General features: G+C 35.9%; 1 protein-coding gene across 4 annotated transcripts; it reads right to left on the bottom strand.

Annotated features, from left to right (window-relative positions):
* Positions 1-16,665: 16,665 nt before the first annotated feature.
* LOC145680825 (putative protein-lysine deacylase ABHD14B) lies at positions 16,666-70,997 on the bottom strand. 4 transcript variants are annotated; one of them, XM_081751916.1, is made up of 6 exons: positions 70,841-70,997; positions 47,707-47,867; positions 40,229-40,360; positions 32,678-32,849; positions 23,343-23,566; positions 16,666-17,834 (listed from the first exon to the last, which is right to left on the bottom strand). In XM_081751916.1, the coding sequence occupies exons 2-6, from the start codon at positions 47,836-47,838 to the stop codon at positions 17,649-17,651; spliced, it is 846 nt and encodes a 281-aa protein (XP_081608042.1). In that variant the 5' UTR covers positions 47,839-47,867; positions 70,841-70,997; the 3' UTR covers positions 16,666-17,648. The 4 variants fall into 4 exon arrangements, with proteins under 4 accessions (XP_081608042.1, XP_081608044.1, XP_081608043.1 ...); XM_081751918.1 differs by having other exon boundaries at positions 70,830-70,970; XM_081751917.1 differs by lacking the exon at positions 70,841-70,997 and adding an exon at positions 70,380-70,525.
* Positions 70,998-144,179: the final 73,182 nt, after the last annotated feature.

Genomic DNA, 144,179 nt, shown 5'->3' on the forward strand with positions numbered 1-144,179 from the left:
TTGTGTATACTGGCAACGATGATTTCTAGGGATTTTTTCAGTAGCAGATCACAATTGCGGAGGGAATTCAGTAGGGGAGTCGAGGAGTTGGATCAAGGAACTGGATAGTGGACTAAAATGTTGCATTTATTGGTTAAAACCTATTGTGTAGATTGCCTGCCAAATATAAATTAGCTTCTGTAACTAGGAGGTCGTACGAAAATATAGGATTAAACAGAAAAACTCTTATCTTAAGGTTCGAAGCGATACGCACCATGGTTATGAAGATTATTTCTTTAAAAAAAAAGGAGCTAACACCATGTAGCCATGGTTCGGTGGGTAGTGTGGCGGAGTCGTAGTTATTTTATTACTTTGACACCACTTCGAATCCCATCCCATTTCTTTTTCTTTTCTTTCTTTCTTTTTCTTCTTCTTCTTCTTCTTCTTTTTTTTACAAAACATTATAATTTTCATGTTAATAAGAACCGAAGCAATATAATAAGGACAACTTACTGATATTTTGCTGTAATGACGTATTTATCCAGGATAAGAGAACTATTGTTAATAGCTATTGTTTTCTGTTTATGCTGTTGTATAGTTTCTCTCATCCTGTTTTCTTGGGAAAAAACAATTTTGTCTCCAACGAAGTGTGAAGGATATATACGGACAGAAAAAGACATCTTAGTACCAAACGTGATTTATCGTGATGAAGTGGACTAGTTTGCCATTATTAAAAATAAAATGAAGTTGGCTTTTCTTTAGGTTTTACCTATAAAAAAATATTTTTTTCTTTATAAGACTATACTTTATGAGGCAAGGTGTGTGATCATACCCACAAATTTAGCTAGGGAGAGAAAGATAATTGTTTATATAAACATTTTACAGGTTTAGGTGCGTGAAACACCAATACACCATGGTCTCGCTTATTCGACCATCCTTTGTTCCACATACCATATGATCCGATATATCATTGCAAATAGCACCAATCGGCAAGAAGATCTGCAAGTTGTGGTCTTAATCTTTTTTTCATGCTGTGGAGTCTATCGCCTAGCGCGCCCGTCTACACCTTGACTCATACGTCTATCATTCAGTGCAGACACGTATCCAGGTTTTCTATTCGGAGGGGGCCCAACACGAATCCTCGTAAGCACGTAATTCTAATGTTTTTAAATATCAATAATAATAATAATAATAATAATAATAATAATAATAATAATAATAATAATAATAATAATAATAATAATAATAATAATAATGCAACAGTTCTGTACCTCTCTTAAACTTTTTCCTACTTTTCATTTATAAACCGGTTTATTTTGGAAACTGCATTATAGCACAAACAAAATGAAACATATTTTCGAGAGAAATGTAACTAAAGAAAACTGTCTGCTACGTATATCACATAACCAAAATAGCAAGAAGACATGGAGTGTATCGTTCTAATATATTAAAGTTAAAAACAGAACGGAAACGAAATGATAATCCTATTTAAAACTGTTCTTTAATTCCACCTGGTCAGTGGCGTATTTACGATTTTGTTTCGGGAGGGGCTTTGCTAACTTTTAGGGGGGGCTTTGCCTGGAAATGTGAAAATTCTGCAAGATATTTCATTTACTTTACTATATTAAGTAAGATTTCGTGAGGGGTTTAAACCCGGAAGCCACCCCCCTAAATACGCCACTGCACCTGGTATAATGGCATTATGGTATGTTCTTAGAATTATAACAAGACCAGCGTTCTGCCTGCCTGTTTATGTCGGATAAGCGAAACTCTACTGTATTTCCAAAGCTAGCATATACATGAATTAGAATTGTATCGTCCTAGAACAGACAATAGTCTGAAATGCTTATATTAAAAGGCTGGAATAAAAAAAGCATAAGTACTGTTTTGGAAGCGTGAGAACAAATTAAAAACAATTCAATATATTTCCTAGGTATCAGATTATCATCTTATTATGTCGATGTGTATTCTTTTTTACACATAGTTTTAAAAGTTATAACATTCGCAATATTCCTAAGGAAATCGAAAGAAAAACTCCTTGTGCCTCTTATGGCAAAGCGGCTAAGTACATGGTCCGAAACCGATTCCCACGTTAAGGTATAGATAAAGTTCCCGTACTTCAAAAATGCAAATCCGGGACGCTACTAAATTACGAGAATCTTTGAAATGCTTAAAACTGAAAGAAGTGTTGAATACTAATTTACTTTCCTCCATTAGATAGAGTTGTTCAAGTATTACGTTATCACATTTTTATTCATTTCACTAGATCTTCCAAGGACGCCAATTTCTCTGTAAATTTGGGGGGGGGGGCATTCAAATGCAGAAGATATATATATGAGGATTTTAAGACAAATTACACTCAAATAATGCCAAATATTGTATATTCATAAATACAAAGGAGACCTACATGAGCTTTGAGCGGGCCCGGCCCCCCAGGATCGGCGCCCTTGCCTTCTTCCTAGTTAAGCAAACGTAAGCAGATGATTTACTTCCTCCCCCTGGTAAGCAAAATGTTTTTTTGTTTTCCTCAAGGTCTGTTGTGTTTCGTGAAATAACAGCAGGAATTTCCTGATTACTTAACCATCTAAATGAATGTTTTCACTTAGAGCCATCCCGTCGATTCGCGTTGCCTAGGAGTAAAATAAATTAAGGGTCAATAATGAAGATGAGACTTCCATATCAAACATGAAGAGACATGTGGATCGGCGATCTTTCTTTGTTCAAACTTTGATTTTTTCAAATCCATGATGGGAAATTATGAGTACAATTTTCGAAATTAATAGTATACAATCGTAAAAATATCTTACAAAACGATGGTTTATTGCAAAATACTTTGACTCAAAGAATAAATTACAAGTAATAAACTTGTTACTTTTCCTGAAGAGTCTAAGTCTTGAATGAGACGGAAGCTGTCGAGCGTGGCGCAGCCTTGATTCGACTTGATCCTAAACGGATTATTCAGAAGTCGAAGTCGGAAGATGTTTCCCATTTTTACAAAACACTCTTGGTCGATTACAATCTGCCTCACTCGTGAGGGGACAATCTCATGCCGTAAGCGTCGATGGACCACCGATAGGCAACTAGTGACAAGTCCCCAAAAATTGGCGGTCCCGCAGCCAAAAATTGGTCCCACTTCCGTTTTGAAAATTATACCACCACCGGCAGAGAAGCGACGGAACGCCAACAAACCACAAAATTATTCCCCTAAAATACGTTAAATCGCCTATATGCGTAATTTCTTTGCATCAAGATGAGTCTAAAAACATTTTTTAAAAAATAAAACGAAAGTGCCCTGAGCTGGGCGTGAACCATCAACCTTAGGGTTGCTAATTGCGTGTTCTTCGGAATTCGTCACGGAGGCGATTATGAAGACACAGCTTGTAGAGTGATAAATCGTTGAAGTCTTTTTAATATTTCTAATCAGAGTGCTTCTTTAACCGTGTATATTTGAAGACAACTGTTCGGAATCAAATCAAATGCATTCGTCATGTAATTTTATAACAAAATGGCAAGCGTCTATTTACTTTTTTCACAGTTCTCCCATATTCACTTGCTAATGATCGGCGACAGTTGCCAACTAAATTCATACAATTATACGCACCCACCTCAAGATTTTTCACTTCATGATGTAAAGGCAGGAGTTACTCTTGACCCCCGGAGCTCAAGTATTGTACTTATAATAACAATTCGTCAGGGAAAAATAATATATAATAATAACCGCATGCACATGGCTGGCGATAGTTCATGTTGGTCCCTTTACGATTCTCCGTGACAAATCAAACGAGCGCGGACCAAAATGAAGTCCTCGTTCTTACGTTGTGGTAACTTCAATACCCCCGATTCTAGATATCTGCTTCGACTCGACGAATCCCTGCCACTAGTGGCACGCTAGCGGCAATCCTTCGACGCGTCGCTATATCGACGATCGTCATTTACCGGCAAGTGAGCCACTAGGAGTTTACGGCATGGGGAAGCTAATAAACAAACAAACAAACAAACAAAAAAATAAATTCTAAAGCCTTATAAAAAAGTTTTCCGAAAAGTTACATCTAGCAAAATCATTTGTTGGTATTCCAGAACTGTGAATTCACCTTTATTCATAATTTACTTCTATCGTAGTTTTGATATGAGAATGATATGTCTGAAACTGTAACACAGGTCTTTAATATATATATATATATATATATATATATATATATATATATTTATATATATATATATATATATATATATATATATATATATATATATATATATATAGACCCTATATATATATATATATATATATATATATATATATATATATATATATATATATATATATATATATATATATTGCTTTACTCAGATTTAGCAGTTTTACTCAACAGTCAGTCAATTTGGATCTGTGATATCAGAGTTTTAGAGATTTCCTTAATTTTTTCATTTCTAAAAAGTTTGCAACTAACACCATTAACGTATCTCTTTCGATATTTCCATATGTAATGGCTTGGTCACTCCCAGTATATTTCAAACAATAAAATATTTACGGTGTCTTACTCCATTAATCCGAACTACATTTTATATCCAACAATTCTGTGCATTTTCCCTTAAATCTGCAAACTTTCTACTAGGTTAAAACTCAGTATTTTCTATTTTCTTCCTTTCTTGCTAAAACGAAAGTGTTCTTTAGACAACCTGGAATGATGACTCTATACTACATTATGTTGCATAGGGCATTTTATGTAGCATATCATTTGACAGTTGGACACTTTCTTTTTATATTGAAAGCAACAGGGATTAAGTCCTTCTACACTTATATGATAAGTAAACACATTCTTTTTAATTCGTGGAATTGTGCCAATGCACTAGGTCCAGAGAGTTTTTAATTTAAGATGATAATAATAATAATAATAATAATAATAATAATAATAATAATAATAATAATAATAATAATAATAATAATAATAATAATAATAATAATAATAGTTATTATTATTATTATTATTATTATTATTATTATTATTATTATTATTATTATTATTATTATTATTATTATTATTATTATTATTATTTTATATAGACTTAGGTTTTCCTGAATATTAAGCAATATTTCACAAAAAGCTGGTATTTTTAAACAAATGTGTTCGATATCAAGTTTTCATAAAAGTAGTCACTCTTCCCTATAAATAATTACAGAGGGGCCGCGGTGACTCAGTGATAAAGCGTTTACCGTTGGTGAATGGGATCCTTGGTTCGACCCCAGCTCGCAACAAGTGAATTTTGTGGTAAAGAAACACCATGTGCATGGGTTTTCTCGGGATTCTCCCGTTTTCTCCCACTTTTTTCATTCCACCATTGCATTCATTTCTCATCATCACCGTGTCCTTTAGCCTAGCCGGTATAACCGTGGGTCGTAAAACTTAAAGATTTGATTTCAGATAATTCCAACCCAAACAGTTGCAGGAAGTATGTCATTTCGAATAAAACAAACTACTCTATAAAATTCTGAGTATTATTATCTATATATATAAAAGAGAACGTACAAATCCTTTGTCCGCTCATCACGCTAATACGGCTGAACCAATTTCTTTCATTTTTGGGGGGTTATTAGGATTTGGACCCTAGATGGTTTTTATCATATCACTTTAATTTTCAATTACCAGTGTCTTGAGATAATTGACCATTCAGGTGTCCACAAATCCTTTGTTAGTTCATCATAGGTAAAAATAAACGTATTTATATGCAACCCGCATGACCGTGTCACTCGGCGGGTTAACATAAATGACAGGCGATATACAGCGGAAAATAGCTTGAATCTTCTGTTTAAAATTTTTTAATTGATTTGCTTATTTTTACAGACACTTTTACAATATGCCAGCACCGGGATGACCGCAGCGAAGCGGGGCGGGTTAACATAAATGACAGGCGATATAATGTTAAGATTTACTGCAATCTTCTATGGTTTTTATCATATCACTTGAAAGCGAAAAAGTAAAAATTATCTAAGTAACAAAGTTTATTGCGTTCCGGGGTGACCGCAGCGAAGCGGGGTGAACGCTGCTAGTTTTTTATATATACAATTCTAGCGGACCTTATTTCTAAATCGAAGGGTAAGAAGACTAAATTCATTCTCTTATTATTATAAATTCATTTCAATTGAAGCAGTTAAAATAGTTGGGAAAAATTAGAAAGCCATACCCTATATTCCAGTGTGCCACAACCGGATAACGTGGCACACTGGCGTGCCCAGCAAAATGAACAGTGTGACGCAAACTTTTACCTATTATTTACAAGAATATTTGTCGAGTTTATTTTATTTATTATTATGAACGATTCTTCCACGGATCAGCTCTCTGTATACAATTAAACAAACAAGTATCACATTGAGGGAATGAGTGTAATTATTAACTTTAATAGTAATAGAAATGTATATTTTTTTTTGTATTTTCTACCGGGAATAACTGCATCCGGTCTAGAAAGCTGGGACTAACAACAAAGGAACCCGATGTGCTAAACACACACCACCTACGCACTTCAATACACCAACGAAGGTGCAGACTATTCATGAATTAAAGTCTCTCACCCAACGTGTTCTCCTAACATGTCTCCCAGCGATTACAACATTTTTTGGTATCTCAATCACTTCCTAGTAGGATAGCTTTACCTAGAGACCACTGATTAACCTGGTATTGGATGTTTCACTTTCTTACCTTTGGAGTTGACAGTCATCGGTTGGACAATCTCACACGCAAATATCTAATATTAACAACATTTCTTCTATAATTTCGTAATATTGTATTATTTCTTTGTATTATTTATTAGGTTGATTAGGCTTCTTTCAACACTTTTCTCTTTGCACCTACTTATTACCTATACCTTAACGTTGGATAAAAATACACTAGCTCTCACCGGGAATCAAATCCAGAACCAATGGACTTGAACCATTTGGCAACAACAAGGCACATTTAAATAGAAGTTTCGATTTTGTTAGGAAAATTGTGATTAGGTGTACCATTTAAAAACATATTTAAGAATGGGTACGGATGAAACGCACTGAATTTTCTCGCTCGAATTTCTTAAACTGACTCGTGTTAGGCTGCAGCTATTACTGAAACATTTATTTGGGAAATGCGAATAAAATAATTTGTTTTGGAAAACTTTGTTCGAAGCAACTTATGTCCAAAAGTAAAGTACCCATTGGTCATATTTCTGTTAGAAATAGCTTATGCCATATATTAGAATTATTAAGGAAATAATTGTATGTGAACTATGAGCAAAAGCGTCTGAGTACTTTCTGAGAAATCGTTAAAAAAGTCATCCCCAAGAATAAAATATCCCTTGCGTATCTTTTCAGGACAAACGAGTTAGGCTATTTATGAAATACGAACAAAATTCCTAGAGTCATTCTCGTCAAAATCGTAGGGTAAAAATTGCCCCGAAAAGTAATATACCACTTCTAGCATTTTAGGATGATGGAATTATACCATATCGTTAGGTTATTTATGTAACATTTATTTATGAAATATAAACAAAATTGCGTCAGGTGTTAATGGGAAAATCGTCGGAGAAGAGTAAACTACCCCTTTTGAATGTTTACATGACGAACGAGTTGTGTCGTATTGTTAGGTTAATGATACATTTATTTATGAAATGTGATTGAGAAAATTGCTCGAAAAAACGCATCCCATACAGTAAATTACACCTTATGTATTTTTCTGAGCAATGATTCAAACTATATTTGTAAAAAAAAAAATAAGCAAAATCTTTACAGCTATTTTTGAAACAATTTAATTATTTTAAATTTTCATCCTTCAGTAAACTACCCTTATTTTTAGGTGTCGGAGAATATAGAATTCGAAACGATAAAGTGTTATAAAATCTTCATGTCTAGACTTAGGTCCAGATACGTCGAACAGTATGGCCTCTATTTGAATGCATGTAAAAGCGTGACGAACCAACAAACGAACAGATGGACAGACATCAAAATCACTTTTTCGATATGTGGGGGCGTGAAACTTGAATTCATTGAAATCTCGAATTCGATTTTTATCACTATTACTACAATTTCTTCTTTCGTCGCTTGAACGTGAAAAAGAATAGGAATACAACGACACGTAAGGTGATAATTTGTAATTCCCAAAATTTAATGAGTTACGTTTAATGTGTTGCCATGCTAGAAAAAAGCTTATGCCTGTTTGTTATATCATTTTAATATAAGTTTTTCATGCTACTATATAATGTAGAAATATGGTATGATTATCGTTCATATTCATTCTATATTTGGAAATATTCGTGTTCCGCATACATAGATCTGTATAATTTAGTTACGTTCAACGAAAGCATTCTTGCACTTCTGGATATGAAAAAAAAAAGAGAGAGAGAGAAAGTCAATACTCTAAAAAGCAAAAAACAAGCACACACACACACACACATATAAACGATCATTTAACATCAGGTCGATGTAACAAGGGGTAAGACTGGACAGACTGTCAAGGTCGCGTATTTTCTTCCTGAAGTAAGTTGTTTGCTGTTCAAGAACGGGAAGTAACATACAAGACTATAAACTGAAAACAATAACTGTTTCCAATAGTACACGTATTCTAATACTGAATAATTACGTCGATTAAAGGATACTACCAGTAAATTATTTCCTTATTATATTGCTTCGATTCTTATTAACATCAAAATTATACACTTCCTATAATGTTTTGTAAAAAAAAAAAAAAAAAAAAAAGGATGGGATGGGATTCGATGTGGTGTCAAAATAATAAAATAACTACGACTCCGCCACTCTATCCACCTAACCACGGAGGCTACGTTGTGTTGACTCTTTTTTTTAAAAGAAATAATCTTCATAACCATGGTGCGTATCGCTTCGAACCTTAAGATAAGAGTTTTTCTGTTTAATTCTATATTTTCGTACGACATCTTAGTTACAGAAGCTAATTTATATTTGGCAGGCAATCTACACAATAGGTTTTAACCAATAAATGCAACATTTTAGTCCACTATCCAGTTCCTTGATCCAACTTCTCGATTCCTCTACTGAATTCCCTCCGCAATTGTGATCTGCTACTGAAAAAGTCCCTAGAAATCATCGTTGCCAGTATACACAAAACCGAGCATAATTTTGTTTTTTGCTTATATTTTTATTATTTTATTATATTTTTTGGAAATATTTCCTTAGATGGATTGCTTTCTATTATCTCCACATACTAATAACTGAATTTTACCCATAAACGTAAGGAAAATGGAATAAATGCGAAAAATCTTGAGTTACAGTATACGCGCAATTTTTTTTTTTTGCGCATGGGAGTACATACTATGGACCAATAGGAAAAGTTCTGGAAACTGTGAAACATTGCTTCTTGCTCGATTCAACCCAATTGATTGTGATCTTCCAGTTGTTTCATCTTCAGATTTGAGCACCGACCTGTTGTACCTTCTGGAAATATCTCATGCCATTAAAACTGGAATTTGCTCTGCTGATCTTTCCAAGAGACATCTTGAGGCAATCTCGTGCAAGGTGGCTTACTACTGCAAATCGCATTTTAAGATTATGCATAGGAACAGGAAAGCGTTCTTCGCAGTTAATCTCACTGGTGGAGTGTATCCTGAAGGTATATTGCCCTGGGTGGTTCAGCATTAAGACACATCCATCAAGCACAAAAGGAGCCAAACATCTGTGGTCTATAATAAGGAACTCCCGCTACTTTCCAGACGATATTCGAGGCGTAGTAGATCCAGTTATCTCACGAAATGCGTTTTTCGCTAATCCTGAAAAACCTTCTCCTAGCCATACTTGATGATGTTAGAACTCATATTAGAAAGTTCACAGTAAAACGGATTAAAAGAGCATGAAGTTTACATGAATCAGAAAACAGCATTCGTGATTTCACAATTCCAAATATCAACTTTGCCGCCAGAGATTACATTGACTTGATAAACTGGTTAGACGTGGAAGTAACAGAGCCACCTGTTACAGCACACTTGCCTTTGGAGTACTTGATGACTGTTGCTACGAGTGGCTCTATAAAAAAATTGGAATGTTATCACTTTCCTTGCCACACACAGGCTGTGGAAAGGTGTGTGAATTTTGTAACAGAAGCGGCTGGAAAAGTTTGCGGTCCTGTTAATGGGGAAGGTTACATCAGAGCAACTTTGGCATCTAGAGCTTCTATGCCGTCGTTCGATAACAAAGCACAGTACATTTTACAGTGGTGCCCACCCCCCTCATGTCCATGACGCACCCCCCCTCAATTGTCTATCCGTAGGTGTTCTTCCATGAAAAAAACTTTTCGATTAATTTTTACACCTCCTCAAACATATCTATATAGATTTTTAACCCCCCCCCCAAATATTTCAATGACGCGGTTTGCGTCATAGCCCCCCCTTGTGGGCACCCCTGCATTTTACAAACATAAAAACTGAAAGTTACGGTAAATGGTGAATACTCATTGAGTAAAACTTTAACGTTGTACATTGTTGGCTACATTTAGTTCTTCTTCATTTTATTGTTTTACAATTAATGCTTATACAATTGCATTGATAAATGCATGATAAGTGAATTGATAAAATATAATTGCCGTATTGTGCGTTAAGTTGATCAAACGAAAGTGAGTTAAACTTAAAAATTATTCTACTCGATATCAAATTAAAAAATACTGCAATTGTAGATGAGATGTGTCATGTATTACACAAAATAAAAGTTTTTCCTTCAATTTTCGAACATATTCTGACACTAACAGGTCGTACCTAACAACAGGAAAATTGATTATGGTTAATTTGTTTGAAGTATTTCCAAAAGTTTCGCCCTCTTGTGGCGGTAAAACTTACTAACAATTGTGCTAAAAAAATTCGGATTTTATACTCAAAGCAAATCACATTTGGAGCGCTCTTAGGATTTGATTGTCTTTAAAACAATTTTCATTTCATACCCATGTTTTAAAACTTTGGCCCTCTTGAGGTGGTATTAATCAATAAACAGATATTTTGCAGATATAATAATCAATTTTGCAAATTTATTACTTAAACCAAGTAGTAACTTTTGCATACTGTTTCAACTTGAGTGTATCATTTTCGATCTTCAAAATATTATTATTATTATTAATAATAATAATTTTATACCCATTTTTCCCTCATTTTTGGAAACTTGCGGCGGTAGAAGATATTAATGAATTTTACTCAAATTTTGCAGATTTATTACTTAAACAAAGTTCCAACCTTTGCATACTGTTGCAATTTGAGTGTATCATCTTCGATCTTTCAAATAATAATAATAATAATAATAATAATAATAATAATAATAATAATAATAATAATAATAATAATAATAATAATAATAATAATAATAATAATAATAATAATAATAATTTTATATCCATTTTTCTCCATTTTTGAAACTTTGGCCCTCTTGCGGCGGTAAAAGATATTAACGAATTTTGCTCTAATTTTGAAGATGTATTAGTTTAATCAAGTTGCAACTTTTCCACGCTATTGCAATTAAATTCTCACGGTTTGATTTTTTCGACCCACCCTAATATACATGCCCCTAAGAGGAGATATAGAAATCAACAGGTATTTTAAAATTATAAGATCATTTCTTAAGACCACTTCTAAATTTGTTGCTTCCTTTGGAGAGGAGAGGGGATGGCTAAGGAGCGGAGGAGGCCGTCCCCAAAGAGTACTTTTCAACAATAACAGTGGAATATATGCACCCCTAAGAGGAAACCAAATATTAATTACTACGTTTGTGAGTTACTTTCATTTGTAAGTGTGCATACAATGTAATGTGATTGTGTATTATTTCTTTTTTTTAATACGGATTCTTCGACGACAAAACGAAAACAAAAATCAGTAATTCTGACCCTTTCATATGAATTGAAAGTTCTTTAGATCAACTCTGCACTTACTAAAAATGGCTTCTAGATTAGTAAGTTAAAACTATAAGGAGTGTTAAAAAAGAAACGAACCGAAGGCTGTACACCGGTGATAGAATGGTAATATTGTTGCGTGTATAACAAATACGCGTTCCGACAAGAGCGCGAAGTTCACAACCCGCCGCTAAAGGGTCACGTGACTTATAAAGCCAGCAGAAGGAGACGCCAATCGTCCATCGCGGTTATGCTGACGTTCTTTGACCAAGACGACCCCATTTTGATTGACTTCCTGCAGCACGGGACAACAGCGAATGCCAGCATTACGCGCAAACATTGAAAACTTTCGCCAAGCAATCAAATCGAAACGACCAGGCAAACTCACCCGTGGGGGCATTTTGCTCCATGACAATGCCAGACCTCATGCGACCAACACAGTCAGAGCAGTCGTCCAGAAATTCAAGTGTTCTTGGTCACCCTCCATACAGTACAGACCTCTCTCCCTGCGATTACGTCATTCTTGTTCCCTTAAAAAGGCTCTGAGGGACAAACGATTCACATCGGACGACGATGTCCAGCAGTACGTTCGGAACTGTTTTGCAACGCAGCTCAGGGAATTCTACGAGAGCCATTCACAGCCTTGTGTCGCAGTGGAACAAGTGCTTCAATAGCCAGGGCCAATACTTCTAACACAGGTAAGAGTTTCTGTTCCTCGGCTTGTTTCTTTTTGAACGCTTCTTATAGTTTACACCAAGATAATAATATGCGTGATTGTATATAATTGATTCTGAGCTGTGGTAATAACTAAATAAAAATTTACAAATCAGAGAATTAATTTTTATTCGACAAATAGCAGAATATTTTGCTTGTATTAAATTGAGATCTGAGAAATAGGCATAGGAACGTATCTGTCTTAGGAGGTGATAAGCAGTCCATCCGCCAGATTGAAAACTAACTCCAATGAATACGCATAACCTGCTGGTCTCTAGATTTTTTTTTAAAAGTACTTTACAAACCTTTGCATTGTTGGTATACTCTTTTGTGCTTCGTTATACTGCTAATGTTAACATTCCATACTGAATCAAATAGTTTTCAGCTTTCTCGCTGTTGACCTTCTTGTTGATGATAATCGACTCTTAATGAGATAATTTTTTTTTTCAAGTTCAAGTGCCATGAAACACGGAAGACCCAAGTGAAGTAATTCTAAGAATCATCAGCCCAAAATTGTTAAACTTGACTTTTATTTTTCCCTTTTTCCAAACGCTGAACTTCGTAGTAGAAAACTGATTAGACTCAAAGTATTGTAATAAAACTGGAGCTTTTATGTGTTTGCAGAATTTTGTCATAATGCTGTTGGCATTAATTTGTTTCACCTAGCGACGCCATTTACAAGGATTAATGAAGTACAGCTCAATGTATTGTGGCTTTTAAGACACTTCACAAAAATAGTGTATGCCAGAGGCGGATCCAAAACGGACTTCTGGGAGGGAGCAGTGGGTTGTAATACTGCTACTTGGAGCTACTTTTAAGAGCTCCAAACTCTGGAAAGGGTTATATTTATATATAAAATAAGAAAGTTTCCTCTTCTGGGGGCGATCGCCACCCACTGAATCCGCCACTGGTGTATGCTCTATCGCTGCTAGACAAGGATATAGGTACAGTGAAACCTCTACTAACGGACACCTCTCATAACGGACATATTTTGTAATCCCCAAACACTGTAATAGGAAAAACCATGTTGACAAACCTCTCTAAAGCGGACACTCTCTAGTACGGACACGGACAGTCTTTTCTGTCTCTTATAGATATTACTAGCAGCGTTCACCCCGCTTCGCTGCGGTCACCCCGGAACGCATCACCCCGCTTCGCTGCGGTCACCCCGGAACGCAATAAACTTTGTTACTTAGATAATTTTTACTTTTTCGCTTTCAAGTGATATGATAAAAACCATAGAAGATTGCAGTAAATGTTAACATTATATCGCCTGTCATTTATGTTAACCCGCCCCGCTTCGCTGCGGTCACCCCCGAACGCAATAAACTTTGTTACTTAGATAATTTTTACTTTTTCGCTTTCAAGTGATATGATAAAAACCATTATAACGCCTGTCCTTTATGTTAACCCGCCGAGTGACACGGTCATGCGGGTTGCATATAAATACGTTTATTTTTATACCTATGATGAACTAACAAAGGATTTGTACGTAATGGACACCTGAATGGTCAATTATCTCAAGACACTGGTAATTGAAAATTAAAGTGATATGATAAAAACCATCTAGGGTCCAAATCCTAATAACCCCCCAAAAATAAAAGAAATTGGTTCAGCCGTATTAGCGTGATGAGCGGACAAAGGATTTGTACGTTCTCTTTTATATATATAGATAGATAGATTTACCTCCATATTACGGACACTTTCTCTAGAAACAAGTTGAAAAGTACAGAAAAAATACATTTTCAGTAATGCATACATGTATCACCAAGGAAGGATTATAACATTTTTCCTCGTCAACTGGCTGTTCAGAAACTCAGATGAAGCGTCTTTGTTTAACAACACCCTCATATCCTTTGCTTGCAGTCCACTCCCACCCAATCTGTTTTAGAATCAAAAGTGATTGACAGTTGCCTGCCATTTGGGATGACACGTCATTCTACTGTTCCTCTGGAATCGAGCAGAAGACATGTTTGGTACTTTTTGTCCGCGTATTCGCATATTGTCTTAGTGCCTCTATTTGTAGAAGGAAATCTTTTTAAGGCATTCTGCATCGAATAAGCAATAAGTTGTAAGTTGTTGTGAGCTTTCGAAATGCCACGAGAAGCGGTAATGTTAAAATCGAATTGATTGAATTTTCGAAGAATAATGAGGTGTGCGAAGGATAGCTGAAAATTTTTGTATCGGTAAAACACAAGCACCTGAGATAATATAAAACCAAGACAAGTTAATAAAGTTGTGGTGTGAAAATGATAATGAAAATAGTGTCTCATTGCTTTCAACAAAGTTGGTGTGCAAGTGAATGTTTTTGTAGAGTGCGGAATGAAAAAAAAATCCTGTGTTAGGTCGATTGCTAAAAGCTAAGAATTTGGAGGTAGCAACAGAAATGAATGTTTCAGATTTCAAGGTCTCGAACGGTTGGTTAGAGAAGTTTCGGATTAGACACAAAATTTCTTTCAAAGCAATTTGTGGAGAATCCGCAGATGTCAACATGCCCGCAGTCATGGAACGGTTTGATAAATTACTTTCAATAGTTTGTAATTACATATCACCTTGTTTACTAATTTACGTAAGAAAATATCGAAACCTCTCTAAGACGGACACCTCTCTATAGCGGACAATTTCTGATTCCCCACGGCTGTCCGCTTTAGAGAGGTTTCACTGTATTAATTTTGGGAGGCATGATCTTGTTCCATCCGATCATGCTGTCAGGAGATGGATGTAGCACTTTGTATCTCTACAACCAACATTACAAATGTCATAAGCAAGTTTTTATAACATTCCAGGTTAGCGTGACGCACAGGCTTACGTGTGTCCCTTTTATAATTAAAATAATTGATGCACAAAGAAAACTATAAAAATAATTGATTACTTTTCGGTGAACCCAATAGTTCATTTCTAAGTATTATTCATCAATATTGCAAATAATATACAGGCTAAGTCAAAAGTCCACGGACACCTTTACAATTTGAAGCAGGAAGGGAACAAGTGAAAAGTGAGTATGGCAACTGATACTGGGTAAGGGCTGCAACTTTTGGGATGTATGTCGATCATGGCCACCATCTTGGACTCAAATCGATTTTTTTTTTTAAATGGGAAGAAGGGCATGTGGCATATTAAATAACAATAACTCGAGCTCGCAAATGCAGTGGTGGGCCTTCACAACTCCCGAACTCTCCAACATTGACAAGAAACAATTACACCACTACATTCGTTAGCTCGAGCTAGTGTCATTTAATATGCCACATGTGGCCCCCCTCTTCCCATTTAAAAAAATCGACTTGAATCCATAATCGACATACACCTCAAAAGTTACAGCCAAACTTACTTTTCACTTGTTCCCTTCCGGCTTCAAATTATAAGGGTGTCCAACGACTTCTGACTCACCCTGTTTTTCCAATAACAATATTGTTATGTTTTAAAGTCATATCCCACACTGTTTTAACATACTTTTATCAGCTTTAAGCTATGATACGAACTATATCTTTCCAATCTCGCAGAAATTGAGAGACGAACATTCGAATAAAATGATGTGTGCATACTTTTCGAAACTTTCAAGAAGTGTAGAAAAGTACGCAGCTACACAGAAGACATGCGGTAGCTCGATGACTCTGGAACGCACCATCCACAGTTCGATTTCAGATCATGTGAGTTACTTCTGGTCGATATTGTGTCTGTCACTTTTCCCTCGATGTTTTACTGTTGCCCCGCATCATGTTCATACCACGAAATCCTTTATAATCATTTACTTGCTTTCGTCATCTGCGTCTTTTATTTATATGGCAAATCAATTAAGTTGCAGATTTCATTTAAATCTGCTGTAAGTTGTGTACATACAAAAAAGGGTTGAGTTGATTTGGAGTTTAACGTCCCTTTCAGCAGTGAGGCTATATGAGACGGGGCTTACTGATTATCGTAGAATTCGAACCTCATGAGCTCCCACCGGGAATCGAATCCGGGTCTTCCACGTCAAAAGCGCGTACGCTAACTGCTTAGTCACGAAGGAGTTTTACATACAAGATAGGAGACATATGGAATTTTCAATAAATATGAAATATGTGTTTCATGGGTTTTTATTTCATGCATATAGGAGAGAAAAAAGAGATTTATCCCACAGTTTACAAGAGAAGCCAATATTTATTTACGATTTAAAAATTACAGCTGTCCAACTTTACAAAATGTAACATTTAAAAAGCTTTAACAATAACAGAAATAAACCTTTCTGATCTTTTGATTAACATTTCTAGGACGATTAATGCAGTACAACACATTGCATTACTTTTTTTCTTTTTTTAATTATACCGCATATTAATAATTTTATACACAGAACTAGATCGGAACAATTAAAACTTAATAGGAAGGAATAACAAAAATCTTCGGACAAACAAACTGAAAAAAGATTTTGCTTAATTCAGTCTATCGTTATCTTATTAAAGCTAAAAATTGTTAATACTCAATTATGTACACCAATTTTTCTCCCTATACTGGTTTCATATTAACAGCGACCCAGTTTTATTTGGACTGAATGAAACTTACATACAATAATCACAGCCTTGCATACTCTTGAATGTAAGTTGCCTGATTGATAAACCTGAATATAATTCTAAATCACTTCAGAAGATTGATTCAGTAAATACTATGATCTCTAAAGAATATATGTATATATAAAGGTGTACTTTACAACATAGAAAGACATACCAACTAATGTTAATACCGACTTTCAGTTGTTTCATTACCAATATCTTAAACTGGTTTGCACATAATTTATATTCAAATTTTATACTATTTTTGGTTCGCAACGTATGTCAACACATAAGTTTTGATCCGTCGGTGCAAACACTTGAATGGAAATAATCTCTTTAGTTTAAATTAACTTCTTGTCATTATAAGTGTAGTAATTGTTACGTTTAAACCTATGGAAGACTAGTCTCCGCCAACACCCAAATCTTATAAGGTACATATTTTTTGCTGATTGGATTCAACCCCACCAATAAAAATGATTATGAACTACCATTACTGATACATTCCTGCGAAGTACAAAACCTTCTGAAAAAGGACTTAATAGTGCTTGGATACAATATGCAGAATTGTTCCCAATATTTAAACTTCTAGAGCTCTCAAAAAATTGTACAGCATTAAGTGAAACTTAACAGGGGTATCCAAATACACTGCATGTCCACCTTCCAAGACAACTTCAACACTGTTTGGCAGTGCCTTTAAATTTTTGGTAGATTCACCAGCTAACCCTGTTTGGTCTTTATCCCCATATGCAATAAGTGTTGGAACCTAAAACATACAAGAAAAAGTATAGCATTAATTAATTAATCAGAGGTAAAAAATGTCTATCAATTATGATCCTAAGTTAGTGCTTGATTCTAAATTAGAAGAAACATTATGTATCTAGTAAATGCATCTCAACATTCAAAACTTTACATTATAAGTGGAAAAGATGCATTATCTATTCACTCTAAGAGCTTATCAAATAACTTATTGAATTTTAGATTAAACTCGTAGACTTAACTATGTATCTTTTACGCATAGTTTCTTTTAACTAAAATAAATTGTTTAGTTTTAATCTTATTTGCTGTACTGCTCTCTTTATTTTAATTTTGCCTTCATGATAATGCCCTATTTTGTTTTTGATATTTTAAATACTGACAATGAGTTTTAAGATTTTTGTTCAAATTTAACTACAATATTTCGGAAAAATACTGTTAAAATATGAAGCATTGTGCACAATTTTAAGAATATGAAGAAAAAAAAAATTAAAATCAAAGGAAGCCATTTTGCAGTTATAAAGTTTTGTGCTGGTAACACGAGCCTCTAATAAAAATAAATAAAATAGCCGGTTTAGAAAAGTGTATGACAATTTATTCATAAAAATAACATTTTATTCCTACAAACTCTATGAAATATATGAAGTGAAAAATGATCAAAACCATTCGTTGATTACAAGGCCATTGAAGAAGTCATTATAAATCCAATGGAAAAGACAATTAAAAATAAACTGAACAGCTCACTCAGAAACCATTTAAAATATGTTATAAGATTTCTTGTGTAATATATATCTGCAAAAGATACAAATATCTTTCTAGCTTCCACCGCAGTAGTTGTGTACCCACATTTCACGGATAATTCATTGCACTCATAGTTTTACTCGGCTATCTGCCAAACATTATTTCGTAGAACAGAGAAACTACTTTATTACCGGGATTTACACTCCGATTGGTATTTCTAAGACAAATCCCTCGAACCGATATCTGATTCATGTGATTCCTTATCTGAATCTTCAAAACTCGCCTTTTGTACTGCCTGCTTGCTTTTAGTTTGAGTTCTCTTAGTAGGCTGTAGATGATATATATTTTTAATCTTTCAATTTCCTTTCTCTTCAGCGAGCCTGACCTCTTTCTTTTTTCTTCTGTAGGCCAAAGTATTGGATTTTCATATGGCAAACACTCGTAATCCATCTTTGTAACTTACAAAGGTACATAGTATCTACACAAAAACAAATTTTTGCACATGCTTTATCCGTTGCAATAATATCTAGCACGAGTTAAAATGATTAAGCACGGTAATTACAAGCAAAGCACTAACCTTTCAGTAGTATACAAACCAAACTTCTAGCGCACTTTTAACCCTCCCAGTACTTTAACCAATATTATTTAACACAGAAGGTTAGTACAACTACAATTCTAAAGTGAGATTGAGTAGGGCGCTTTGCGCATAGACTTTTTTATGACATTTAAAATCATAAAAATCTTACATCTAAAACTACAACTCTTCTATCTTATAATGTCCCCATGGTAGAGTATGTAATCCATCTTTTAGAACACATCTCTTATCATCTACACAACTTAAAGCTAACTTATTTACTTCTATACTGTACAAGTCATGCTTATAGCTTCTGATTAAATTCATCTTTTTATAATATTCTTTTTGATTGAACAAACAGTCTTTATAATCGTTAAATGAAAGTTCTTTACTTATAACATTTTTCTTAACTCCTTTTGCTTTTTTACAATATTTATCTTTTTCGAACTTGATTCAATACATTTATGATCTTAAACCAACAAATTCTTCTATGATTGTTCCTTTATCTTTCATCTTACCAAGTATTTTCTTATTGATCTGAGGTATCTTATACCTGTTATCTTTGGAGTAATCACTCGTGTCGAAGTAATCAATATAATTTTTCATGTCCTCGTACACATCTTCTGTTTGAATATGGTATATATAGCTATCGGTATCTGTATAACATACTTCTATTTTGTCTTGATATTTTGGCTTCATCACATTATAATGGAAGTCGTACATTAAATATTTTGATAGATCGTGTATATGAGAATCATTCCAACATATATTTGTTTATTGAAAGTTAATTTTGTTTTATTCATTACGATTGCACATAGATTCTCAGTATAAATAATTCTATCTTTAAAATTTGGTTTAGCAATTAGCTTTTCTACTCTTGCTGGGTCACATTCTATTTTTATAGGTTTACATCTCTTTCTAATATTTTCCATAGTTTTCCCAAAAACTGAATTGTTCATTAGCTTATAAAAGTCTTTCTCCAAGTCATTTGTTGCTCTAGTTCTCATCTGTGTGTTTAAATCTATGTAATTCTTTAACCAATCTGATTGTTCAAACTCTATTACTCGATGAATTTTCTTAAGTTTTAATCCAAGTGATAAACATTGTTTTAAGTTTCGATAATGAATTACATACAGGGTGTCCGAGAAGTCCTTCCCTGATTACAGAAATTGATAACATAGGCTAGAAATAAGATAGAAATATGAAACTGGTGTTGAATTGTTTACAAACTATAAAAGTTTTTGTCTGTGTTAGGTTTGTTCTGTTTTACCAAGTCTCAATTTTTTTTATTATTTTTTTTGTTTTAGGTTTGTAGTACGTAAGTAAGAAGCCCAAGAAGCCATGCCACTCAACCAGGAGAAGGCACAGTGTGTCCTGTTGTACCATGAGACACGATCACCAACCACGGTGCAGAGACAGTTCCAGACAACATTTGGGAGGACTCCACCTGATGTCAAGAGCATTAAAGCCTGGTATGAGAAGTTCAAGAACACAGGGTCGGTTGCTGACCTTCCGAGATCTGGTCGACCAAGAACCTCAGCAGACACGGTGGAGGCTGTGCGGCAGTCTTTTCTGAGAAGTCCTAAGAAATCGGTGCGCAGGGCCTCACGTGAATTACAGATTCTAAAAAGCTCTATCCATGACATTTTACACAAACGTTTTACACACAATAACCACAGTCGTTGCATCGATCCCTCCAGTGATGTTGGCTAATGTGTGGATGGAAATTGAATATCGCCTAGATGTGCTACGTGCTACCAAGGGTGCTTATGTGGAAGTGTACTGATGTGACCAAAACTTTTATAGTTTGTAAACAATTCAACACCAGTTTCATATTTCTATCTTATTTCTAGCCTGAGTTATCAATTTCTGTAATCAGGGAAGGACTTCTCGGACACCCTGTATTTTTCCTTATTGTATAAAGTTGTTAACACTTTTGATTGTTTTGAACCAGGCGGACACATGTTTTGAGGTGCTAATGGGTAGTCTTTGTGGTAGTCATGCAATTCTTTAAGATATTCAAGATCAACTTCTAAAATGTAATCTTTTTCACAAATATCAGGAACATTTGCAAAATCTGTTTCTCTTATCTCGTCTACATTTAACCACCTAAATGCCTTATACGGTAGATATTGATTCATAGCCCAGCCGTAGAGGTTATTGGCATCTAGGTACATAATGTAAGACTTTTCTTTATTCTCATTGTAATCTTCCATATACTTATTGTTTGCTTTTACATATCTTTTACTACATTGTGAGATTCCACGTCTTATACCTTTCTCTATCATCAAGACCATATTGTAATCTGTTAGTAACTCTAGTTTTATATCTGTCAACTTTAACATTGCATCCCAAGCTAAACCTGGTGCTGTCATATACCAAGCTGGATCAAGGACATAAGCTTTAAGACATGTTTCTCTAAAGTTCTGAAACACATATGCTAATAACACATCAGTTTTTAGGTATAGGTCATGATACTGTCCGAGATGATTAACTTGAAATGTTTTCCATACTTTCTTTGCATGCTCATAATCCTCATCACTTATATGTGTGTTGGTAAGCTTGTTGTAGAATGCTTCCTTTGGTGGTAATTGTCTCTGTCTAAACTTATTCCAGTCACTTCCAATGTCCCTTTTCGTTTGATCTATATACACTTTACCACATTGGCAAGAAACATTGTAAACTTCACTAGATTGTCGAGAATCAGTAAAGTAAGATTTGAAGTTAGTTAGATATTTAGCACTAGATTTTGGGAGAAGTTCTCAAGCATTAATACTATATTTTTCTAATATTTTCTTTATCTTTCCAGAAACATGCGGAACCAAAAACATGCTAATCGATTTCTCCGTGGAAATTCTGATTTTTTTCTTTACCTTTTCAATCCTTTTTAAAGTCAGCATACAATGAGACCGTGTCCCTCGAAACTGATATTGATTTGTGATTGATAGTAGTGAGTACGAAGCGTTATCTTAAAAACATGCTATCGTGTATCCACTTTGTTAAATTGGTACAATCAGGTTAAAACGAATACAGATTCCGACAGGCCTGAAACGGAAACTATCAACGAGCTCCCTCGTGCATATACGGTTAGCGTACATGTCTTTGGTAGGGGAGAACCAGGATCGATTTGGTGGGAGGTCATGTAGATCGGGTCCCACGTTAAGCTGTAAGTCCAGGTCTCACTTAGTCTCGGTACTGAAAGGAATGCCAAAATCCAAACCAATAAACAAGACTATTCATAAGAAATAGGTTTAACAATCTATATTTCCTAGATTAACTGATTTTTCCACAGTACGATTTATGCGCTGCATTAAGATCCCCTTACAAAAGTATTTGGATAGAAACACCCACTTAAGACCTATTTACACAATTTATTTACTTTTTTTTTTATTTTTAAGGAAAAAGAAATCTTACTGCGCCCAAATGCACCTTAATTGCACATCACTGTTTCAAAAATCTCTGTTACCTTCATCAGTAACTTTGGGAAACTCACAACCTTCCCGTTGGTCTAATGGCAGCGCGTACGCTTTAGTCGCGCGTGGTTCTGGGTTTGATTCTCGGTGAGAGTACAAAAAATAATTTCACGATCATTTACTTTTATTAATTATTCTTTTTTAGGCCTAGGGGGACATAATTAAAATATACAAAAAATAAATTTTTTTTTCACTTTTCTTTTTCTAGGGAAACACACGGAAGTTACTTTCCACTTCTTGGAATTTCATTTTGGACTCTTTTCATGTGCTCAGTTAAAAAGTTTTGAAGTTTATACTCTTGTTAACGTAAGTATCTTGTATTCAAACAGCATTTCTTTTCAGCGATCTATTACCTCATGTTTCCATTAATCCATCTGAGAGTTATTTACAATTAAATAATGTGCACATTTTTTGAGCTACACTCCATAATGGCTGATTGAAACTTATCTATTATAATTTATTAAGTAAATTCCGCTGTATGCAGCTATTTTTCACTTGAGCACAAAGAATAAAATATGGGGAAGTATTTTTGTAAAGAAAGTCTGCGATGGTACGCACCATACATACTTAAGCAACATTGCAATTTGATTTGTGGTACAGAAGGTAATACTGGTAAAATCCCAGTCAATTTCGAATCCGGAACTTTAGCTCCTTAGCTACTCCCACTCGGAAAAGTTATTTCCTTTCCCCAACCTATAGTATCCGAGTACATATTGCCATAGATTCTTACCTTTATAGTGGATACATCTGTTTGCCCAAGGATACTTGTTCCGACAGGAGCCACAGGCACATATCCTCCAAAATATTCTGGGTACGATTTCAGAAATGGCACTGAGTACGTACCACTCATGGACGGTGAAACAATTACTGGTGAATTCATTTTTAGATGTACTATTAATTTTTTTAAAAACTCCGACTTATCTCCATTATATGTAGTAGTTGTCTGATCATATCCTACAAAGAAATAAATGAATATAACAGAATGAAAACTGATTTGAAGACGAAGTAATACTTCATATGTTATTAATATCTATTCCAATATACATTGTACTTCTTAAATAGCGATCTATACTGTTACTAGTCTAACAATTATTGTCAAGCACGGTTGCTCGTGATATAAAGGCTTCCTACTTTAATTACGTTTTCTTTTTCTGTTCCTTTCACTAATTTCCTTCCCTCAAATCTCTCTCATCATCATTTATTTCAGTTTACCAATTTATCTCCTTTAGCCTACAGAACATTTTCATTCCATGATCAACACTGCACCAATATTTATATCAATAATAATAAAGATATTAATGAAAACAATGTACTACTTTTCCGTTAAAAAAAGGAAAGATTGGTTATAACTTTCCCAAGTCGAAAAAAAAAATGGTTACCAACATACATGTAGGCAAATGAGGTTCTCCCCCCCAAAACTAACTAAATCAGAAAATAAGAATGAATAAGGCTGCTAAATTTTCATAGAATATTTGTTTTGAAAAAAAAAAGAAACATTTATAAGATATGAGATTACATTGACATTAAAAAAGTACTTCACAGAATATAAAAGTTACTTCACTGATAACTTGTAAAATAGCGAAGTTTATAAAGGTTTCTGCATGTGAAGTGATATTCACATGGGGAACACAAAGACAAATCTTGCAACTAGAATTATAAAACACATTACGGAAATTAAAAATGAATTCTCCAACTTCGGATCTGTTGTAGTATTTCAGAAACAATAAAATAAAGATTCAAACTATGCAAACTTTTATTACAACTATAGACCTACACACCATTGATTCAGTTTCATGCGTAATGGACACTTGTTGCTTTAATGTCTAACACACCAGTATGGGCTCTATCATGCTCCGAACACAAAAAATACGTTGCCCGGTTCTGTGGGACATGCTTCTCCGCATTGCTGTAGTGATTATTTATTATTGTTTATTATTGCTTCATGATTTCTCTTTATCAATTTTCACAGCTGACTTGCTAAATAATTAAAAAGTAGGCGCAACACTATTTATTGAGCTTATTAAAGACGAGATGAGATTGAAACTACACCTTCTCACTCTACAAGCTTTCATCTCACACAGAGAATTCGAAGTCGGACAGTAGGACTCAAGAACTCGAAGAATCTCAATTCACGAAAAGAAAAAAAAAATGAAATCTTTGAGTTTTACGTCCCACAGTTATGCCGGTGAGGCTAAAGGAGACGGTGATGATGAGTAATAAATGAAATTGTGGAATGAAGAAAGTGGGAGGAAACGGGAGAACCCCGAGAAAACCCACGCACACGGTGTTTGTCCACCACAAAGTTCACTTGGCGGAAGCTGGGATCGAACCCGGGACCCCAAGCACCTGAGCTGAACGCTCTACCACTGAGCCACCGCGGCCCCCTCACGAAAAGAAATGAGGATAGACAGAGACTATTTCAGGAAGAGGGTTTAGTCACGTGCGAAGTGGATTGGTTGGATGTTGAACTGTTGTTTCTTGTGCTGCACGAGAGTGAACCTTGCTGCTTTGACAATAAGGGATAATTCTGCAAACAGTAGAAGACATTGACTAGTAGGTTAAGGCGGATGGGAACATATGAATAAAGCGAGTTCTTACTTCTGCTATTATTGAGGCATCGCGCCAAGTGTACTCGGTGTATTCGATTCAAGAAGCGAATTCTTTACTTCAGTTCGCACTCTTGCGCAGGCGCAACGGGAAAAATACTGCCAAGGATAGATGAATGGAAAAAAGAAAACTAAAGCGAAAGTCAAAAATTATTTGCTATTGTATATTAGCGATCGTTTCTTTCGCTTTTATATTTAGAAAAACTGAGGTCTAGAAACCCTGTATAAGAATAAAAGTCACCATTTCTTGTAGCTAGATTAACACTAGAAGGACCGGATGGGTCAAAATGACCCATCACCATATTTTAATATTCCACTGTAAACGTACTTGAAATACTAAGTGAATAATATTTCAAGTACGTTTACAGTGGAATATTAAATTATGGTGATGGGTCATTTTGACCCATCCGGTTTTTCTAGTGTTAAGATGAGGGGAAAAATAGATAACCTAAAATATGACTGAATTGGTAACACTGTAGGTGAATTAGAATGCTAAAATATTCAAGTCTACTGTGTGCTTTGTAGCTTGCTTGCATTGCAGTCAACGAGCAGAGGAAGTCTACTGCTTGCTCGGGCTGGAGACAAGGAAATGAGTGAAGATAACCATATAATTCTTTGTTATTTGTGATATTCTCATGATTAGGTTTTAGCGTGGTACGAAACATTCAACAATACTTTTTCTTCCGAAAATAAATTGTGAAAGAATTAGTGCAGTAGAAAGCAGGGTTTGAAAAAAAAACGGGTTTTTTAAAAAAGCCCAACCCACCTGGGCCCATATGGGTATTTTCGGGTTTAATTGGGTTTTTCGAAATATTTCAATGTCTTTGGGTAAAAGTGTTAAAATGTGATTCATATTTCAAGATTATCATTGTCACAACTTGCAACAATTTTCTCTTCACTACTGTTTTGAAAAAATGGCCGCCATTTTTAAATGTTACGTTCGATCGGCGTCAAAATATATACAGCTAATTTAGAGTGTCCCGTACTTCTACTCTGAAAATTTCAACTTAAAATACAGTAAACAGCGCTTTGTAGTGTGGATACCCGCTATTTTGAAAAAAAAAAAGACGCCATTTTGAAATTTTACGATAGTATGCCGTCAAAATCTGTCTAGGAAATTTAGCGTGTCTCGTACTTGTACCCTGAAAATTTCAACTTACAAGACTGAAAGTCTTACCTTGTAGTATGTGTAGTACAGGCAGACGAACGAACAAATGTAGATCGAAACATCCCAGGAGCGTCAGTGACGTTCGCCAAATATGAACACCAAGGGTGGCCCAAAAGTAGGTATATACCCCCTGCATTGATCATGTATAACATTCTAGTTTATAGGTTTATTTGTTTCGGCTCTTCCTGGCTTAAGATGTAGGTAAAAACACATTAAGAATAAGTAATAAAGAAACACGGATAACAATAAGAAATGGTATAGAATGCAATGAGTTGATCAGTACGGTATTGTATACCTACTTTTGGGCCACCCAGTATATTAATTTAAAACAAATATATAACTCATGTTTTATAAAATAAATGTTTCGAAATGTCTTAAATGAAATTAAATATTTTCCAGTGTAAAATAAATAGTTTTATTGTTGAAGTTCACTTCCGATACTTTGTGCGTTCAATTACGGGAATTTCCCGAGCACTTGTTGCAAGACGGTTCTTTCCAGAAAAATTAAAACAATTAACAAATATATAATTTATATTTTATAAAGTAAATGGTTCAAAATATCTTAAATGAAATTAATTATTTTCTAGCATAAAATAAATAATTTTATTGTTTAAGTATTCAGTTCCGATGCTTTATGCGTTCAACTGCGGGAATTTCCCGAGCACTTCTTTTGCGGTTTTTTTTTATTTTTTTATGCAAGCTTTCTTCACTGTGCATCGAAACTTCCACTAGTACTTAAGTTTTAAATCAGGAGTTGAAATAGTAAGTGTTACGTGGTTTTCAGAACTTGAGCATTAAACTTATTAAATTTGACAAGAATTTTTACGATACTGCTTCTGTTGATTCTACAGAATGCTTATTTGAAGAGTAGCAATAAGTAACTGCACTAAACTATTGTTGTTGGAAAACCAAATTTTATTGAAGAATACCTAGGTACTTGTGTTACCATTAAAGGTAATAAAAATAATACTAGTTTTACTAAAGCACTACATATTTACTGGTAATACCGGCACCTATGACCTTAAACCCGTCAAACGTATGAGGGAAACGTCCCTCGGCATCGCCAAGTCGGCGAGCACACTATTCACGCAAAGTATTTCCAAAATTGCATAATTTATTTCAAATAGGCTATAAGCCTAATTCATACATCAATATGTTCTATAATCATCTCAAGCTAAGGTAATTTTTTTTTTTTTTTTTTTTTTTTTAAATTCATTCAGTGCATTCAGAATTATATGAAGATCTTATGTTGAATGTTGCTGTAACCTTAACGTGAAAGCATCTAATTCGTCCAAGGAAAGTCCAAAATCTAAAATATAAATCACTTTCAATATGATCACCTTAATTGTATCAATAAAATACTAGCAAAAAGCTCAAAAACCCAGGTGGGTTTTATATTATTATTATTATTTTTTTCTGTTTTTTTCTTTTCTTTTTTTCTTTTCTTTTTTTTCTTTTTTTTTTTAAGATGGGTTCAGCCCGAAAAACACGGTGGCTTTTTTGGGGCTGGGCCTACTTGGGCAAACCCTGGCAGAAAGTAACAAAAGCGAATAAAAAAATAAATTAAAAAAAAAAATCGAGTTCACTTTCGTAGTACTCGAGGTATCCGAATTCTTGGGAGAATCGAATTCGCTGTATTCGTTCCGGCCCATCACTACATTGCTGGAGTAACCGTCTGAAAGCAAGTCTCACAGCTTCTTTCAATTCATCAATAATAGATAACACTGTGCTGCAACAATATTCTTGATGAATTCTAGGAGCAAATTATCACAAGTCGTTAAGTCTGGGCTTCGAGGTAGTTAGTTTGGTGGACTAAATAATGGAGATCTGCAGCCAATTCAGCTTCCTGAAAATACTTCATTGAGATATTATCGAACCCAAGTGGCAAAATATAGAGGCGCTCCATCTTGCTCAAACCAACATGTCTCATTGACCCTCGAGTTTCCAAAAGGGGAATCAATCAGTTCCTTAGCATATCAAGATATCGATGTTGGATTTACAGGTCCATCAAAAAAATATGGACCGTAAGTTTGTTCGTGGTTCACTCCACTCCATACCATGACGTGAGGAGGGTTATTCTCAATCTCCTCATAAAAATAAGTGTTTTCCTTTGATCAAAAGACAATATTTCTTGCTCGGGCGCTTTGCAATATATGGCACACTCATCGTTGAAAATCACTTTTCCACGTTTCGGGTTAGCGTCAAACAACAGCAGATTTGCAACACATGCCTCCTTCCTTTGGCTTAAATCATTTTCACATAATTCTTGAATAAATTTTGGTCGATATGAATAACTTTACGTCTCATTTTACGTCTTTGCGCAGAATTGATCGGGATATACTCAATTCCGTTGACCGTTTGCGAGTTGACTTCATTGGTGATCTTTCCTCTGACGCCATTATTTCTCCGCATTATTCCTCTCTTGCTGATGTCTACCACTTCGTGGTTTATACTTAACGCTAGCGGTTGGGTTGAGTTGATTTTCAGTTTAACGTTCCTTTCAGCAGCGAGGCTATATGAGACGGTACAAAACAGTTTCTCTTCCCAACGCATAAGTGTTCCCTTTGGAGGGGCCTCTCGTTTGACACTCTAGCACCTGTTCCAACGTTTTCCCTGTTCTGAGTCTCTCGTAAACTCAAGTGCTTCTGACGATGCACTCTTCAATGGTATAATTACTTTGTATCAGTCACTGTTTATACTTGAAATAACAAAGAAATACATTGTAATTCCGCCATATATATTTATAGTTTACACAGTTTAATTATTTTATACTTAAGAGGGTAACGGGACTTTTGTGTCCGCTCTGTACGTTCATAGACGATAATACCAATATTGATTGAAATATTATAGAAGAACGTACGAAACAACAGAAAATTCCTATTAAGTTCGGGCAATTGAAAAAAAAAAAAGAAAAGAAAAGAAAAGAATAAGTGTATTTGACATGTACATTGCTGGTCGCGAAAATTCCAACATCAAGAAAGAAAAAAATATACGGGGACTTGTATATATAACGTACAAACAATGAGAATTTCAGCAGGATGGCAAATGCATGAAATCAACGTCACCCTCAGGTCGGTGTTCGGAGTAGTACTGCGAGCGTTATTTACACAGAGCTCCAAGAGCGGACCGTTGACAAACAAACAGGACATGTATAAACAAATATCACTATACCTTGGCAATGTCAAAGGGAATAATATATGCACATAACTGCATTCAAACGGGTCACAGTTGATCTACGGGAAGACTTCTTGTAACGCGAAATTAATACGCACATAGAGCACGCCACCAGGGAAGTGATGCATGTGTGGTAGCTATGAACAGGAGAAATTGTAAACGACGACGACTGGGCAGTGGACCGCGGCCGTGACAGATTATACAGCATCGTCCACACTATTAATTGGAGTAACGAATGCGATTTTGTCTCCGTCGACGGTTCGATAGTGTCTCTTGAAAGCTGGACTAATGCATATACCTTTGGCTGGCTGAATATCGACCAGAGGCAGGACAGCCGAGCAGAGCCAAGGGAGGCAGGAGAGGATGCAGAGACAGAGAGAAACAGAGAAAGAGAGAGAGAGAGAGAGAGAGAGAAAGAGACAGATGCCTGAATACATTGTGTGTTTAAGTCATAGCGCTGATGGAGCTTTCGTCTAACATTTGTTCGTGTGAATATGCGGTGGAGTTTCTATTGCATTACTCACAGTACTGTATCTAGGCTTAGCTGTTATGACTTCTGGTCAATGTACTGCCGGTCTTTACGTCTGCCTCCATTGAAACACAAGGTTACAATTGGCACGTAAACATTGTCGTATATAATCTTCTTTCAGAGAAATTTTCGGACGCCATACTTCAGTACCACAACATCTGGCCATATATATACCGGAATATGCAGTATTGCTCCTGCCTTGCCTGCACGGTCATCTAACATTTCGCCCATTGAACATGTGTGAAATATGGTTGGCTGGCATCTTGTTCGTCATTATCCTCCAGCAAAACGTATTGATGTTTAATGGACTCACATACAAACAGCGAGACAAGTGAATTCTCAGGAAAACATCCAATGTCTGTTTGGTTAGTTGCCACAACGTATAAAAGCTCTGATTGCAGCACATGTAGACTTCACGTTATAGTCATTTATCCATTTTATAGGTATTGCACAATTCCGAAATTGTTATAATTTCTGTGGCATACTTCCTTCCTAATCATACCTGTATTTCACAAAGAGAAGTGTAGAAGGCGTGCGGAGAAAAGAGCAGATAATAACTCAGGAAGATTGATGCCATACAGATGACAAATGCACTAGGTTAGACGTGCTTCTTAGGTTTACTATAATTTAGTTTTTAATGATTTTAATTTCATGGCCTAGATCACGTTCATTTACTTTTCCATTTATTTATCTTTCTTTACTTACTCCTCTCGACATATGCTAAAAGAGCTAGAACTAGTGAAAATGACATGCAATTTGAAACTCTTTCATTACATTAATTTGTATCTACCTCTTCAGGCTATAGTTTATATATCAAATTTTTAAGTGTCAGTGTTCTTGAGGACGTAGTACAAAACACACAGCTTAGAAAAGTTTGCAAAGTGAAACCTCGCAGAAAAAAAAAAAGTTTCTCATTGGAACTCTCTAACAATTTTGATATTGAACATTTTTGGGGGAAATAAAAGATTAGAAAAAATAAGTCTTTTTCGTCACTAACAACAGACTTTTTTCCAATACATGATTAATACAGTGTGTCCGTAAAGTTGCGCAACCCAAAGTTTGATTGAGTATATCTTTTATATCTTTTGATCTAAGAACGATAAAGACCTGAGACTTGAAACAAATGTAAGCATGTTCTATGTAGATATTTTCGAGATCATGACCAATGCTGGAACTTGTAACGTTTTTGTGTAGTATCGCAAAATTTTTGGATAAAAATTCATTTTATCAATTATGTGCAAATTGTCATTTCTTATCATTAATGAACCTAAAACACACCTGTTGAAGTAATTTTACGGCAACAGTGTTGCCAGGTGCCGCGTTTCTGTAAAAAAAAAAAAAAAAAAACACTCATTTTACAGACTTACATTAAATAGTCTTTTTCTATGGCAACACTGCATCAACCTTGTCATATTTTCGCACCAATGGATAAATGTTGATGCATACTGTACACATACACAGGAATTCATTCGCAGGAAATCAGTTTTCTGCAACTGAATATTGATTTTCTTCATTTTGCACATTTTTTTTTATTTTATTCTTACGGTAATTTCTTTCGTTACTACACATAAACGTTACAAGTTCCAGCATTGGTCATGATCTCGAAAATATCTACATAGAATATGCTTACATTTGTTTCAAGTCTCAGGTCTTTATCATTCTTAGATCAAAAGATATACGCAATCAAACTTTGGGTTGCGCAACTTTACGAACCACTGTATATTCAATGTCTCACAACCTTCTGTCGACACTACCTGTGCAAAGGTGGGCACAACAAGGCATTCAGGAAATATATCTTTCGAACAGAATGTATCTCGAGGTGCGGTGCAGAGCTACATTGAACAGTTGATTTTACGCTTTGTTTTCTCTTCACCTTTTTGATTCTGTGTTTAATGCACTACACTATTTATTTAATTTTTTATCAAAAATCTGGAATATCCTTATAAGCACTCAGACTTTTGCAACTCCCTGTTGGCCCATACATGACACGTGTTTGAACAAAAGAAACGGTACTGTAATCCCTAATACGACTCACTGTTTTCCTCTTATTAGAATTCCATCCACACATTTGCAAGGCCATTTACGTAGGACAGACACATTTATAGATTCCTGTTTTACATTATAAAATAAACAACTTATTCTTTCGATATACGAGTGAAAAATTGTACGACTAGACCGAAAATCGAACCCGAGATTCTGACTTACCATGAGGATACGTTAATCTTTACGCTACACTATCCAGTCCACTCCCTGAACAACTATACATTATATGGCTCTTGAAATGGGTGCTCAGCCACTCAAGACCACATTTATTCTTTTTGTATTATTTAATTTGTACGTATACAGGAATTGGTGTGATATAAAATCGGTTATTCCCTCCATTTACTATCACTTTCTAGTTAATTATACATATTGTCGTTTGATTCTTATCTTCCCAATGTCAATAATTTCTTTTGTTTAAAAAAAGTGACTTGGTGCAGGGTTACGATTCTACACATGACTAACTTGTGACATAATGAAGTTTTCAAAACCATACATGTCTCTAAATTAGAGTTATTACCGAAGTAAGAATTTAAGAGACTAAATACCTGGCAGATCGATAGCTACCGCACGATGTCCTAATGCAGCCACAGTTTGTAGGGTTTCTAATTTATTCCACGTTTGTGATGAGAATTTCTGGCCGTGAAGGAACAACACTGATGGCACTTTAGCTTCGACATTCTCTGGGACTACTCCCTCACGAAAAAAGACATCAATACCCTGAATAACAATGAAAAGAAAAAAAGAACAAAAATAAAGTAAATGGTTTACATCACATTGCCACTGTTAAGGTAGTTGAACTGAAATTATTATTATTATTATTATTATTATTATTTTCAGTTTAACGTCCCTTTCAGCAGCGAGGCTATATGAGATGGAACCAACTGATTAACGTGGAATCCGAACCACATGAGCTCCCGCTGGGAATCGAACCCGGGTCTTCCACGTCAGTTTTGTTGTTTAAATGTTTAATAGACACCAAACAGCATTCATAGACACCAGTGCGGCCAGACAGCAAGCACATGATACATGCAACTCCCATGTACAAGGTGTTTCGAAACAACACCTACAACGTTTGGGAGGTGATTAGGGGGACACTAAGATAAGACAAAAAGTATATAGACCAATCTGGGTGCACAAATGCTTCCTTTCGCAGTCATACGCTGCCGAAAACATTACAAAATGAACTTTAAAGGTGCAAAGCTCAAAAACTACGAGAGGTACCGTAGTTGGGTCAAGACTTCATTTAAAAACTAGTATGTGCCCTATCCAAAAATCCATTTTTCAGAGTCCTGCGGCACTTCCGCAACAATTTTTATAAAGGTAGTTGGTGAGTACTTCAAATTGTATACTCACAGCCAAACTACCTCCATAAAAATTGTTGCGTGAGTACCTTAGGATTCTGAAACATGTATTTTTGGATAGTGCACATATTAGTTCCTAAGTGAAGTCTTGACCCGACAACGGTAAGTCTTATAGCTTTGGAGTTATGGACCTTTATTTTTTTTATGTTTTCGGCAGTCTATAACTCCGAAAGGAGGCATTTGTGCACCCAGGTTGGTCTATAATTTTTATCTTTTCTTGGTGTCTGGAATCATCTCCCAAACGTTGTCGGTGCTGTTTTGAAACACTCTGTTCAACAGTCTGAGATTATATTTAACAGGAGGCAAAATACTAGCAATACAAGCTATACATGCAATCGATATCATAAAATAGTAATAACAGCAATAATAAAATGAACACAAAAAAATTAAAAAGATTACATATGACATGTAAATGAAGACTCGTAGCCAAGATAAAAAAAGAAAAAGTGCAGTATGCGAAAAAAAATAAAAGCTTAAACCTAGAAGAAAAGAAAAGATGATAGAAAAATAAAAGATAGATGACTAAATTGCAAAGAAACAACACTTAAGGAAAACCTTTCAAATGGCACCTCACTAAATTAAATAAGTAAACTTTATAGCTCCTTTAGAAATTTAATAAGTTCTGAACGGTTAGTCTCTTAGTCAGGAAAATATCTAAAACAGAGTAATATTTGTTTGCAGTATTTGTAGTTTTAATAATAGAACATTTTAAAGTAGGAACATTCGAAACAAAAGGAACAACATTTCTAATCTTACGGGGAGGAGTTCTTATGGAAAATAAACCATCAATAAAGAAACCTTCATGAAGAATATTAAATATAACTCCTATCGCTTAAAGATAACAGGTGGAGGTTTTAAAGATATACATAAGACAAGCTCATATCTTCGAAATTTTTGAACCCCCATCGTAATCAGGCTAGAAAGTTATTTCGAATAGATTCTATGGCATTTATAAAACACTTGGCTTCCTTGTTCCATTTTAGCATTGCTAACTTCTTCTGGTTTTAGATGTGATAGCCTATAAATGATTTTGGAATAATAATTTGTTGTCTGATATAATAATAATAATTATTTATTTATTTATTTATTGTAGATGATAAAGACCACAGCCGAGGCCAAAATGGTCATATATACAATAATATACAATAAAATATTACGAGAAAAATACAAACAAAACAAAATAAATTAAAAATACATCAAGCCGTCACGACCAAATACAAAAAAAAAAAAAAAAAAAAAAGTAAATAAAAATTTTACACATAAGTTTGATTGATACAAACTAAATTATAAAATAAAATTACAACATAACCTCGATTCAATAACTATTAAATTAAACAGGATGTATTATTAAGAACTTAAACACAAATTAAACATAACTTTCTTACAAGGCTGTCTATATTCTTTATTATAAATTAACGAGAAATGTTACAGCCTTGTAAGAAAGTTATGTTTAATTTGTGTTTAAGATGGACACAAGGCCTTTTTATAAAAATATTAAGAACTTAAATATATTGAACGTAATAAAAATAAACAAATTAGAAAAAGATTTATAATAATACACATGGACAAATATAAACAATGTAGGTAAAAGAAAAACAATGAAAATTCAATAGACACTATACCAAACCATGGTGAGTTTTGTATCATATTTATTAAATAAAACATTCCAAATATTGTTTTTTGAGTACTGTAAAATTCGGATCAAAGAAATCAATTTTAAGAGATTTTTTATTTATATTGTCAACACTAGTAAATAGTGGAGAACCAACCAATTGATTATTACATAATATGGAACGGTAAACCCTAGACTTACACAGGGGAACTTTGATATATAAATATACAATTAAATTAACTCTAGCATGTATTATATCATGAATAAATTTGATTTGCCTTAAATTTCGCCGAACTTCAAGAACTAGCAAATCCAGTTTAGCAAGAATCTCCCGATTAGTCATATCGTATAATTTAAATTTATATTTTAACCAAGCCAAGAAAGAAATCTGGACTGACTCCAGAACTTGAGTGATACTAGTAAGATTGCGACTCTAGATTAAATTAGCAAATTCCAAATGGGATCGAACATATGCACAATATAAGATTTTACATGTTGCAATGTCTTTAAAATCTCTAGCAACCCATTTGATGAGTCCCAGATTCCTTCTAGCCTTGGAAACCATGGTAGAAACATGATGATCAAATAGTAACTTAGAATCCATCATAACACCCAAGTCTTTGTTGATTGAAACAGGTTGAATTGTATGCTGATTTATTGAGTACGAAAAATACGATATATTCGTTTTCCTAGAGAACGGTATAATTTTTATTTTGTTCATGCTCGAGGGAAGTAAATTTTGTACGGACCATTGATAAACTGAGTTAATATCGGCTTGTAATTTAAGGTGATCCTGATTACTTACTATTTCTGAAAATATCTTCAGATCATCCGCGTACAGTAAAAAGGGACATTTCAAATAATTACCAATATCATTACCATATATTAAAAATAATAATGGACCCAAGTTGGATCCTTGAGGAACACCCGAAGAAATCTTGTACACAGATAACTTACAACCCATATATCTAACTACAAATTTACGATCAAACAAGTAGGAAGCGAACCAATGTATCAAAGATTTAGGAATTTCAAAGGAATGAAGTTTCTTAAGAAGCATATGATGAGATATTTTGTCAAAGGCTTTAGCAAAGTCAAAATAAATAGTATCCACTTGACCACGATTATGCACAACAGGAGAAACTAATAATAATAATAATAATAATAATAATAATAATAATAATAATAATAATAATAATAATAATAATAATAATAATAATAATACACTTCATATCACTTTAATATAATCTCTGTAGTACTGAACAATCTAGAGTTGAGTTGAGCTCACCTTGAGTTTAGCGTCCCGTTCAGCAGCGAGGGTATATGAGAGTAGACCTACTGATTAACGTGGAGTCCGAACCGCATGAGCTCCCACCGAGAATTGAACCGCTTAGCCACGAAGGAGCTCTGAATAATCTATACTAATCAGCAAAATTGGCCCCACCTCACCTTCATCTTCACCTTCACCTTCATCTTACAGTATTTACAACATCAAGCTCCAAACAGGTAGGAGGCTACCATTAGAACTTTCTGTATGCATAGTTTTGAAGTCTGTCTCTGGTGTGTACCTTACAATTTGGGGAATTCCACGTTAAACTATGATATTAGGTCACATTCTACGATACCCTTGATTGTAGAAAAGATTTTGAACTATATATATATATATAGATAGTTTATATTAAATATATTAAGGTATTTTATATATATACAATATATATTAAATACCTTACGAATTTAAATAATAGAATCACTGTAATTTGAAATTATGCTTAAGAAACATAATTTTAAAACTACCATTGTAATAATCCTCTTTTAATGTGTTCTAAGTTTTAAAATGTACTCTGTCTGTAATTTCGACTAGTACCTTCACTATTCTTTTACAGGAGATCGGTGAGGATTATACTTCAAGGAAAATATTCTACTTATTTTCAATGTTATATTAGAAGTATAGAATGAAATGTAAATATCAATTTATATCGAGTGTCAAAATATGTACATAATAACTAGCACTGTACTAATCATTTCGTCGATTACAACTACGAACTTAGGGATAACGGTTGCGTTCTCTGCCTTCATGTTTTCAGTGCTGGTTAATCATACAACCAAATAAATATATTGGTAAAAATGTAGAATTTGAATATAGTTATCTTTGCGATTGAAAATTGTAAGAGTTTAATCCATGTAAATAAATCTATCTATATTAATGTTTTATTCTTGTTTTGTATTTCCTTCATACACATTGACATTATAATATTTTATGCGCACGTAGAAAGACTTAAATCGTTTTCTTTCCATTTGTGAAGTTGATTTGCTCAAAAATAAAATAAAATAAAATAAAATAAAATAAAATAAAATAAAATAAAATAAAATAAAATAAAGAAAATAAAAAAATAAATATATATACACAGTGAAACCTCTGATTAACGGACATCAATGGGACATGAATTTTTGTCCGCTATTGAGAGAGGTCCGTTACAGGGAGGATACAGAAATTTAATTTCTCACAACGGTAATTGTATGTAGTAATATACAGTAAATACATTATGTATGAGCGTAAATACGTAAAATTCAATACGGAAACAGGAGAAATTCATTTCTGTTAAATAATATTATTGCTGGGGGATGTGTTAATATGTTCATATACTGCAAAAGATAATGCGTGTATGATAATTTTCTTAAGTACATGTCATCACCCTTCCATTAATTCACATACCGCCTATAATAAAGTAAAAGTAGCTTTGTTCCAGACCCAGACTTGTTCCAGTGCCATAAGTAAAAGAAAAATGTTGATTTTTCAAAAAAGTAAGAGAGGAAACATTGCTCGTTGAAAATGTTATTGTAAAACAAACAATGTTTGCTTTGTTATCTATGAAATTGTCGGGAAAGATGCAATGCCCAGAGGAAAAGGACCAAATATGTTAGGGAAGGGAAGATCTTTCGCATAGCATTCTTGGCCATACGACTGACCTGCATGAATGTTATTACTTATCGAAGGTTTTCTAGGATTTCCACCAGAAAGCAATTTATTACGGGGCAGAAAAAGAATTTCCAGTTCAGCTTGAAGCTGTTCAGTTTCATGGTTCACCAAGTCTAGACTGATGATAAATACACTTGTGGGGAAAAGACTTTTCCGTCCACTGTAATATATCGCAGAACCGAGAATAATTCCTGTCCGTTATGAAGAGGTTACTGAAACGTTTAGGGGGAGGGGGGACTGTCAGCGACCGTATCTGAGAGTGTTCGTAAAAGGGACGGTTTTGCTCCGTAAGAGAACATATATTTTTGCCGGGACAAAAAAATCTGTCCGTATTATGGAGGTGTCCGTTATGGGAGGTTTCACTATATATCTATATCTATCTATCTATCTATCTATATATATATATATATATATATATATATATATATATATATATATATATATATATATATATATATATATATATACCTACCTTATTTTTATTGTTATCAAATAAATATTTTGAATGTGGCTACATTTTCTTCCTTTAATTCCTAGTATATGTCCTTCAATTTTGTTCCTTATCTTCCGTTTCGTCATGCCAATATACGTTTTAACGTGTTCCCCTTTGGACTCCAGAATGAGGATTATGATTTACTTATACTTGTAGCCAGTTTATCTTTTCTCTATTGGTAAGTGGTTAGAAAGTTGGTTTTACATTATACTTTAGTGCAACTTTTTCTTTGATCTATATGGCAATCTGGGACACAGGCGAATAGTAATCATTTTTTGATTAGTCTTACAGTAGTTTTTGAATTTTTGGAAACAGATTTGAACGGTTTCTGAATTGAAACTAATGGAGGTGGGTAGGAGAAGAATAATGCCAACTACCTCGTTTTCAGCTTGCAAATATGTACAATGACGTAAAAGGTAGATAAAGGAATAATGATGTTTCTACTGATACACATTAAAAAAACCGAGGTAATAAAACTTCGTTAGTTTATCCACTAGAGGAAGCTTTGGAGTGTAGTTTGTTAATAGCTAAGCAACACGAGTAGTTGTCATTGGAGATTTACTGCATAAGTTTTCGCTCCACAGAAGATGTTTCTAAGAGCGGAGTTGAATAGTGTTGAACGACGTTACTGTACTATCGTAAATATTTAACCTGTTAATGACAAAAACAAAACGACAATTGGCAGTACTCTGGTATCAGTTGTGTGAGGTTCTATACCAGAATGGGCAGCTGCATTCACCTCTTGATACCGTGTTGTGAAATACGTACATTTATAGTACTACGGATAAAGGAATAGCCTAGCCCGAGGTGGCAGATATGCATCTTATTTATATCGTAATGTACCACGTGCTTGTGTTTACAAACACCCAACATGTGCTTGTGTTCACAAATACCCAACATGTGCTTGTGTTCATAAACACTATACATGTGCTTGTTTTACAAACACCCAACATGTGCTTGTGTTCACAAACACCCAACATGTGCTTGTTTTACAAACCCCCAACATGTGCTTGTGTTCATAAACACCCAACATGTGCTTGTTTTACAAACATTCAAAACATCCAACATGCGCTTGTGTTTACAAACATCCAACATGTGCTTGTGTTCACAAACACCCAACATGTGCTTGTGTTTACAAATACCCAACATTTGCTTGTTTTACTAACACCAAACATGTGCTTGTGTTTACAAACACCCAACATGCGCTTGTGATCACAAACAGTCAACATGTGCTTGTCTTCATAAACACCTAAAATGTGTTTGTGCTTACAAACATTCTACACGTGCTCCTATTTATAAACAACAACCACGTTACTTTACGAGAATAAAGAAAACCTCGAAGAAAAATACCGGCATTGAAATTTAAATCCAATATATACTGAAAACTCAGCGAGAATGTGAACTGTTTACTGATATTCTTGAAAATTCAAACATTTTACATTAAATCAGTGAGCACTACTGCAAATGAGTCTAAAATTTGGTTATGTGAATGTAAACTACTTATCTGATGGTCACTGATAAATAAACATGAGTGAATATTTCATATATTATTTTTCACTTAACACGATTTCTTAAAATTGTACTTACGATTAAGCTATAAAAATCAATTTACACCACTGATAATAAAAGTAGTTAACAAATAGTAGAACTTACCAAAAGTTGTACTCGACCAGATATGACAGCTACTTGTTCCATCTTTTCCTTTAAATCAGTAGGTAAAGGATGCCCAAACAAATCCAGTTTCTTAACATCTACAAAGTGATCCTTCTCTCCCGTTGCCATGCTCTAAAAGAAGAAAGAAAAAAAAAAAAAAGATACAAAATATAATATATGCGTTCTCCTTTTCAACTAGAAAGTGATAATATTCTTTCCTAGAATCTATATTCATATATTTATGTGGAGTAACTTAATGTACAAGCAGATGTGATAAAAAAAAAAAGTTTTAAAAAATGTCTGAATTAAATCCTTATGTTGCATACATTGAAACTTACACATTTCGAAATAATACTGAGTTCAACAAAATCTTATTTTAACTTATGTAAGGAGTTCTTTTTTTTTTTTCTTTTTTACTTTAAATAGACTGATAGAAAATGATGAATGAACACCCAGGTGTGACTTAGTACCTCCATATTTCCATTGATTACTAGTAGATCTGCACTGCAATGGTCAACAGCGTCAGATGTGAATGCAGTAGGAGGTGAGTGCTGGCTGTGAAAAAACTGAGCTTGTACCAGCAGTTGGTAACGTGCCAAAGGAGTGGTCGAGTGCTTCCAGCAACATAGAACGCGCCAAATTGAGTGTGAAAGTTGGAGGCGTAACAAGATAGTAGGCATAGACGAACTTGACTGGACTTGATTTTGAGTTTAACGTCCCGTTCAGCAGCAAGGCTATATGAGACGTGGACCTACTGATTAACGTGGAATCCGAACCACATGAGCTCCCGCCGGGAATCGAACCCGGGCATCCCACGCCAAAGGCGCGTACGCTAACCGCTTAGCCACGAAGGAGCTCATAGGCGAACTAAATTCATGTAGTAGCGACTGTGTATAGTGAGCACGCATAAGGTCACATAGTCTTTCCTCAGAACCGTGCAATACATTATACAAGTTGCAAAAGAAGCGTACTGATTAGATAATGATGCATACGTGTTTCAATCATATTATGGATAGCTGTAGTATATAGACGCATCCGCATCAAATGGGCTGCCATTGTGGAAAACACGACAACCGCATCGTAGATTACAAATAACAACGCATTGGAAGTGTCAGCTAAGACTATGAGCAACCATTTGCTACATGTAGGAATTCAATCACAAGTGCTGTTCGCAAGACTTTTCTTCATATCTTTCCCATGTAACCCATCTCGAATGGTGTCGTACAAGAAGTAGTTGGAGTGACGAATGGCTTGTCATTGTGTTTAGTGATGACAGTCGGTTATGCTTCACCGTTCCGCTTAGTCGTTTTCGGGTGTGGGGAAGATATGGTTCAATACATACGGCAGCAACACACAGAATCAATGGCAGGCACCATGGTGTGGGATGCCAGAGCCTACAATGATCTCTGATGTTCATACAGGAAACAGTGACTAGTGCAGCGTATACTTAAATCACCATCCAAGCCGTTCTATTGCCCTTCCTGCGGCAAAACCTTCACTACTGCCGGATCAGGCAGAACAAGGGTGGAGAGCCATTTCCCAAAATGGCATCCATCAACTCCACGACCGTTTCGATGCACGAGTTCAGATCTATAATGATGCTAAAAGAGAGTACCACCGTACTGGCATGGCCTTTCGACAGTCCCTGTACATTGTTAATACACAATCTATAGTATTTATGTATAAAACTTCATTGCCGTGTAACCATGACTTCTGGGTCAAGAGAGAGAGAAAAAGAATAGCTTTTTTGAAGAAAGAAAAAGAAAAGTTTTTTTCACGTGTGTTTGCGTAAGGAATTTTGTAATTTTTTGTCTTAACAAAGAAATAAGAATATGCCATTTTTATTTTCCCATTTTACCACGAAAAAGCATTTAATTATTGCATTCTGAAGAAAGAAAGAAAGCAAAAACTGAAACTCAATAATCAAGAATAACTGATCATTCGATGAGAAAGAAAAGGGGCAAGTTGGTGGCCGGGATGGGTTTCCTAGTTCGAACGAATTGTTTGTAGAGCTATTAGAATAATGTTCTACAACAGAAATGTCTTATTGAAAATTTAAAATTGTTGGCAATAACGGTTCTGAAAATGTAGTAGATAATATGCATAAAATAATAGTAGATAATTTAGACTTTATGCATAAAATGAAATTTCAGCTTTCTTTTGGAGCTAAAGACACTTTTTATGTATGAGGTTACGCGAAACAAGTCCATCTACTTATATACACAGCACTCATTTGAAGCCGCGAGAGAAGATTAAAAACGCTACAAAATTCAAGCTTCCTACTTTAAATATATTGTCACAATACAAAGAAAAAAAGAATAAATTCTGTAAATAATGAACTTTTACTACTGCTAAACTAACATCATACCCGAAATGGCTGTTTATGACTTCAATTATGTAGACTGGATTTTTATGGGGTTCTAATAGAATATCTGAAACTCACAATAAAGTGTTTCTCAAATGGAGAACGAGATTTAAGCGAAATTCTATACCAAAACAAATATGAGTTCGTATCTGTTTCTTGGTTTGAAATAATTTTTACGTATTTGAAGTTGGCCCAACCTTCTCCAAATTAAAAAAAAAAAAAACAAAATCGCGCCAGAAGTTAGTGCCCGAATCTTACAAATCAGTGCTGGCCTCATTGAGAAGTTTGGGTACAGCAAAAGTAGCTGGGCCAAATTTACACTAGCCCAACCACTTTCTCCGAATCCGAAAATTTTCGAATCAGGGATTACTGCCGCATTAGTACTCATTAGTGCTCGATTACCAAAATTAGTGCTGGTCTCGCTGAGAAGTTAAAGCACAACAGAAGTGGGTAGGCCGACTTTACGTTAGCTCAACCACTTTCTCCGATATATACACTATTTTCTCGATTATCAAGTATCACTTTGTTTCAGTTTAAAATTAATTAAAAAGTAAATTTAAATAATTTCTTATTGTGTTTACTTTTGTAGATTTTGTTCCCGATTCAAACAAAACCAAGGATTTCTTCACCTTTCATTTTGACTAATGACTTAAGGGGGGAAAACAATGAACAGAAAATCACAGTGTGAAAGCAACGAAGGGAAACTACGAGGAGGCAAAAGCCATGCAACGCAAGATTCGCTAATATTTTCCTACGTAGAATGTTAAAGGAGAAAACAAGTTAGAAATTTGAGAGCTACCTTCTTCAATCCGTTTTAAAAAAAAAGTTACTATGTCTAATTATTAGTAATTTTACATTTAACCAATTAAAAATATTGAGAGTTTAGCACCGTATTGGGGTGTTTTGAACGCTCCACGTCTACTAGACTGATTAATTTGCTATTTGGGATCTTTAGTACCTTTCCATTTATCTCTTATTTCGTATCTGGAAAGAAATATATCACAATTATTTCTGAATTACTATTCAATTATTACGTCAGGTATTGCTAGGGTGATCCTACATTTCAACAGCTAAAGCTTATTTTAGAATTAATAAATAATTTTACAATACAGTGTCACAAAATAAAAATCTAAAACAAAACAGTTATATATTGAATGTGTAGCTATATTATAGTAACACTTAATTATGGTGTTTTATAGGATAGAACTGCGCCAAAATACTGTTATTTGCTCATTAATTGGGACAACATTTTGTTCTAAAAGCGAACAAAATCCCGATTATTTGGGACGTATGATCATCCTTTGGAAATACCTTGTACCAGTCGAAATATTGTTCATTAACACGTGGTAAAATCAATGTTTTCCCCTTAGATCCATGTAATTCATTGTTGATGTCTTTCAGTGTTACGATGTGAGATGATTGTTACAATGGTCAGAACACAGACTGAAGATGGCATTTTTTTTTTTTTTTTTAAAGGAATGAAAATAATATTATCATGACAATAACAAACTAGTAATAATAAATCAAACAAAACAGTACGAGGATTTAAAAAAAAAAAAAAAAAAGCTGCAAGAAAGAACAAAACGTAGCACTATGATAGATATAATGCTCTATTTTGACATGCTGTCGTAAACAAGGTTACTATATTTTGACATGTTAAAGTCCATCTGGGTAACTCGTTATATGAACATTAAATCTGGACATAACAATGATAAGTCACATCTTTTACTTTTAAGTTTCATTTCAGTTCTAATAACTTGTTGTCCAGTACATGATAATTAAGATGGCATCGGTGATCAGTTTCTTGCTATGTGCTAGAAGCTGCTGTATGACTTTTGAAACACTGCTCTGTACGTTTAGATAGTCCGTGAGAGCCATTACGCGACATGTGCCTCTGATGTTTTTGATGTGTCCCGAATTTTTTTTTTTTTTTTTTTTTCGATTTCTCATACAGTATTTCTTGCTTTAAATTAATTATAATTTGCTTCTGTGTAGTGGTACGGTCCACTTTTATATTTTTTTCTTCCAGATTAATGAGGTCGTAATAATAGGCGATATGTCATCAGGAAAAAAGCACAAAGGAAAGTTTTAAGAAGGATGGAAAAGGCGATTGTTGTAAAAGTAGTGTACTTTACTGTCTTGCTAAGAAATCTGATGTGTCCAAAGCTATTAGAGTAACCACTTTCGTTAACAAGGTGTTCCGAAAGAACAAGAAAGAACATTCAAAAGAACATACGTGGTCTTTTAAAAGTAATGACCGAGAAGAAAATCCATACAAACCGAACAAAAATGAGTTGTCTGTGAGTACCGGAATTGAAAGTATAATTGAAGGAATGCCGCATGAAAATTTAATTCCTACTCTGAAATCCATTTTGTAAGTCTTCAATAATAAAGAAACTCTATCGAATTTGACAAAATCCATTTACAGACTTGTGCTATCCTGTTCGTACTTACTTGCGCAGGAAAATATGTGGCAACACTGTGCCACATTTGACCTGCACTGCACTTAAACTCTTGCACTTTTACTTTAATATCGTAAAAAGCAGTAGTAGAAATTCACAAACGCTTAGATAAGTCCTGAAGAGTTTGGTAAGCGAACTAATTCAGATGTGGCTTTTGATGATATAATATTTTCTTACATATTCACAAAGTTCAGGCTCACTCCCTATTATTTAAGTCAAACTTAATTGTTAACGAAGTGGGACGAAAAACTGTATAGTGTGGAAAGTTAAAATTTTAAGTATTAGTTTGTGGATATTTAAGACAAGCCTAAAGCAGTGGAAAATCTATTCAATTCATCACGCTATTCACAAGTAGAAGATTAGATCTGCTTTTCACTCTCAAAGTGATAATCTTATACGAGTGTAACTTTTATTACTGATAATATCGAGGTATTTGTAGATATTTTTATTACTAGAAGAAACTCTTTTTTAAATGCTTCTAAACTATAATGATAGATGTCACGTGATATGATAGTTTGTTCTACGTATTTTAAGAAGAAAGCTGCTGAGAAATATGGAGTTTCCACTGAAATTTTTGGCAATTAGTATAGCATAGAGACATATCAAGCTTAGTCCAAGTGAATATTTGTTATTATGAGTCAGTTAAGTTCCTTAAAGCTGTTGCTGGGAGATATTGTTTGGGTCGTTCATTAAATATATATATATATATATATATATATATATATATATATATATATATATATATATATATAATAGAATTACGTATTTATGAATAAAATAAGATCAATCAATTATAGAATTTGTAGATCTTAATATACTGCATAGGATGACATGCAGATCATGGAAAAACTTATCACTTTAGAACTTTATTCATAATCTCTCGGTTACAGTGGGACAGCTTGCTAGCCTAATACCTAGTAAAAATTTTGCACAGTACAAGTTATGAAGACCACACCGTACACTTCAAAACATTTAGATACCAGTAAGAAAAAAGTTATATAGCAAGTATCTTTACGTATCTCAGAAGTACACAAACAAAAGTTTTCACTGATTGGAATGTAAAACTACATTAAAAAACACACAAATACAACCACCAAAGCATGCATGAGAAGACTGAAGGTTGATCTGTCTACATGTGCCCGATTTCAAACCTTTAACCACGCTCATACAATCGACCAATCCGAGTGATTCAAACAGTAAGAAAAAGTCGAAGGCCTCTAGTATCACGCCAAGTTGATGTGTGTGATGTATGCATCATGCCTCCAAAAGGAACATGTTTTTGGAAAACTACGTCGTAGCACTTTTCCCGCAAGTTTTCCTTGACACAGATTTAAAAACAGTGCAGGGAAAATAGACGTGCAATGGGGTCCACGATTATCAAGAACAAAATTAATCGACATAAACTCCAGGACGTTCCCGCACTTCGTTCACTCAGTAAAGAGAGTAGAAAGCAACAGTGTACTGTGGTGTGTATCGACTCCATTTGTAGCACAGAAGTCGCGCCAAATGGTTCTGCAGGAAAACTCTTCTACACAACGTGTGGTGGCAAGATAAGTGCACGTTGCACAGTTAACTGTGAACCGCAACCTACATATTAAATTAAAGCTCCTGATGGTGCTTAGAAGTCGGGGACACGTCCTTACTGAGTCCCATCGGAGGGAGAGAAAGACTCACTGTAGGTGGTGGCTCTACGAGCGCTATCTATCCGGAGAAAACTGGAAGTTTGTTGCCACACTCGATGAAGAAATGCCACACTCGCATAGAAAAATGAAATGAAATCTTTGAGTTTTACACCCTACGGTTTTGCCGGTTAGGCTAAAGGAGACGGTGATGATGAGAAATGAGTAAAATGGCGGAATGAAGAAAGTGGGAGGAAACGGAAAAAACCGAGGAAACCCACGCACACAGTGCTTTGGAAACCCACCACGACCCTCGATGAAGCATAGAGTTATCTATCAGATTGTGGCAACATTCAAGTCGTAACGTACACCCCACGAGACGAAAATAAATAAATAAATAAATAAAAATAAAAAATAAAATAAATAAATAAATAAATAAAAACTCCTAACTTCATCTGTCAGTGCAGAACAAGTTTCTCGACCGGGTTTCTAATTGTTAACAAGTTAACAATTCAACAGGTCCCTAAAAGCTGAAAATCAACTGCGCATTTTACCAGCAACATATTATACCGCCCCATTTGTATGGAAATGCAATACATCAAGTTCATGTGCATGGGTGGAGCCTTATCATATATATCCCGTTCTACACGGGAATTTCTGCTACAGATGGCGTCAGACCCTGGTGGCCAGGGTATTTCCTTCCCGGACATACCAGTGAAATCATCTGATGCCAGTCCCATGGATTTTTGTGAGTTTGGCCTATTGAAAAGAGAACTTGCATCGCGTTGTGTCATCAATGTCTTTGGCCCCTGGAAACCCTGCTAAGGGTGGCTCAAGATTTTTGTTTCTGTAGTTCAACGAAGCCTCCTACAATGGAAGTTACGGTGCCGGGCTATTGTCAAGATACATGGTGCTCACATCGATGGTAGTTAATAGTGGTCTTGTGGTTTTTTCCTAAGGTAGGTAAGGCGTCGAAATCGCACACATATAGACGAATCAATTTTCTGTACTATGCATAAATACTGTACTTGCCTTTACATTATCTCGTTGGTTTACATGAACCCCACTCAAAAACATCCATATCAGCAGACATGAAATTACAACCGCTAGTATTTTAAATCTGTTGCTTTTGGCTAACAACATAGGCACCATCTTTTCCTGCATCTCACTTTACCTTGTCACCATATTGAACTCTGAAATAAGAAGCAAGGAGTGCTACTTCGCAACATTCCCATAAGCAAACATAAATCAACTTGTTCTAACGAAATCACAAAGCACATACCACTTCACAAGACACATACAGGAAAAGTTTAGTTGCAAGTGAAATGAAGTAAACATTAACCCATAAAAGTTTAAACATCAATTATGAGGTATAAAGCTTTACTTTTTATTTATTATTAAGCATAGACATGGGAAATCTTATAGAATATTTCTGCTCCATCCGTCTTTATGTCGACAGGTATCAGAACAAAACCAGGAAGAGCTAGAGAAGAATGTTACTTGGTATGAATTCAGAGTCCCACCAAAAATAGGCTTCATCTCAGCTTTTACCCTTCTATCACTTCTGGTTTCAATATTAGATTAGTTTCAAAACATCGTAATTTCAGAATGTGACTGAAAACTCATTAAATACCCTTCACTTACATTAACTCGCTTTACGTTTAGAAATATTAATATTAATTACAATACCGTCAAAATATGTATACACAATTTAGTAGATACTATATGAATATTGTTTTCGAAGTCGAATTGCATTATCATTACAATATGTAGTATGGTGTTTCCTTAATAGATGTCGGTACTCTAAATGATCGTAACATGTAACTACAACAGCTCCTACACACATGACAGTTACATGTCTGTATGACAAGTTTGTGACGTATGGTACCATTTGTGATGTACAAAAGGGAAGATGTGGAAGGCCTCATGCAGCTACAAGTCCTCCGTTTTCGGACATGGTAACACTTTCAGTAACTGTACAGGAACGGAAAACTGGTATTGTGCTTTACTTTAATACGTGTTAAGCATGTATAGTATAATTAAGTACAATACTAACACATAATGTGGAGTTTTCTTTGGTTAGTGTGCGTATACACTTTTCTGACGGACTTCGTATTACTCATTCCTTTTAATAGTGTAAGACTGAAAATCATATCTGACATGAAGTGCCATAAAAACCTAACATCAAATTTTTCGGTCCCTTTATCGACACAATAATCACGTTTTACAGCATTGTATAGGTTGTATTTCGAATAACCTGAATAAATAAACAAATATATATATATATATATATATATATATATATATATATATATATATATATATAAACATAATTGCTTCACACCTACCTCAACAGAGCATCTCTATCTTTAAGACTTTTAATATAAGGTTTTCTATAATATTTTGAGCGTAGTTCCTCTTTTTATGAACTATATAAGCGTTAATAATAAGAGTGAAAACCGATAAATCTTCACGACTGCGTGGAACGGTGAAGTCATAGGAAATAAACAAACACGACAAAACTACTATATTTAATAATTATCTATACAAAAACTCAAATGTGAATGAGTTGTGCATTGAACCTGTGCATGTTAATTAAGTATTTCACACTCAAGATACCATTGATATACTTGCCTTATTAATTCTTGGGGCACTAGACGCGTGAGTGAATTTGCATTTTAACGATGAATTTAAGCCAGTTTCACACCGATTATAATATACATATCTTTTATATCATTTTCGAACATAAGATGATGACATAACACCTAAAAACACTTTAAATAATAATAATAAAAGAAAGAAAAGTATATGAGAAAAAAGCTTTTGTTTTTCTTGTATACTTCTATTCTGAAGTTTCCTGTTAGATATATTAACCGCAATTCAGCTGCGTTATTATTATTGCCTAACAAATTTAAGTATGATCAACTATTGTCCAGATTTGAGATTAGTAGGTTAACATTATATTTTGTGAGAAATGGCTAATTGCTATAAAACCTGTAGTCACTGCAATAAATTTCATACCTAATACGTTAATTTCCTTTTATAGTTCAACATCAACCTACATTTAAAATGAATATCTTTTAAGACGTAAATTTGTTCTACATATGCTAATACGAGAATTGGCGCATGAATATTTATTTATCACTTTTATAAGGTTAGTGTATAACAAACATACGTACTAAAATTTTGGAACAGAGCATTTTGATGAAAACAGTTTTACAGAGTTAGAGTACGTTTGCTTTTACTTGGCACGCTTCCCGCCTACAAGGTGGATCTGTCTGCAACACGTTCTTGCCACGCCACGGTTAAGTTGAGAGTTATAATACGCTAGGAAACATAGTAAAACGCTACACCACTCACAAATCACTGTATCACACTTGTTGACGTGTGGCAACTAAGCACTCCAAATACCCGCCAAATACCAATGACCTCATTTGATGCACTGGCTGACAACTAACGTCGACTACACGACAAAGCCAATAAGACATCTATTGGGCTAAAACGTTCACGTGAGTGCTAGCAGAAAATACTTCAAAGGCCAACCAAGTACACTGGCGGCAAGTGTGCCAAGATAAAACAAACGTACTCCAACGGATGGAGAAAACAGTCGATTTTTAACACCTCTACAGGTGCGAATTCAATGTTACACATACATTGAAAAAGTGTATGACTGGACCGCGACTCGAACCCAGGGTTTTCGGCATACCATCCAATGCGTTACCCAGCAAGCTACCCAGTCCACTCCCTGTGAAAGAACAACGACTGCAAGAATGAGAGAGTGTATGGCTGTTCTGGGAACAAACCAGGTAGTGTAGTAGTTAACGCATCGGCATCGTATGTCGATCTCAGTCCAGTCATGCACCTTTCCTCTGTGTAACATTGAATTGGAAGCTAAAGAGGAGTAAGTTAATGTTAAAAATTAGTTGTTAATATGATACAACCGTCAGAGGTGTTCTGAATGTTGACACTGAATTGTCCAAGCAAAACACGTAGTTGTAGTACAAGCCGTGTGACCTGAATGGAAAAACGACGACTTTAAGAATGATAAAGTATACGGCCGCTCATGGAACGGACTGCGTAGCACGTAAGATAACAAATTCGAGTTCCGGTCCAGTCAAGCACTCCTTCTCTCTTTGTGTTTTTACAGTTCCTTTATTTAAACATCGCACTGAATAACCGTTACCTATTATAAAGGTATGCATACAACAAATTTCAAGTAATTGAAAATTTTAAGAGTAATCATGAAAACGAAGAAAATAAAATAAATATATGAGTCCATTTAGAAACTTCTACTTCGTCAAATATGCAATATCAGTAACTTTGACACAATTATTATCTTGATACAAAAATTATTATAAGTAGATTAATACACGATGCTAAGTACCTATGCCATCTTTGTGCTTTAGCCCATTGATTTATATGGAATTTTATTGTTTTTTATTTTACTGATTTCTTCTTCAAGTCTAATTAAATATCACTGACATTTTCAAAATTTATTTGCATAATGTTAATTGCAATTTAATATTATTCAAATTAAATTTCACATGTTTTTTATTTTTTTTATTTAACAAATGACATTTAAATACATTTGAAGAATTCAGTAAAATCAAACCATTAAAATTCCAGTTCATTAAAAAAAAAAGAGAAACATAATTCTCCAGATACATCAATGGGTTATAAAAAAATAAATTATTATTATTAATAATAATAATAATAATAATAATAATAATAATAATAATAATAATAATAATAATTATTATTATTATTATTATTATTATTATTATTATTATTATTATTATTATTATTATTATTATTATTATTATTATTATTATTATTATTATTATTATTATTATTATTACCTTAAGACGGGTTACTTTGCACCAGATGTAAGGAACTGAACAGAAAATCGCATGTAACTTAGAACACTGCTTTTCGAACATATAATAGTTAGATATACATTGCGTTCCACGAATAACACTAAGGCCCGTGTCCTGAAGAAACCAAGGCAGATAAAAACATGAAACCTTTTGTAACCTTCAAGGGACATAAAAGACAACATTATGCTGATAAGGAGAATCACTCATGAGGGAGTTTAAGGAAAGTTACGGGGGTAACTTCAAAATTTTAAATAGCAACCCCCATCGTGTGGTACCTCGTTCGAAAGGTAATCACATGTAGAGACCAATTTTGGAAACGGCATGTCCCTAGCCAACATAGCGGCCATCCGTAAAGTACTGATGAAGTGTGTTCCATGTATAACACTAAGGCCCGTCTCCTAAAGAAACCAAGGCAGATAGAAACATGAAACCTTTAGTAACCTTCAAGGGCAAAAAGACAACACTATGCTGATAAGGAGAATCCCCCATGAGGAGGACCCAAGGGGGTTACGGGGGTAAATCCAAAATTTTAAATAGCAACCTTCATTGTGTGGTACCTCGTTTGAAAGGTAATCACATGCAAATTGAACTGAAAGGATAGGAAAGAGAAATGAAGTGAAATGAAATCTTTAGTTTTACGTCCCACAGTTATGCCGGTTAGGCTAAAGGAGACGGTGATGATGAGAAATGAATGAAATGGTGGAATGAAGAAAGTGGGAGGAAACGAGAAAACCCCGAAAAACCCACGAGCACGGTGTTTGTCCACCACAAAGTCCACACGGCGCGAGCTGGGATCGAACCAGGGACCCCAAGCACCGGAGGTGAACGCTCTACCACTGAGCCACCGCGCCCCCTAGGATAGGAAAGAGAGTACCATAATATTAACGGAGAAATGAACCCTCCGAGGCTCAAACCCCGGACCGCACATAAACTGAACGCACGCGTTACCACTGCGCAACTGTCGAACTGCTACTCTTTCGGCGAGGAGATGTATTTCACGAGGACGAGTTGCCCGTGATGCCTCTTTGGTGCTGGACACACGTACTTCAGCAAAGTAACTCTGTTTACTCGTGCACTACTATCAGATGTGATTTTCCGACCAACAGTGTGCTACATTACAACTCGTAGCAGTATAGGTCTGAAGGCCGTACACGTGTGTTTGTGGTGGTGCGTTTGACCATCCTACATTGCAGACTTACTGTGGTCTCTTGAACAGACAATTGAAATTGTGTTACTCTTTGGAGCTACGAATCGTTCTTACAGGCAACTGCACGGTTGTTGAATGAACAAAACGTGCGCAACCCGATTAGTGTTTCTTCTGCACGCCATTTATTATTCGAATTCTTTACGACGTACAGAGTGACCAATATCCCAAAGCGTCTAAACCCTAGTGTTGCTACGAAGAGAACACAGATACGAGTGTTGGCGAAGCTGACTGTGCATCGTCAACAGTCCATAACAACGGTGGCTCAATCGTGCGGTGTGCCACGCACAATGACACACAGAATATTTTTTAAAAAAAAAACATATCTTCCATCCATACAAACTACGTATGGTCCAGGAGTTAAGTGAACATGATTCCGGTATGCATTTCGAGTTTTGTGAGCAGATATGTGAGTCATTAGCGCATGGAACCATTGTGATGACCAACGCGTGTTTCAGCGATGACAGTACGTTTTACTTGAATGGCAAGGTCAACAGACATAACTGCCGATACTAGTGTGACACTCACAGTCGCTAAATGTCTGGGCGGGTATCTCCGGTAATCACATAATCGGGCCCCTCTTCATCGATGGAATATTAACAGATGAGAATCCTCAAGAATCTGGAGAGATTCGGCCTGTTTTTCAGCATGACGGCTGTGCTATCCATTTTCACCGCCTTGTACGTGACTATTTAGACGGTGTGTCTCCGTGACGATGGATTGGTCGTCGCGGCACCATTGAATAGCCAGCACGTTCAACAGATCTTGCTTCACCCGACTTTTTCTCTGGGGCTACTTAAAGACTGGCGTTCCGCACACAGCACAACAGCATTGCGGAGTTGCGCCAATGCATAGGTGATGCCTGTCATTCCATGCCGGTAATGACTTTTATCTGCGTTCGAGAGGAGTTCATACAACGTATACATTACTCCCAGGAGGTGGGCGATGCACACTTCGAGTATCTCTTACATTAATATAGTATGTCTCAAACGGTACCATGTTTCTCTTTGCTTACAGCTTTGCAATGTTTCTTTGATCGTACTTTACGGATGGCCACCATGTTGGGTAGGGACACGCTAGCGACATGCAGTTTCCAGAACTGGCTTCTACATGTGATTAACTTTGAAACGAGGTACACACTATGGGGGTTGCTATTTAAAATTTTGGAGTTATCCCACGTAACCCCCTTTGGCCCCTGATTCTCCTTATCAGTGTAAAGTTATCTTTTATGTCCCTTGAAGCTTACAAAAGGTTTCATGTTTCTATCTGCCTTGGTTTCTTCAGGTGGCGGGCCTTAAGGTTATGCGTGGAACACATTTCGACAGTTACTTTACGGATGGCTGCCATGTTAGCTAGGGACACGCTAGCGACATAGTTTCCAGAAGTGGTCTGTATACGTCATTACCTTTCAAACAAGGTACCACACGATGCGGGTTGCTATTTAAAATTTTGGAGTTACCCTCCGTAACCCCCTTGGGCCCCCCTCATGGAGGATTCTCCTTATCAGCATAATGTTGTCTTTTATATCTGCCTAAAGTTACCAAAGGTTTCATGTTTCTATCTGCCTTGATTTCTTCAGGAGACGGGCCTTAGTGTTATGCATGGAACACACTCTGACAGTACTTTACAAATGGTCGCTATGGTGGCTAGGGACACGCTAGCGACATGCAGTTTCCAGAATTGGTCTCTACATGTGATTACCTTTCACACGAGGTACCATACGATGGGGGGTTGCTATTTAAATTTTGGAGTTACCCCCTGTGACCCTCCTTGAGCTCCGGAGCTCCCTCGTGGCTAAGCGGTTAGCGTACGCGCCTTTGGCGTGGGAGACCCGGGTTCGATTCCCGGCGGGAGCTCATGTGGTTCGGATTCCACGTTAATCAGTAGGTCCACGTCTCATATAGCCTCGCTGCTGAACGGGACGCTAATCTAAAATCAACTCAACCTCCTTGAGCTCCCTCATGAGCGATTCTCCTTATCAGCATAATGTTGTCTTTTATATCCCTTGAAGGCTACAAAAGGTTTCATGTTTTTATCTGTCTTGGTTTCTTAAGGAGGCGGGCCTTAGTATTATTCGTGGAACGCACTGTATAAGGAAAAGATTCGTGCAAGTGCATTAGTAAACATCCAGTATGACTACAGTTATTGAAATATAAATAGTAACCCCATACTCTGGACCACATACAAAAAAGTATGTTCAACATCGAACATAATGTTTCTGTGCAATGTTTTCTCTCCAGTATTTATACATTTCACTTTCCACACAAAACTGCATGCAGAGTACAAATATTGATATTAGAATGATGGTACTGGTATCAGTACTTAGTATGAATTATCGAAATTTGTAAAGAAGATTATGATTTTCTGGTAGCGGCACAGGAATCACATTCTGATAGTTTAGCATATGTCCAATAAAAATGCCAACTTTATGTAAAATAATATCATCCTAATCGTAATCAGTGGAAGATTTACAGGGTTTGGGACTTTCAGGCTGAAGCCCACACAAATTGCAGGATTTCTTTAAAAAAAAAAATCTACTGTTAGTCATTCCTATGCGTATAAGCTTCAAGCTTCCCCTCCCTCAAACTAATTTTCTGGATCCGCCACTGTTCGTAATTTATTTTCCCACAAGAAATCCATTCCAGGATTTATCTAAATAGGAAATTTACCTAAAATTAGAAGGTAGGAGGTGCCAGTAGTAATAATTTCATATCTAAGGGGTTATTTTGGACCTGTGCAAAGTAACCACGATTAGAGGCTGAGACCGCCCTTTCTCAGTTTTATTTTTTCTACAACTTTTAAAATATTTCACATTTCAATTTCAACTATTGCTTTAAAGTCCCATTATACACAGTAGTATTCTACGAAACTGACTTAACTTTGACGGAAATTCTTGTAAGTGAGATCTTTCAAATTTTGTCGGCGTGTACAACAACACACTGTCCAGGTAATTAGAACTGATGTTAACCGCCAACATTATAGCCAAATTACAGTTAGATGTTCTATCTTACGGTGGCAGTTGCAATTTCCTCTTTGCAATTCATGGTTTTACAAAGAGAGGACTGTGAAACTATATATATATATATACATATTTTGTGCAAAGTTACCCCGTCTTGTGGTGGTGGTGGTACTACTACTACTACTACTATTATTACTATTACTATTACTACTACTACTACTACTACTACTACTACTACTACTACTACTACTACTACTACTACTAATAATAATAATAATAATAATAATAATAATAATAATAATAATAATAATAATAATAATAATGGGACACATGTATTCAACACCGTTAAATAGTTCGAGGGAGTCACCACTTTCCTCATTAAGAGAGAATTTTATTTTCGGAGTGAAGTACAATTTTGGTAATAAGAACTGTATGCTTGATTTTGAGAAATTAATGTTCCACTACCAACACTAGAAAATATTTCGCAAATTTTAGTTCTCAGGAGTTCAAAATTCAGCATTTACAATAATTTATTATTATACAAAGACATTCAAAATAATATATGACTATCCACTATAATTTCTAATAAGTATGCACTGAAAAACAACTTAGTCACACAATATCAAAATAATGTTCAGCATCATTCAATTGTAGTTTCTAGAACGAACAACGGGTGCGCATAAATCATGGACCTACATAGCAGGAAAACATACCCTGAAAGACAATGGAGTTTGAGACACAAGCAAAGGAAAAATGACTCAAGATAACGCTACAAAAAGCAACGAGCGGACTACATGATCTAAAAACTGATGCTCACTTACAAAAGAACATGATTATTGCGACACAAAGACAAGCAGGTGAAGCAAAAAATCACGATTAAAAGAGGAATATACGTCACACATATTACCTTTATTAAAACCCACAGAACTTCACTAAATCACACGAAAATCTTTAAAGAAGTTTTTCCAAACCTACAATTGTGACAGGTGTTGCTAACCGGGTTGTAATACCTTTGCAGCAAATCGTGTATCCTTCAGAAGTTTTTTCTACCAACATGAAAAGCAATCATATGGTAGCGTGGACACGTGGGAATGAGTGTTGCTTACACAAATACTTTCTGGTTACTTTTTGAATGAAATAGCATCCTTTTCGAACACTTACTTTAAGCATAAATCTCATTATCTAAATTTGTGTACTGTTCCTCCACAATCTTTGTATTGAAACCACCTCTAAGAGAGCAATGTCATTACAAAATTCATAAAACATTCAACCAAACTCTAGATTGTATCTGTAAATTATGCCTGACTGGTTTGAAAAAAAAATCTCTACGCAGAAACACTCATCTTTCCACATTCACAATGTGATTTTCTTTCTTGAAACAAGTGAAAGGGCATAAAATACAGAAATCATCTGACATACTTTTGTTAATTAAACGATATAACTAACTTTAAAATGGAAACGTGTTTGTCTCAGTGAGATCATTTCGAAAGTCTGCAAGTACAAACATTTATGAATACGCTGAACTACTGTAGTTTGCTAGTTCACAACCAACATTAAATACAACGTTAATTGTTGTGGCCGACAAATAAGACATAATTGTTTGTTGGCAACAAATTATGACTTGCATTTTATTCAAAGGTAGTTATGGGCTAGTAAATATGTAAATTCAGCATAACCACTGATTTTCGTTCTTGCAGCGACCGAGGATGAAACTTGTAGCGGTTTTCGAAATTATCTCGCTACGATAAATATATTGCCATTACCATGTCTGAAACCATGAAAAACCTGTTCCTCAGAACGGCGATTCTGCAAACCTTGTGTTGTGATAGCAGTGAATTACTGGCTAAAGCGCAGAAGGTATTGAGTGAGGTTCAAAGAAATGATGTACATGTAAAGTTCACGAACTACAGTGAGCGTTTTCCACTTCAAAACTGTAGGATTGTTAGACGTGTGGCCTTGTGAAACACTTATATAACATATACTGCGGGAGAAATTATGTTGATACTGAGAATTGCATTGTTGCAGTCTTGCCAAGCACAGTAAATAGTCTAGAATACCGTGTAATTACTCGCGTAATAGTCGAACTTTTTGTACCAACTTTTTAATGGGAAAATCCAACTGACAGTATTACACGAGGAAAGCTGTCATTTAATTATCGCTATGATCAAAACAATTCCCAATTTCGATACATATAGCAGCATTGCATCAACATAAAATGGACGCTGGAAGTAGTTTGCTTGATCTCTATCGACAGATGGGTCACGATGTTACGTGTCAGTAAGCACGAAACGTTCTTTCGCTCGGATCCGCGCAAGATAAACAATTTCGAAGTGAGTCACATTCACAAACACAAAAATTCCATAGACTGTGACTTTTATGCAGGGAAATTTTTTGGCGAATGTCTTTACTTCAAACTTAAGGTGCGACTATTAATCGAAGGTGACTACTACGCGAGTAAACACGGTACTTATTCATGACAGTAAATTTGTCCTCGTGAACCAACAAATGCTAATGAAACGAGCTTCTTTATAGCATCACCAAAAGAACAATTCAGATCTTCCTTGTTTTCTGGCCACCTCCATGTGTTTTCAATAATTTCAGTGCATATACTTCACTTGCCAAAAATTTCTCATACAAATATTAGTTATTATGCCAAACTACACAATTCTCACACTTTAGAATATCTCATTTGCGGAAAGTGACTTACATAGTCTACTAAACGAAGGAACATTTAAGACTATACTTACCTAAGACTAAAATCTACGGCTAGTCAAATTAAAAAAAAGCGTACGCGCCTTTGGCGTGGGAGACCCGGGTTCGATTCCCGGCGGGAGCTCATGTGGTTCGGATTCCACGTTAATCAGTAGGTCCACGTCTCATATAGCCTCGCTGCTGAACGGGACGCTAATCTAAAATCAACTCAACCTCCTTGAGCTCCCTCATGAGCGATTCTCCTTATCAGCATAATGTTGTCTTTTATATCCCTTGAAGGCTACAAAAGGTTTCATGTTTTTATCTGTCTTGGTTTCTTAAGGAGGCGGGCCTTAGTATTATTCGTGGAACGCACTGTATAAGGAAAAGATTCGTGCAAGTGCATTAGTAAACATCCAGTATGACTACAGTTATTGAAATATAAATAGTAACCCCATACTCTGGACCACATACAAAAAAGTATGTTCAACATCGAACATAATGTTTCTGTGCAATGTTTTCTCTCCAGTATTTATACATTTCACTTTCCACACAAAACTGCATGCAGAGTACAAATATTGATATTAGAATGATGGTACTGGTATCAGTACTTAGTATGAATTATCGAAATTTGTAAAGAAGATTATGATTTTCTGGTAGCGGCACAGGAATCACATTCTGATAGTTTAGCATATGTCCAATAAAAATGCCAACTTTATGTAAAATAATATCATCCTAATCGTAATCAGTGGAAGATTTACAGGGTTTGGGACTTTCAGGCTGAAGCCCACACAAATTGCAGGATTTCTTTTAAAAAAAAAAATCTACTGTTAGTCATTCCTATGCGTATAAGCTTCAAGCTTCCCCTCCCTCAAACTAATTTTCTGGATCCGCCACTGTTCGTAATTTATTTTCCCACAAGAAATCCATTCCAGGATTTATCTAAATAGGAAATTTACCTAAAATTAGAAGGTAGGAGGTGCCAGTAGTAATAATTTCATATCTAAGGGGTTATTTTGGACCTGTGCAAAGTAACCACGATTAGAGGCTGAGACCGCCCTTTCTCAGTTTTATTTTTTCTACAACTTTTAAAATATTTCACATTTCAATTTCAACTATTGCTTTAAAGTCCCATTATACACAGTAGTATTCTACGAAACTGACTTAACTTTGACGGAAATTCTTGTAAGTGAGATCTTTCAAATTTTGTCGGCGTGTACAACAACACACTGTCCAGGTAATTAGAACTGATGTTAACCGCCAACATTATAGCCAAATTACAGTTAGATGTTCTATCTTACGGTGGCAGTTGCAATTTCCTCTTTGCAATTCATGGTTTTACAAAGAGAGGACTGTGAAACTATATATATATATATATACATATTTTGTGCAAAGTTACCCCGTCTTGTGGTGGTGGTGGTACTACTACTACTACTACTATTATTACTATTACTATTACTACTACTACTACTACTACTACTACTACTACTACTACTACTACTACTACTACTACTACTAATAATAATAATAATAATAATAATAATAATAATAATAATAATAATAATAATGGGACACATGTATTCAACACCGTTAAATAGTTCGAGGGAGTCACCACTTTCCTCATTAAGAGAGAATTTTATTTTCGGAGTGAAGTACAATTTTGGTAATAAGAACTGTATGCTTGATTTTGAGAAATTAATGTTCCACTACCAACACTAGAAAATATTTCGCAAATTTTAGTTCTCAGGAGTTCAAAATTCAGCATTTACAATAATTTATTATTATACAAAGACATTCAAAATAATATATGACTATCCACTATAATTTCTAATAAGTATGCACTGAAAAACAACTTAGTCACACAATATCAAAATAATGTTCAGCATCATTCAATTGTAGTTTCTAGAACGAACAACGGGTGCGCATAAATCATGGACCTACATAGCAGGAAAACATACCCTGAAAGACAATGGAGTTTGAGACACAAGCAAAGGAAAAATGACTCAAGATAACGCTACAAAAAGCAACGAGCGGACTACATGATCTAAAAACTGATGCTCACTTACAAAAGAACATGATTATTGCGACACAAAGACAAGCAGGTGAAGCAAAAAATCACGATTAAAAGAGGAATATACGTCACACATATTACCTTTATTAAAACCCACAGAACTTCACTAAATCACACGAAAATCTTTAAAGAAGTTTTTCCAAACCTACAATTGTGACAGGTGTTGCTAACCGGGTTGTAATACCTTTGCAGCAAATCGTGTATCCTTCAGAAGTTTTTTCTACCAACATGAAAAGCAATCATATGGTAGCGTGGACACGTGGGAATGAGTGTTGCTTACACAAATACTTTCTGGTTACTTTTTGAATGAAATAGCATCCTTTTCGAACACTTACTTTAAGCATAAATCTCATTATCTAAATTTGTGTACTGTTCCTCCACAATCTTTGTATTGAAACCACCTCTAAGAGAGCAATGTCATTACAAAATTCATAAAACATTCAACCAAACTCTAGATTGTATCTGTAAATTATGCCTGACTGGTTTGAAAAAAAAAATCTCTACGCAGAAACACTCATCTTTCCACATTCACAATGTGATTTTCTTTCTTGAAACAAGTGAAAGGGCATAAAATACAGAAATCATCTGACATACTTTTGTTAATTAAACGATATAACTAACTTTAAAATGGAAACGTGTTTGTCTCAGTGAGATCATTTCGAAAGTCTGCAAGTACAAACATTTATGAATACGCTGAACTACTGTAGTTTGCTAGTTCACAACCAACATTAAATACAACGTTAATTGTTGTGGCCGACAAATAAGACATAATTGTTTGTTGGCAACAAATTATGACTTGCATTTTATTCAAAGGTAGTTATGGGCTAGTAAATATGTAAATTCAGCATAACCACTGATTTTCGTTCTTGCAGCGACCGAGGATGAAACTTGTAGCGGTTTTCGAAATTATCTCGCTACGATAAATATATTGCCATTACCATGTCTGAAACCATGAAAAACCTGTTCCTCAGAACGGCGATTCTGCAAACCTTGTGTTGTGATAGCAGTGAATTACTGGCTAAAGCGCAGAAGGTATTGAGTGAGGTTCAAAGAAATGATGTACATGTAAAGTTCACGAACTACAGTGAGCGTTTTCCACTTCAAAACTGTAGGATTGTTAGACGTGTGGCCTTGTGAAACACTTATATAACATATACTGCGGGAGAAATTATGTTGATACTGAGAATTGCATTGTTGCAGTCTTGCCAAGCACAGTAAATAGTCTAGAATACCGTGTAATTACTCGCGTAATAGTCGAACTTTTTGTACCAACTTTTTAATGGGAAAATCCAACTGACAGTATTACACGAGGAAAGCTGTCATTTAATTATCGCTATGATCAAAACAATTCCCAATTTCGATACATATAGCAGCATTGCATCAACATAAAATGGACGCTGGAAGTAGTTTGCTTGATCTCTATCGACAGATGGGTCACGATGTTACGTGTCAGTAAGCACGAAACGTTCTTTCGCTCGGATCCGCGCAAGATAAACAATTTCGAAGTGAGTCACATTCACAAACACAAAAATTCCATAGACTGTGACTTTTATGCAGGGAAATTTTTTGGCGAATGTCTTTACTTCAAACTTAAGGTGCGACTATTAATCGAAGGTGACTACTACGCGAGTAAACACGGTACTTATTCATGACAGTAAATTTGTCCTCGTGAACCAACAAATGCTAATGAAACGAGCTTCTTTATAGCATCACCAAAAGAACAATTCAGATCTTCCTTGTTTTCTGGCCACCTCCATGTGTTTTCAATAATTTCAGTGCATATACTTCACTTGCCAAAAATTTCTCATACAAATATTAGTTATTATGCCAAACTACACAATTCTCACACTTTAGAATATCTCATTTGCGGAAAGTGACTTACATAGTCTACTAAACGAAGGAACATTTAAGACTATACTTACCTAAGACTAAAATCTACGGCTAGTCAAATTAAAAAAAAAAACAAAAAAAAAAAACTATCATTCTTCTTGCTTCAAACGATTCCCTGAGACATTCTGAACCTTAATTATCTTCGGGCATGCCCAAATTATTGCCTACAGATTATAATATGCGTCCAAACTCATGTACTTTCCCTTATGAGTTCCGTAAGGAGAAATATGCGTCCCGATGTACGTGATAAAAACGACTGTGCAAGAAATAGAAACCAACCTGTAATAGATGGACACTAAAAGCAAGAATGTTATCTAACCGAGTAACGGCAGAAACGCAGCAGGGAAGATCCGTGGGGGAGTTGCGTCTGTAGGGAGGAGCCGCGTTAGGACGAAAGGTATGAGCATAAACGAGAGTTGTGCCAGGTTGCCTAGTCCACATATTACGTAAGGCGGCAAGCGGGCATGAGGGATTTAAGCCTTCGTTACGTAAGGCATGTTTTTTTTTCTGTAATTTTTATTTTTATTCTCAGGATTATATGGTATCTTTTAAACACATTTTATCCAGGTTTTTTTTTCTTTTTATAAATTAATAAATAAATATTTCTATTGTTTTGGTAAGTTGCGAACATATAGCCTATATAAAATGAATCATGCAGAAGGGGTTCGAAGACGCTACTAGACACCACATGACTCGTGACGAACCCTGAGTGTATTACAATAAAACTGTTTTGTGGCTATCGCCGCATTGCATTTACGGCACACGAAATTTTTCTGGAGTTAGTTGTTAGCGATCGTTAACTCCATTTAAAAATGCCCTCGCGTTCCCAATTGTATCGCTATTTCTGAGAATGTGATTCGAAACTTTTGATTTGAATCATTCCCACTCTACTCTTCTAAGAGTTTCGCATAAGAAACTCTTTCTATTAAAAAATAATATTTTCTGCAAAGGAACGATCCATGATTTGGAGAGCACACTAAGGTATTAAAAACCAAATTCGTCAGATTTTCACTTCGTACTGAAGATTTTGCGGTCTGGACTTGAATTTTCGTGGAGAAATAAAGCTTATTCGCATTCTGACACTGATTTAGTACAACAAGAATTTGAAAACGAGTAAACTGAAGTCCAAAGTTCGAAGATGCTCGCAAGCTTGTTCACAAACGAGATGCAGCCGCGTCGAATCTGAGGTCGATGCCAATTATCGGTGACCTAAAAGAATGGACACGATCTCCTTGGGAAAACGACAATATGTAATAGATTGGTTAATTAAACAACCTTATGCAGTGTTCGAAGTGGAAAAAAAACCAGAGACTTGACATACGAATTCGACTTGACATACCGGCTATCTAAATATTGAAATGTAGTGAGGGTATGTTGCTTAAAAGATTGTATTCCTAATTTCATAATGACTGAAAATCATTGGAGAGCCTCACTGTAGTAACGCGGGGCGGGGAGGGGGCATGGAGACTTTGATTCCCTCCAACTTTCTGGGGAAAAAAAATCCCCTTATGTTGCATTATAGTGAATTATACACGAAAATGCTCAAAAACCGAATGAGAATATTAATAACTTCCTGCAGGAAAACTCCCGGTCCCATACTCGACTGTTGGGTATTCCAAATACCCCAAGGTCCGCTTCCGGAGCAGACGACTCCTAAATCCGCTCATGTTCAAAACAGCATTTATATGCATTAAGGCAAGAAGGCACACACATAAAAACATACATACCTAAGAAACACTTCAATATGGCACATCAAAATATAAACTAAATAAACTTCTTTGCAAACACCTCATTTTAAAAACAAAAGATAAGAAAAATGTCGGTGTTGTCAACTTAGAAATTATTTCAACATAAGAAATAAATCCTTTTACGTGCAAAGCTACTCGTCAATTACTGTGTATAAAAATGGATTTAATGAAGGTATTTAACATCTACTTTCCAGTGACGGTATGCTTTAATCATTGAAAAACCAGAGACGGTATGCCTTCATCACTGAAAAACCAGAAGCGCTATGGCATATCACCGCATACCGTCTCACTTCGACCACTGACCTTATGAGATTAAAATATTATTAAGTTCCTAACATTTTCTAATACTTTGATGTATTAATGAAAACACACTACAAATTTATTCAGAATATAAGCATTTTGTAATGAAAAGTTTTGTCATTAAAATTAGTTTTAGAAGTAATAACCCCAAAATAAGCAAAATTGTTGGAAAAACAAAAATCAGAAAGCGTTACGTGACAAAGAAAGAAAGAAGGAAAGAAAGAAAAAAGAGTTCGGTCTTGCCTTATGAAGTGTGACAAGGGGGAGGAAGGAGTAAAAATTACTTGAAAACAATTACGTAATACATGAACAGCCCTTTAGGGTAGGTGCGCAAGACAGATCCGTGCAGAAGCGCGTCCGTAGGGGTAGGTGCATCAGCGACGGACAGCATGCGCATAAACGAGGATAGTGCACAAAACAGTTGATATTGTAAAAAATCACATATGTTAGAGCATTATAATGGTTTCACACTAGTAACACTTATACTTGTAAGCATTAAATGCATGTTTTCTACATCGTGCAGAAATACTCCGCCCGTGTAAATCATTATGTTATACAGTCGTATTTGATACGTACGCACTCAATTTAACATTCAACATTCTCCCTAGTAATGTTTTGACAGAAGTAATTTTACACTTGTAAAGAAATAATCCGACAGTGGAAGTTTACTCCTTAATATGCACTTACTCACTTTAAACATAAGATTACCATTTTTATGACGGACTACTCTGCACCAGTACCGTTTCTGGAACATTAACGTGAACTCCCTGATCAGTGGCGAAGGGTGGTAAGAGGCCCTGAGGCCCGGCCTACCCATTTACTTTCAGAAATTATAATTAATTCATTTTCCTTGCAAAAAATTCGTGATCTTTTCTAAGTTGAAAAAAAATTGTTCGATAAAGAAATCATGGTTGGCACCACTGCTGGGAGGCTCACCAAGCAGTGTCTCAGGCGGCAGAAGAACTACCGTCAAGCTACTCAGAAAATCCCGCGAGAGAACGTGTTGGAAATGACGTTTTCTTCACCAGCGTATAACCTGCGCAAGAGACCGGCCTCAGCGCTTATCGACTTTCGTTTCTACCTACTAGTTTCTCTCGAGATCGTCGATTTCGATTCGATATATCAACAAATAAAGATCTAGATAACGTGGCTCCATTCCATTTCAACTTTGCTTAATTTTGCGGACTCTAACGCAACGCAAAAACTGGAGCAAGAAATTCTAAAAGGTGCTACGCCTATTATCGCAAACTAATGCCCCTTTATTCCGTTGCGTTGGCGCAAACCTGTGCGAAATCAGACTCGTTAGTTCATTAGAAAGAGTGTGTGTTTTTGAGATGATATGAGTGATTTTTCTTCTTATATTTGCAAAAGTGAATGAGAGAAAATGTCAGTAAGTGGAGAATATGAATATACGTAGTATAATTGCTATTAAAGAACCTTCTGTCAGTGGTTTTTTGAAAATTAATGTGTTATTAAGGAACGAAGACTAACGCCTGTGTTGAAAATAGAACAAACAGAGGGCAAGAGAGTTGTGCATGCATTGGTACAATATATATATATATATATATATATAAGCGTGTGTGTGTGTAGTTGTTGAAATAAAGAGCAGTATATGGAAATATTTAAGTCTGATTTTGTTTTTAAAGGGGAATTAAGTGACACAAAATATCTTGATTGAATGAGTGACATGTGTTTTGAACAATATAATTAAAAAAAAAAAAAAAAATTACAAGCAGTTTTTGTTTCAGCATATGTTTCTTGTGAAGTGTAGATAATGCGATAATCCATCTTCCCCACCCGATCACGCCAATTAAAGCAATTAAATTGCATTATGGCGAATTAAGATCAACTATGAGTCGATTTCATTATGCAAATCGAGATCCGGATCGAATAAGTGCTGTCGATGAACTACAATTGCATTAAATTTATGTGAATTCGTCTTTTTGTATTTCTGTAGTAAAATATTTATGTCTAATCTGTTTCATTTTACTATTATTATTATTATTATTATTATCGTTATTATTATTATTAGTAATAGTAAAACATTGGGCCTACTCTCTTGAGACTATCACCCTTCGCCACTGTCCCTGATATCGGAAGAGGAAGGATTATAACCGACAGAGAAAAAGGAACTAGGGATCGGTTTCCTCCAGGTTTGTATTTTCGTTTATATACTCTTTCAAAGATTCATCTATCCTCCTGTCACAATATCCATGCCGTTCCGTTTCCAATTATCTTTCTCCTCCTCATTTGTTGGTACAAATATACTTTTCTTTCCTTAGTTTAACGTCCCACATAATGCACTGCGACTAACGGAGATGGTGATGATGAGTGGTGGAAAAACGAAAGTGGAAGGAAACGGAAGAGCACGAGAAAATCCATGTACATGGTGTCTGTCCACCAAAGTACACTTGATGGGAGCTTGGATAAGAATTTTTTTTTTTTTTTTTTTTTTTTTTTACGGTAATACTTCTACATTGCAGATTGGATTATTTAGAAAGGCAACAAAGTTTCGTAAGTCGTTTATTTATTTATATATTTTGCGTTCAGGAGACCACAGTATTGTACAATCCGCGGCAAAAAACCTGCAACATGAGCACGTAAGTTTATTGTGAAATGAGGAAGTCTTTTGCTTCAAAATAAGTGTGCACGGGAGGAGGCCGAGGTTTATCCTGGCGTGATTCATTCCACTTAGACGTTATGTTCATTCCCTGTGCTGTTAGGCGTAGTTTTACAATAAACTTACATCCTCATGTTGCAGGTTTTTTGCCGCGGATTGTACAAACTACTACAATAGATTCTTATACATCATATTAGTCTTAAAACACGTTAGATATTTATACCGAGATATATATACCACACCTTATTTAATCATCTACCTGGTTTTATTCAGTGCAAGAATCTGTAGGTATTTTTTGTACACATTATTCTAACTTCATTTGGTATTTAGTAAACATGTATTGTAAAGATATTTGATTATACTAATATATAAATAAGAATAACTACTCATGTAATAATAAAATAGATATCTTCCTATTGATTCATACAACTACAAGTTTCTAGCTTCACCATGTTCATAAAATTCCGGGACAGTATAAAAGCAGTGTTCGTGCAGGTACTTTGTTAGTCTTTGTTTAAAAAGGTGATCAGATTTTTAGTTTCTTATGTTGATCGGTAAGCCGTTATAAATCTGTATTCCTGTATATTTTGGACCTTTTTTTTTTTTTTTTTTTTTTTTTTTGAAAAGTGTAGTATTATGAATGGGAATTGCAAGATCGCTTTTGCTTCTAGTATTGTAAGTATGGATATCACTGTTGCATTTAAAATACGGTTTAAGGTGGAGAATTTAAGCTCTCGGATTTTTTTTTTTTTTTTCATGATATTCTTGATTTTGAACCTTTCATTGTTCTCAGTACTCTTTTTTGAATTTTAAAAATTGTCTTACTTTCTGCTGCGTTTCCCAAGTATACTTACTATTCCATGTGTAAGTAGACTCTCAAACTGACTATGATAAATTACTTTCAATGTTGATAGGTTTAATGAAGTTTTCACGCTTTTTATGGCATAGTGCACCATACAGAGTTTCTTTTCTAGTACAGATACGTGCCTATCCCACGTTAGTGTATCACTTACCCAGACTTTTAGAAATTTCGTTGCTTTAACGTTATTTATACATAGATATGATTGAATTATTTACATTTGGGTGGTATATTTTGAATTTTACTACGAAAACATTATATTTATGGTCATAATGTGTGTGTCCTCCTAAAGTGAATCTCTAATAATAAATACGATTATGCCTACAAAATACAATTTTTTAAAAGTATTAACAATTGACTTCATTAAAAATCAAGGTTACACGTAATGGGTCATTATCCTCAATCTCCATCTATGACTTTACACATTTTCTTGGTTATTTTGCGAAAAAGGATTACTTTCGTGACTCACCGGGTCGTAGCGAAGCACAAAGTGTTAGGGCGTCGAAGGTACAATGATGGGAGCTATTCACAGTTACTATTGCTTATCTTTTAATAAACTTGCACGGAACAGCTTTTTGATTACAGTGGTTAGCGTATAAATTTCCCTTACATTACAGTGATTTGTGTCTTTAATTGTAAGGCAATAGGCCTAGTTAAAACTGGGAAGGTTCTAGAATGCTGTACCGCACACACGAGTGAAAGTGTTTAAATAGCCAGGTTGGTACCTTATTTATCAAAGCTCAATACTAACGTACAGGTTAACTTTAGGCGTGCCTCGAAACAATTGCTCAAAAACTAGAATTCTTTCACTAATTTCCTATGTATTGTTTTCCTGAATTTTTAACGCTGGGCGACATGAAAATATCTCACATGGCGACATGAAAATATCTCATAAGCAAATGTTGAAAAATTACGATTTGCGTATAAATACGACGTCCGAACGAATGCCCAAAGTAACCTCATAACTAAAAGTAAATGCTATCTACCCGAGCCAGCGCAATGCGAAACTGGGGAGTCCGAGCGTTTGCGAGGCGGTAAATCCGAAGGGAACAGGCGCGTCAGTGAATGTGGGTATACGCATAAGCGAGGGTAGTGAAAACTTGTGGGTTTTCGCAATGATACGAGTTTCAATAGCACTCGTCATGGTTTCATACTAGTAGCATTCCAGTTGTAAACATAAAATACAACTTCAGTACATTGTGCAGAAACACACCGCCAGTGGAAAATAGTTTCTAACACAGTCATCTTTCATATGGACTTACTTATTTTATCCATAGTAAAGTACTTGTAAGGATTTAATAATAATAACCTTACACTTGTAAACATAGAATATGGGTTTACTGGTGTATCGCCAGATCAGTTTTAGAAAATATTGGTTTCTGAGGAAATGTGAGTGAAAGTCAGGTGAGGGGAATAGCTGAAGTTAAGAAAATACTTGTTGTTGTTAGTTGTTTCTGATGTTGTAAGCGGCATTATATGTGGAGGCGGAAGGGACTATTTGGCGGAGGAATAGACTTATGATTTATTGGAAAGGCAGTGTAAAATTGTGCGTAAATGACACAGATTGTTACTTATCATTTTTAAATTTTATCGGGTTGTAAAATTACGACAAACTGTTCGCCTGTTTACTAGAACATGCCTTTTATACAATTTCAACTACTGAAACTCATTTTTATACAACTCGATAAAACTCAAACATAATACGTAACAATCTTGTCATTTAAGCACCATTTGGATTGAAACTACAGAAAAAAAAAGAGGAAAATTTTACAAAACCTAATCTATCTAATCTAATTTAGTATATTTTTATACTTTTTGGAGAGTATTTAATATCTCTCCCAAATCTGTACAACACATAAACCATGCATTTTATGACATATAAAGTGTTTGTCACTAGCATCGTTACTTCAAATAACTACCGCCGCTGACGCGTCTGCTCTATACGGACGCACACCCAAGCGATGCTGCGCTCCAACCCTAATTCGGTTAGATGGCATTCGGTTTTACTGGCCACCTTGCACAAGTTGGTTCGTGTTTTATGCACTAGTGTTTTCCCCCCACATTGCATTTTAAACAGTAACCACTACCAGGCGAGCCATGGTCACAACCAAGTATTTTTGGTGAGAAACTAAATATTAGTCACTTTTTAAATTATTTATTTATTTTCGTGTGCTCCGGCGATCCAGCAGTAATGACTAAAATACAAGTGTACTATGTTTTTAATTCTATCGCTTGCAAAAATTTGTTCTTTATATATGTTTTTTCATGCAAAGTATTGAATTTTACCCGTAAATCTTCCAAAATGTGTTGCGACAAAAGTAAACCAGCACCATTCCCAATTCACGTAGTAATGCGAAGCAAGGGATATTGAGTGAAGGTGGGTTAGTACAAGGTTGATTACTTTCGTAATTACAACTAGATGCATGGCAGGCAGTGTTTTAAAATCCGGCCGCTAAAACTGATTGCTTACACCTTACAAATCTTACCTTCATTGAAGATTTCAGTGCTATACTTAAGATTACTTTTGGAGCATGAATATTCGCAATCTATTCCGTACAACTATCTACATTTGTCAGTGAGCCAGATACGCTCAGATAAGAGATTATATAACAAAATGACACATCTTTTCACAAAAAGGAAGAAATCTCTAATATAAAATTGCATAACTGTTTTAAAATCAACTTATTTATTTTATTATTGTATAAAAAATTATGAGTCAGCTTTATAACACTCTGCAACTGTGTATTTATAGTACGGGTACTTGAAATGGGTAGAGTAGGGTGGGATTAGGGTAAGGTTAGGAAAGTTCGGACTCACTTTGTTACAATTACTCGAATGTAATTTCTCATGTCTTCATAATGATTCCAGCAGATGCGGGCATTGAGAAGTTCATCCTAAATTAACAGTAATCGTAAAATACCTTTCTAACAACTCACTTTAAACTTACTTTTTAAGTTCTTCGTCCTTTGAAGTTTGCAGTACGACCTTCCTTTGGAACTTCGCAAATGTAAACAAAACGAAACAAATGACAGTGAGGTAGCGTGAGAAACCAGATTGTTGACCCAAGGAAAAAATGTTCTAAATTGTAACTTCTGAACATCGGATAAGGTCGACAGCCAGCCCAAAAATGAAGGAGGGGCGGAGTAGAATTTGGGGGGTCCCGACCCAAGCATATTGCAAGCCTACCGTAAAAATTTAAGGGGGGCAGTGAAAATTTAGGGGGGAACACTTTAGTCCCCCCGTGGATACGGTTCTGCATCAGGTGATAATAATAATAATAATAATAATAATAATAATAATAATAATAATAATAATAATAATAATAATAATAATAATAATAATAGATTAAAGTTAATGATAACAGCAGTGAAGTTATATGTTACCGTCACATGAGACTAAGTGCCGAGTAATAAGATGCTATTTCAGTTTGGGAAAACATAAATTTATAAACTTCACAGAAGAAATATCTAGAGTTATTTCAAAAGAGCAATAGATATGTAATCAGAATATATAAGTTTCTTACCTCTGACATCCGTAATAATATTTTATTTTTTAAAAAATATAAAACAAAGTGTAAGCTCGTAAGCGCAAAATAGTCTATAACAATGGTTCCCAAACTGATGGACGTGAAGAGCGAACAAGGGGTGTGCAAGCTACTGACGGAAATAATCCTTGAAATTATGAATAAAGCATCACTTTTAATGAACATTTACAACTTAGCTTTAACAAACTGCGTTTGACTACTAAATACCGTACGTACTAAGAGTTGCTCCCTTTCTACATTGCTCGGAACTCTTAGTTTTTAAGATTTTTTTTTAAAAAAAGCATGGATTTTTTGTTGGAAGTGTTGAGAAACATAGAAGCTGCATTTAAATAATTTATAACTGATTTACCAAAAATATATACTTTATTACGTTGGTTCTTCAATTAAGTTACAAATACTGTAGAGCTCCTTCGTGGATAAGCGGTTAGCGTACGCGCCTTTGGCGTAAGAGACCTGGGTTCGAGTCCCTGCGGGAGTTCCTGTGGTTTGGATTCCACGGTAATCAGTATGACCGGTCTCATATAGCCTCGCTGATGAAAGTCATGTTAAAATCATCTCAACAAATACTGTATACAAAGGAGCGTTAAATTAAGCACCGTACAAACATAAAATAACTGTCGACTAGAACTGCAGTTTTCTTAAGAACAAAGCTGTTTTTTTTTTTTTTTTTTTTTTTTTTTTTTTTTTTTTAAGCATTGCAGCATACAGCATTGCAACAATGTGCAGAAAATTTGTTGTCACCACCTTATTATGTGATTTTAATTCAGCAACCCTGAGGGCTTGAATGCATGCACCAATTCGGTCGGGAAGGGCAGTGTCGGACTGGATAGGGTGGCGAGGCGGAGATCGCCTGCTCCCACCCTCTTATGGCGCTCTTTTGTCACAATAAAATAGGCCTACTTGCATTGATCGCAATAAAATTTTAGCTAATATTTCCATTCTTGTCTTTATTTTGTAAAATTAAATATTAGATCAGAGACTTATTGGAGGTTTACGTACATTAGGGATGATAAACTACAGGCCTGCGGATCGCATGCGGCCTACGAGGTGTTCCCGTACGGCTCGAGAAAATGTGTTAACAGTTTTTATATATTTTATTGGGTATATAAAAACTTTAAAAATAGTTAAAATGTAATGACGGACTAATATACAAAGTGGATGTATGTTTTGAGTGAGGAAACCAAAAGTAAATTTAAGGTTAAGGTTAGTTACCTTAGTGTTTTATTTCGTTTATTTGGCCACATTTAGGTAACTAAAAATTTAAGCGTACTATGTCTGTCCACCTTGCAGCTTGAAAAATGAGTAATGGTGAATTTTAAACGTTAGTACTATTGAGGCCAGGTATATGTTTCTACTTGGGATTTAAAATCTCTTTTCCATTTCTTGCATATGTTTTCATGTTTGAGATATTATCCACCCAATCTTGAGAGCATAACCATTTCCAACCGTTTTTCGAAACCAAACAGATTTTTGAAACTCGTTGGACAGTTATCGTCAGGCAAGTCCGATTGTGTCTGACACGTGAGACTGGTGCATTACATCAGCGTACTTCAGAATTACAAACTATTTCCTCAAGAATTACATTATCTTTAGTTTTCTTTTGAATCAGGGCCACTTCAGTTAGAGTAAGAAAAGGAAGTTAGTGACGAAAACTGAATGTTTCAAGATAAGTGGGAAATTGAATTTCTTTCATGAACAATCAAGACAATAAACCACAGTGTATTGTCGTGACACAAATAATGCAATCTCAGCCGCTATTAGAAGCAGAACCATCTAGAAAAATACAGGAGGTACTGTGAACAGACATGAGCTACAATTATTGCAGATTTGAAGGAAAGAGTTAGTGCTCAGAAGATTTTACAAAGCCACGTCAATTTAGTCATTCTCTCCTCGATTCTTTTGTTGTGAATTCAAAAATAACAAAGGCAAAACACTGTTTAGCTATGTGATAATGAATTTGTGAAAAAATGATGTTCAGTAGAAATGGTCAAACTGTCGGGGATGAAAAAGATTGCCTCGAAACTCAAAGACATTTTGCTATCAAAACAAACCGTTACCAGAAGAGTTGAAGAATTAAGAGCTTATGTTCACAATAAATTAAAAACCATCATTGATCATGTGAGTATTTTTCATTGGTCATTGATGAATTGAACAAAGAAACACGCACAGCTCAGTTTTTAATCTGCAAAATTTTGATGTTCATGAAGATCTTGCTGTTATTCCATTTCATGGTAATACAAAAGGCAAGGATATATGGAGCAGTAAGCATTTTTGCCGATCCCAAACGTTTCAGCATTCTTGCCAATTTGATGTCGAGAACATAATCCAAACAACCCCTGCGGGGCTTCTAACCCGTTCCTAGTACAACTACTACTACTACTACATTAGCTGTGGATCTATATAGTACAAGGGCAAACGTACTACTACTACTACTACATTTGCTGTGGATCTATATAGTACAAGGGCAAACTTACTTTAATGAAAGAAGTTTAATGAAAATTTTAAAACAATGATCGTTAAATCAGTTTTTGAATATTATTTTTAATCTTATTTTAACGAAAGAAGTGTTATAAACATTTTTAAAAGTAGTAAAAAAAGCTGTCCATAGGCAGGATTCGAACCCTCGCCAAAAGCACTTTCATTACTAGCATGTTACGCTAGACCACTCGGCTACGAGACCCGACAACAATTCTTGTTTACTTTGTGCTATATGTAGATCATGTCTTGTGATATCGCATCTGTATCGACCAATCAGATCAGAGGATATGCTGAAACGTTTGGGATCCGCAAATATGCGAGCAATAAAGGAAGTGTTACTTGTAACTGACGATGCAAAGAAGCTTACTGATGTCACTAAATCAACGCAGGGATCTCATTCTTGCTTAATTGGCTTATTGTGTCAAGATAGTATTATCTGTCCAGCTCTGCATTGTATTATTTACTAAGAAGATCTGTGTGCCGCAAATTTGAAGATGAAAAATGTTATGAAAATATTGACAAAATATAATAATTTCATAAGAGGAGGAAACCGATATTTCGTTCGTCGCAAGTTACTTTCTTTCCTAGAAGGACTTGAATCAGACTATGGTGATTTGATTCTGTACACCAATGTTTGCTAGTTGAATAAGGAAAATTTTCTCCTCAGATGATATTTTCCTTTGAATTCCTGGCTGAAATCAATAACAAAGGTTTTGAGACTGTATTAGTGGAGCTGCAGAATCCGAAATTCAATTTCAGTTTTGCATTCACTCCTAACAGATAATACGCAACACTATAACGAACTAAATTTAAAGTTACGATGACAAAAAACCAAAGTATTTAAGATTTGGTTGCACATCTAGACGAGTTCATTAGTTGTTTCAAGCTAGATCAACGTTTGGAAGAAGAAACATATATTTTTCGTCGTGTAATGAAGTGATAGAAGAATTTGGAAATGTTAACATATTATCATGCAGTAAATTTCTTGACAAGCATTCAGTAGAGTTTACAAACTAATTTACGCATTTCGCTAATATGAAGTCTCAGTTTACTTTATTTGACAATTCCATGAGGTGCAACATTTCAGAACAAAAATGAAAATATTCAGTTAAAGTTGTTATTTGCACAATAATCCATTAATATAAAAGCAAGAGATGGGTCTACAGTTCTGGAAACTGATGAAAAATGATAAACTTCCTAAGTTGTGCGACTTTGCAAGAAGGATTGCTTCCATTGCGAAACTACTTACATATGTGATTGTACATTTTCATCTATGAACGTAATAAAGTCTACGCAAAGAAATCAACTGAAAATGAAATGAAATCTTTAAGTTTTACGTCCCACCGTTATGCTGGTTAGGCTAAAGGAGACGGTGATTATGAGAAATGAATGAAATGGTGGAATGAAGAAAGTGGGAGGAAACGGGAGAACCCCGAGAAAATCGACGAGCGCGATGTTTTTCTACCACAAAATCCACACGGCGCGAGCTGGGATCGAACCAGGGATCCCAAGCACCGGAGGTGAACGCTCTACCACTGAGTCACCGCGCCCCTTAGAAATCAACTGAGTGATAGCAACCTCTGTGACTTGATAAGACTGTGTTCTTCGTCTATCGAAATTGATTTTGGAGAACTGGTCAATTCTCATGAACGTCCACAGTGTTCACATTGAAACTGAATTATGTAAAACTGTAGTTGAAATTATCTCGCACTTCATCTCAGGGTGGATGCTGATTTTGCAGCGAAAATGGTTCGGTGTAAAAAGAGCTTTTGTTTGATGAAAACTGCTCTAATAAAGACTCGTCTTTGCAAGAAGAAGGCCAGTGGAAGGAGTTCCAAATGGAACCTTCTACAGGATTTGTGACACCGCTTTGACAACTGTTGAGGAGAGGTTTGCTTCAAATGAACATTTAATGAAGGATCGTGCCTGTTTGGATCAGTAGTAGAAAATGGATCGATCTGGAACAGTCTGGAACATTATTAATCAACTCACAAGCCCCTGGGAAATTGACCACCGTACACCGTGAGCCCACGGTCTTTTACGACCTCCATTTTAGGGGTGAATTTATTCCCTTTTATGAGTACTTTTTAGGGGGTGTATTCGTTCTCTTTTACGACCACATTTTAGGGGGTGAACTCGTTCCCTTTTATGAGCATATTTTTCAACCCTTATTTTAACATAGCAGAAATTACACTGAGATTATGAACACACAGCAGATACATAAGGCTACGTAACACACAGCAGAACAGATAACACATAAGAGTACGTAACATAACAAGGGTGAACTCGTTTTCCAACCCCTATTTTAACATAGGAGATAACATATAAGATTACGAACACATAGCAGAACATAAGAGTACGTAACACACAAGGGTGTATTCATTCCCTTTTATGAGCATATTTTTCAACCCTTATTTTAACATAGCAGAAACTACACTGAGACTATGAACACACAGCAGAGCATAAGAGTACGTAACATAACAAGGGTGTATTCATTTTCCAATCCCTATTTTAACATAGCATAGAATACATGGAGACTATGAACACATAGTAGAGCAGATAATAAACACAACCACCTCCATTTTAGGGGTGAATTTATTCCCATTTATGAGCATATTTTCCAATCCCTATTTCAACATGACAGAGACTACGAAACATGGCGGACATAGCACAGGGGGTGTATTCATTTTCTCCACCCCTAATTGGACATAGCAAAAATTACACTGAGACTACGTAACACACAACAACCTCCATTTTAGGGGTGGACTGGTTTCCCAACCCCTATTTTACCATAGCAGAAATTACATAAAAAAATTTTTTTCAACCCCTATTTTAAGACAATGAATACCTATGTAACATAGCGACTCGATACGCTCTTTGAACCGATTTGGATGAAATTCGGCATATGGAGGTTTTCGACCATGCTGAGTACGAATATCATACTTATTTTTACCTGGGTCCTATAGTTTATGTGGCATACGCCGTTTCTATGACAATTTTAACCGATTTGGGTGAAACTCGGTATATGGGGGTTTTCGGACATGCTGAGTACGAATATCATACTTATTTTTACCTGGGTCCTATAGTTTATGTGGCATACGCCCTTTCTCTGACAATTTTAACCGATTTGGGTGAAACTCGGTATATGGGGGGTTTCGGACATGCTGATTACAAATATCGTACTTATTTTTACCTGGGTCTTATAGTTGATGTTGGATACGCCCTTCTATGACAATTTTAACCGATTTGGATGAAACTCGGTATATGAGGGTTTTCGGACATGCTGATTACGAATATCATATTTATTTCTACCTGGGTCTGATAGTTTATGTGGGATACGCTCTTTGTGTGACACTTAAAACCCAATCACTCGTAAACGAAGCAACATATTGAGGTGCTGTTTCCACATTTAGCAAGAGGTCATCAACTAGTACAAGTTCCAAAAATAATGACCATCGAGGTCAAAGGTCAAAATACTTAAAACCTAATAACTCGAAAACGGAGCCAAATATTGAGGTGCTGTTTCCACATTTAGTAATTGGTCATCAACTAGTACAAGTCCAAAATTAGTGGTCATCGAGGTCAAAGGTCAAAATACTTAAAAGCTAATAACTCGAAAATGGATCCACATACTCAGGTGCTGTTTCCACATTTAGTAATTGGTCATCAGGTACCACAAGTTCCAAAATTAGTGGTCATCGAAGTCAAAGGTCAAAATACTTAAAACCCAATAACTCGAAAACGAAGAGGTCATCAACTAGTACAAGTTCCAAAAATAATGACCATCGAGGTCAAAGGTCAAAATACTTAAAACCTAATAACTCGAAAACGGAGCCAAATATTGAGGTGCTGTTTCCACATTTAGTAATTGGTCATCAACTAGTACAAGTTCCAAAATAATGACCATCGAGGTCAAAGGTCAAAATACTTAAAAGCTAATAACTCGAAAATGGATCCACATACTCAGGTGCTGTTTCCACATTTAGTAATTGGTCATCAGGTACCACAAGTTCCAAAATTAGTGGTCATCGAGGTCAAAGGTCAAAATACTTAAAACCTAATAACTCGAAAACGAAGCAACGTATTGAGATGGTGTTTTCACATTTAGTAATTGGTCATCAACTACTACATGCTCCAAAATTAGTGGTCATCGAGGTCAAAGGTCAAAATACTTAAAACCTAATAACTCGAAAACGGAGTCAAATATTGAGGTGGTGTTTTCACATTTAGTAATTGATCATCAACTAGTACAAGTTCCAAAATAATGATCATCGAGGTCAAAGGTCAACATACTTAAAACCTAATAACTCGAAAACGAAGCAACATATTGAGGTGCTGTTTCCACATTGAGTAATAGGTCATTAGGTACCACAAGTTCCAAAATAATGGCCATCGAGGTCAAAGGTCAAATATTTAAACGCAAATAACCCTTAAACAGAGCAACGTATTGAGGTGCTGTTTCCAAATCTAGTAATAGGTCATCAACTATTACATGTTACAAAAGTACTGACTATCGAGGTCAAAGGTCAATCTCGTAAATGAAACCACATATTGAGATAACGTTTCCTCATTTAGTAAATTTGTGTGATTTATTCAATTTTGTACAAAGCAGAAAAAAAAGTGAAGAAGGAATAAATTTGAGTGGCTTATTTACTTTTGTATTAATGAGAAAGAAATCAAAGGAACACAATTTTAACTAGAGCAGAATTTTTGTACCTTTTTGGGCTATTCAAAGCAAGAATTAACAAGAAAGAAAGCAAAGATATGCCATATTAACTAGCTGAGAATTATATGTCATCTTGTATTATTTAAGCAAAACGAAGGGCTAAATTTCAGAAAGCGAACATGGACCATTTTACTCAAATATGGATGGAGTATTTATCTTTGTATGAACCAGAAAAAAAATGAAGAAGGTTCAATATTTCTATATAATTTTATACTACCCAAATAAACGTACTACCAAAAATTAAAAGAAGGGTCATTTTATACCTTTTTGTGTTATTCAAATAATAGAGGGAACAAATTTCAGTGGTCTATTTTATTTTTGTACCAATCAGAAGAAAAGCAAAGATATGCCATTTTAACTATTTAAACAAAAGAAAGGATACATTTGAATGACCTATTCAATTTTGTACCAACGAGAAATGCCATTTTGTACTAATCAAATAAAAAAAACGAAGAAGGATCATTTTAACTCACTCAGACTTTTATACCATTTTGTACTACTCCAATAAACGAAGGAATACCAACCAGAAAAAAAGAAGTGAAGATTAGGTAGATTATTTTCTTTTGTACCAACTAGAAAAGAGAAGAAGAGCTACTTTAACTAGCTCAGAATTTATGTAACTTTTGAACTACTGAAATGTTCTATTTTTGTATTAATCAGAAAAAAGTGAAAAAAGACCATTTTAACAAGCTCAGAATTTATATACATTTTGTACTAACCAAATATACGAAAGAATAAATTTAAGTGACCTATTCAATTTTGTACCCATGAGAAATTGCATTTTAACTGGCTCAGAATTTTACTACTCAAATAAACAATGGAGTATTTAGTTTTATATCACCGAGAAAAACAAAAAAAGTACCATTTTGGAGTATTCAAATAAACAAAGGACTTATAATTTGTGTCAACGCAAAATCAATTAAACGAAGTAATGCATTTGAGTGAGCTATTTAATTTGAAGAAACCGAAGCAGGATCATCTTATACCATTTTGTATTATTTAAACAAACAAAGAAATAAATTTATATTAACCAGAAAAAGCAAAAAAAAGGACCATTTTAACTAGCTGCGAATTTTATATCATTTTAAACTAGTCTAATAAACGAAGGCATAAATATAAGTGAGTTATTTAATTTGAAAAACCGAAGCAGGATCATCTTATACCATTTTGTATTATTTCAACAAACAAAGGAATAAATTGATATTAACCAGAAAAAGCAAAAAAAGGACCATTTTAAACTAGTCTAATAAACGAAGGTATAAATTTGTACGAACCAGAAAAAAGTGAAGAAGGTTAATTTTATACCTTTTGGTGCTATTCAAATAATCGTGGGAATAAATTTGCGTGGTCTATTTTATTTTTGTACTCATTCGAAAAAAAAGCGAAGAAGGACCATTTTATACATTTTTTACCATTCCTATTTCCTTTTGTTCCAACGAGAACCATTTATAACAGGCTTAGATTTTTATGCCTTTTTTGTAATATTTCTACCAAACAGAAAAAAAGCTACCCAAATAAACAAAGGAATAAATTTGTAATAACCACAAAAAAGCGAAGAAATGACATTTTTAACTAGCTCAGAATTTCTAGACCATGTTGTACTATTTAAACAAACAAAGGGATAAATTTGAGTGGTTATTCAATTTTGTAGCAAGAAGAAAAAAGGAAAGAACTAACATTTTGTACTAATCAAATAAATGAAGGAAAATTTAGTTTTGTACCAAGCAAAATAAGAAACAGCACCTCAATATGTTGCTTCGTTTTCGAGTTATTAGGTTTTAAGTATGTTGACCTTTGACCTCGATGACCACTAATTTTGAAACTTGTAGTAGTTGATGACCAGTTACTAAATGTGGAAACAGCACTTCAATGTGTGGCTCCGTTTTCGAGTTATTAGGATTTAAGTATTTTGACCTTTGACCTCGATGATCATTATTTTGGAACTTGTACTAGTTGATGATCAATTACTAAATGTGAAAACACCACCTCAATATTTGACTCCGTTTTCGAGTTATTAGGTTTTAAGTATTTTGACCTTTGACCTCCATGACCACTAATTTTGGAACATGTAGTAGTTGATGACCAATTACTAAATGTGAAAACACCATCTCAATACGTTGCTTCGTTTTCGAGTTATTAGGTTTTAAGTATTTTGACCTTTGACCTCGATGACCACTAATTTTGGAACTTGTGGTACCTGATGACCAATTACTAAATGTGGAAACAGCACCTGAGTATGTGGATCCATTTTCGAGTTATTAGCTTTTAAGTATTTTGACCTTTGACCTCGATGGTCATTATTTTGGAACTTGTACTAGTTGATGACCAATTACTAAATGTGGAAACAGCACCTCAATATTTGGCTCCGTTTTCGAGTTATTAGGTTTTAAGTATTTTGACCTTTGACCTCGATGGTCATTATTTTTGGAACTTGTACTAGTTGATGACCTCTTCGTTTTCGAGTTATTGGGTTTTAAGTATTTTGACCTTTGACTTCGATGACCACTAATTTTGGAACTTGTGGTACCTGATGACCAATTACTAAATGTGGAAACAGCACCTCAATATGTTGCTTCGTTTACGAGTGATTGGGTTTTAAGTGTCATACAAAGGGCGTATCCAACATCAACTATAAGACCCAGGTAAAAATAAGTATGATATTTGTAATCAGCATGTCCGAAAACCCCCATATACCGAGTTTCACCCAAATCGGTTAAAATTGTCATAGAAAGGGCGTATCCAACATCAACTATAAGACCCAGGTAAAAATAAGTATGATATTTGTAATCAGCATGTCCGAAAACCTCCATATGAATACACCCTTGTTATGTTACGTACTCTTATGCTCTGCTGTGTGTTCATAGTCTCAGTGTAATTTCTGCTATGTTAAAATAAGGGTTGAAAAATATGCTCATAAAAGGGAATGAATACACCCTTGTGTGTTACGTACTCTTATGTTCTGCTATGTGTTCGTAATCTTATATGTTATCTCCTATGTTAAAATAGGGGTTGGAAAACGAGTTCACCCTTGTTATGTTACGTACTCTTATGTGTTATCTGTTCTGCTGTGTGTTACGTAGCCTTATGTATCTGCTGTGTGTTCATAATCTCAGTGTAATTTCTGCTATGTTAAAATAAGGGTTGAAAAATATGCTCATAAAAGGGAACGAGTTCACCCCCTAAAATGTGGTCGTAAAAGAGAACGAATACACCCCCTAAAAAGTACTCATAAAAGGGAATAAATTCACCCCTAAAATGGAGGTCGTAAAAGACCGTGGGCTCACGGTGTACGGTGGTCAATATCCCAGGGGCTTGTGAGTTGATTAATACTGTTCCAGACTGTTCCAGATCGATCCATTTTCTACTACATGGATCCAAAGAGACTTGAAGAAATAAAGAAAAATGGATTACGAGATGTAGTTCTGATAACATTAACAGAAAATATAGGCATGCGTAAAGAAACTCTGTCGCGTGCACTCAAACAATTTGCGACCCATTACAAAGATTACTTCAAAAATCTGAAGGATGCTTCTGCTGGCGACTTCGATGTGGTTCAGAACTGGTGATTCTGGAAGTGAAGACGAATGGGATGAAAAAAAAAACCGGAAGATTTGAATCCTCGCCGTTGTAAACAGGGTTGCATACACTGCATTTACACTCTTGGATGAGCTGACTTTAAATGAAAGCACTTATAGCAATTTATATTGTGTGTACAAATATGTCATAACTCTTCCAACTACTCAGGTAACGTGTGAAAGCTTATTTTCTAAGTTAAAGATAATTAAATCAAAACTGACAAGGGAACCTTCCGGAAATGATAGTTGCAGGGAAAGATGTGGCTTATGCCAATAGAAAGAGCTGTAACAGAGATGTTCATTCCCAAAAATTCAGCTGCCCTTACCAACAGGTTCAAGAAATATAAGGGGTGGAAGTTCGGGAAACAGCAAGGTTGGACAAGGGAGGAAAAGTGCAAGTTCCGCAAAAAAAAAAAAAAAAAAAAAAAAAAGGTGCGCACGGCAAAATACAATGCTGACAAGAGATGTATAGAAAGAGACTTGCCACAATAAGAAACAAAACAAATGAAGGCCACCAGTGGGGTTAACAGTGTTGCCAACTGCAATCAAAAGTACATGTTTTGCAAAGAGCACTATATGAAGTGAGTGCAATATTCAGTGTCAACCTGCAATGTAAAACATAAGATATGACGTGTATAATCAGCGGTACAATATAACAAAAGAAAATAGAAAAAACAGAAGTACGAAAAATACGGAAAAGACGAAGTTGGCCATAATGCGCTACATTTGATCACGAGCTGTGTATATTAGAATGTACAAAACAAGAAAACACCAACTATGCAGGAAACCGACGTACCTAGAGCCGAAAAGAAAAACGAGTTCCAAAGTTGGCAACACTGGCCATGAACATCCATACAAGTCTAATATAGTTAGGCCACTCGCTTCACGAAAAGAAAATTCCGGCAACAGGCATCACTCGGAATGCATCAATGCTAGAGTGATTGAGGCAATGTCAAGTCGGGGAACATGAAATGGTTGGGTTGTACCAACAACCGATAATAGAAGTAGTGAACATTATGCCATGGTTGGGTCATATGTGGGGATATACAGGGTGTCCCAGCAAACTTTGTCACCTGCAATATTTGCAAAAGGAACAAAAATGTGTCGGATCCAGTTGTGCAGGAATGTACCAAAGTCAGGGCGTGATAAAAGTCTGTGAGAAGCAAGTGCCCCCAGGATCCCCATCATACGGCCCCAGGAGCCAACTTCAAACTTTCAAATGGCAACAGAGACCGAGTAGAACCTCTTTCGGTAGATCATGGAATGTGCAACAACACCTATAGGAAACATTTGCTATATGAAGCATGGTTTTCAAAATGGCCGCCACAAATATATGTTGTGTCTTAACATGGCATCAAACATTGTGATCTCAAATTGCTGCGAAGCGAAAAGAGATGTTGCAAATCCAATTGCACAGGAATGTACTCATGTCGAGGGCCAAGAAAACTTTGTAAGAAGCAAGTCCCCCAGGGCCCCCATCATAAGGCTCGAGGGGTCAACCGCAACATTTCAAATGGGAACAGGGGGCGGATGATATTTCTCTGGATAGATGCAACACCGCCTATAAGAAACATTTGCTATATGAAGCACGGGTTTCAAAATGGCCGCCAAAAATACACGTTGTTCTTATCACCGAGCAGATACTTTTGGTGGCCATTTTGAAATCTAATATATTAAATATTTCTGATATGCGTTGTTGCATATTCCAAGATTTATCGAAAGAAATATAACTCGACCGATGGTGCTATTTGAAATTTTGAAGTTGGCCCCTGGGACCCTATGATGAGGGACTTGGGGGCACTTGCGTCTCACAGAAGTTTGTAGGTACATTCCTGCACAACTGGATGTGTCACATATTTTTCGCTTTGAAACTATTTCACTCGCAAAGTTAGGTGGGACACTTTGGATATATCATATAGGCGGTGATAGTACTGCAGACAGCAGCACATAGCAGATCAAGCCATTGATTATGTTTGCTGTCTACAGGTGTGGATATGTGATAGAAAGACCACCAAAGGTTCCGACACCTCTAGAGTACTGTTCGAGACATTCACAGGCGATCATTGTACCATGTGTGACGGATTGGCAGTATTCCGCTGTGCTCACTGCAAATGTATCTTCTGTTTGGACCATTGTCTCATCGAATAACTGCACGTACAATGTTGACGAGCATGTACAAATGATGCGAAGGCTAATGCCTGTAGCCAGAATTTTCTTTTTGTGAAGTGAGTGACCTAACTATATTAAAATTGTGTGGATTTTCATGGCCAGTGTTGCCAACTTTGGAACACGTTTTTCTTTTCGACTCTAGGTACGTCGGTTTCCTGCATAGTTGGTGTTTTCTTGTTTTGTTCATTCTAATATGCACAGCTCGTGATCAAATGTAGCGCATTATGGCCAACTTCGTCTTTTCCGTATTTTTCGTACTTCTGTTTTTTCTATTTTCTTTTGTTATATTGTACCACTGATTATACACGTCATATCTTATGTTCTACATTACAGGTTGACACTGAATATTGCACTCACTTCATATAGTGCTCTTTGCAAAATATGTACTTTTGATTGCAGTTGGCAACACTGTTAACCTCACTGGTGGCCTTCATTTGTTCCTTATTGTGGCAAATATCTTTCTATTCATCACTTGTCAGCATTGTATTTTGCCGTGCCCTTTTTTTTGTGCGGAATTTGCACTTTTCCTCCCTTGTCCAACCTTGCTGTTTCCCGAACTTCCACCCCTTATATTTCTTGAACTTATTGCTATGGGCAGCTAATTTTTTGGGAATGAACATCTCTGCTACAGCTCTTTCAATTGGCATAGGTTACATCTTTCCCTGCAGCTATCATTTTCGGAAGGTTCCCTTGTGAGGTCACTTTTGGAACAAAGCCTACTGGAAAACTTAGTGCTCCTTAATACTAAACATGTTCATTTACGATATTTCATCCTAGTCGTTTTGTGTATAACTGTGTATGCGTAATGCTGTGAACAAATTAAAAAGGCATTTCAAAACCAAAACTGTTTACATTAATTTGTCCATGAGGCGCCCCTCAAGTTTCCATTTCCATCTAGCTCTGACAGCTCCAGTCCGACACTGGGGAAGAGATTCAAAGTGGATATTGGCTTTGTGACATATTTGACGACCGAGCTAATCCCATACATGTTCTATTGGGGACGGATCGGGGGAGGATCTTTCTGGCTTAAAGAGTACCTCAACCAGGCACACACCCAGAAATTTTTGTTGGAAGGAGTCCAATTTTTGGGGTGGTGGTCCAATATTGCAAACCACTACATCTATGTTGTATTGTATGGGTATTAACTTGCACCAGAAAGGACGATAAGTAATTGTAAAATATTTCCACCTATATTTTCAGAAAAAATTATAGAACTAGTTTTTTTTATATAAGTGAAAAAGCACAGATAAAGGGCAACATCAAATTTTCACGCTACATCAATCATTTAACTGTTAAACAAGGATAGGTTTATTGAGATGGTCTAGAAATGATGTTGAGTTAGGAAGTTTGGGGGAAGTCCGGACCCGGTGAGGTAAGAATAGGCCTGACCTCAACATCATGCAGGTAGTTAATAGAGAGACATACAGTGTGTTGACGAATTTTGTCCTATTGAAATATAGGAGGCCTACCAGGGTACTATCTTTTTAGAGGTAACACATGAGGAGACTGGAAGTTTGTGACGTATCGTTGTTCGACCATAGTTCCTGTATCACTACCAAATCTGAAATCATAACAGATAGTTTCCCAGTTATCACGCAAGAAGTAAGAACAAGACACTATTAGAATGTATCCTTTCCCCTTAGATCCACTATATCTCCCAGAAACTGGTTATCCGAGGTGGTGCCAAACCGAGATTTATAGCTGAAAATGATGAGACCCCACTAGCCAAGAGTCCATGCTTTCCGGATATGGCACCAGTCCAAACGCTGCAATGTATTGTGTTATTGGCTGCCTATGCACGGGATGGCAAGTCATAATCCAGCTGCTTCTAGTCTCCACCAATACTAAGGGACGACACAGCAAATTGTGAGTCCATTAGCTATACCTAGAGGACAGGTGTGGATGTGAAGAGGTTATGATGTGCTTGGGGCACAGTACGCCGATTCCTCCGCTTGGTATGGTTAGACTTGTTCGACCGATCCTTGGGGACGCGTATAATTTCCTTCATCTTCTCATTAATTTTAACATGGAGCCACTCTCACACTTGAATGCCTGGTTCCCTAACACAACAAGTTGTGCTAGGCATGTTCCATTTAGGTGTCCCAGCTACATTTTAGGTACCTGACACTTGGCACATGTTATTCATGTGCTAAGTATGTACTTCAGCTACCTTCAGTTTTAGGTACTTGTTACACCTAATTGATATTTGGAACTATGTACCACAAATATAGCATTTATACAGGGAGGTAGGTAACCACGGAAGAACTTTGGGAAGTGATTCCTTATATGAAATGAAAGAAAAAAAGTTCTAATAAACATGGGCCAGAAAACGTTTCCTTTCAGAGTTATGATCCATTGAAAATTCGAAAAATCACTTTTCCGAACTCCCTAACTTAGAAAATATAGGACCTATCCCAAGCGGTTTAAGGAATTACACAGGAACTAGTATGTGCTCTATCTAAGTATCCATGTTTTAGCATCCTTCGTTATCGGTGAAAGGAACTGTAAAAAGGAAGTTGAAGAATAGGGATACTCCTTTAAATACTAGTGGCGCGTTCGTTTCGCTGGTACCGGTGAATTCTGAAACATGGTTATTTAGGTAGAGTGTATACCAGTTTCTGTGTAATTCCTTAAAGCGCTTGGGATAGGCCCTATATTTTCTAAGCTAGGGCGTTTTGAAACGTGATATTTCTAATTTTCGGTAGTTCATAACTCTGAAAGAAGACGTTTTTGACCCATGTTTATTAGAACTTATTTCTTTCATCTCGTATAAGGAACCGCCTCCAAAAGTTTTTCGGTGGAGATACTTACCACCCTGTATACCTGGCTCAGTTTCACGCTTTCAGTCACTTGTTTTTATGTCGTTACTTGGGACATATATCTGTCATGTTTTAGGTACATCCTTTAGGTACATGCTGTTTCAGATACCCTAACAGCACAAGATGTGGTAGGCATGCGTCATTTAGGTGTTCTAAATTCATCTCCCACATTTGATACATTTGTTGCTTCTTTTTCCTAAGCGATTGTGTACTAGAGGCAACAAACGCATCAATTTTATTAGATGGCACCTGTCGCCGATCATTTGAAAGTGAATATGGAAGAACCATGAAATAAAGTAAATCGACACTCGTCATTCTGTTAGAAAATTACATGGCAAGCAGATTTTATCTGATCCCAAACGGTTATAGTCGAATATACGCGGGTAAGAGCACTTTGATTAGCCAAATTCAAAAGACCTCAACAATTTATTCCTGTACAAGCGACATTTTTTTTCAACGCCTCCGTGGCCAAGTCGGAAGAGCACGCGAGTAGTAACCCAAAGGTTGGTGGTTCTCGCCCACTCTGGGGTACATTTCTTTTTACTTGTTTGATGTATTGTTTAGGCTCAGCTTAATGTAAACACATTACGCATATAGGCGATTTAACATATTTTGGGGGTGTAATTTTGTGGTTCATTGACGCTTACGGCATGGGGAACATATCTAGAACATACTAGACATGTTTCCCATGTATATGTTAGGGATGTGCCTAGGGGCGGACATAGACTGTAACTATCACTTGCCATCCATGTGATTTCTCTCTCAGAGGTACGTAAGGCACATAGTGCACACATTCCCATGTACTTGAGGAAACGTAATAGGCATATGCCTGCTATGTAATTGTGCTGTTAGGGTTGACCTACAATGAGATCCTTTCAAAATATGTCAGGTGCTGGTAACATTGTCTGATACTACCGCGCGCTATTTGTGCTTCACAGTGTTAATTAATCGTGTGATGCTACTCACATACTTATTATGCACCTAACAGCACAAGATATGCTAGGCATGTGCCATTTAGGTGTCCCAGCTATCTTTTAGGTACCCGACAGTTGGCACATATGATACTCATGTGCTAACTATGTACTTCACCTACCTACAGTTTTAGGTACTTGTTACACCTAATTGATATTTGCAACTACGTACCACAAATATAACATTTATGTACCTGGCTCAGTTTCGCACTCTAACAGTCATTTGTTTTTACGTCGTCACTAGAGACATGTATATGTCATGTTCTAGGTACGTCCTTTAGGTACATATTGTTTCAGACATCCTAAGAGTACAAGATGTGCTAGGCCCATTCGCCATTTAGGTGTCCTAAATTCATCTCCCACATTTGATGCATTTCTTGCTTCTTTTCCTAAGCGATTGTGTACTAGAAGCAATACACTCATCAATTTTATTAGATGGCAACTGTCACCGATCATTTGAAAGTGAATATGGAAGAACCATGAAATAAAGTAAATAGACACTCGTCAATTTGTTATAAAATTACATGGCGAGCAGATTTTATCTGATCCCAAACGGTTATAGTCGAATATATGCGGTTAAAGAAGTACTCTGATTAGCCGAATGCAAAAGACTTCAATAATTTATCCCTTTACAAGCGACGTTTTCCTTATCGCCTCTGTGGTCAAGTCAGAAGAGCAAGCTACTAGTAATCCAAAGGTTGGTGGTTCGCTCCCACCCTTAGGGTAGTACTATAGTTTTTTTACTTGTTTAAAGTGTTGTTTAGACTCACCTTAATTTAAACACATTACGCATATAGGCGATTTAACATATTTTGGGGGAGTAATTTTGTGGTTCATTGACTCCTACGGCATGGGGAACATGCCTAGAGCAGGCTAGGCAAGTTCCCCAAGTACATGTCAAGCATGTGCCTAGGGGCGGGCATAGACTGTGACTATCACTTGCCATCCATATGATTTCTTTCCCAGAAGTATATAAGGCACCTACTGGACACATTCCCATGTACCTGAGAGAACATGATAGGCATATGCTTGCTATGTAATTGTGCTGTTAGGGCACTACCAGGCAGGGTTGAAAAAAAAACGTTTTTTAAAAAAAACAAAAAGAACGTTTTTATGTTTAAAACATGTTTTTTTTGTTTAAAACGTTTTAAACGTTTAAAACAAAGTACTTTGTTTTAAACAAAAGACATGTTTAAAATGTTTATTTTGTTTAAAACAATAATCTAAATAGGCATATATATATTACATTTTTACACTCTTATGTATTGCTTGCCATCTATATTCAACCGCTAGATCAAATTTCGGGAACTTCCCTAATTTCGATCCGCCCGAATTCAATTCCGGAAAAAGAAATCGGGAATTTCCCGATCTCCGTTCACGGATTATGTAGTTTAGTTTCTTTGTGTTACGTTCTACTGGTTGTCTGCATTCTAATCTTTAAACGCCCATTGACACAACTGCTGTGTCAGGGCTTTAAACCTCAATGGCTCAGTCTTAAACCTCAAATTAAGGCTGGAAGATGGTTTTGGTACCAGTTTATTCTTGAAAGATGCAGCTTTGCTGGTGTGCACTTTATGTATATGGAAGGAGGGTAAATATCGTGCTTTTTTTTAACAGTTTTTTTGGGGGCCATTATCCCTCTTGGGGGATAGATTCATAAAAATTGTTACGGGAAGCAATGAAGTAGGCCACTACATAGTAATATCGTGTATTTGTACTTCTTGCTTATGTGGGGGAGAAGGGAGGGGGCAAAGTTAGCCATTTTTTGAAGTCTAAGTTTTTTGACGTAAATTACATTTATTTTTACAATAAACATCAATAGCTCAGCCTCTAATTAAGCTAGAAAGATGATTTGGTACCAAAGTATTTTTGAGGGATGAAGCTTTCCGTCAGTTGTATTTTATGTATATAGGGGTTACGTATGTACGGCCGAGAGAGGGAGGATGAAGTTGTTTTTTTTTTTTTAATTTTTCATCAAAATTTTTTCATCGGGTTTTGGCGGGTATTCCTCCCCCCTTTGTGGTACATTCATAAAAACTGGTGTGTGAAGCAATGAAGTAATCTCCTACATGATAGTAACCTGTATGTGTACTTGTTGTTTATAGAGGAAGAGGGGGTCAAATTTGGTTAATTTACATTTATTTTCGGGAAGGTCTCATATAACACGATATATTTCACTGAAGTGGTCTAGAAGCATAATTCTTGTTCGTATACATGATGTGTGCAGCAAAAATAATTTGCATATGGACGTGGTACTAGTGAGGGAGGGGAGAGAATGTCTAATTCAATGAATGTTTTCTGCGCGTATTTTCTTTTGAAAATATTTCCTACATAAAACGAATTCATTACGCAATGGCAGCAATGGCTACCATTTCTTACATTATTGTCACAAGTATGTGGTCTACACATTCATCAATTTGTCAGCAAGTGTTGCCAGGGCCCCGCAAAGTCAATATGTTCATATTTTTAATGATTTTTATGTCTGTTCTTTTTCTACGAATAATGCGAGAATTTCACAAATGTTACCTCATTGGAATTTGTAGTCTATAAGCTTTCCAATGGTGTATACCTCATGACTCTGTGATAATTAGGGAGGTCACCAGAGTCCCGAACGTGAGAGTCTACCATTTTGTTAAAATCCCTGGCGGGCGTCTAGAGTTAATTGTGTTGTTATGCCGTAGACCCTAATCATTATTAGCTACCCATGTTGCAGATAGAGATGTATCTTGAAAAGTGTTTAGTTAAAATATGTCATTTGCTCCTTGTAGGCTAGTCACTGCTCTTTTCTATGAGTTGTATTGTATTTGTCAGAGCATTTCTTCTAGCTTATGATGTGAGAATTCTTCATTATTATGGAAATGATAGTGATAAAAAAAATATCTATAGTTTTGAATTTGTGAATTTGGATCTTAGAATAGTGTATAGTGTGTTTAACCTCCGTTATTCTTGGAAATTAAGAAATGTTGAAATACTTCATTTGAATTTCTGTTGGCTTAGTTATACGCACATTGATGTGTAGAATTTCGTTCAGAAATTGCTGTTATAATAAGAATATAACTCTGCTTGTAATTTACTCCATGCACAAATTCTGCGGAGGATGGGTTGTTTGTTAGAAAATTAAATTAACTTACTCAATCTTATATTTTAGTTGTTTTAAACATGTTCAACCACCATCAGTGGCGTAGCAGCTGCCCCCGCAACCCCCGCAGTGCGGGGGGGCGAGATATAGAGGGCCCCGAAGTCTTGCGATGAATAAATATTTAAAGAACTAGAACTTCAACCTTACTTCTGTCGGTTTTACATCTAGAGCCCCTTCTCTATACTTTGCGGAGGGACCCGCAAAAGTGTGCTACGCCACTGACCACCATCGAAAAAAACACGTTTCAAACATTTTGTTTAAAACGTTTAAAACAAACTGAATAAAACAACAGCCCTCGTTTTAAACATGTTTTAAACATTTGTTTTAAACATTTTGTTTTAAACATATCAACCTAGCTATCAGGCCTAATAGCACGGTGCGTCGTGACAACAGCAATGCACTCTGGTGGACGTTCTAGACGTCGCAGACCATTGCAACCCTAATTCTGAGTATTTACACACCCACCAATGGCATACAGTGTTTAAAATTACTTCGACATAAGAACATTCCTTCCAGATATTTAACTTTTTGTCAGTCAGAGTATTATTATTATTATTATTATTATTATTATTATTATTATTATTATTATTATTATTATTATTATTATTAATAATAATAATAATAATAATAATGAAAATGCCAGAGTTTAATGCTACCGCTGAAGTAGCAAGAGAGTTCAGACAAAAATTCGCGTATACTGGAAGGAAAGAGCACCAGGCAAACAAGGCTGGGAATCACTGATCAATAAGAAAGCAATCATGGACTGAATTTATGTTAATGCAGTTGTTAAGTCATGATCCGTAACGATAAAGCTGTCTGATATATAAGACATCTAATAACATGAGGAGCACAGTGTCTTTTGACTATAATCGGTTACGCACATATATACCGTCGCGTACGCCCCGCCGTAAGCCCTCCTAAAGTTGATCTGCACTGAGGAATGCAACTCCTCCTACAATAAATAATTCATAATAAATAATAATTCTTAGTGCATTTCATTCGTGCGAAATAAACTAATAAATTCTATTTCATAAATACTTTGGCGACAATCTGTTTTAGACAGTTTCTTGGAATACAAACCCACTGGAAAGAGATTATTATTAATATATTGTGAAAAGCATCCAGCCATGGTCTTTCCTGATCCATCAACATGCACTATGAAACGTTTCGAGCGGTCAGTGGTCTTCAGAACTACGTTATTAATAATAGTTTCTTAAAACATTATCTAAGTAAGGCTGTCCGAATTTCATTCAAAGATTTTCTTAGTTGACTTTAATTCACTGAGAGTAGCCATTAAATTCTGTAAATCAGGAATAAACTTTCCAAAATATGAAAAAGTTCACAAATCTCATCTATTATGAGGTGTGGAATATTTTAGAGAGCTGATATTCTGCTTTCATCGAATTGTGTGATGTTTCCATCACTTATAAAACCAAGATAGTTTATACGTTTATAAAAATATAATCATATCTGGCAAAATTGTTACGCCAAAGGCACGTAACTTATCTAATGCCTCGTTCAAAACCACATTGCTCTATACTTGAAGAAAATTCCAAAACCTTATCAAAATATATTCTTACTCCACGCTCCAACATGTCTCCTAAGACTTTTTGCATTTCTCTAGCCAGAAGATTGATACCAGTTTTAATTCCAGCCGGAACTCCATTATACTGGTAGGAACCTCTTGCGCTCACTTATGGAACCTACGTTCTATTCAAATGCTACAAATTATTAAAATAATTGCAGTTACAGAAAAATAGAAAAAAAAAACAACAGAATTTTGAAAATTATCTTTCAAATCAGTAATACTAAATATATCGTTCTATATGTAGTTTAATCTAGGCTAAACGAGCTTCAAGACAATTGTATTAAGCATAAATTACACAGTTCTGCAACCAAAATGATGCCCGGGACATTTTGGACATTTCTTATAGATTTTGGGGCGCTGATTTCGAAAATAGTCAAAATTTGCCCATCACAGTCGTTTTCCTAAAACCATCATTATTATTAGCCTAGAGACGCCGGATAGGGGTTTCAAAACATTAATAGACTTTCACATTGGCAGCCATGGGGACGTCTCTAATTGTCACAGGGACATGACTAATACCACGTTGGAAAGCTTATAAAGCATAAATTTCAACGAGATATCATTCATACCCTTTCCTTCCGTATCCTTAGAAGAAGAAGAAGAAAACAGTCTTCCTTAATTTTTTTACTGTTTGGACTGTGGCGAACCTGATCGTCGGCATACGCACGCAGAAAAATCTCACATGTAGAGCAGACATTGATTCCACGCATATAAAAATGAGGGGCGTACGTCCAATAGCATCATAGAAAAAGTTCGGAATTGACTTTACTATGGTAACCCTGCACTTCCCCCCGTTTGACAGCCCTGGCGATGACAATAATTGTCACAGACAAGAATGATATCTCGTTGGTACGCTTATGGAACACAGATTCCAACGAAGTATAACTAATGCCCCGGCTAACCATACTCTTAGAAAAAGAAGAAGACCGTAACAGTGTTGCCAAAATTAAAAAAAACAGTTTTAAAAATTCTTCTTCTTCTAAGGGTATGAAAGCTGCTAAGCATGCATTTCGATTTGGAGTGCCCAGCATAGGTGTAGCGTGAACAGCAAAACCATAGTTCTGACTTATTTTTGTTCGTGTATTGTAACAGGATTCACTAAACGAACAAGAAGTCCCGCGAAGTCTACCCGAACCTTCCCTCTGCAATACGTCCACTTGCCCACAGTGCTGACATACCTGTGCCAAGCTCATCCACCACATTGGAAGATATAATTTTGGATTTAGACGAGGAAAGTACTGAGCGAACGCAGGCGGTTTCTGATGATTCCGACCACAACATGGATGTATAACCTGAACCTTTCTCGCAAGAGAAGTTGAATGAACTAGTTAGGGACCTTGCATTGCTTAACAGCTCTATTGAGTTATTAGGATCTCGATTGAAATAAAAAAAGCTACTTGCGCTAGGTTCAACGTTTTCTTGCCGATCTCGTGAAAAAGATTTTGTTCCAGATTTCATTGAAGAGCAAACTCTTGTATATTGTAAGACACTTGTGGTTTGATGATACAGTATCAAATACAATACAATGCATGTGATTCGAGGTCGATTTATCTAAAAGCTGTCCTGCATAATGACAATACATACACATCTCTTCCAATTGGCCACTCCAATCACCTGAAAGAAACGTATGAGAGTCTGAAATTAGTACTGGAGAAAATAAAGTATGAAGAACGCGGGTGGTTGTTATGTGGTCACTTTAAAGTAATCTCTATGTTAGTTGGACAACAAGTGTGTTATACTAAATATCAACGCTCCCTTTGCTTATGGGACACTCGTGACAAAGTAAGTCATTGGACCGACAAACACTGGCCACTAAGAGATGCTCTCCAACCTGGAATGGCAAATGTTGTGAAGAAGATCCAATTCCTACTAATAAAATTTTGTTACCATCGCTCCACCACATCAAGTTAGGTCTTGCAAAGCAATCCATCAAAGCTCTCCCTAAACATGGTGAATGTTTCACCATGCTCCAAGTTTCCAGGTATATCAGATGGAAAATTGAATTAGGACATTTTGATTCTACCTGCTATAAGGAAACTGGTCACTGACCCTCTTTTCCTTGAAAGTATGAATGATACTGAAAAACAAGCTTGGATTGCTTTCGTAGAAGTTTTGGAAAAGTTCTTGAGCAATTGGGAAGTGCCAAAGTACAGGGACATTGTGCAAAATATGCTGGCAGCGTACAAAGTTCTTAGTTGTTCCATGAGCTTAAAGTTTCTCATGTTCACAACTTTACCAAAAACTTGGAAGCTTACAGTGAAGAGCGAGCAGAACGGTTACATCAAGACTTGAGGGTAATGGAAAAAATATATCAAGGCAAATGGAATGTTAACATGATGGCGAACTCTTGTTGGATGATTGTCAGGGACATTGCAGTAACATTCCAAAAACGGAAATACACCAGGAGAAAAAGAAGCCGTCCCATAAGCATCAATGACAGGTATACTTATTTCAATTTCATAAATGTCTTGTCATCTTTTCGTCAGATGTACGATAGATATTGAAATGGTTTTGGATATTTCATGATGCGTAAAATGATTTGGGTGACATTATGTTCATACGCAAGTATAGCGCAGGGTTGTAAACCAAATTTTTTTTTTGCAAGAAAGGGATTTTTTCGTATATTCTCGGTACCTAATTTCCCCCTCTGGTACTGGCTACCAGAATGATTGTAATATATTCTGGAATCATGGGATTAGAAAATTTGTTGATATAGAATTAATTTCTCTGCTGCAATATCGGAGGGCATAGGAAATTTCTAAATTAGGATAAACGGGAAAATTTTAGGAGGAAATAGATATAAAATATATAATAATTTTCCACCACTTCAGTTTTATTCGAACCTGACAAAATTTGTAGATTATTTTACCAGTTTGTAAAAGTTATTTTTCGAGTATAAATTATACTTTTACTATGCAGAGTTGCTTCCCACAAAAATCAGATTTTTTTTAGTAAAGTGAATTTTCCCAGTTTTAGCTCCATAATTTCCCACCGGTACATCTGACCAAAAATATTCGTATAATTACTAAAATTGTTGTCTTGGATGATTAACAAAACGTATAACTCATCCCTCGGCGATAATTAGGGGCGGAGCAATACGTCCCTAAGTATAAACTTACACAAGAAACGAAAATAATGACAGATTTTTAAGGAAATTATTCATTTGCCTGCAAACCTGACGTGATGGAGAGTAATGGAGGTCGCTTTCGGACTCAGCACGTCGGAATCAATAAGAATCAGGAAACATATGCAGAGTATCAGAAAACACGTTTCATTTTGCAGACCTGTGTTATCTGAATGAAACATCAGGCCTTATAACTTGTAACCACATATTAACATTAATCCTTTAAAATTTTTCACATCACCCATAGCATCGTTAATAACAATAGTTATTCAGAAACAAAATAGAGCCTTAACAGGCCAGGGTCTAGGAGGGGCCGGGCCCCCTAATATTTTAACGATAGGCTTGCAAATGAACTGTAATATGGTTGGATCGGGATCCCCTAAATTGTTCCGGGCCTTTTCTACATTTTTGGGCTGGCTACCGGCCTGGGTCTCAAGATAGTTACTATTACGTAGTACCACGTAAAATTAAGTTAAAAACTATATATATATATATAATTCAAACAACATTCTCCAAAGAATTACAACTTCAATGACATTTCTTCATGGTTTATTATATACAAACAATGATGATATTATTACTGTAACGGTACTTAACTATATTATCAAAATTACGCACTCTAACGAATTTAATTTGAATCAGAATAGAACATTGAAGAGCAATTAGCAAGATTTTGACAGTCCATTCCAAACATATTAACTGGCGAGAAGCACATGCATACATTCTTCCGAGCAAATAATTACGAATCTGATCACTAGGAAGCTAGTAATTCTACTTTTTAAAAAAAGGAAATAACATCTTGATTCAATAAATGTTGGATGTTTCATATTTTTTTGTGGTTAGTTATTTTATAAATCAGTACATCACTCTGAGTCTTAACCCACAAATGGGAATCAAATTGGCTACCCATCCCCCATAATTAGACATATTGAACCACAAAGCTTTAAAACTTACCCAATAAGAAAGATATCTTAATGAAATGAAATAATGCTATTTCTATCATAGTAAATTATTAATAAAGATTTGCTTAGAGCGTAGAAACACTAAAATTAATAACAATAGAAATATCTGTGTTCACCATCTCTAATTATTACACTAGTTAACAAAGGTTTTGTTACATAAAAGGAAATACCTGTTCTTAAAGGATATGCACTCGGTTTTTCTCCATCACGTACGATTTTCCCGTAACAGAGGGATTTTCGGGAAAATCCCTCTAAAATTTCCCTTTTCGTTTATTTTACACCCCAAGATCTTGTCCCCTTGCATATACTAACATAGAAATTATACCTAAGTATACTTTGATTCATATTTAACAAACCCTCCAAGTTTCGTAATAATCGCTTTATTCTTTCTAGAGAAATAAATATGTCTGTATGTATACTGTGTGTACTGTTTATTGCACCATATAGTAATGCTTTCAGATCTCTTAAGTTGAAGTAAAACGTTTTGCTTTATTACCACAAACACATATATAAAATATAATACAATATAATTTACAAGTGTGACAATTTACAATAAACAATAATACAAATGTACCAAAAGGTCAAGAAAAGACAATCAAAACTATCACAATATATGAAACTTCCATTGGGTTACAAAAACGTACACTACTTCCTTCTTTTGTAAGAAATGTTGCATTCTCTAACAAGACCCCAACAATAGTCCCCCATCATTGAAGGATCCCATCGTCCCTGGTACCTTTTCTCCATTGCCATTATATCTTGGTGGAATCTTTCCCCCTGTTCGTCGCTGAGAGCACCTAGGTTAGCAGGAAAGAAGCTGAGGTGGGAGTGCAAAAAGTGGATTTTTAAAGACATCCTAGAACCCAACACTTTGTATTTCTGTATCATATCCTGTACGATTTCTGTGTAACTCTCAGCTTTGTTATTGCCCAGAAAGTTGCGCACAACACACTTAAATGCTGTCCAGGCAGCTAGCTCAGCACTGTTTAACTTGCTGTCAAAGCTATCATCAAGCATTAATTTCCTAATTTGGGGACCAATAAACACTCCCGCTGAAATCTTAGCATCACTCAGGTTAGGGTACTTATCTCGCAAATACTTGAAACCTTCACCAGATGTGTCCATGGCTTTGACAAAGTTTTTCATAAGTCCTAACTTGATATGAAGTGGTGGTAGTAATATCTTATTAGGATCTACCAAAGGAGCGAATTTGACGTTGCATTCTCCAGGTACGTAATTCACTCTAGGTTCCCATTCCTTCACTTCATAATGTTTGTCATCAGCTCGGCTATCCCATAAACATAAAAAAGCATAGGTACTTCGTGTAACCGCACTGCAGTCCTAATAAAATACCAACTACCTTGAGATCACAACATATTTGCCAACAATGGTCCTTGTAATTTATAAGATTTAGCAAAGTTGACATGGTGTCATAGGATTCCTTAATCTTCACTGAGTGCGCAAGTGGTATAGAAGGTTTTTTTATTTCCATTATGTAAAAGGACAGCTTTAAGGTTGACCTTTGACGCGTCGATAAATAACCTCCATTCTTCTGGAACGTAAGGAATTCCTAGCTCCGCCATCAACCCATTTATATCCGTACATACGCACACATTATCTTGCATTGAGAAATAGCTTGAAAATTGAACATGCCTTTTCCTGTACACTGATATGTTCGTTTCTGCATCCAATAAGTTCCACTGCTGGAGCCTTGATCCCAGAAGTTCCGCCTCTTGTTTTGTCAGGTGCAAATTACGGACTAGGTCATTAAGTTCACATTGCCGGATGAAATGTGGCTCGCGAACACAGTCAGGGATGAACGTTGGATCCTTGGATGTACATGTTGATGTCGATGGTTCATCAAGGTCATGATCATCATCAGAGTCTTTTGGCCATATCTCTTTCCAGTTGGTAGGGGGCTCGGGAAGTGGAAGTTCTTTTGCATTCTGTTACATTTGATAACAAATATTGATAACCATTTCATGAACAAAACGAAAATCTTGGAGAATTTTATATATATGTATTAAGATATACATATACTGTAAGTTTTAAAAAAAAACATACGTTGGAAGTACATTCTATTTTTATACACGTTTCTAATTTACAGAGAGCAATACAAGTGTGTTGTTAACTATTGTAAATATTCATTTTTATGTCTGTGTTTGTAGTAATAAAGCAAATCGTTTTTACCCCAACTCAGGAGATCTGAAAGCATTACTATCAGGTGCAATAAACAGTGCACACAGTATACATACAAATATATTTATTTCTCTAGAAAGAACAAAGCGATTTTTACGAAACCTTTAGGGTTTATTAAATATAAATCAAGGTATATTTAGGTATAATTTCTATGTTACTATATGTAAGGGGACAGGAGCTAGGGGAATAATATATCTGAAAAAGGGAAATTTTTGAGGGAATTTCCCGAAAATCCCTCTGTTACGGGAAAACTGTACGTGATGGAGAGAAACTGAGTGCATATTCGAATTCAGCGCAAAAAGTTCCTTTAAGATCAGGTGATTTTTCTCATGTAACAAACAAAAAGTTTAAATTTGTTAATAGTGTTACCTACTCAATAATAGGGGTTTCATGCTTGAAAAAATTCCTCTTTGTTGTGGGCTTTGGGAAATGTTTGGACATATGCCCCACTCGAAGCAAGACCTTTGAAAGGTAGCAACAACTAACATCATAGCCAGTGCCCTCATTGTTAGCAGCGCCTTAAACTTCAACGCTGTTCCCAACGAAATAAAATTACAAACACATCTTTAGTTCTACATTGTCTCTACTCCTCAAGTTTAAGGACGTTTGGCAAAACGCTAAAATTTGTTGGTTGGAATACAGAACACAGCTCAGACAAGAAACAGAGAAAGAAGATAAAGTTCGAGAATGCCTTTGTAGTAGGTGTTCAATGTCTTTCGTCAGACAAGAGAAAAATGCAATATTATATTTGTAACGTATATATTAGACTCTACCTTAAAGTCATTATTATATCAGCTTTAAATAGTGGAATTTTAGAATAAACATATGAAGTTATGCCAGTAAATATACATTGGAATGAGTAAATATCACCACGTGCCAGGACCACGTGCATTGCTGCTCCTCTCCTTCAGTTGCGGCCCTACTCACTCTCATTAAAATACTAAATTTCAGATTCTCACGGGAACAGAAGTTCGGTAACAAGCAAGGATACATTTAACTCGGAGCTTTGTGTTGAACAATTCTAGATCAAAGCGCAACTACTGTAGTTATGCTTGTTTCACAATTTTAGTCTATATTTACTAAATTTTGTTTTTATTCTAGAAATACAAGATAGGACATATTGTCATGACAAATATGCTGAATATTAGTAAACAAAATAATAAATAAAACAGTAATGGCCTGCCCAACAATATTTGTGTTAACGTTATACATCTCAAAATGTATCTACTTATTATCGGCCCATTCAGAGTTGCTACCTTTCCAAAGCAAAATTAAGGGATATATATATATATATATATATATATATATATATATATATATATATATATATATATATATATATATATATATATATATATATATATATATATATCTTAGTAAAGAGTGAATCATATTTATTTAATTGATGAAAGAAAATGAAACAATTTAAATTATATAGAACTTTATCATATATCTACGTAATATATAATGATAAATATGTTTCATTTAAATCAAGTATGTGCAAGTTAGAACAGGCGGGCCAATGACAGAGGACTTACTGGCGTCAGAGGCCGTATGAGAAAATGTATAACATATTCATAACAATAGAATGGCCATACTTATTGGAAAAACTCATTCATTCAACGTACACTAACATCACAGGAACACAAAAACTGTTATAACGGTAATCAAATTTAGTAAAGAAAAGGAGAAAAATCTATTTATTTATCATTTTAGTGGGGGAATTTGATTTTTCATATTCTAAATTAGTCTCTCAATGTTTCGTGGTACACTGTTCCAATATGCATGATATTTTCCAAGGAGGATATCAGTTATCCAGGAAATATTTTTGATTCTAAGAAGTATATCTTTAACATTATGCCGGGTGGATCAGATGGAAGGGTTCAATGGGCCGAGACAGGTTCGGGGTCCGGCTGTTGTACATAGCTGATTTGAATAGTATGTAGCCCATGAACAGATTTTATGTTGCCGGGCACATTGCTATCTGTCTGGCTGCGTGTCGGTATTGTGAGGTTTCCTATTTCTAAGGCTCTGTATAGAGTCAAGTCCTCAAAACCAGATCGGCTTATAAAGAGGATCAAGGTAAGAAAAGCGAGATGTGTGACCAATACTTGGCACTCTTGTCTTCCCATGTCTATAGCGCGTCTCACTCTTAGATTGCAGTAGAGTAAATGGAGCGCGCTGTTGCCACATTTCATCCGCCGTATGTTTTCTTCTGAAGAAAGAACAAGAAAAACTGAAACAGTGCCTGACTCTGTAAATAAAGCCTTTCTCAAATTCATATATTTTCATCGCTTTTGCCATTCCATTTGCGCAAATTTATTTGGAACATCGAATTGGAGGGTACGAAACAACAGTCTAATAATTGTGTGTTAGGTAGGGGGTTTCCTTTTATGATGGTTTATGAATCGTTGCAATAAAAGTTTAATGGGAGCAATACGAAATGGAGAGAATATATGAAACGAATAGAAAACATACGATTGAAGTAAATGGAAGGCTAAACTGTTTCACACCGATTGTCTGGCAAGCTAAGAAATAGTAATGGGTAAGATAGTGCTACTGAACCTGGATAAGAATGTTGGAGTAGGGGTGATCGTACAAAAACGTTCATTTGTCTGTGTACGCAAAATATCCGCAAAACTAATTTCGTTTGTCAAACAAAAGTTACATTGTAAAGTATATTTTGAAGGCGGCTGCTCCCAACTTCCGATGGTTTTGATCTGATTTTCCCCGCGGAACAACAGTATAATATTTAACAAATACAGGAGGTCTAAATGGAACATCGCACTATAATAGAAATTATAAGTGCATTTGGGAATATTAACGAAACATTTGAAAATTTAAAATTGAAAAAGGAGAAAAGAACGCATAGTAAATACATTTTAATCAATTCCGCTGCTTCCGCTTAAAGGTGAAATCCATTCCATGTATTCAGTCTGTAGGTGAAAACCCAAAGAGCATGTGTGGAATAAACCAGAAATGTAAACGTGAAATAAAAGCATGAATTGGAATAGCGAAAGAAGCCTTTAGGAGGAAAGAAAGTCTGTTTCGTGCGACCTGGAATAAAGAGTTGAGGAAAAGACTCATAAAATGTTTCGTATCGAGTATTGTACTGTAAGGGTCACAAACATGGTCATTACCCAAAAAATGATTTAAAACGACTGTAAGCTTTCGCAATGTGAGTGTGGAGGAGAATGGAAAGAATTAGCTAGGTCGAACGAAAAACGAATAAGAGAGTATTAGAAATGGTGGCGAGCAAAAGAACAATTTTAGATATAATTAAGAAACGGAAGAGAAACTGATTGGGACATTGGCTAAGAAGGAACTGTATCATGAGGATCGTGCTAGAGAGTATGGTGACAGGTAAAAGAGAGAAGGGACAAAGGAAACTACAATTACTGGACGATATCAAAATGGCAAAATCACACGTGAAGACGAAGAGGTTAACGTAAGACCGTGGATCACGGATGCTTCCAAGTGGCAGCAAGTGACCTGCCAAAAATGGCAGAACACCTATGATGATGATGATGATGATGATGATGATGATTATTATTATTATTATTATTATTATTATTATTATTATTATTATTATTATTATAACAAAATGTAATGGTGAATAGACACTGAAACTCCCTGGTTTCTATACTCACTTCTGACACCTCAGGTACTGATACACAATGTCAGTCTGAAAACAAAAGAATATTAAGAAAAGAAACCCTGTTATTTCTGTTCGTAACAAACGCACAAGTTGTGACTTTAAATCACGTAGAGTGACAGCCAACAAGGTACAGATCGTTGGACGGGGAAACAAAACCAAACAGAATTATCAAACCCTCCGAAAATTCATTTTGCTTCTACCCAAAGCGTTGGACAGAAAGTGTGTACTATAGGGATTATAGGGATCTAAACAGATGATAATATGAAGGAGTGAGATTACGTGCGTATGCAGCATTTGGAACAATCTCCCACACAAAGTTTAAGATTGTTTCTTTCTTGAGAAAGCTACATGTGGGCGAGCACTGCCATGCAGCAGTACGACCTTTTCCGTTCCTTGGCCAGTAAAAAGTCATTTCTCCTCGATTTGTTCGCTCAAACGGAGAAATTGATTTCTGTAGCATTCGACCTTGACGGTTACACTAGACTTCAGCAATTCGTAATAGAACACGCTCTTCATATTCCACGAGATTCACAACAAAATCTTTTTGTCATAGATATTTGTTTCAGCGATGAAAGTTGAGGGTTGGTCAAGATATGGCCCAATTTTCGATGTTTAGGGTTATCGTAACAAACCCACTTTCATCTCTCATACAATTTTCTACATAAAAAAACTTCCTTTTTATCGCGAGTACAAAGTGACATACAAGTGTTCAGACGACTCTCTACACTGAGTTTAGTACATGTGATATGACTTTACCTGCTTTCTGGATCGTACAAAATGGGTGTAGACGTCTAGCGGTAGTCTAATGGTAGACTCCAAGCTTCTTATCCAGTTTTTTGGTTGTTTGGCACGGGTCTTCTTGGGGTAGCGTTTCCAAATCATTGTTTTCGAATTCTTAAGGTCTTCCACTCCTTCTCTTGTCTTTCCGATCAAAGTCTCCCTTCTGCAAGTCGACAAATCTTTATCTCATCGTATTTGCACCAATGCTGTCCTTCCGATACGCTTCGTCGACAGTGGCGGATCTTGAGGGGAAAAACGATGGGGGCAGCCACTACCCAAACTATGATAGATATATCATGAGTTTACTAAACTTTCAAAAAAGTATAAATAAGAACTTAAATTATTTTTATCACCCAAAAACTGGGGGTCCTAGGCTCCCCCGGCCCCGGGCTAGATCCACCATTGTCCGTCAATCGTTCTTTGGCTTCTGCAGGAGATTTAACACAGTTGAAATGAAGTAGCAAGCAACGTCGAACATGTATCTTATTGGCAGCCATGACAAAATATGTGTCAACTTATTTTATTGAGAAACTAAGTGTCAAGCAATGTAACATTGGCTAGTTTCTCTTACTCCATTTCCTCAGGAAGTTTAATGTTGCTATTTAAAGGTACCTCTGGAAATTTAAGCAAAAGTTACATATATTGCGATACAAAGCACTGTTCTAGCCATCACTTTTCATACCTTACCCACTAGCCATTACATTTTTCATCGTCTGGAGATGTTGTTGTAGAGACACGTTCTCGGCAACCAAGACAGTGGTCATGATGCCTTCTAAAGCTATATTAGCCCTGAGCAGCAAATGTTCATATTGCTGAGATTTATCAGGGTTTCTCAACCTTTTCCATTCTGGGACCAGAGAAGCATATATATATATATATATATATATATATATATATATATATATATATATATATATATATATATATATATATATATATATATATATTGGGAGGCCGGGCGTTCAAATACTTGTGATTAATTGTCATATATTCATGCAAAGATCAAAACAAATACATCTGGGTTCTCTCAGCCCAAGCAAATTTTGAAGGGCTCTTTGGTACCCCAAGATCAGGGTTCACGTCAAGACCCACTCGAACTTCACGAAACCCAGAATAATAACGAAAACTCACATAAGATTCTAGATGGAAAGCGAACGTTTTTATACTGAGGGAATGAGTATGACATATAGGTTTCTTTTGCTTTGTAAACGCCTTCAATGGCGCTTCACTTAAGACTTAATTGTAAATAAACGTCAAGCTTCTTTTCATCTGAATCTGGAAACAATTTTGTTTCATCCGATCAAATAATGAAGAGTACCCATCAGGATCCTGCCGCCTACAGTCGGACAATTTGTCCATGCCGACCAGATGCCGCTGTCGGATTGCCGGCGCGCGCCGGCGTCTTTCCGCGCGGTTTTCGACCGCGACGAATAGTTGCCTTGCCGAGCAGTCGGCAAACTGCCGGAAATGACCATTAAATGCGCCGGTGCCGCCGTCGAAAAGAGGCCGGCACAAGGAGTCGGCAGAGGGTCGGAAAGATGCCTTTCCGACTGTTTTGCCAACTCTGACGGTCGGCAACAGTCGGCAAAGAGTCGGCAATGGGCATTTTATTTTACGATTTTCGACCACTTGCCGCCTCGGCAAAAGGTCGGCAACTTTGAACAAGTAGATCGTCGTGCCGCCGCGGACGGATGCCGGCGGCCCGCCACCGTCGACGGCGGCAATCTCTCTTTCCGACTGCGACTTCCTGTTGGGAAACATGAGCTACTTCATGCTTTATACGAAATTTGAGAATATCCGTTCCTTACGCTCTTAAAAATTGTTAAACTACATGAAGCAGTTCAGTCTGATACAAGCATTTTGCAACCCATAGATTTACTCATTACTTACCAGTGCATCACAAACCATAGGTTCACAATTACTGCGATATAATTTACATTAATTTGTCGTTTAAATTTATAAGTATTGCAGGTGGACTATACCTATTCAGTATAAAGGTACAAGTGTCTCTCAAGGAAATTCGTAAATCAAATTGAAATTCATCTATCAAAAGTTTCCATTAACACATATGTAACCAATTAATTTAGCTTTCTGAGTGTTCTTCAAGGAGCATTGAACGATATGCAAATGAAGAGGTTCAATTTCAATAAGATCTATATTTAAGGAAATTCATGATATAGAATATAACGATTGACAAATGGCAAAATAGCTATAAAGGCTAAATTTATATATGAGCGACAATTTCACTGATAATTGTTTTATGGTAATGGCGAGAATTAAAGTGGCAACATTGATTTTTCAATAGAAATTCAGAAGATTTTTGTAATGGTATCCAAACTGCAGAATTGCCACACATACGAAGTTAATGTTACGACTCACAGTGTTGTCGTTATCATAACAGCGAGCTCTAAACCTTCCACTTACCAGCTCCTCGCAACGTTTGATAAGGATCGCTTATCGTATACTTGGAAAAGTCGAGTCATCGTTTGGAAATAAAACAGTGAAAGTAGCCTACTAGTTGTGCCACTAATTAAGGTTATAACGTACGAACGATTGATTTTATGTTACGAGTATTCGATGGCAAATAATGGCTGCAAATTAACATATAAAATTTCATATGTTTTGAAATTCAGTAAAATTTCATGTTTTGAAATTCAGAACATTTCACAATAAGAAAAATATAAACAATTTTATTCTTTTCAGAGATAGTGTGACTCGCCAAGTTAATTGCATCAATGTAAAATAATCACTGTACTTTAGTGATCGTCGGAGCCATCACCTCAAAAAAATATTTCACGTTCTTTTATGTCTCATTAGGTACCATATTCTAAAGAAAGAATTCGATTATCGTCACTACTTAAGAATTGTTGGTGGTTCTCGAGCTTAGCAGTTTTAAAATCATTTTATATCTCGCCCTTCATGGTATCTAGCTGAAGCACCCTAGCCTCCAGAGGTTCCCATAAATGGATTAGATTCTGCCGGGGTGTGGTCTTACCATGGGGTTCAGTATCTTGAGGGGTAGTGCTACTGAAAGGCGTATGGGAATTTATCTTTAAACGCTCCGGTCCTGACACTTGAAATACCAGTTGACTCCTTTTCGCTGGGGGAATTCTCTCCAGCATTAGTAGTTATAAGTGGGAGATCTATCTTCATCTATCCCACTAAATTGCCGTATCCCATTTCCTTTATTCGGAATGATTTTCAGTAATGTATGGGCAATTTTGAAAGAAACGTACTAAAACTAGTAGCTGCAAGCACGTCCCGGGCTAAAGAGATAAGAAGCAGACCAATAAGGCAAAGTACACACTTATCCCATCATAGGAACGCAGATAGGCCTACTCTCGATCCGGGACCTGAACTGTGTTGTGCTTTGCTTTCCTGGAGCCATCGATTATATATTCATATCTCTGTGGTTCCATTCTCTTCAACATCGTTTTATGGTCACAATATGAAGGGAAAATAATCCGCAGGCATGATATGCAACAATTATTCCGCAACCAAATGGAGAAATATGCTAGAATTATTGCTACATCAATTGTTAAATCGTCCAGTTCTCAACCTCATGCAACATTGACGCTCGACGAACATCAAGCTCTGCTTTGAGGGAGGCGTGACAGTTCATGTGATGCGTTGTGAAGCAGACTGCTAGTAATTTTATCTTCTATCCTCAATACATTCCGCAAATGAGAGGTAGATACGATTGCTTCCTTTGATTTTGAAATTTAGAACCTAAGTTCAATTGTAGCTACTAGATGTCAGGTAGAATTTTCAAACACACACAGAATATGTTTTACTCAGTGTTGTATCGAAATTAAAGAAGCTTGGTCTTCTAATTATACTTTTTCTATAATACATTGACTTGACTTAATTTTATAAGAATGCAAAGTAAAGTTACGTAGTTACAGAACATATATTAACACAAACCACAGTTATTGAAGTGTTGACTTTGTATATTATATGAGGGTTGTTATCCATGTTTGTGCCGAGTCGCCCCGGCACAAGAAGATAACCCTTCATCTGTCTTACTAACCAATATCACTGTGTTGTGGCGTCTGATTTGCACTGCATCTTTTCATACATACATCAGGACAAATAGTGATCTTACGATGAATGACGATTACTAATCAATTGATGAATTAAAAAAAAAACATGTAATGGATGAATAAAGGTATCAAATAAATGAAGTAAAACCTCTTTGCCCTTCCACATTATCCTTAATTACCTTATACAATTAAATTCACTCCCAAGAGAAGGTATTCCCTTCTACGGGTTTTGCATGATAAAAAAAAATCCATGTTATTCCATCAAACAACGTTTCGTTTCGAATTTCTGGAAGGCATTCAGGCTGATATGCCCTGCCTAAACATCAATATATAAAACTTTTTTTCTGTCCATTTACTAAACGGATGTGATAGGAATAGCTACATATATTTGGTTTACGTTAGGGTTAACGTGTAATTTAGTCCTTTTACCTATCCCTTCTTACACAAATGGCTGCCTTCTGTCAATCCTATTATGGTTCTTTTGCAAGAATGCAAATAACCACTCGCCCGGAACGAGTGTTTCATCGGTGCAGGCGAGTTTTAAATATCACTATTATTTATTTCAAAGATAAGTAAATGATTTCTATTGTGGAATGTGGGCTAGTAGCTTTTTTCTTGGGCTAGTAGAATTTTGTTGCTTATTTGCATCCCTGTTCTTTTGCTACACTGAAATGAAAATAAAGTATTGACTCACCATTTGCAGAGTCAAACAACTAAGGGTGATTAGGAAGGGAAATGGGCATGATGGGAGATGAATTCATAACTGACTTTTCAATTTCAAACAGACCATAGTCTGAAGAATAAATCCAAAAGTCACTTCATCTTTTTATGTTGGATATGCCCCAAAGTTTATATACCATCCGCAATAAAGGAATTTAGAATTTTTTTTTAAGTAAAGGCAATATGTATTTTGAACTCAATTACTGTATCTTATTTTTGGGAAAAGCCTATATTTTTTTGTGAAAACAGACGACCTACAGCGAGTGTTTATGGTAGCTATATTATACAAAGATGTTATAGAAATAGCGTTTATAAGAATGGACCTTATGCAGTCATTTTGACGTATGATTAGCGCCATACTAATGGTTTGACTAACACATGGTTATTAGAAGTGTATTCAGAATTTCTAATTAGCACGTAGTAGTTGACTAAGTTAATCACACGTAACTAATTAATTTAGAGCTGAGGGCATCCTGATTTAGCTACAATAAACTTACATCATGAGAATGCAAAGGCAATTAATTACTTGGTTTTTCCTTTTTTCTCTTTCCTTACCCCTCGTCAGCTGAATTAACTTTGAAGTGGTTATTAGGTCAAGTATTCTACAATAGCAGAACCGTTTCTTAAAGTGAACAGTGAGAGATGAGTAGACAATTTCCTGTTTTCTGAGGGATGCATACAACTAATCTATAAATTATCTCCTCTTATAATTATAACATAATCCTTCTATTGTCGCTCATATTAATTGAATTTTACTTATTCCTACCATAAATACATCCCTCAGAAATCAATAAGTTAATCAGAATCCGATTTTGTAAATATTTATGTTATTGTGATGTCAAATCACAAAGAAAACATTTCGAATTTCGTATTTCATATATTTTTATTTTTACAGACTACGCATGCGAACATCTAGATTTCTGTAGTTGTTACATTTATTTATCGCAACCCATGTATTGGGGTTACCGTATACGAGTTAATCATACTCAAATCAACGTATTAGCTGAACTCGAAGCAGACTCTAAATATCAAAACGTACACCATCCTAGTACAGGACTAATACGACACTAACTAGTAGTGTGACTATCACTTGATTAATGTATTATCTCTGGATACCGCCGAACAAGCTTACTGAATATTTAGTGTTCCTCACATCTTAATTGCCAATTTAGCAACATTTTTAAAAGTATACTATCGGTACTCTTATGTCATATCGCTAACCAATTGGAGTTAGTAGTTTTGCAAGCAGTGCCACAGAAAACCTTTAACAAAAAGTGTTAAATAGAATTTTATTAAAAAAAAAAAAAAAAAAAAAAACTGAACTCTAATATTAAACATAATGGGCCTTATGCAGAGTCGTTCTGACACGTGATTAGTGACATACTAAAGAGTTCGAATAACATGTTTCCTGCAGTAGTCAGGCCTTTAGTATGACGCAAATCATTTATCAAAGCGACTCTGAATAAGGCCCATTGGACTTTATTAAGAGTCATTCTTACTTGTGATTAACATGTTACTAAGGTTTGACGACTGGATGGTTCAATCGTTAGTCATGTCCTTAGTATGACGCTAATCCCACGTAATAATGATTCTAAATAATCCCCAAATTTGGTTTTCACAAGAAAGAAATTCATTGATACTGATAAGTTCTCACATTCTAGGAATTATTTCCCAGTTTCCAGGTAATGTCAAAACTAAAGTTCAGGTAGCATTAGGTTTCTTCCATTTGTTCATCACGAATTAAGGGACGGTATCGAGAGTTCAAAAATGCTATATGTCAGCTAATCAGTTGTATATGTGAGCTACTACAAGATATACAAAATGAAGTATATTTTCAACAACAAGGATACTATTATACAGGCGAAACATTGTTCGGATATACAATTTGGTGTGTGAACTGATATGGCCGCAAGGGCTCATTTCCTGATCCTCAAGGTCTCCAGATATGTTTTTCCAATTTTTGTTTCACAGAGTATGTTTGCTGAAAATATTACTAAGAATAAACTAAAAAAGAACATTCTATTGTTATTCAAGACATTTAGAATGTTGATTATCAACGTGGAGCTTTTGGACTTTCAAATCGGACAAACCAATTTAACACGCCACCAGACTAAAGAAACTGTCTTTTAGCTCCCAGAGAACAGAAGTTGGGGATTCTAGGAAAAGAAAAACAAGGTAAGACGGACAATATATTCTAAAAACAAAATAAAATGAAAGAACCAGTGGATGAATGGACCAAGTTATCCATGCAAACGTTTATAATTACTACAACATTTTCACAATAAGACCAAGACTTTGCATTTGTATTCAGGACGTGACTATTGAATCGAAAACGCATTCAAGACTTTGGAGTTCTGGTCTGGAAGACTGGAGAAAAAATGACTAGGTCAAAAAGGAGACGAAAGGAGTTTGAAAGTTGAGTCTTCGAAAAGTAACTAATAATTAGCCTTGGGTGGATTAGGTTCTCATAGAAAGGATGCAGTGGTGATTTTTTTTCTCTACAGCGATGAATTTTCGGGTTTCTGAAGCCACACATTTAGTTAGACATACCACAGTTACTATTTTTATCATACTCATCGTTTTATAAATTTACCTTTAATTTGTTTGCACTATTAAATGTTACCGACACAATTTTCAATGAGCTGCTAGATTTTACGCCTGTCTGTGACTCTGAGTGAAAATGAAATGAAATCTTTAAGTTTTAAGTCCCACGGTTATGCCGGTTAGGCTAAAGGAGACGGTGGTGATGAGAAATGAATGAAATAGTGGAACGAAGAAAGTGCGAGGAAACGGGAGAACCCCTAGAAAACCCACGATCACGGTGTTTGTCCACCAGAAAGTTCACATGGCGCGAGCTGGGATCGAACCAGGGACCCCAAGCACCGGAGGTGAATGCTGTACCACTGAGCCACCGCGTCCCCCCCGTGACTCTGAGTGAAACAACATGTATGATATGCTTTAGGGTTACAAGAAGCAAATGTTAAGTGGAAGCAGTGAGAAAACCAATGAACTTTTAGAAACGAAGTTGAGAATGAGCAGGCATAAGTTTTCCAATTTATTTTCCATAAGTAGAAGCTTTGCTTTGTATATACTTAAACACAAACAGACTGTTTCCTGAGCAAAACAATATATTCACATAAAAACCACATACGTGTTACAGTTTCGCCAACTAACACGTATGTAGTTTTTTATGTGAATATGTTGTTTTCTCAGCAAATAGTTTGTTTGTGTTTAAATGATAATTTGAATTTTGTTAATGTCATACGCGTTGTAAAACATCAGATTCAATAGCTTCATAACTCAGCTTATAATTAAAATTCTAAAAGTTTGGTACTTATATGTATTGAGGGTATTAAATAGTTATACAGCATTAACTTGACACCAAGTCTTCCGTTCCAAGCGCTGCTATCGGCTCAAGGAATTCTACTCCCGCTCTCTCGCTTAGCAACAGCTGAACCGTTATTGACTCAACGCATGAGTGTGTCGAGAGTGTGACTTTAGTTCACATTTTTGCCATGGATCAAGACATTTTGGCAGCACGATAGTTAGAATTGAGTTAGTAACGTGTTCTAGTGTAGCTAGTTCAGTTTATGTTTGACTGTACGGGAGAAAATATCGATATGCATTGTATATATCGAGTATGTACCAGAATAGGAATATTGTTTGGGTGTAACAATAGACAAATAAATTTAGAAAGTCTCATAATGTTGAACTGTACAATGAACCCACGATGTAGGATATTATAATCTAACATGAGAGTTTCATATTCCTGTTATAGGATAGGTCTTGATTGTATTGAATTCATTAAGCAACGCTGTGGGAAATGTAAGAATTAATAGAGCAGAAGAGCGTAATATGGATATCTTCTTTTTAGAAAAGTTATTAACAAATATTTGCTTGAGGACTTCCCAGTTGCTCAGTGGTAGAAGGCTCACTTCTACTGCGAGAAATTTCTGGTTCGAACCTAGTTCGTGCCAAAGGAGCTTTGTGCTGGACGAACATCGGGTTCATATGTTCCCTCGGAGTTCTCCCTTTTCCTCCTATTTTCTTCACTACACCATCTTTTTCATCATCATCACTATTCGAAACCAGTGTAATCGGCACATAATATGACGTAGTGGTAATACTAATACGGCGGCAAGTCGTCAGACAAACTTGAGACCTCGTGCACCAAAGATAGACAATCCCCGATAGGACAGTCTCCGAATCTAATACTACCCATTAGTATAAGGTACAGTTAGGAACAAATGTATTGATCACGAGTAGAGTAATCATTAACATTCCCGCCTTTAGTGCAAGCGGTAGCGGTTTCGAGTCTTGGTGGGGACATTCGATCTAAAAGATGTATTAACTTTTTCAGACCAGCCATCCAAAGTATTTTTTTCTTCGAATTTTTCTCATTCACTTCCTGCAAATGCCAGGAAGGTACCTACCAGTCCACTTCCTGGTCATGTGCCCTCCGAGGAACATCATCTCTTATACGTGACAGTCTAAAGGTTGTAGATGGCGGTTTACTGACCAGTATTATGTATCAATATATAAATATAAACAGATGTGGCGGTGTAGAGTTCGTAAGTCAACTTCTTCTTGGCATGGAGTCAGATCAAGATACAGTTATTATGTTGCAGCAGGCAGAAAACATAATTCGTTCAGGAAAAGGATGGCGTACTATTTGATTCTCTATGAATGACATTCATGACATTATTGTAAATAAGTTCCGCCCTGCATGAGAATGTCAATCTTGTCGTGTTCACATTGGCCGCTAATCCACAATCCCTAATTCATGGCCAGAAGTCAAAATATAGCTCTTCGATTTGCCAAAGTCATACAGACACGAAGATGCAGCTGTTGAAACACCATACATCATAGTGTATTGCGTTCCTGCAACAATCTACTTCACATTCACATCACTGTGGCTTTATTTTGTCCAATGTCAGAACCAATTTCAAGAAAGATAACCCTCAGTACTATAGTCACAATTCTTCTGTGATTAGTGATGGAAATCTGATGAAGTTCTTTTCGCATTCGAAGATGATTCATTGTTCCACCTTGCAGAGATACTTCCGTCAAACTAACATCAATACCTAATGAATTTTGACTTTCAAGCTTACTTTCGGCTGAAGTATGCATGAATCAGTTCGCGAATGTGGTGCCACTACTATTATTACAGGGTTCCTACTGGTCAGGGAAATCAAGGAAAACTCAGGGAAAATGGTGCAGATCAGAGAAACCCAGGGAAAAAGATTGGAAATCAGGGAAAGTCAGGGAAATTTTACAAAATATATATATTTTTTTAACAGTAATTGTACACCAATTTCAGCTTAGCCAATCACTAATGATAACAGTGTGGAACGTTGCTCAGACTTTTATGGGTGGTAAATGGAATGTACTTATCAGCAATTGATTATTATTTATATCTATGGAATAAATGTTCTCATATATAAATATTCATCGTTATTTATTCTTTATTTATATGTCAACGTCATCCGACATCTGTCATGAAAGTCAGGGAATTTCTTGCCAAAGGTCAGAGAAGGTCAGTGAGAAGTCAGGGAAATATATTTCTCCAGATCAGTAGGAACCCTGTATTATTTACTGTTCTCCCATCACCTTCTATACATTTCTGCATTTTGGCTCAATTCGATGTCCCCTTTTTGACTTTTCAATGTCCGATAACTGTATTTTTATGAGTTGTTCAATAAGTAGTAACGGAAAAGGACCATAAATATATTTGCGTGAGTTTGTATTGTATTGGAAAAGAAAAGTATATTAAGAAAGCTACTGGAAGTTTTTGAAATGAAAGTTTTAGGAAGAATTGAAAAAATGGAATGAAATCTTTGAGTTTTACGTCCCACGGTTATGCCGGTTAGGAGACGGTGATTATGAGAAATGAATGAAAATGGTGGAATGAAGGAAGTGGGAGGAAACGGGAAAACCCCGAGAAAACCCACGCACACGGTGTTTGTCCACTACAAAGTTCACTTAGCGGGAGCAGGGTTTGAACCCGGGACCCCATGCACAAGAGGTGAACGCTCTACCACTGAGCCACCGCTGACGGAACAGTTAAGAAAGCTGACGGAACAATTCTCACTGATACGGATAGCACCTTAAATATATGGAAAGATTTCTTTGACGATTTGCTTAACACGCAGCCAAAAACTAATGTGCGTGAAGAAAAAGAGATACACACCGCAGAAATGTATATTCCAGAACCCAACCGAATAGAAGTAGAAACCGCTATAAAGAAATTAAAAAAACACAAATCTCTGGGTGTAGACGAAATTCCGGCTGAGTTAATTTTAGCTGGAAGCAAAAAATTGTGGAACAAGATACACAAACTCATTCTCCTTACCTGAAACAAGAAAGAATTGTCACAAGAGTGGAAAGAATCAACCATTGTTCCAATTCACAAGAAAGGCGAAAAAACTGACTGTAATAATTATCGATGCAATTCTCTTGTCAACATACTATAAAATCCTTTCAAATTAGCAAGATTGATCCCATATGCAGATGAAATTATTGGAGATAATCAGTGCGGATTTAGACGAAATCGATCAACTATCGACCAAATATTTACCATTCGCCAAATACTCGAAAAAAAGTTGGAATACAATACCCCGGTACATCATCTATTTATTGATTTTAAAAAGGCGTACGACTTGGTTAGGAGACAAACATTATACAACATTCTTACAGAACTTGGAATACCGAGAAAGCTAATTAGATTAATTAAGATATGTTTAAATGAATCCCAAAGTGAAGTTCGGGTAGGAAAATTTTTGTTCACGAGCTTTTACGTCGAGAATGGCCTGAAACAAGGAGATGCGTTGTCACCATTATTATTTAACTTTGTTCTAGAATACGCTACAAGGAAAATCAAAGATAGAAACCAGGGCCTAGAGTTGAACAGTATTCACCAGGGACATGGGTTCGAAGTAAATGCAGAGAAAACTAAGTACATGGAAGTGCATCGGGACCGTAATACGGCAAATTATGGATGCGTTAAAATATTAAATAATACTTTTGATAAAGTGGATACTTTCAAATATCTAGGATCAATATTAAGAGACAAAAATCATAGTTCACGAAGAAATTAAATGTCGACTAAAAGCAGGGAATTCGTGTTACTTTTCGGTTCAAAATCTCTTGTCGTCGCGAATTCTGTCGAGGAATTTGAAGCTTAAAATATCTAAAACGATAATCATGCCTGTTGTTCTGTATGGTTGCGAAACATGGTCGTTTACTCTGAGGGAAGAACATAGACTGAAAGTATTTGAGTACAAGATCCTGAGATGAATATTCGAACTCAAGAGGAACGGGAATGGGGAATAACGGAAACTTCATAACGAGGAACTACATAATTTATGCGGTTTTCCCAACATTGTTAGGGTCGTCAAGTCTAGGAGGCTTAGGTGGGCAGGTCATGTAGGTAGAATGGAAGAAAGTAGAAACGCTTTCAAAGTCTTGACTGGAAGACCAATCGGAAAACGACCATTAGGAAGATCTAGGCGCAGATGGGAGGACAATATTAAGATGGATCTCGCAGAGATAGGACTACAAAGTAGAAACTGGATCCAATTGGCTAAGGATAGAAGTCAGTGGAGAGCTTTTGTGAACGCGGTATTGAACCTCCGGGTTCTATAGGCCATAGAATTAGTTAGTTAGTTTAGCTAGTTAGTTAATACTAAATTACATGTCTCTTTCAGAGATTCCGAGATACTGTCATTTTAAGATAATAATTTACAATCTCTCCCCCCCTTTCATGTCGAATTTCCAAAAATCCTTTCTTCTTGGGATCTTACATCATAATTCCTATGTTGTGACCAAATTTCAAGTTTCTACCTTAAGCAATTTAGCCTTGATCAATCAGTCAGACAGACGACAGGAATCATCGTCACCACTTGATTGTGTGATAGAAGAAGAACACCAGAACCACCGCTGCTCAGAGGAAGGTATAAAACTCCATGCATCGCTTCAATCTATATCAGTTTTGGCTACTCAACTCCCCTCTCTTAGCTTGCTTGGATTTTTGAGAGATCTAACCTAACGCAAACCTCCTAGCTTGCCTGGAGCTTTGAGGCTTCCAGTCCACTCAGCTTGCTTGGAGCTTTGTGGGAACTCAACCATTCTCTTAGCTTGGGGGCCTGGACCTTCCGACACCTATTTTCCCTAACTACTTATTGACTTTTTTATTGGTACTTTTGCCATTAGTAATTATGTGTTATATTAGGAATATCGTTCCAATTACGATTACGGTATTAGGGATAATAGGAGTAACAGAATACAATGTGAAATACCTAGGTAATTAAAAAAGAAGTTAAAATATTGTCGAAGAAGAATTTGTACTTGAATCACGTGGTAGAAGATTTGGGAGCAACAGGATTGCGCACACTATAGATCCCAAATTGCGCACAAATCTCTGTTGGTCTTTCTGAACACAGATTTTTGCCCAACGTTGCCACAATGGTAGATTTAAAATCTGTGCGCAAAGAAGGTTTTCCTTCAGACTAGGATAGAAACAGAAATTAGAAATAAAATTCATATTATATTGTGGATTAACTAAATATAATTTGGTCAGTAGATACAAGAAGTCATGATACCTCCAAATTTACAATCCAAATGTTAAAATTTTCTTGTCTCATAATCTGAATCCCTTTGGAGTTCTAGAACCTATTTTTAGGTACTAAAGTATCGTCTTCATTATTCGATTAAAAAAGAACCAATAAAGCTTTTTACTTTTTTCAAGTCTAGAGGCACTGTAGAACACGTTACGTATGGTTTCACGCCTTCCTGCGTCGAGACATAGGAGGTGATGACGTCATAACTTTAAAAAAAATTTGTTAGGCCTATTTTCATTATTTTTTTGGCGGGCTTACTTTCGCACCGAGAAGATTCAAATTTTGTACAAACATTCAGTCCACCGAGTACTATTTATTAAAATTTTTTCGGATCTCTGCGTTAGCATAAGGTGGATCCAGAGGGGCTTTCTGGTTTTAAAAGAAATCGCGATTTTCCCACCTCAGATACATGATGGAGACATGTGAAGGGTCCGTTTGAAAGGCAGTTTTATTCTGAAGATAATAAAGGACGAACTGTGATTCTAGGATAAATAGGGATGTCTCAGGAAATGTTCTGCCTGAGATCAAGGTATTTTACAGTAATCTGGGGCATTGTGGGGATTATTGATATTTTTCCCGCCCTGACTGTTCAAGATAAAAGCTTGAAATTTTGTACAGGCATTTAGTACACCCCTTAGTGTTTTCCAGTTGAGTTTTAGGTCTCTGCATTAACACAGTGGGGGTCCAGAGGAGCTCAATTTTTTTAAATGAAAAGAAATATTTTCAAAAAAAATCCCGATTTCTCCCAAAATTTCCCGCCTCAGGGACATGATAAGGAGATGTGAGTGGTACCGTTTGAAAGGTTGCTCTATTGTAAAAAGAAAACGAGGTATGAACCATGATCCTATGATAAATAGGGATGATGCTGTAGCCGCTTGACTGAAAGTCTCTAATTTACCTTAAAAACCGGAATCTATAAGGGTTAAGCATTTCATACTGCTTCAATATAATGTTATGTTTCTTTAAATCTTCCTTTTTTGTGTGTATTGTTATAACAAAGAAGATATCACCTGGTAACTATCTGGTCCGAGTGAATAAAATTATTAATTGTAATGTTTGTGTCCGCCCTATTTTCGTTCGAGGGGCTACTGAGGGTTCTGAAGCCCATATTCTAGGTGGGAACCTAAATAAAACAAAGCAAACATTTATGATGACATTCTTAATGTTAATAATAATAATAATAATAATAATAATAATAATAATAATAATAATAATAATAATAATAATAATAATAATAATAATAATAATAATAATAATAATAATATAGTATACATACTTCCCACTACTAGCCAAGTTTAAGGGAAAAATTGAAAATTGAAAAAGTGAATAATTTTCTCCATTGTCGTAAAGTTTTGCTTAGGTAAATTTATTGAGGTCTGTCGTTAACGTCCGGTCATATAATAGGATACTTGTTACAATAATATGTGCGATACAATAAACTTAAATTACAATATTATTAGTATAATACAACGATGTGAGTAAACTATTTCCTTATACTAATTACACTGCATTCCAATATAATTCTTGCAAAATTACACGGTTTACTTATTAATAATATGGAATCTGTTAATATATATCTTAAACAACCTTCCTAAATCTAGTTAGAATATATAATTAGAAACAGTATGATGTAGCTACCTGCTATTTTTATTACATACTCTACGACTATGCACAGTAAATGCTATCATTGTTCATACCTTATGTTACTCGCACAAGTTAGGATGATAATCTTAGCTTCTTCATTTATAAACAGTAACTTTTCTCCATCATAACCGAACTCAACTTCTCTTTCAATCACTTACTGAACAGCCTCTGTAATATTTCTCGGAAGAACTGGTGTGAGATCTTTTTTTTCGAATGCAGTATATAGCTTCTCTATCCTTATGTGTTAATTCTTCTGTATTTTCTAAATTAGCTCAGTCCTAGTAATTTTATTCAGCCCTTGGTTCGGGTATTCCGCTGCTCTTTTCTTACAGATTTACATAACAGAAGAGAAAATATTTTCCATTTGACTACATTGCTTAATTTTTCTGTGCGCAATCCTGTACATAATGACAGCTTGTCAATGACTTATCAGATAAAACTGATAAAACTGGAAAAGTGTGCGCAATCTCATTGCAGCCGAAGATTTTGATACAAGGAAATAAAGGAAGGTAAAGAATTATAAAATTAAGGGTATAATTGCTTCATCAAGACGAATTTTCCAAAGGCATTTGACAACTTCTAAATATGTAGTAAGTGACTCATCAGTGAGGGAAGAAAATTGTACTGGTAGAGGTAGAAACTGGGTTGCAGTAGCTCTTAATTCAAGTAGTTTCCCATTTACTCACGATTTCTTTTATGTAGATTTAGTCGAGATCTACACCGTTTGTTTGTTCTAGTCTTCCATCTTAATTTTTACATGCCAGAGATACCCATACAAATCACTGAATTTCATATTTTAAAGCATGCGTCGCAGCACAATGAGAACACGGATCTTTATGTTTCGTGATATGTAGAATGGAAACAGTGTATTTTTAATTTTCATATTTCCTAATAGTTTTATAAAAATTTCATATTTATTAAAAATCTTCATATTTCGTAACATTTTGTTTGTTTCATATGCATAAACTGAATTTATACTTCTTTGAATCCAGTGACATTGCATCATCTTAAGTGTAAGCAACTTTTTCTCGCCAAGTAGAAAGAATGTTTCTTTTTCTTATCAGAATAGATTGCTGGTAAAAAAGTATGGCTTAAGGGGGAATTTTTTTTCAGCGAACATAATTTCTGACTAAAGTCCAATCCACTACTCGTATTTCTACTTCATCGTAATATAAACTAAGTTGAGCGGATTCTGTGACTAGTGGTTTAGTGCGTGTAGTGTGACGTGTGTTGATTGTTGATTTTGGATTTGAAAAGATACAAAAAGATTAAAACACACCTAAAGATAAAACTGAACTTTGCGTCTGGGTATCTGAATTCACGTGTTTTACGACAGATAGAAATGTTTTATGAACATATTACAATGAAACCCCAAGCCGATAGGCAACCAAAACACTCCTCTTCCCTCTATTTGCAATTGCAAAAGAGGAAAAGAACCAGTGTTTCTTCCAGACATGTTTTTTTAGGGGGGACACTGCCCTCCCGGAGCTTTGAGAGTGCCCCCTGGAGGAGACCAAAATAATATAATAATAAATAGGATAGTACCAGCAGTGCCCCCCGGAACATTTTTTCTGAAAGAGACACTGAAAAGAACTTCTTGACCATATCAGGGATGGGAGCTTTTTTAAAGATAAAAGTTCCTATCAATTTAATTTCCAAAGCGTCACTGCATTTTAAAAATCACAATTAATAACTGTTATCAACATTGTATTTTTAAATTCCTGTCTGTGAAATATATTTTTAATTTTTAGAAGTATTATAAGTTATTAAGGAATTACTAAGATAAACACTCAGTTGTCACAAAGTTAATTTCAATGATTACTTAATCTCAAAATCGGCGAGGTAGCGAGACAAAGTAATTGTGTCGAGATTCTATTCCTTTCAAATTTCAAAGAAGGTAGTCGTTTATATGTTTGGGTAATCGAATATATAGAATGTAGGCATGTGCCAAATATACAGCATATGAATTTAGCGTTGTAAATATTATATACAGTGTCGTGTGTGATACATACTTATTACTTGTAACAAATTATAGTGTCTATTCATTTGTAGCATCCTTAGTCCTTAGCGAAGCCGGGATTCATAATATGTTACAGTAGAGTTACGAAAACTCGGCTTAATGTTAACTGAAGAGTGCCCGAATTTGTGAAAATGCCTGGTTATCGGAAATGGGGTTAAAAGAGACATCACTGTATTTTCTGACGAAACACTGGTACTTATTCTCTTTTAATAAGTACCAGTGTTTCGTCAGAAAATACAGTGATGTACTTGTATGTATTTGTTGCTTGAGAATACAACAGAGAATAAATTGCTCATATACCCTTAAACAAAAGAAAAGTACATACTTTATGAAGCCATAGAGCCTTTACTACAGGTCTACATAAAAATGAAAATTAATGAATACACACTATACAGGAATTTACCTGATAAGACAGACCTGAGAAAAGTACCCGGCAATGACCTTGAACGGGTTTGCGCGCTGGTTTTTCTCTCCTTGTCAGTATGTGGCCGAGTTATCGAGTGCCGAGTTTTCGTAACTCTACTGTACCATTTAAAAAAAATGTGAAAACGTTTGTTTATTATTGGGCTCAAGAAATGTGAAAATGTCTGCTAATTAAATGGTCGCACGATACACATTTTCTTCTGTTAGGTTGTCCGAATGAAATGTTCTCTTTGATGTATGGTGGGAGACTGACTTCAGCAATACAATCCAGAAATGGACTAAAGCCACAAATTATGTTCACGTCCAGCAAGCAGGCTCGGATACCCACACAATCAGAGAGCAGCAAGTTACTGAAACAGAGCCGTATGCAAGTGCACTACGGAAGTCACAGGACTGCAAGTGATGTTTTTTTATAATTTGAAACTGGATTACTGGTTGAAGATGAACATTCTGCACAGCAAAACATTGACTATGCATTTGGCTCAAGAATGACGAACGAATTTACCATTCATTATTTGTCTATTTTCGTTTCAGTGACGAAGCATTGTAAAATGAAATCTGTGGGCAACGACCAATATCATGTTTGGATGAGCTTCTCAGGAACATCCTGGAAGCGGGCCGTCAAAGTGTCATTGCACATGAGTTAGGCATACCTCACTATCGTTCGGCTGCTCTGTGCAATCGGTAAGGTGAAAAAGTTCGAATTGTGAGTGATATGTGAGTTGACACAGACCAATAAGGATCGTCATGTGGAGGTGTGCAGTTCCCTGAGTGCAAGGAATAACCGGAAAAATTTCCTATATCGTATTGTCACTTTTTAAAAATGGATCTGCTACGGTTATCATAAAAGTCCAGGACAGTAGCTAATAAAAGTCCAGAACAGTTTCCAAAACATCTAGATGGTGTTTATTGTAGCGTGATTAATGTTCGGATTGATTTACCATGTGTTTCTCAGTTAAAGCGGAAAGATCATTGCTGACCGTTACAGTGCTGAACACATAAAGTGCATAGCAACATTGTCTGAAAGCATCCAAAAACTGTCAAAAGAGATGATGCCATGTTGCATGACAGTGCATATGCAAACGCTGCTCAAAGGACATTGCACACTCTTCATGAATTGCAGAATGAAACACTTTCTCATCCACCTGACGTCTTCTTCCGACGTATTCTCCTGACGTCTCTCTCAATGACCACCATCTCTTCCCGCATTTCGAACACTTTTTAGAGAGGAAGATCTTCCCTGATAATCGGGAGGTGCAATATGTGTTCTTCACATCATAGACTCCAGATTCCTTTCGTCATGGAACAATGGTTGGCAGAGCGATAACAAAAATCTGTGGTTGCAGACGATGATCACACCACTTTTGCCATTATAGTCTTTGATTAACCAGGTACTGTAGTTTTCATTTCTTTGAGTCCCGGGTTCGATCCCAGTCCCCGCCAAGTGAACTTTGTGGTGGACAAACACCGTGTGCGTGGGTTTTCTCGGGGTTCTCCCGTTTCCTCCCACTTTCTTCATTCCACCATTTCATTCATTAATCATCATCACCGTCTCCTTTAGCCTAACCGGCATAACCGTGGGACGTAAAACTCAAAGATTTCATTTCATTTTTTCATTTCTTTGACCTCTGAAAACCATCTTTCCAAAGCTTTAATTATTCAAATAGATGCCGTACACTTACTCGTTATGTTTTAAAAGGATCGATGAACACGTGACATATAAATATAAGTTAATTTATATATTGTAATGTCCCAAGTAGTGTTGTATACAACCAACTTCACCCTTATGTTTACAAACACCACCACATGGTTTTTCAAGAGGATTCTACATACCAGATGGATCCACTATTACCTGCAGACGAGGGACTTCTGGCTCTCCCCCCACGAAACAGACGACGGCAACGGAGCAGCAACGCCAACGCCGTCCGATTACCCCTATAAATTTGATGGACGACAGCAGCCCTGTAACAGTTTTCTGGTGTCCCTCCTACTGTTAGCGGAACATTAGGAGTAACCTAACCCCAGGCCTCTAGCCTGCTCTGTGATCACCTAACCAACCCTCTGCTTGCCACGGAGCATTGGGATCCTTAACACCACTCTACTTAGCCTGCTACGGAGCTCTGTGAAGATCCTGTCTGCGACCTTACGGTCAAAGACTACCTATTTCTAACCTTGCAAACTTAGAGAAATTATCTTTATAGTACTTTTGTAAAACGCTGTTTATAGTGGTATTTTATAATAAAAACCGGTAGTGGGAGTCGATTTCAGACGCTCTTTTTATTAACGCTCTACCTACAACCTATACGGAACAGTTTTACAATATACACCTCATCTTTAAAAGCATGTAATAAAATATACAATTGAGATACATAATATTACTAGAAAACAAATGCTTGTTCAAAAAGAATTCTACATAGCCATATTTTTCTAAGAAGCACTGCAGTCTTGTCCATAAGAGAAATTTAAATGAATAAATTATAGTTTCTTTGCCTGTTTAAAATATTTAATTCAACCCAAAACATTGAATTGTCTCTAATAACACAGCCTCTTCAAGAGAAGTGGATTGCCAGATGTTTTGAACTCGATTGCACACTATAGTGTCTTAATATCAAGTTATAAAAATAGAAGACCAGTAAGTAAAACAATAAAAATGTTAAAATGATTTCTAAGCAAAAAGCTACTAATAAAAGATGAATTTATAAGAGTATAAAATATCTCATCATATTTCCAAATTTGAACTGAAAAATATACTTGATAACATCAGAGTGTTCGCCAAAGATTAATAAAGAGACTCGCACCCGCGTTACCTAAAGACAAAATTATTTTAAATGTCAAATAATATACTCAAGAATTAATTAAATTTTGTTCGTATTATTAAAGTAGTATAACTTCTCTTTACTTTCTTTTATTAGAATTTGATAGGGGCTGCTAGATTTTTCAGAGAAAAAACGGGAGACTTTCAGTGTTTTGTGATATTCAAAATTTATATAAACCCAACATATATAAGGTTTTATGGCGGGAAATAATAAAGTAGATATATCTCAAATGTATCAGAAAAACGAAAAACTAACGAGGAAAATGTACGATCTGGCAGCTGAGATGCGACCATCAAGTAATGTGCACTATAATCTCATCAGTTTTTATACACCGTAGCTCGATGTAATAAAAGTAAAATTAAGTGTTCGGGGATTTAAAGTAGATAAGCTAATTCCAAAATTTTGAAAACTAAAATCTTTAGAGCAGTAATGGGATTATGACCTGGGTTGCTTAATAAATGAAATTGAACGCTTTTGAGTTGAGTTGATTTTCGTTTAGCGTCCCTTTCAGCAACGAGGCTATATGAGACGTTGAACGCTTTTCAATTAGAGATAGATTGTGATGTAAGAGGATGAAAGGAAAGGATGAATTTAGGATAGGTAAAAGTCTGCACAGCACTTGCCTGGGAAATTCGGTGATCGTCCATTGATGGTCATCTCTGTGTACAATTGTCTGTCCTGAGGAACATGGTTTATGGACGGCCAAACAGCTTGAACAGAGATTCGGGGCGGAAGCAAAACCTGAAGATAAATTTATTGCATGAAATATCTTGTAATACATACGCTTCTAAACAACGAAATTATCGTTGACGTTTGCAAAAGAATACGCAACTTAAAAAATGCGTTACCCCTTTCAACATGGGTAAAGTCTGTTTACTTTCGGTAACATAGATTGAGTACCTCTTGTGTAAGTAAAGTCATTGAGAAGGACAAAAGTAAGAGGAGGGAAGATCGTATGTAGATTAAAAGAAAACTGGATCTTAACTTTATGCATATGTATTTAAAAAATGATGACGAGAATATAGTAAAATCATTTGTATGAATTAACTCTTAACGAATTCAATTCCTACATTTTTCTATTTATTGGGAAAGAGAGAAAACATTTTAATGTGATTTGTATTCTTGTGATATTTCGAGTATGTTCAAAGCAAACTTAACAACGTTGATATTTGATATGTACGCAATTCAGAGACATGAGAAGGAAAAAGAATTAAGTAATAATGTTTCACGCGTAGAAGTTGTCTATAGGAAGGGTAGTTTTCACATAGAAATTTCCTGTTTTAAGAAAGTCCATCTATTGGAGATGCCAGAGACAGTGAGCGGATCATTGTTGACTGATACGAGATCCTGATGCAAGTTACAAGAGAAAAAAATAGGAAAATGCACTTTTACACTCCCTGTTTACGCGTTTCCATGTATATACATTCATCTCTTTTCAAATTTATTTTTGCATTTTGATAAATGTTTCATATTCTACTCGAGTTATTGTTTCACGCAGAATCGAAGAAAATTGATGTCATATCACTAAGAACAATTTAGCACATTCGATTTTTTTCTGGTATTGTCCACCATACTCTATCGGATTTTGTTACATTATGTAATTTGCTTATCGTTTCCTGTTGATTGTTTTAAATTGTTACGGAAAAAATAACAATCTATATAAGAAAGCATATTGAATTCAAACTTCATAATACTCCACTCCCAGAAATAAAATGAGATTCAATAACACATTTACAAGTTTACTGGGATTTTAAGGGCGTGGAGCATCATGAGCTGCTGCCACCGGGGAAAACAATAAACTCAGACTTGTACTGTCGAGAAATCGCGCAAATGAAACTAGCAAGTAAAACGAAATGACATAAACTAGTCAACAGAAAGGGCGTCGTATACTATGCTGTCAAACTCAGGCTGCATGTATCGTTAACAACCCGTCAGAAATAGAGACAAATTAGTTGGGAGGTTTCAATCTATCCGCCGCATAACGCAAACATGACACCGTCAGACTATCGTTTGTTTCGGTTTCTGCAGAATTCTCTTAATAGTGTTAATTGCGTTTGAAAACAAATCTGCAAAAATCACGGTCACTATTTTTCAGGAACAATAGGAATTCCATAGCGACGGGCCGGAAAAGTGTTGGAAGGTTGTCGAACAAAATCATGTATGTGTGTGTGTATATATAGAGTTCCATAATGTTATTTTCAAATCACAATTAATGTATTAATATATTCTCTATTTTGACGTTCAAAGACTCAAAGCTTTTTGGAGAATCTGATATACAAATATATTTAACATCTACAATCTATGAGCATGATTGAAGATCATCTTGTTGTAATTTCTTCGTGTAGTAAATCCAATAAGACACATTGTACATGATAAAACTTCAGGAAAAAGTACCAGAGACATGTTATCTAAAATATTCCACTTATTAGTCTTGGAGAAGAAGTTGATTTTTGAGCATGGTCTAAAGTAATGAATTCGGTTCTTGATAGAAATCCACCATAATTGGAGGTTCTGCGCCTGAAAGAAGAAATAAAAAAAATATTTTATCATAAGTTAAAATATTAAAATGCTACGATATCAATTATGAGCGACTTTTTTTTTTGTCCGTCGTCCCGCTAAAGGGTTTTGCCCTTTCTTCGGGTAAGTGCTTTATATAAAATGTAGTTTGCAGTTTAATGTGGTTGGTCTAAGAGGTGCACAAGTATATCATATTTATTTATTTATTAAATACGTATACACATAGAGAGGGGATGGAAGGGTGGCAATAACATCTAGTGAAGTACAAGCATAATATAAGCATGAGACAGCAATATTGTAGAAAATAATACGTTTATTACCATGTAGTGCTGAGTTAAGACGAATGCAAAAACTGGAATGAATATGGTACAGGAGGCAATATGGAGAGACGTAGATGAAGATGAAATGAAGTGCTCGGAACGCCACATCACAAGGTATTTGTTAGTACAGACGAATGCAAGTTATCTTCTGTTCCTGGGGCGATTACGAGCGACTTTTTTTTTTTTTGTCCGTCGTCCCGCTAAAGGGTTTTGCCCTTTCTTCGGGTAAGTGCTTTATATAAAATGTAGGTTGCAATTTAATGTGGTCGGTCTACGAGGTGCACAAGTATATAATATTTATTTATTTATTAAATACATATAAACAGAGAGGAGATGGAAGGGTGACAATAACATCTAATGAAGTACAAGCATACTATAAGTATGAGACAGCAATATTGTTGAAAATAATAAGTTTATTACCATGTAGTGCGGAGTTAAGACGAGTGCAAAACTGGAATGAATATGGTACAGTAGGCAATATGGAGAGAAGCAGATGAAGATGAAATGAAGTGCTCTGAACGCCACAACACAAGGTATTTGTTAGTACAGACGAATGCGAGTTATGTTCTGTTCCTGGGGCGATTCAGGAACTGATGGAGACAGAGGAAGCCCATGTTAATAGGTGGTTACGGTGCGTGTGATGGATATATGAATGATGAAAGCTCACGTGGTTCGTAGATGTGAAAGATTTCGGGATCCACTACACCAACATCGAGTTGCAAATGATAAAGAGTCATGAAGTGCTGTAGGGGAGTATCAACGTAAGCTGAGGGTGCGTCGTGATCCCGATCGTACCGTAGGATATCAAGTAACATGGGATGCTGCTGGTCAATTCGCTTGCAAACGTACCGTGTACGAAGCTGTTCGAGATGGTGCAATAAAGGTGGAAAGTCAATCAGCTCGTAAAGTAACCGTGTCGGATGCGGTAAGCGGATGCGATGTGCTAAGCGTAGAGCATGGCGCTCTAGGATAGCCAACTTCTGATAGAATTTGGGCGGTGCAGATGTCCAGGCAGTGTGACCGTATGTTAATGTACTGCGCATAAATGCTTTATATGTATGAAGTACTGTTAACGGTTTTAAACCCCAGGTTGTACCAACTAGGCGCTTGAGGAGGTTGAGCCGATTTTGCGCTTGGCGTATGATCTTGGTGAGGTGTGGGGTCCAAGTAAGTTTGGAGTCAAATATGACACCAAGATAAGTAAGAGTATTTGACGGCACGACAGGTGTAATAATAATAATAATAATAATAATAATAATAATAATTTATTTGTACTTAACACCCGAAGGCAATTACAAAGCACAAATTGTTAATTTTATAATGGTGCAGAATGTGCTACATGTAACGTAATTCTAACAACTAACCATTACTCTTGTTTTGTTCACGTACAGTCAATAAGTACCAGATATAATAACAATCTTTACACTTTATTAAGTAACATTTGGAGGCATTTTTGTTTAAATATTGAGCATCTTAATTGAAATATGTCCAGACCCATAGAATGTATTTTATTGCCTCTATCACATATCCTATACAACGGAGAGTTTTTTGCTAAATTTGTTTTGTTGTCAGGCATATAAAACATTTGTCTGAATCTCAGGTTTTGACGAGGACAATAGAATGGTAATTTACCTAAGAAAGACATATTATCCTCTTGGTTATCAATAAGTTTTTTCAAGTACAATACACATTGAATAAACCTTCTATCCTCCAGGGACAAAAGCTGAAACCTCCTGAGAAGTATATTGTAAGATACATAACGAGTTGGTATATTATCTATTTTATAACTAATATATTTTAACATTTTCTTTTGTACCTTTTCTATTTGTTGCTTTGGTTTTTGGTAATATGGTTCCCAAATTATAGAAGCGTACTCTAATTTTGTTCTTACAAAAGAGTTATATAAAGTTAATATTGTTTTTATGTTTTTAAAATGACAGCACGATCGTTTAATAAATCCAAGCATTTTAAACGCCTCATTTGTTTTGATATCCATATGATATGTAAACTTTAGATTTGCATCAAACCATACTCCCAGATCCCTGACAACTTCTTTCCTCTCCAGTACTTGATTCCCTATAATATATTTAAATATAACAGGTTTCTTTGTGATTGAAAATGTTACAACATTGCATTTTGAAATATTGAGTTCAAATTTGTTTCTTTGACACCATTCACTCAACCTCACCAGATCTCTCTGTAATTTTTCACAATCATCTCTTGTAGAAATTTGTTTGTATAATTTAGTATCATCAGCAAACATTAGACACGAAGAATATTGAAACTCTTCAGGTAAATCGTTTATCATAATTAAAAATAGCAAAGGCCCTAAATTGGATCCTTGTGGTACTCCAGAATATACAGAATATTGTTTAGATTTACAATTATTATATGTTACATATTGGATTCTGTTGCTTAAATATGACTTAAATAGTCGGATTAATTCATTTGAAATACCAAATCCTTTAATCTTTTTAAGAAGTATTTCGTGATTAATCAAATCAAAGGCTCGCTTAAAATCTGTATACACTACATCAATTTGAGACCTTACGGTAAGAGCTTCACTAATTGCTTGACTTATATTCAACAAATTTGTTACTGTTGATCTATTATGTCTAAAACCATATTGGGACTCAGAGAGATATCGTGAGATGTGACTAAACAGGTGTTTACAGATTACTGATTCGAATATTTTAGCTGGAGAAGAAATCAAACTTATTGGCCTATGGTCTTGTATTAATTTTACAGGATTAATTTTTGGAACTGGACATATTGCTGATATTTTAAATTTTGCAGGAAAATAACACTGAGTGATAGACAGATTAAATATGTAGGTCAATGGCTTAACAATAAATTCCTTACAACCTTTAAAAATGTAAGATGGTATACCATCATTACTAATTGACCTTTTGCCTTTCATTTTGTCAATAGCTTCGATTACTTCTGTTTCAGTGATCCTATCCAGTGACATTGTATCTACAATCGAAGAAACATCATTCAGAAAAATATCTGATAGTTTAATATTAGGTATTTCAGAACTATATACTGATTGAAAATGCTTAGCAAAAGCTTCGCATTTCAATTTATTGTCAACAATTTTTTCTTTGTTATATTCAAGTACAAATTGATTTATGTTTGAAGATTTTTTCTTATTAATATAGTTCCAAAATTTCCTAGGTTCTTTTACAATTTGCTCTTCTATTGCGTTGTTATAATCACGAAAAGCTATTTCAATACTATTTTTTACTTGTGTCCTTAGTGCAACAAATTGCATGTAATCTGAGTAAAGTCTTGATTTTTTAAATTTCTTTCTATAACGTTCTTTCTTCCTTAACATTTTTATTATTTCAGGAGTAAACCAGGTTGGATATGAACGTTTCCTCTTGATATTTTTAGGTGTACATTCATTTAAAACTCCATATAATTCAGAATAGAAAAACTCGACACAATTATCAATATCCTTAATCTCATATAAGGAATCCCATTTCTTACATCTCAATAACTGATAAAGTTTCAAGAAATCACACTTACAAAAGTTGTAGACTACGTCTTCCATTTCATTTCGTGTTTTACAGTTTTTATAAAACGGAATACTAATATTCAAACATGGGTGATGACGATCTGGTTGAACAAAATGAACATCAGATTCAAGAACTTCAACGTGTAATACATTAGTAAATACAACATCTAAAATTCTATTGTTTAGATTTCTTACTTTATTGATTTGTGAGAAATTTAAAAAAATTACTTTATGTAAGACATTGTTCTCCAAATTAGGCAAATTTAAAAAATAGTTACCATCCAAATAATCTGTTAAAAGCGCCAAATTCAAATCTCCTATAATAAAAACATTTTGAGATAATGTTAGTTCATTAAATCTTTCAATATTTCGAAAAAAATTTAAATATAATTCTTCTGAACTATGTGGCGGGAAATAAACTACACAAATATATATACATGTTAAATCTGATAACTGAATTTTAACCCACAAATCCTCATTATCTGGCAATTCAAATCTTGTTATTCTTTCAGAGATATAATTATTGTGAACAGCTAAGAGAACACCACCTCCATCTTTCATATTACTACGCTCTAGGTTACGATCTTTTCTGTAGACCAAATATTTATCGTCAAACAACTCATTATTAAATATTTCATGTGTTAGCCATGATTCAGTAATGGCAACACAATCAAAATTAAACATGGTAGAGCTTAGGTAAAATTCGTTAATTTTAGTTTTTAACCCATTCACATTCTGGTAATATATATCAAACGTACTTTTAACTACTGCCATCTCAAATTATAGCCTACATATTTCAAGATTACACTGTATGGTCTACTTGGAGGTTTAATCGACTTGGATTCCTGTAGATACGTGAACGGCGTCTACGTGGCGGGAAAACAATAGCCTGAGTTTTGGTAGAATTAATACTTAATCGCCATACATTGCACCAGTCAACGAATGCATCAATTGCCGTTTGCATAGTTTTACTAATGGATTGTACTGTGCGGGCTGTCGTAAAAAAGGCGGTGTCGTCAGCAAACTGAAATATGTTGATGTTGTTTGGAACCACAAGGTCGGCAACATACAGTAGGTATAATAAAGGAGACAGTGACGAGCCTTGAGGAACGCCAGATTGGATGAAGATCGGATGAGAAAGTGTTCCGTTAATAGAGATATATGCTAGTCGCCCTAGTAAGAAAGAATGGATGAATCTGATATAAGAGGATGGTAGAAAATAGTTATGGAGTTTGTACAGTAAACCAGGGTGCCAAACTTTGTCGAAAGCTTTTTCTAGATCAAAGGCTACCAGACAAGAAGGAAAACCTGTGTTGTATTGATCATAAATAGCCGTAGATAGTCGTAATAACTGATCCATTGTACTGAAATGGGGTCGAAAACCGGCTTGATGAATAGGAAGTAGATTATGAGTTGCAAGATGAGCGTGCAAGCGGCGGACTAGAATGCGTTCTAATATTTTGCAAAGGCAACTGGTGAGATGAATAGGGCGATAGGACTGTACGTCAGTTGAAGGTTTGTTAGGTTTGGGAAAGAGAAGAACTTTCGAGTATTTCCAGTCGATTGGAAAAAATCCAGTTCGCAGGATGAAAGTATATATGGCGCTGAGAAAAAGTAGAAAAGCAGGTGATGCTTGCCTGACGAGAACATAGGTAACAGAATCAAAGCCTGGTGCAGTGTTTCGTTTACGGAGCAATGTTTGGCGAATATCATCTGGTTGGATGGGAGTGGTAAGTTGATTATTGGGCTCTAAAGAGTGGCTGATAGATGGGCGCAGAGAAGCAGATGTTGGATCTGTACGTCTGTTTATTGAATTTTGTAGGCGCTGCGGTGTATGCCAACCAGGAAGAGGTGTAAAAATATCTTGAAAAAATGATGCAAACGTATTCGCTTTATCCATATCAGTGATCACTGCCTGATTATTGTGAACAATGGGGTATGGTGTGCGGGATACTGTACCGGTGAGTTGATGGAATTTGCGCCAATATTTACTGGGGTGTGATTCACTTGCAAGTGTGTTGCAAGTTTGAATCCAATGGCGTTTCTTATAGGCAACAATATAATTGTGCGTAATTCTAAGGTATTGGCGATGAAGTCTAAGCGCTTCAAGATTACCCGTAGCGAGGTACTCACGATGTGCTCGACGAGAAGCGGATATGAAAGGTAAATAGTGCGGAGGCAATTTTGGTTTATGTAATTGTACTTCTGCTGTTGGAATGGAACGGTGTGCTGCTTCTTGAATAGATTCAGTAAGATTAGCAATTGTGTGATCAAGATCGTATTGTGTAGTAGGTATGATCAAATTATTAACAGCAGTGTCCAGATCGGAGCGATATTGTTCCCAATTGGCTCGTTTGTAGCAGAATACTTTCTGAGGAGGTATGTTAGAGTGAGAGCGAGGAGAACAGTGAAGTGTAAGTTTGATAGGCACATGATCACTACCAATTGAATCAAGCACATCGATATGAATACTCTGCGAAAGAGATGTTGATGTGATGACAACATCAGGAGTAGTATTGCTGACGGGGCGTGTAGGTTTCGGTAGAACATGGAACTCAGCAACTGTTTCAGTGTGAAGAAAGTCTAAAAAGTTAGTTTTATCCCTCTGTGACCGACTATGAATGTTTAGATCCGCCATGATAATGTAGTGCCGAAAGGTAGAATCGATGTATCGAAAAAAGTCATAGTTGATTGGTTTGCCTGGTCGAAAATATATGGTAGCGAAGGTAACAGTGCGGCCTCGAAAATAAATAGTCGTGACATTATGCTCAGGAAGGTGGAGTGTGAGCGGAAGTGGAACCGTGACTGCTCTATAAGGAAGGCGTTGGCTAACACCTATAGCTGTACCTCCGTAGACTCTTGGACCAGATGGAGCATCATGTCGGAGCAAGTGATATTTCGGAAAGTAACAGTTCAAATGTGGTGCGAGGTACGTTTCGTTAAGTGCAAAGGCTGCAATTTGTTCTTCTTGAAGAAGTTGTGTAAAGAGCACATGGTGTGTTAAGACTGATCGAATGTTAAGAAAAAGTAAGTTATAAGCCATAATGATACGTATTATTCTAGCGTATGCAGAAGTACCCATATTAAACGTAGACTTCGAGTGGTTGAATTTGAAAGTGAACTGTAGGTCCGGAATATGTAGCATGAAGTTGTAGGTTAAACAGTAATTTGGCTGCATACATGATCTGATTCAGGATATGATTGCGATCAAAAGGATGGATATTTTGTAGAGAAATAGTGAGGAAGCGTAATAGGTCTTCAACAGTTATTGGATGGCGCAGCGAATTTGCTGGCGGTGTTGGAGTGTCAACAGAGCGTATGGGTACAACGAGTTCTGGCTTAGCTGGATCGGGTTTAGGTTTAGCTTTATACTTGTAGCTATAGGTAGGGTGTCCCTCAGAACATCGAACGCAATGTGGTGGCTCCTTAAGATTAGGGCAGCTCTTTGTGGGATGGTCAAGTGAACAGTAGCCACATTTGATGGTGTTCGGACACTCAGATGTCGGATGGGAATTGTATTGTTGGCATTTCTCGCATCTAACAGGCAGAGGTGCTGGTGTGCGAGATGGTTCCACCTTGTAACGACGCCGGTATATATAGGCACCGTGGAGAAGCAGTTGGTCGATCAGTTGTTGATCAGTAAGAATGCGGACTAAGTATGTTGGATCCTGGTTATTCTTGATACGTATACAACGCTTAACAGGTAGTCCTTCTTGGTGTAATTCGGAGTAAATTTCCTCATCAGTGAATTCAGGTTCCACTCCCCGTATGACGACAGATAACATTGGAGGACGCCGTGGTGGAGGTGGTGTTTTTCGTCCGCTGGAACTTAATGTTGATATTTTTGCTTTTGACCCAAAAATTTCGAAAGTAGCTTTGTTGCGGACATGTGTAGCGAAGTTCGGATTTGTCGATTTCAGAATGATACCCCGGCGCGTCTTGATGATTTCTCGTATTTCTGGACGAGGAACATACTTTACTAGTTGTTGAAAGACAGCGCGCACTGTGTCGTATTTTGGATCGAAATCAGTTAGTAGGAAGTTATAAATTGTTTCTTGGTGTAAAGTTGATTGATTTCCAGTGGAAGTGGATGCCCAATCCATATTGTTGCTGACATTAGTAGCAGTAGGATCTGTTATTGGTGTAAGCCGTTGTTTCTTGGGATCTAAGGTTTGTTCGCCGTCAGAGAGGGATCTGGATCGAATTCGTTGTCCGGTAGTGACACAGTTTGCATAAGTGGTAGGAACAGTGGTGGTAGTTGGTACTAGCCGTGTAGTGCCGGTAACAATACGCGGTTGCGTTTTTTGGCGACCATGTGGGCCAATGTTCAATGGAGTCGATGGACCGGAAGCATTGCCAGAGTCCGCCATAGGGATGAGAGTTCTAGGGCCAAAGCCGAAGAGGAAGCACTAATAAAATCGGTATCCGGTGGAGGTGCCAAAGTCGTCAATTAGGTTCGGTGATATAGTCCTCCGAAGAGGAGAATATCAAAAACAAATCGTTAGCCCAAGAGAATTGCAAGATCGTCAACAGTAAAGTCAATTAGATAATTTAGCCTCCGTAGAGGCTTAAACCAATTCGACGGTTGTTTCCTTAATCCTCAGTGAGGCAAGTAATCCAACCGTATTTCAGAAGTTCGCGATGGGGATGGATAATTTAGTGACTCGCTTATTTTTCTCCGCCAGCTACGGATACCCTATTTTTTTACCTGGTTAGAGATTCCAGGTGGCCAGTTCATTACGAGCGACCGAGCTCCAACCTATAACTTTAGTTTCCAAATCTTTGATTTACGGTTATTTGTGATTTCACGTTTATAACAAAGACAAATATTTTTAAAAAGGTGTACTTTAAATAAATTATTTAAAGATATATTTTTCGCAAAGTTTATCTTTTTAAATTATTGTTCAAAGCCTTTGCATTTTAATAAGCCTTCTCTAAAATCAATGCATGTGAATTGTGCTTCCATCTTCCGAGTTCTTTTAAACTATGTTTATATGTTTGTGGTCAATCCTTTCGACAATGAGATCTCGGAAACTACAGGCTCTAGAAAGATGACGTTTTCACTGATCGATTGCAAGTTTTGCGTATATTGTCCAGTTCTAACTCAATATATTTAAAAAAAAAAAAACATGGCCATTATTTATTTATTACATTTTTACGGGTACACTGGAAGTGTTGAAATTAAAAAAAAAAACTAAAGCATCATATCCTATGTGTTATACATTCCAACACCACAATGTTGTATATTGGGGTTGTATATGTCTCAGGCGTTTGTTCCATGGCCAAATAATAGTGAAAAAGGAAGGATAACCATTTCTCGAGTCTTAAGATAAATCTTAATTTTTTGAGTGTTTTGCCCAATGAACACCATATATAACTGACATTATAATTAATTGTATATGTAATGTATCTGCTTATTACATACTGCATGCAAGAAGAAAGAAAACACTGGTCATACATGAATTAGAAACTCCAACCGTAAGTAGGCTCAAATCTTGCAAACGGTGCGAGATATTGAGAAAAAATAATCGAAGAAATCTCCCCTTTATGATATCTCTTGCCGATTTTTTTAAAAATCAAGACGTCTTTCACTTGTGTCTGTAAAGGGATATGCCCTATATATGTTGTGAGGAATGAGAAGAGGTTCAGCTAGTAAGTTAAAAATAAGCCAATTCTTCACTAATTCCACAATGTGGAAGATACTTAAATATTATTACATTTCTGTATTTAACTTAATATTATATAATTTTATTAGCATTTAACGGGAAAAAATCTCCAAAGATGATACACAATATGTTTATTAAAAATACGTGATTCAGCGTTTTCGAAAACTGCGAATCTAAAGGGGGGAGGGAATAAAACATTTTTTTCCATTATTCAAATTTCGTTTTTATATTTATTATACATTATTTTTCCGTATTCAAAACGGACACTTCTGCTAGTATTTATACAATGTAATGCCCATATTATTTCATCTACAATGATTCCCCGTGCGCGAAATACTAAATAATTAGTTTCTAGGATGAACATATTTCCACATTGCTTTCTGTGTAAGAGTAAACATTAGAGATAATAGGCGAAGGAGTTGAAATATGTATGGCCTAATCTACTTTATTACGTAGCACTGACATAAATTTCTTACATTCATATATTGATTCTCCTTGTCAATTAAACACAGTTTCTTTATTACAAATGAATAAAATACATTTCGTAGACAGGATTCGAACCCATACCGAAAATGAGCAGTGACACACAGCTCCATGATGCTATCCACTACACCAAGCACACACGGCTTCTCTCCTCAAATTATTTCTGTTACTGTTCTATGACGGTGCACCTTGTATAGCTTTGAATCTTGCATCAAGCAGTATGCCAGTTTCTTTATTTTTATATCCTTTTTCGTCACATTTTGTGATTATTTTGTACATGTCAGTTGTATATTTACTTGGAAGTAATATCCAGGTGATCTATTTCTATTAAAGAATACGGATATTGCTCCATAACAGAATGAAGGGAAAATAAATTTCCATTGTAAGAAACCCAAGGGACGTAAGGTTGTAGGATTTAATCTCTGAAAGGTTGTCTAGGTTTTCGTGAACAGAAGTGTACATGGATTATATCACAATGATGTTGTGTCACCGTGGTGGCATCGTGGAATCATCGTTCCCACATCAGAGGTGGACTGGGCCGCCAGGATACCCGAAAATCTTTGGGTGGGACCTGCCCTGTACAAAATCACTTAAGATATTGCTCGGCCCTCTAAATAATCACTTAAGATATTGCTCGATTAGTTATAACGAATTAAAAACTCCGTTCTTGTTCACAGTAACCAGTGGCCTGCAGTGCTAGCGAAGGGGGGCCCTGTCCGACCCGTAGCCTTATTTGTTGAAAAATCAATAAGACAATAAAAAAAAGTCTCAAAAATACATGTAAGTTATTAGCTCGAAAATGCATTCTCGTCCATAATTTATGTATTCAATAATGTGTTGTGCAATCAATAACATAAAGAGCATGGAGCTGATTCTCCTACGATAAGGAAACCATGTTAGACATGGAGTTCTTGGACGCGAGTGGTGACGATAAATAATGGTCTTCTGAGCACAGCGGTGATGTCAGAAAACAAGCCCCAAGCCCAAGAAATCAGGACCCGAAGATTCGAGCTTGGATCCCTTCTATTGATCAATTAAATATGTTAGTCTTGGACGTGGGAGGTTGTAATGGAAAGGTCGTGATCCCCTGAGCACTGTGATAATGTCACAAATTGAGCCCGGGGCCTGATGTCCCCAGATATCGGGCCCCGAAAATATAGGGACGGCTCCCTTCTATTTACTAATGACGTATGGAGTTTTTGGACGTAAGTGGTTACATTGGAAAGGGTCGGTTTTTCCTGAGCACACCGGTGATGTAGTAAATCTGGCCAGGGGCCCGAAGCCCAAGAAATCGGGCCCCCCAAAATGTTCATGCCATATTCTCCATGCTGTTTGCTCACATAAGTAAGTTTCCTTTTTATCATGAATGAATGTTAGTCAACTGAACATTACAAGACAATACTGTGATGTTGCATGTCAGTAAGAGGCAGGGCAATATATTTGATATCGAATAGAAGAGACCTGAGTCCAAACATGTGGGGCCCGAATTCTTGGGTTTTGGGCCACGGGACGGATTTCTAACATACTGCTGTGCTCAGGGGACCCGGTTCTTTCCGACGCCATGACTCGCGTTTCCAACTTCATACCTAACACTGTTTCCTAACTGTAGGAGGATTTTCATAGAATATTCTCCATGTTCTTATCCAAGAGTAACAAAGACATTACAAAGCTGTGGGAAATAACAGGGCATTACATTGGGAAAATTTCTTTTTATCCTATATATAAAGTACACGGAAAATAGTGAACCCCAATGGAAACGCACCACTCCTTTCTTGCAAATCTTTATTTTCTAACTTATGATTTTTGTTTATTTTTTTTTACTTGTTTTCAAAACTCGGGTAGAAGGAGGTCTCCATTGCTGATGTAATCATAGTTTTTTTTTTTTTTTTTTTTTTTTAAGTTCGAGTCGATAAAGAGGAAAGGGAATAGCAAGATGGGGTTTATAATTCGGTATATCTAACAATAGTGCAGGAATATTGACGGGGGCCCATTTGCAAATATTGAAGATGGAATCATATTATATTCAGATCTCTTTCAACATAAACAGTCGCTGCTTTGAAGGCACATGTAGGATTCATTGCAAATATTTTCAGACTACAAAATAAAGGAAAAAATAATACTTTTCTATAGATACGCATACACAAGTTTACATTTCGTAGGGGCGGGGGTTCAACCATCCAAGTCTCCAGCTAAGGATTCATTCCTAAAAGGGCAGTCCAGATTCCAGACCAACTTGTTATTCATCAAGGTCCTTAAGCATCGTTCTCCGGGTTTGCCCTTGTACTCCCAGTCCGCCTTTGTCCCACATCTTTAGGCAGACGGATTTGTTAAAAGGATTAGTGGTTGAAACACACAATATGGCGGTTTAGCTGCAGAATTCACTGTTATGTAAATTGATGGATATACTGTATATGCATAAGCAATTAAATCTTAGAAATCTGATGTTCCGTAATAGTTATACTACAATACAAAACTGTATTGTAGTATACAGCAAAGCTGTTTTTACGTGCGAAATGCAATTTGATGAATATTTTATGGATCTGCATATTGCTAATAGGGTTGCCAACAATGGACAATAAAATTACCGGCACTCCGTAAAAATTGCCTATGACATTGGCCTAAGTATGAAGTATATCTGTTCAGACCATCCATAGGAAGGAAATGTACTATCTTGGACAGAAGTGCATTCACCTGTATTCTACATATCCTTAATATATTCACTAATAAGCTTAATAGATACATTGTGCTATAAATGAGAAACTGAAATCAGAATTGATAATTTTATTGTATTTACTAGTAACTGTCATTTCTTTAAAATTATCGAAACAAATGAAAATGAAAGTATATCAATCTTTACGTGACAATTTTGGATTTGGGAAGAAGTCCTTTTTCACTCTCAATAAATGCATAAAATTACTCACAAGTAAATTTCAAATTTTCCCTTATACAGTCCCTGTCATCTCTTAAAAATTATCTAAACAAATAAACAAAATATATTATTCGTTGATAGATGGTGAAATGTGACGATTTTCGATTTGCAGAATGAAAGTTACTTTTTAAATCTACACCTCGAACTAGATACAAATTTGAAAAAAAAGGTCATAAAGGTGTTGGTAAGAAGTTTGTACCCGTCACCGGTTTTAATCAAAATAACAAATATTTCCGGCCAGGTGGTAACCCTAATTGCTAAGGTGGTGGAAGTATTTGTGGATGTGCTCAATTTAGGTGCATGTAACAGTGAAATAAATACATCTGCAGCTAAACCTCCAAATTGTGAGTGTGGGCCAATAGTCCATTTAGAAAATCCGATTGCTGAAACATGGCGGGACGATAATCACATGCCGACACGCTTTCGCAGAATTACTCGTATAAGGCGTCTCCATAAGGTAACAGGGTGTGACACGCCTTTCTAGGACCGCCATTGCGGCTAGAAAATGGTTTTATGACTGCCAACATGTCGGCAGGAAGGCGGGCAGCCAACTACATGGTGACATGTAGTAATGTGGCAACGACATGGTGGCTTGGAGGGTGATATCATTATAGCTTTGACCATCATGCCGAGGATGGGCGTCGGTGGTGGTCTTCCATAACAGGTGGCAGTGAGGTGCAGAGCTGACAACGTATTCCTTAAGGGAACAGCTTCCGACTTCAAACTTCGTTCCTATGTAATAGTTATAATTGTAAGAGATAATGAGATACTGTTTTTTCGGTATGCATTTAGTCTCCGCAGAACTGTTTCATTTGTAATGCAACCCAAAAATTATAGATCTACTGTTTAAGGCTTCAGCATTGAATTCAATTGGTTTAGAAGTTTAATGTAGTATCACAATGGGGAACGAAAATTCTTCGTATTATTAAAAATTGTTCTACAGTTATAACTTTTACTTATATTGAAAATTTGCTTTAGAGAGGTAATTTTCATAATTCAGAATTTTTAAGTATTTTTTTTTAAAGAAGGGGATTTATAAATTAACAATGAGTAATCTTTTTTTAAATTAAAAAAAACAATGAAATCGTTGCTAAGAATACAGTTTTTCTTATTTTGTATGGCAAAGCTCGGGTGAGTGAGTGAAAGTGCTTTTTATTTCCCCAATTTTTTTTTTCTAGTGGCGTTGAGGTTGAAAACGTTACTAGCAATGAGATAAGCTGCTATATTAGGACTAGAATGAATTTACGTAATATTCTAGCTTATAACTTGGCTGTTAAGATTACTTAGAGGCAACAGAGGGAAGGGGAACAAGACCCTCTATGAAAAGGAATCTTCGATGGTTGTTTACCTTAATGGTATCTTCCTCAGGTTCCTTTCCCCTTTGTAATTTGCAGGCCATGGGCGCTGAGGGCCTATACACAATCAATTGGCATCTTCTCAGGCCCGGCAAATTCCCGAAAGATGCCTGGATGTTTATGTAAATGTAACAGTTATCTTTATATTTCTCAAGCGTTAGTATCTTGAAACGTTTAGATACTACACTCGTAGGAGCATTGAGTACCTTACTTAATTGCTATTACACTAGATATATTTTAAAAATCCAAAGATGGAGCAAAGCAGCTAAATTTTAAGTAATTTACTTCTTTCAGTAACTTTTGTTATTAACAGATTCATGCAATACATTATGGGTACCATATCAAAAATAGAAATTTCACAGTTTTAAAAGAAGTTCTGTTTTCTTTGAAACAATGCTTCCTTTTGTTACAGCCATAGGCAGACGTCTTCGCGGAAAATAAAATGGTTCCGTTTCCAAACTCGAGGTATCAGAAAATAAATCATATTATTCTGAGCATAAACAGCACAAGCACGGCTCCAGTTTCACGGCATCTGGCGGAAGTGAGAGTATTTATAGTTCAGACTCTCCAGTCAAAAGGTCATTGGTAATACTTAGTCACCTGCAAGGAAAGAGCGAATACAATAAGCGGTATTGATTTAAGACAAGATCAAAATCATCAAAGAAAATATTATGAATGATTTCCTCGATTCCTGAGTAATTGTTGTTGAAAGAGAATAAGGCAACGTATGCCGGTGGTTCAGCTCATTTTCGATATCCATAACAAACCTTCACAAAGTTATAATCCTGAATGTGGTGGTTTGGTTAAATTGTTTTGTAAAATAATATCTCAAAAACTGCCTGTTTACAAAAATGCGGTAACGACTGAAGATGAAGACATCCTTGAACTTCGTGCTCTGTTCATGAAATAATATCGGCAAATAATTTCCCAGTATCTCAGCTCAACGGATTGAGTTACATTGAATAACGTTCCTTTTACCACATAGATACTCTTCAATGAAAAATTATTTTCTTCTTATTTCTTTTTATTAAAGTGCAATTTCGTTCCCATTTGAAGATTGGGGGGGGGGGGCGTAGAAAGTAACGCCTTCTCTTGGTCCATGAGTATTCATTTATCTGTAGTTTCATTTGGAGATGGGTAACAAGATTTATTTATTTATTGATGTGTTTGGCTGCGTACAATATAAAATTACAAAATACAAAACTACAGAACAATATAAAATTAAACAAGAAAAAATCATCTTATAACAAGCAATGAAGTGCTGAAAAAGTTTCTCGACGTCATGGTAGCATTTCCGAGAAGAAATCCATAAGAATGGTAAATTTGTTGAGTAGATCTGGGAAGGTCTTAACTTTGGCATGTACGTAGGGATGTGCACGAGACGAGTCGAGACGGGATTTTCCTGACAAAATTCGAGTCGAGACACGGCTCTTCCAATAGAGAAATATACATTTTTGGAGTCGAGACATCACTTTTACAGCACATTTTCGAGACGAGACAAGAACAAATCTTGTCTCGTGCGCATCCCTACATGTACGTGCGTAGCACGTGTGCTCTATGTTGGTCAGTTTAAATTCTTCAGAAGTTGAAGAAGTTCTTTAACAGTTTTGATGATGTCTTCAGATGATGAATTATCATCAGGGAATGTCTTCGGTGTTGAAGCCGCGTCATATTGTATGTTCAGGTCTTGAAATGGATGTAGCAGTGTTGTCTTAAAAAGGTGCTGAATGTGAGATTGTGCTTGCTGGTGTTGTTTTCCTTTTTGCTTGTATAATTAGTTGTATTCGCGAACATCCGGAATACCTGTAATTAGCAAGATGAGGGCTTTTACAGTTAACACATTTCGCTGTTGTGTCTCCGGTGTTCTTTTCACATTGATTCACTTAACGCACTGATGCAGAGCTTGGCAAGTTGTTTGCGAATTCCCAAATATTTGGTATTTGAAGCATTACAAGTAATGTTTCTTTTATAGTGGTTCTATGCGAACTTTTATTTGTAGCAATAAGTCTTCTTTGAAGATTCTGGTAGTTTGTAGTCTCTTCTTCAATGTAATCAAGAATATTGGGATGGGGACTTTTCCTTTCCTGCTTCACGATTCTGGGTTTGCATTTGTGAAACGGGGAATATTGGGTAATCCTTCTCCTTGAGTGCTGTTGTGATGTATTCAATACTGGTATCAATTGGAAGGTGCCGAATAACTGCTTTCATGGTCTCAGTTTTGTTCTTGATTTCGGTGGCATATTGTAATTTGTTATAGGAACATAAGTTTTGCACGACTTCGTAATCTTCCTGAAGCTCGCACTTAATTTTTGTGTATTCTTTCATGAACGATTGAAAGTGACTTCTTTGATGCAATCTTTAGTTATTAATTGTTGTAACTTATAGCCCTGGTTAGGAGGTCAATCATATATGTATATCCAAGTTTTGGTCACGTTTGAGGTAGTCTTCATATAATATATTTTATCATCCTTCTCAAGTTCAGTGTTTGGAGTGGAAGCTTTTTCCGTATCATCTGATTTTTGATAACAGATCTAAGAAACTACTAGGTCTAGAACCTTCGAATTCCGTGAAAATGTTCCTGTTCCACGATAACTGGTAGATAAGACGAGATTTTGCGAAATACATATTCTAAGGAGGGAAGATGGGGAAGTTTGAATAATTTTTTGATGTTCACTAAATCTCCGAAACTGCTAGACGTAGAACCTTGAAATTTTTTATAAGTATTTTCTTCGCACCCTATTCTTCAAATAATACAAGAGTTTTGGAATTCTTTATTCTTAGGAGGAGCTTAAATATTATATTTTGGTGTTCGCCAGATCTTCGAAATTGTTAGGCGTATAACCTTGAAAGTTTCTATAAATGTTATCCTTGCAGCATACTCTGAATAAAAGACCATGTTTTGGAAATTGCACACCTTAAACGGGAAGAAGGGGCTTAAATAATTTTTTGGGCTTTGCCAGCTCTCTGAAACTACTTTACGTAGATCTTTGAAATTTTGTAAAATTTTTTCCTACGAGTCTACGCTGCAGATAATGTAAAGTTTTGGGGATTGCATACCCATAAGGGAATGGGCACTTAAATAGTTTTTTGACGTCTTTCTATTATTCACTTGCAATCAACATCAAAGACCAAAATAAATGGGAAGCTAATGACATTGCGCTGCTCTACGTTAATGCAAACCTGCAAGGATGTCGCCATCTTGTTTCACTGATTCCCAGCATCCCGTTCACGAGGCAGGCGTGCCAGCTTCATCTGATAATAGTTCTAGGCCAAGAAAAAACAAAGAAGCAACAAACTTTGTCGAAGTTTTGTATTTTTATACAACTTTTCCGGTTATTTATTAAATGGACCATGTGTATATGTGTTGGAATGTACCTTTTTTTTTTCGCTAACTGAGTTAGTAATTTCGATCGATAGGAACGGAAGTTTTGCATGGCCGAATTCAGTATTAACATGTTCTGAGAGAGATTTTCACTCGAT

The sequence above is a fragment of the Thermobia domestica genome, chromosome 3 (genome assembly GCF_964235325.1).
Source record: "Thermobia domestica chromosome 3, izTheDome1.hap1.1, whole genome shotgun sequence".
Taxonomy (NCBI): domain Eukaryota; kingdom Metazoa; phylum Arthropoda; class Insecta; order Zygentoma; family Lepismatidae; genus Thermobia; species Thermobia domestica.

Excerpts from the sequence above, each read along its gene's own strand:
- LOC145680825 (XM_081751916.1), bottom strand. The coding sequence starts at position 47,838 with ATGCAGGAAAAGATGGTGCCTATGTTGTTAGCCAAAAGCAACAGATTT. Across the intron at positions 32,850-40,228 it reads CTGGTCGAGTACAACTTTTG|GGTATTGATGTCTTTTTTCG; the intron begins GTAAGTTCTACT and ends ATTGTTATTCAG. Across the intron at positions 23,567-32,677 it reads GGTAGCTATCGATCTGCCAG|GATATGATCAGACAACTACT; the intron begins GTATTTAGTCTC and ends ATTTCTTTGTAG.